The sequence below is a fragment of the Macaca thibetana genome, chromosome 13 (assembly GCF_024542745.1).
Source record: "Macaca thibetana thibetana isolate TM-01 chromosome 13, ASM2454274v1, whole genome shotgun sequence".
NCBI classification, from domain to species: domain Eukaryota; kingdom Metazoa; phylum Chordata; class Mammalia; order Primates; family Cercopithecidae; genus Macaca; species Macaca thibetana.
This window is the reverse complement of record NC_065590.1, coordinates 60,494,221-60,627,733: the sequence shown is the minus strand read 5'-3', so window position 1 is coordinate 60,627,733 and position 133,513 is coordinate 60,494,221. Positions and strand designations below refer to the sequence as shown.

The following is a 133,513-nucleotide window of genomic DNA, read 5'->3' as shown; positions in this document are numbered from 1 at the left end:
CACGCTTGCCCCCAAAAGCAGTCTCCCTGGGAACATGCTCTGCTCTTGGATGGAGAGAGAGGCCAGTAGATTTGTACTTTATCCTCTTCTTGCAGTTTAAGGCACAACCTTGCCCACAACCCCTGTAAGAGAAGCAAAGATCCCCAAGGCCAGAATGTGCCAAACACCAGTTGCAAACCAGGCTGGTATCAGTGAAATAAACCTGGAAAGAGAGATGAGAAGAGGTCAAGGATCAGTGACAGCTGGTGAAGCCAGCACTGGGGTGGGGATTGGGGGCCTGGAGAGCCCCAGGAAAGTTGGTTATGGGCCCCTGGTCCCTCACTTAATAGATATGTGACTTGCCAGGGTCACACAACAGCTAGAGAAAACGGGGAGTGAGTCCAATCTAAAGCTCAAAGGAATCCATCAAAGGCAGCAGAGCCACAATTCCACAAAGCCAGGCTCTATTCATTCATTCAACATATACCCAGTACCCTTCTTGCTTACCATATCTTTCTGATTTTTATGGGGCCAGAGCCAGTACCCTAGCCCTCACCCCACTCCCCAGTCCCTTGGTGGGGCTGGTGAACCTCATGGCTCAAAGTGGGAAAAATCTGGGAAGTCACAGGTAAAGGGGTGGCCATCTCTCCAGGGCAACAAACCCGAACTCCAAAGAACGTGAAAACAAACCAGTGGGCTGAGAGTCCAGGAGATGTCCGAGTCTGAGGATTCCACAGCACAGTGGGAACGTTTCTGGAAGGTAGAAGGAGGCAGGAAGAGGTGCCTCTCAACTCAAGCAGTCGAGACATTTAAGCGTACTTTAAAGAACTAAGAGAAAACGGAAAGGTATGGAGGTGTGGTAATGGCACAAAAATTTAGAAGGGGGAGCTAAGCCTAGGTTTAGCAGTCCTGCTGGCAGATGAGCATCCCCAGTAAGGAGAAAGGGAGGTGACAGTGTGTGGATCAGGTGATGCTTCCTCAGCTGGCCTGAAGGATTTCTGTAAATAGTATGTGTGTTTGTTCCTGCCTTGGGGTGGGATTATCATAATGTTAGTCATTTCTGCTACTAAAGACATAGGTGAAGCGAATGGTACTCTTTGCGAGGAAAAGGGATATCATTGGCCCCAAAGGCTATTTACAGGGGGCTTTCCAGAAAAAAATGTTTGAAGTGTGCATTGGTTGGAGCTGGCTGACGACAGGGCATTGGCTTTCCTACTTTTGTGGAGTTGTTGAGAGTTATTTTGAGCAAGGAAGGGGAGAAGCAAGTGCAAGAATCGGCACACAGTAAAATGAGGCCATGCCCCTTACATACTTTGGAGCTCCCAGTGGCTTCCCACTCTAGTTATGATAAATCCAAATTCCTTAAATGCCACCCACAAGACCCACAAAAGCCCTATCCTTTCTCTTTCTCCTCCACACACAGTGAAGCCCCATTGGTCTCCTTCCTGCTCCTTACACCAGCAGAGCTGTTTTCGCCTTGATGCCCCTATGGTTCAAGTGTTGCTATGGTCTGCATGTCGATGTCCCCCTAAAATTCATATGTTGACACTTAATCCCCAATGTGATAGTGTTAAGAAGTGGGGCCTCTGGGAGGTGATTTAGATCGGGAGGGCTCTGCTCCTCATGAATGAGATTAGGTGCCTTGATCTTAGACTTCCCAGCCTCCAGACTGTGAGCAATGAATTTGTCTTGTTTATAAATTGCCCAGTCTAAGGTATTTTCTTATAACAGCCCAAACAATCCAAGACAGATGTGACGCGCTTGCCATTCCCTCTGCTTAGAATGAACGCCCTTTCTATCTCCCCAGTTCCCTCCTCCCCTTCTTCTGTTTTTGTGGCTGGCTCCTTCCCTTCCTTTAGGTGCAAGGTAGATTTAGGAAGAGGCCTTCCTTGAGCCGGGGTCATGGAAGGCCATGCTGCCCATAACCCTTTACTTCTCATTAACACTTAAACCAATCCCAAGTCATTGCCTGCCTGCTGACTTGTTTAGGGTTTACCTGACCCCTCCCACTGTACCCACCCCTCCCCACTTCATTCACATTAGAATGTTCCTTTGTGAAGGCTGGGCCTTAACTGTCTTGTTCATTGCAAGGGATGCAGTGCCTGGCAGAGTGCCTGACACTTGGTAACTACTCAATAAATATTTGTCAAATGAATGAATGAATAAGAGGTCTACTGATTTGAATTTAACTGATTGAAAACCCAGGGTTCAATTTCCAAACAAGCAAAGAAAAAAATCTTCAAACCCTCCCTATTGTTCTCCTTCTACCAGTTGAACCCCAACCCATTTTGTTTCTACTCCCTCCCCTCCGCTTCCTTCCCTCTCTCCCTTCCTTTCTTTCTTCCTTCCAGTCTTTCCCTGGGCCCCTCAAGTCACATCCCTTGTGCAGTCACCCACAGGCACCCCTTCTCTGTGGGCCTTCATTTTCACTGAGCCCTGAGGTCACAATACCCTGGGAAGGAGAAATGAAGGATTTTCCAAGGACCCAGCTGTGGCCACGCACTTTCTGTCCTCTCTGTCCTGCTGGAAGCCAAAGTTCTTAAGCTTCTGTACAGCAAGTTTTTTGTAAAATGAATGATGACAACTTAGTCTTTTCAGGCTTTCTGTTTGCAGTCCCAGGAGGCTTCTTAGCTGGTGATGACCCTGGACTACTTCCTGGCTTCCTCTGGGCTTTGGATTCAGACAAACATTTGGCTCTCAAGATCCCTTCATGCTCTAAACCTTCTGTAATCTCCAGGACATGAATCCACTCAGGTTTGGTAGGAACTAGGGTGAGTCAAACATCACCCTCTAAAGGCTCATTTCCCAGAGATGAAAGCACGTGCTGGGTGCTCTCACTCCAAGGATGTGCTGGAGGGTGTGGGGAACCGGGCTCAGGGCCTATCTGGACTGATCCCCTTTTGCTGCATCCACGGCGGGAAGCAGAGTAACTCAACTCCCAATGAAAGGAGTTAAGAAAAGAAACTTTATCTGAGGAATACAAGTCCTTTTAATGATCAGGCCCAGAGAGACACTAAAACGAGACAGCAATCATGTCCAACTGCCCCGCTCTGAACAATGTGTTCGTCTCTTGAAGCTGCTTGCTATCACCACAGTAGCTATAGATCAACCTAATAATGCCCTATAATGCCCAGGCACTATAACCCACGCTCTATAGCTTAACAATGTACAGCCAATCAAATCAATGTTATTTATGTAAACCAATGAGAATTCCTGACAAACAACTTTATATCAACCCATGCCCTATGTTCTGCTTTTGCCTTTAAAAATCCGCTTGTAACTTCAGCTAATCAGAGTGTATATTTAGGGCAACTTGAATCTATGCTCACAGGTTGCAGTCCTCAAACTTGACCCAAATAAACTCTCTACTTATATTAATTTTGTCTTTGCTTCTACCTTTTAGGTTGACATATTGCTGTTCTGTAAGGCAAGACCACCGGGTGAGCTGTGTGATTGTGCAGGAAAGCAGGGGGCACCAGGAAAGGTGAGGGTTTATCGTGCTTTAGGACTGCGCATAGGAAGGTGGGGGTGGGAGGTGAGACTAGAGTCCTTTCCCAGTGCTGTCAGTACCAGGTGTGATTTCAGAGATGAACTCGTGAATTGGAAGGGGTGGCTGGGTGGACTGGGGAGAGCATAAGATGGGGGCAAAGGCTTGAGCAATGTCCCTGGGGAGCCCAGGAAGGGGCTGCAGTTGCTCCCTAGAGGTGATGGGGGGTGTGTGTGGTTGGGCCCAGAGTTGATCTGCTGACCCACTTCCAGGGGCCCTATGAGCCCAGGGTCAGAGATGAAGCCCTGCAGCATTTTCTGTTGGTTCCACTGCCTTCTCTGAGGTCCTGCCACACAGTCAAAGCATCCCCTCCATCTCTGGCTCTCCAGGCAGCTCAGGATCAGAACCAAATCCACACCCTCCCTTCACCAAGTTACTCTGCCTCCCATCCTCAGGAGGCAGCTGGCCTCCTAGCATGTGGGGCAGGACCTCCTTGCTGTGTGTTCGGTTCCTCCAGCTCTTCCCCAGCAGGGAGTGAGTCTACAGCAGTCCCATCACCACAAGCAAAGCCTCTGCATCAGTAGCAGACAGCTTCTCTTGCGCCTGGGGAGGAAGTGTTAATGAGGAGAGGTGTGGGGAAGGGTTGTGCCTGCCTGCCGTTTTAACAGTTTGCTCCTTTTGGCTCACGGGACCGAGGAGCTTACACAAGGAACATGCCTTCTAGAGGGGAGAATGTTAATGCCAATAAAGCATGCATGTTAGTTTGTACCATTCACTCAACTAAGAGAATGCACCCAGTGCAAACCTTTCTAAGGTAAAGACCTCTACAGGGCCATAGTTGTCGGAGCTCAACAGGATGGTGACAGGTAGCCCACCCCAAAGGTCAACTCTAGCCTTGATGGCCACATAGACATGAAGGCTAAGATGTGCCTCTTCCACGGCTGAGGCCCCCATGGAGGACACAGACCAGGCCCAGTCCCTCCAGAGCCTCCTGCCTCTGCACCCGGGTCCAAAGCAAAGCCCCTTCCATCTGTTTCCCATGGAGGGATGGGACTCAATAAACCCTCAGGCAAACCTAGGAGTAACAAATCACTGGACTGAAGTGAGGCAGGGGGCACATCCTGCCTGAGTTTCAGGCTGTTCCCATCCACAGTCTTTTCCTGAGAGCAATAGGGGATTTTCTTGTCCAGAAAGATCCTTGGAATACAATGCACCACCTTTCCCCTGACCACCATCTCACATCCTTGCCCTTTTTTTTTGGCCAAATCTATGGACTAGGAGAGGAGAGAGGCTCTGGAGTCCTCCATCCATAACCCAGAACTAGGCCTGGAGAGAAGAATGTAACAATGATCAACACTTGTTCAGAACCTACTGTGTTAGGCACTAAAGTAACACAGCAGCAGGGGATGCAAAAAAGAGAAAAGATACAGTCTCTGTCCATAAGGAGCTGTGTCTAAAAAGATGAGAAACAGTAGATAAAGTTGCTGACAGTAAAGAAAAGCAGTGCGTGAAAAGTCCTCAATGAGAGACACAGTCCCTACATCCAGAGACTGCGGGAGGCCAAGGTTTTTGTGTTGCTGAGGGGACATGGTGAGGAAAAGGCTGGAACCCACGGGGTTGAGGGAGAATGCTGGGGGAGAAAGAGCTAATGTGTGGCAGCTCCAGCAGAGAGAAAAGTTGGAAAACATAGAGATGCTTAAATGCGACTTAGGGGAAAGTTTGTCCCACAGGTATGATGCAATGCTCTCCTCAACTTCCCACAAAACCTTTCATAAAACCTACGACTGCCCATTTTTGGGGGAGGTGAATTGATGTTGGGGTCAGCTAACAGATTGAGGGTGGCTCAGGGGGCCAGAGCTAGGGTAGGCCGAGGGGTTCAGACACTCCAGGGTTACAGCAGGAAGTGGGGGCTGACTTCCCGGAAGGGGAGGGGCTGGGGGCTTGATGAGCTGGGAAGTGGGTGCTTTGCTGGGCCTGGAATGATGGTGAGGAGAGAGGGGGGAAAGCTCGGAGGGTAGGGAGACTCTCATAAGAAAAAACTGTAAGATGATATGAAACTGTAATAAAGCCTCAAGCCTGGACAAGTGAAAAAAAATATATTGGGGTGGGGGAAGGGAGGAGGCATAGGACAGAAGTCACTGATTCTAATCTCTTCCACTTTTGTACCATGAAGTTCACCTGCCTCACGAAAGAGCGGGTAAGGTTATTTATCACCTCTCACTCAGGCTGATAAATAGCCCCCGTGCTCTCACGGGGAGCCCCCTGCCTCCAGTCTCTCCCCCGCATTAATGTGTCCTCCACCCACAGCGACACTGGAATAATCTTTCTGAAAGTCCAGCTGTCATTGTTTCATTCACTCTTAAAGTCCCTCAATGACCTCCTTATCACTCACCCACCAGAATTAAGTCAAAACGCCTGAGCAGGCCAGGTGTGGTGGCTCACGCCTATAATTCTAACACTTTGGGAGGCCAAGGCAGGAGGATTGCCTGAGCCCAGGAGGTCAAGGCCAGCCTGGCCAACAGAGTGAGACCCATCTCTACAAAGAATAAAAAAATTGGCCAGGTGTGGTGGTGCATGCCTGTAGTCCCAGCTACTCAGGGCTGGGGACCAAGCCCCCAGTCTATCCCCTTCTGGAAATTTGGCTCCCACTTCCTGCTGTAACCTGCTGAGGTGGGAGGAGCGCTTGAGCCTAGGAGCTTGAGGTTGCAGTGAGCCAAGATCACACAACTGCCCTTCAGTCTGGGCAACAGAGCAAGACCTTGTCTCAAAAACAAACAAAACAAAACAAACACACACACACACACAGAAACAAAAACAAACAAACAACCCCCCCCCAACCTCCAGAGCAACACCCTGTAATGAGGCCCATCTTTCCACCTTCATCCATGGTCTCTTCCTCCTCACCCCTCACATTCCATCACCCCAAACTACACAAAGCTCCTCTAATGTGCCCTGCATTTTCACACCTCAGGGCCTTGGCACATGCTTTCCTTCCTTTGCCTGGAGGGCTTTCCCCAGCTCAACTGCCAGCACCCAGGAACCCTTCTGTTACCCTCCCTTCCTGCCACCGTCTTCCCACAGGGTTTCACATCACCACTAGGCTGGCACTTGCCACATTGTATCATTATCATGATCATCATCTGTTTATGTGTCTATGACTCCTTAAAGAACAGAACCAGATCATATTCTTCTTTGCAGCCCAGCACCCAGCACAGTGCCTGGCTCATCACTGGCATTTAGAAAATGTTCACTGAGGCCGGGTGCAGTGGCTCGCATCTGTAATCCCAGCACTTTGGGAGGCCGAGGCAGACAGATCATGAGGTCACGAGTTCGAGACCAGCCTGACCAATATGGTAAAACCCCGTCTCTACTAAAAATATAAAAATTAGCCAGGTGTGGTGGCACACGCCTGCAGTCCCAGCTACTTGGGAGGCTGAGGCAGAAGAATCGCTTGAACCCAGAAGGCGGAGGTTGCAGTGAGCCAAGATTGCGGCATTACACTACAGCCTGGGCGACAGAGCTAGACTCCATCTAAAAAAAAAAAAAAAAAATTCTCATTGAATGACTAAATTTGAAACTCAAAAGGGCCCACAGAGAAGACACCCTGTGGGGAGTCTGTCCAGCTGACAAAGACCCTTCTTTCTCTGGGAACTGCCCCAGACACCAACTGGACCATAGATAGACACCTGACCCCAGTTTGGCCAAATACATTCCCTCTGGGAAAGTGGAATGGACTTCAAGAGAAGCAAGTTTGTTTCTGGAACTATAACATGTCAACTTTGGAATGGTGGGGCATGCATACTCTACCATTTAAACTGGGCAACAGAGAAAGTCACTCCTTAAAGAAAGAAAAATGGCCACATAAAGGATTTCAGATGGCTTTCTGAGTCCCAGTTCCAGCCCTCTCCTGAGATCACAAAGGATTCCCGTTCTGGGTTCTGTGAGACACCCCCACGTACTCGTAGCCTGTCCCTTACTTTGTGTTTGAGTTTCATGAAGTTTCTGTTCCTTGCAGAGTCCTAACCACACAGGCCAACCTTTGCCCTCAGCAGAGCATCTTGGGATTTTTTTTCTTCAAAAAAATTCTATTTTAATAAATAAAGCAACATCAGGTATGGACTAGACCTTAAATCACACATACGTATGCAGAACCCGCTATGTAATCTGCAGAGCCCAGTGCAAAATGAAAATGTGAGATCTGGCTAGGCACGGTGGCTTACGCCTGTAATTCCACACTTTGGGAGGCGAGGCGGGTGGATCACCTGAGGTCAGGAGTTCGAGACCAGCCTGGCCAATATAGTGAAACGCCGTGTCTATTGAAAATACAAAATTAGCCGGGTATAGTGGCATGAGCCTGTAAGGCTGAGGCAGGAGAATCACTTGAACCCAAGAGGCGGAGTTTGCAGTGAGCCACTATTGTGCCATTGCACTCTAGCCTGGGCAACAGGAGAGAAACTCCATCTCAAAAAAGAAGAAGAAGGAGAAAGAGAAGGAGAAGGAGAAGAAGACAGAAGAAGAAGAAAGGAAGAAAGAAGAAGAAGAAGAAAGAAGGAAGAAGGAAAAAGGAAGAAGGACGAAGAAAGAAGAAAAAGAAAGAAAAGGTAAGATTCTTTGTTCAAAAAGCAGGAAAGAAGTGCCATGAACGGCACTAAAGTATAAAGCTTTTTTCTTTCTTCTGTAGTCTCTTCTTGACTTTTCATAGTGTTTATTTGCTATTTAATGTCTTTTTAAGTGAAGAAAATTTAAATTATTAGCATGAATTCTACCATTTAAAGTTTAAATTATTAGCATGAATTCTACCATTTACTTTTCTATTGTGCAATGCCTACATGCCAAGTCACAAAAATTATATAATCTGTATTTCTTGGCTCCTCCCAGAAAGTGCCTCACACTGGCCAGAAAAGATGCATCCAAGTTCCCCTAGGCACTGAACTGTCCAAGGGAGGACGCTGCCAGGCACAGGGATACTTTACAGGCCAAGTGCAGATATTTACAAGCTCCTGAGGGTCCTGCCCTAAGACTCTGGTGCGGCAAGTTTGGCAGTGGTTGGGTCCCCCTTCCCACTAGCCACAAGTGCAGGCCTGGGCCAGGATCAGGGAAGCTGAGCTGGCATCTCTCCTTCCAGTGGGCAGGCTGCCCTATAGCGGACAGTAACTCCTAGGGTCTTTAAACCTCTACACCAGGACGGGCTCAGTATCTGGTGGGTAAGAGACTCACCCCTTCCCCCAAGTTGTCTACTGAATATGCCACGGAGCTGCCAGCCTTGGGCAGGGATTTCTGGCCCTGAAACTCCACAGAGCATGAAACCCCATTCTGACCCTCCCTGCATGTACACCAGGCCCCCGCCAGGGGCAGAGGGAAGCAATGCTCACTGGGTGAGGTGGAGGAAGGCTGGGGCTTCAGGGCACCAGAGGACTGGGAAATGGTTAGCCAACAACCCATCCAAAGAAGGTAGGCAGACTTTGGGAGTCAGTACCATGCGTGAGCCAAGGCTCCAAACCCCTGGCACATGCCCCAATGTTCCATCAATGTCACTTACAAAACACACATTCAAAGATGAAATTAGGAATTTCAGGGCAGCAAATACAGATCACTAAACCCCAGATGCTGGGCCCTTCGGAGCATGGGTCCCTGTGTGACTGTGCTGGTTGGATGCCCATTAAGTTGATTCTGGACATGTGAGGAAAACCTCTAGACCTCATTAAATAACATCAGTTTGGGTACTGAAGCTGAAACAAAGGAAGAAAAACACACTTCATATGCATATTAAACTAGAGCACCCAGATCCACAGGCCAAGAACACTATTCACATCTCACACATTCACCACCTGAGGCCAAGCTGAAGAGCAGATGTCATCACTCCCTTCATCCCAGACTGCAGAATGGACCAGAAGCTGTGGCATGGATGGATGAATTGGAATTTGAATTCCGAGCATTAATTTGGGCTTTATTTCAAAGTTAACACTTTAGCCATCCAAGGGGTATTTCATGAAGAAAAACAGAACAATATCAGAGCATCAAAGAGGAGGAAACACTACTAGTTTCTTTTCCCCCCAAAACTTAAACTTTCGTGGTTTAGTGGTTCAACACTAGCTTCACTTCCCAGAGGCTTATATAAAGAACTTTCTGTTGGCGTTAGCACCAAACAAGGCCATTCGTATTTCTGGCATCTTTTCCTTCGCTGAGAGATCCAGTCGGCTTTCCAAGGTATTTGAAACCTTTATTCTCTGATTGCCACTGTAGACCTCCACACCTCCAGCTGCATTCACAGCCAGGTATGCCTCTTGATCAATCTGGACCTCCACATGTTTTTGGGAAATTGTCATGTATTCGGGGATGGCTTTTTGCACAGCAGCCTCCACCAGGAGGAGGTCCTGTGGCCGGCAGCGCACAATCATCACAGGTTCCAGCAGTCGGAGCAGACCCTGGAGCACCAGTTTATCCAGAAGCCCCTGGTAGACCTCTGGGTTCTCCACAATCCGGCTGAGTCTCAGCTTCGCCTCACTGAGCAAATCCGAGATGAGGTCATCTCGGGCTCTCAGGACTTTCAGCCTTGCCTGATTCCTCATGGTGGACATCTGGATTTTCTTCTGCTGCTCTATCTGCTTCTCCTTTTTCTCATAATACTCCATAATCTTCAGTCGTTGGGTTTGCACAAGGCGTCCTTTCTCAATGTTAAACTCTTCCTCAGCCTTGGCATCGATTTCCTCTGCTTTCTCATTGGCTTCCTGCTCAATGAAAGCCATCATGTGCTTAATCTGCTTTTTCACATCGACATCACTCAGGGCCATGGGTGCTCTCAGAGGCGATGGCAGAGAGGGAGCTGGCACACTGGCTCCTTTAACTTAGGACAATTTCAGGAGTGTCTCTGGAATTCCACTTTCTCAGCTATACCATGAACAAGAGGACGAAAGAGAAAGTCAGAGGCTTTAGAGGAGGATTGCAGAGACTGTATATATAGGAATACATATATGTATTCCTATATACATATATATAGGAGACATATATATAGGAGACCCCTCACTTCACAGATGAGGAAACTGAGGTTCAGAGAGGGAACACAATTCATCCAAGTTTATACTCTAGAAGAACAGAGACTTGAACCTGGGTCTCCAGAATTCCATCCCTGCTACACTCACTATCATTGTCATCAAATAATAATGAGGCAGTTAGGGCAGACCTAGTCCAGAAGCTCTCTATGGAGCAGTGGCCTGAGACTCAGATAGCAAGTCAACAGAATGGAAATACCAAATTAATACATAAATGGAAAGCATATCCACATTTTGGGGTCAGAAGGGTTGGGGAAAGTCTTAAGAAACTCGTGGTCAGCCAGGATTTAATCCAGAAAGGCTGCCTGGAGGTAGGAGGGTTGTAAGAACCTTCAAATGATACAGAGAAAAGGAATACTACTAAGCAGAAAATGGCGCCTTGGAGAAATGAGATTTGCTTTGTAACCTAGCATGAGATCCATCCTAAAGAATGTTCCATGTGCACTTGAGGAGAATGTGTATTGTGCTGCTGTTGGGTGGAATGTTCTGCATACATGTCTGTAAGTCCATTTGGTCTATAGTGTTGTTCAAGTTCTCTGTTCTTTACTGATTTTCTGTCTGCATATTCTATCCACTATCTATTCACTTCCCAGAAGCTTATATTTAAAAACTTCATGGCTGGGAACAGTGGCTCATGCCTGTGATCCCAGCACTTTGGGAGGCCAAGGCAGGTGGATCATGAAGTCAGGAGATAGAGACCATCCTGGCCAACATGGTGAAACCACATCTCTACTAAAATACAAAAAAATTAGCCAGGCATGGTGGCATGTGCCTGTAGTCCCAGCTACTCAGGAGGCTAAGGGAGGGGAATCACTTGAACTCAAGAGGCAGAGGTTGCAGTGAGCTGAGATCGCACCACTGCACTCCAGCCTGGTGACAGAGCAAGACTCCATTTCAAAAAACAAAACAAAACAAAACTTTATATACTTTATATAAGTCTAGACCTCCCCACTTCCCTAGAGCTCATATAAGGGAAGGGGGAGAGATTGAATGTGGTCTTTTTACTGGAAGTGATTTCCAAACCTGGATGTATATCTGAACCACTTGGAGGATCTTTAAGAAACATAGCTTTTAGCGTGGTGACTCACGCCTGTAATCCCAGCACTTTGGGAGGCCGAGCTGGGTGGATCACCTGAGGCCAATAGTTCAAGACCAACCTGGCCAACATGGTGAAATCCCATCTCTACTAAAAATACAAAAATTAGCTGGGCGTGGTGGTGGCTGCCTGTAATCCTGGCTATTCAGGGAGCTGAGGCAGGAGAATCACTTGAACCTGGGAGGTGGAGGTTCCAGTGAGCTGAGCTTGCGCTATTGCAGTCCAGCCTGGGCGACAAGAATGGATTCTGTCTCAAAAAATAAAAAAAAAATAAAAAGAAAAAGAAAATATAGCTTTTAAGGCCCCAACACTATACCTACTGAATCAGAATCTCTGCCAGTAAGGTCTGGGAATCCATATCTTTGAAAGGCTCCTGGGATGCTCAACAAGCCCAGGAAAAGGATATATGAACAAAATGAGAATATCAAAAAAGATATAGAAAATATGAAAAAGAACCAAACAAATTTTGGAGCTGAAGAATACAATAACTGAACTGAAAAAACTCACTAGAGGAGTTCAACAGGAAAAGATCAGTGAGCTTGAAGATACAACATTTGAAATTATCCAGTCAAAGGAGCAAAAAAAAAAAAAAAAAAAAAAGAATGACAGAGAGTAAAGAAAGCCTAAGAGACTTATGGGACGCCATCAAGCAGACCAATATATGCATTATGGGAGTCTCAAAAGAAGTCTGGGAAAAAAGGATAGAAAGTTTTTAAAGAAATAATGGCCAAAAACTTCTCAAATCTGGAGAAGGAAATGTCTATCCACATTCAAGAAGTCTAATGGACTTGAACTAAGATAAACCCAAAAAAGTCCTTATCAAGACACATTATAATCAAATTGTCAAAAGTCAAAGACAGAGATAATTTTGAAAGCAGAAAGAGAAAAGAGTCTCATCACATATAAGGGAGCTTCCATAAGACTACCAGTGGATTTCTCAGTAGATATCTTGTAGTACAGGAAAGAGTAAGATGATATATTCAAAGGGATGGAAAAAAAACCCCTGCTAATCAATAATACTATATTTGGAAAAACTGTCCTTCGAAAATGAAAGAAAACTAAAGATGTTGCTAGATAAACAAAAGCTGAGGAAGTTCATCACCACTAGACCTACCTTACAAGATATACTAAAGGGAACCCTTCTATTTCAAATGAAAGGCCACTAGACAGCATATGAAAGTATAAAGCTCACTAGTAAAGATAAAGATACTGGCAAATACAGAACACTGTAATACTGTAATGGTGGTATGTAAATCACATTTAATTCTGGTATAGAAGTTAAAAGGTTGGGGGGCGCCCAAGATGGCCGAATAGGAACAGCTCCAGCCTCCAGCTCCCAGTGTGAGTGACACAGAAGACGGGTGATTTCTGCATTTTCAACTGAGGTACTGGGTTCATCTCACTGGGGTGTGTCGGACAGTTGGTGCTAGTCAATGGGTGCAGCCCAACCAGCGAGAGCTGAAGCAGGGCAAAGCATTGCCTCACCTGGGAAGCACAACAGGGAAGGGAATTCCTTTTCCTAGCCAAGGGAAACTGAGATACACAACACCTGGAAAATCGGGTAACTCCCCCCCAATACTATGCTTTACCAAGGGTCTTAGCAAACAGCACACCAGGAGATTATATCCCATGGCTGGCCCGGAGGGTCCTACGCCCACGGAGCCTCCCTCATTGCTATCACAGCAGTCTGAGATCTAACTGCAAGGTGGCAGCAAGGCTGGGGGAGGGGCACCTGCCATTGCTGAGACTTAAGTAGGTAAACAAAGCCACTGGGAAGCCCGAATTGGGTGGAGCCCACCACAGCTCAAGGAGGCCTGCCTGCCTCAGTAGACTCCACCTCTGGGGACAGGGCATAGCTAAACAAAAAGCAGCAGAAACCTCTTTAGATGTAAATGTCCCTGTCTGACAGCTTTGAAGAGAGCAGTGGTTCTCCCAGCACAGAGGTTTAGATCTGAGAAAGGACAGACTGCCTGCTCAAGTGGGTCCCTGACCCCTGAGTAGCCTAACTGGGAGACATCCCCCACTAGGTGCAGACTGACACCTCACACCTCACATGGCTGGGTACACCTCTGAGACAAAGCTTCCAGAGCAAGAATCAGACAGCAGCACTTGCTGTCAGCAATATTCTATCTTCTGAAGCCTCTGCTGCTGATACCCAGGCAAACAGGGTCTGGAGTGGACCTCAAGCAAACTCCAACAGACCTGCATCTGAGGGTCCTGACTGTTAGAAGGAAAACTAACAAACAGAAATGACACCCACACCAAAACCCCATCAGTAAGTCACCATCATCAAAGACCAAAGGCAGATAAAACCACAAAGATGGGGGAAAAGCAGTGCAGAAAAGCTGCAAATTCAAAAAATGAGAGTGCATCTCCCCCTCCAAAAGAACGCAGCTCATCACCAGCAAGGGAACAAAGCTAGACACAAAATGACTTTGACGAGCTGAGCGAAGAAGGCTTCAGTCAATCAGACTTCTCAGAGCTAAAGGAGGAACTACGTACCCAGTGCAAAGAAACTAAAAACCTTGAAAAAAGAATGGAAGAATGCATAACAAGAATAACCAATGCAGAAAAGTCCATAAATGAACTGATAGAGATGAAAACCATGACACAAGAACTACGTGACAAATGCACAAGCTTCAGTAACCAACTCGATCAACTGGAAGAAAGAGTATCAATGACTGAAGATCAAATGAATGAAATGAAGTGAGAAGAGAAGTTTAGAGAAAAAAGAGTAAAAAGAAATGAACAAAGCCTCCAAGAAATATGGGATTATGTGAAAAGACTAAATCTACGTCTGATTGGTGTGCCTGAACGTGACGGGGAGAATGGAACCAAGTTGGAAAACACTCTGCAGGATATTATCCAGGAGAACTTCCCCAACCTAGCAAGGCAGGCCAACATTCAAATTCAGGAAACACAGAGAACACCACAAATATACTCCCTGAGAAGAGCAACTCCAAGACACATAATTGTCAGATTCACCAAAGTTGAAATGAAGGAAAAAATGTTAAGGGCAGTCAGAGAGAAAGGTCAGGTTACCCACAAAGGGAAGCCCTTTAGACTAACAGCAGATCTCTCGGCAGAAACTCTACAAGCCAGAAGAGAGTGGAGGCCAATATTCAACATTCTTAAAGAAGAGAATTTTCAACCCAGAATAGCATATCCAGCCAAACTAAGTTTCATAAGTGAAGGAGAAATAAAATTCTTTACAGACAAGCAAATGCTGAGAGATTTTGTCACCACCAGGCCTGCCCTACAAGAGATCCTGAAGGAAGCACTAAACATGGAAAGGAACAACCGGTACCAGCCATTGCAAAAATATGCCAAAATGTAAAGACCGTCAATGCTAGGAAGAAACTGCATCAACTAACAAGCAAAACAACCAGCTAATATCATAATGACAGGATCAAATTCACACATAACAATATTAACCTTAAATGTAAATGGACTAAATGGTCCAATTAAAAAACAAAGACTGGCAAACTGGATAAAAAGTCAAGACCCATCAGTTTGCTGTATTCAGAAGACCCATCTCACGTGCAGAGACACACATAGGCTCAAAATAAAGGGATGGAGGAAGATCTACCAAGCAAATGGAAAACAAAAAAAAGGCAGGGGTTGCAATCCTAGTCTCTGATAAAACAGACTTTAAACCAACAAAGATCAAAAGAGACAAAGAAGGCCATTACATAATGGTAAAGGGATCAATTCAACAAGAAGAGCTAACTATCCTAAATATATATGCACCCAATACAGGAGCACCCAGATTCATAAAGCAAGTCCTTAGAGACTTACAAAGAGACTTAGACTCCCATACAATAACAACGGGAAACTTTAACACTCCACTGTCAACATTAGACAGATCAATGAGACAGAAAGTTAACAAGGATATCCAGGAATTGAACTCAACTCTGTACCAAGTGGACCTAATAGACATCTACAGAACTCTCCACCTCAAATCAACAGAACATACATTATTCTCAGCACCACATCACACTTATTCCAAAATTGACCACATAGTTGGAAGTAAAGCACTCCTCAGCAAAAGCAAAAGAACATAAATTATAACAAACTGTCTCTCAGACCACAGTGCAATCAAACTAGAACTCAGGACTAAGAAACTCAATCAAAACCACTCAACTACATGGAAACTGAACAACCTGACCCTGAATGACTACTGGGTACATAATGAAATGAAGGCAGAAATAAAAATGTTCTTTGAAACCAATGAGAACAAAGATACAACATACCAGAATCTCTGGGACACATTTAAAGCAGTGTGTAGAGGGAAATTTATAGCACTAAATGCCCACAAGAGAAAGCAGGAAAGATCTAAAATTGACAATTAAAAGAACTAGAGAAGCAAGAGCAAACACATTCAAAAGTCAGCAGAAGGCAAGAAATAACTAAGATCAGAGCAGATCTGAAGGAGATAGACACACAAAAAACCCTTAAAAAATCAATGAATCCAGGAGCTGGTTTTTTTAAAAGATCAACAAAATTGATAAACCGCTAGCAAGACTAATAAAGAAGAAAAGAGAGAGGAATCAAATAGACGCAATAAAAAATGATAAAGGGAATATCACCACTGACCCCACAGAAATACAAACTACCATCAGAGAATACTATAAACACCTCTACGCAAATAAACTAGAAAACCTAGAAGAAATGGATAAATTCCTGGACATATACACTCTCCCAAGACTAAACCAGGAAAAAGTTGAATCCCTGAATAGACCAATAGCAGGCTCTGAAATTGAGGCAATAATCAATAGCCTACCAACCAAAAGAAGCCCAGAACCAGCCAGATTCACAGCCAAATTCTACCAGAGGTACAAGGAGGAGCTGGTACCATTCCTTCTGAAACTATTCCAATCAATAGAAAAAGACGGAATCCTCCCTAACTCATTTTATGAGGCCAACATCATCCTGATACCAAAGCCTGGCAGAGACACAACAAAAAAAGAGAATTTTAGAACAACATCCCTGATGAACATTGATGCAAAAATCCTCAATAAAATACTGGCAAACCAAATCCAGCAGAAGATCAAAAAGCTTATCTACCATGATCAAGTGGGCTTCATCCCTGGGATGCAAGGCTGGTTCAACATATGCAAATCAATAAATGTAATCCAGCATATAAACAGAACCAAAGACAAAAACGACATGATTATATCAATAGATCCAGAAAAGGCCGTTGACAAAATTCAACAGCCCTTCATGCTAAAAACTCTCAATAAATTCGGTATTGATGGAACGTATCTCAAAATAATAAGAGCTATTTATGACAAACCCACAGCCAACATCATACTGAATGCGAAAAAACTAGAAGCATTCCCTTTGAAAACTGGCACAAGACAGGGATGCCCTCTCTCACCACTCCTATTCAACATAGATAGTGTTGGAAGTTCTGGCTAGGGCGTATTCAATTAGGAAAAGAAGAAGTCAAATTGTCCCTATTTGCAGATGACATGATTGTATATTTAGAAAACCCCATCATCTCAGCCCAAAATCTCCTTAAGCTGATAAGCAACTTCAGCAAAGTCTCAGGATACAAAATCAATGTGCAAAAATCACAAGCATTCTTATACACCAATAACAGACAGAGAGCCAAATCATGAGTGAACTCCCATTCACAATTGCTTCAAAGATAATAAAATACCTAGGAATCCAACTTACAAGGGATGAGAAGGACCTCTTCAAGGAGAACTACAAACCACTGCTCAGTGAAATAAAAGAGGACACAAATAAATGGAAGAATATACCATGCTCGTGGATAGGAAGAATCAATATTGTGAAAATGGCCATACTGCCCAAGGTAATTTATACATTCAATGCCATCCCCATCAAGCTACCAATGACTTTCTTCATAGAATTGGAAAAAAATACTTTAAAGTTCATATGGAACCAAAAAAGAGCCTGCATTGCCAAGACAATCCTAAGCCAAAAGAACAAAGCTGGAGGCATCACGCTACCTGACTTCAAACTGTACTACAAGGCTATAGTAACCAAAACAGCATGGTACTGGTACCAAAACAGAGATATAGACCAATGGAACAGAACAGAGCCCTCAGAAATAATACCACACATCTACAACCATCTGATCTTTGACAAACCTGACAAAAACAAGAAATGGGGAAAGGATTCCCTGTTTAACAAATGGTGCTGGGAAAATTGGCTAGCCATAAGTAGAAAGCTGAAACTGGATCTTTTCCTTACTCCTCATATGAAAATTAATTCAAGATGGATTAGAGACTTAAATGTTAGACCTAAAACCATAATAACCCTAGAAGAAAACCTAGGTAATACCATTCAGGATACAGGCATGGGCAAGGACTTCATGTCTAAAACACCAAAAGCAACAGCAACAAAAGCCAAAATTGAAAAATGGGATCTAATTAAACAAAGAGCTTCTGCACAGCAAAAGAAACTACCATCAGAATGAACAGGCAACCTACAGAATGGGAGAAAATTTTTGCAATCTACTCATCTGACAAAGGGCTAATATCCAGAACCTACAAAGAACTCAAACAAATTTACAAGAAAAAAACAACCCCATCAAAAATTGGGCAAAGGATATGAACAGACACTTCTCAAAAGAAGACATTTATACAGCCAACAGACACATGAAAAAATGCTCATCATCACTCACCATCAGAGAAATGCAAATCAAAACCACAACGAGATACCATCTCACACCAGTTAGAATGGCAATCATTAAAAAGTCAGGAAGCAACAGGTGCTGGAGAGGATGTGGAGAAATAGGAACACTTTTACACTGTTGTTGGGACTGTAAACTAGTTCAACCATTGTGGAAAACAGTGTGGCGATTCCTTGAGGATCTAGAACTAGAAATACCATTTGACCCAGCCATCCCATTACTGGGTATATACCAAAGGATTATAAATCATGCTGCTATAAGGACACATGCACATGTATGTTTATTGCGGCACTATTCACAATAGCAAAGACTTGGAATCAACCCAAATGTCCATCAGTGACAGACTGGATTAAGAAAATGTAGCACATATACACCATGGAATACTATGCAGCCATATAAAGGATGACTTTGTGTCCTTTGTAGGGACATGGATGTAGCTGGAAACCATCATTCTCAGCAAACTATCGCAAGAAAACCAAACACCACATGTTCTCACTCATAGGTGGGAATTGAACAATGAGATCACTTGGACACAGGAAGGGGAACATCACACACCGGGGCCTATTGTGGGGAGGGGGGAGAAGGGAGGGATAGCATTAGGAGATATACCTAATGTAAATGACAAGTTAATGGGTGCAGCACACCAACATGGCACCTGTATACATATGTAACAAACCTGCATGTTGTGCACATGTACTCTAGAACTTAAAGTATAATAAAAAAAAAAAAAGAATGCTGTTTTCTTAGCTTGAGCTAAAGCTGTATCAAATAGCTATTCATAATTAATTTTTTTGTAAAATAGATATAGGCCTTTCATGTGACTCATATTAAATGTAAAATGCTCTTATTAGATAGCTATAGCACTGGCAATAGTTACCATTCATAAAAATAAAATTTTAAAAAGGCAAAATTAATTAATTAATTAATACTTTTTTGTTAAAAAAAGTTAAAAGGCAAAACTATAAAAAGTAAATATAACTATAAAAATTTGTTAATGGATACATAATATAAAAAGATGTAATTTGTTGTATCAATAACAATGTTGGGGGGGTAAAAAAAGAGTTTTTGCTTGTGATTGAAGTTAATTCATCAGCTTAAAATAGACGGTTAAAATTATAACATGTTTCATGTTAGCCCACAGCTACCATAAAGAAAATACTTATGGAAGTTACACAAAATAAAATGTGAAAAGAATTGAAGTATGTTGCCACTGGGGGTTGGGGACAGGTGTGGGAGAGTCAAACACAAGGAAGATAGCAAGAGAGGAAAAGAGAGTCAAAAAGCCACGAGACAAAAAAACAGTTAACAAATGGCAACAGTCAGTCTTTCTCTATCAGTAATTACTTTAAATATAAATGGATTAAATGTTCCAATCAAAATATATAGAGTGGCTGAATGGACTAACAAAATAAACAAGAGCTTACTATTCGCTGTCTACAAGAGACTAATTTTAGAAATTAAGGACAGACAGACCGGGCATGGTGGCTCACGCCTGTAATCCCAGCACTTTGGGAGGCCAAGGTGGACAGATCATGAGGTCAGGAGATCAAGACCATCCTGACTAACACTAAAAATACAAAACAATTAGCCAGGCATGGTGGTGGGCGCCTGTAGTCCCAGCTATTCAGGAGGCTGAGGCAGGAGAATGGTGTGAACCGGGGAGGCAGAGCTTGCAGTGAGCCAAGATCGTGCCACTGCACTCTAGCCTGGGCGACAGAGTGAGACTCCATCTCAAGAAAAAAAAAGAAATTAAGGACACACACAGGCTGAAGGTGAAAGATGGAAAAATATATTCCATGCAAAAGTAACAAGAGGCCGGGCGCGGTGGCTCAAGCCTGTAATCCCAGCACTTTGGGAGGCCGAGACGGGCGGATCATGAGGTCAGGAGATCGAGACCATCCTGGCTAACACGGTGAAACCCCGTCTCTACTAAAAATACAAGAAAATTAGCCGGGCGAGGTGGCGGGCGCCTGTAGTCCCAGCTACTCGGGAGGCTGAGGCAGGAGAATGGCGTGAACCCGGGGGAGCGGAGCTTGCAGTGAGCCGAGATCGCGCCACTGCACTCCAGCCTGGGGCACAGAGCAAGACTCCACGTCAAAAAAAAAAAAAGTAACAAGAGAGGGCAGGGGTGCCCATACTTATGTCAGACAAAATAGACCTTAAGTCAAGAACTGTCATAAGAGACAAAGACATTATATAATGATAAAAGGGTCAATTCACCTGGAAGATAGAACATTTATATATGTATCCAACATTGGAGCACCCAAATATATGAAGCAAGCATTGCCAGAACCAAAGGAAGAAATAGACAGCAATAATAGTAGGAGATTTCAATACCCTATTGTCAAAATGGAGAGAATATCCAGACAGAAAATCAGTAAAGAAACAGAGAACTTGAACAACATCATAGACCAAATGGACCTTAAAGACATATATGCAGAGCATTCCACCCAACAGCAGCACAATACACATTCTTCTCAAGTGCACATAGAACAGTCTTTAGGACAGATCACATGTTAGGTTATAAAACAAATCTCAATAAATTTAAGAAGATTGAAATCACACCAGGTATCTTTTCCAACTGTATAGAATGAAACTGGAAATCAATAGCCAAAGGAAAATTAGAAAACTCAAACATATGTGGTAATCAAACAACACATCTTTGAACAACCAAGGGTTAAAGAGTAAGTCAGACCACGTACAGTGGCTCATGCCTATAATCCCAACACTTTGGGAGGCTGAAGCAGGAATCACTTGAACCTGGGAGTGCGAGGCTGTAATAAGCTAATGAGGTGCCACTGCACTCCACTCTGGGCAACAGAATGAGACCCTGTCTCTAAAAAAAATTTTTTTTTTAAAGAATAAGTCAAAAAGAAAACTAGAACATATCTTGAGAACAAATGAAAATGAAAATACAACATACCAAAGCTTATGAGATGCAGCAAAAGCAATTCTAAGAGGAATGTTTATAGTAGTAACATCTATATTAAAAAAAAAAAAAACCTCTCAAGTTACCTAACTTCACACCTCAAGGAACTAGAATACTTGTTTACTGAAAACTATAAAACATTGCTTAAAGAAGTTAAAAACACAAATAAATGGAAAGACATCCCCTGTTCATATGTTGGAAGAACTAATATTGTTAAAATGTCCATACTAATCAAAATGATCTACAGATTCTGTGCAATCCCTATCAAAATCCTGATGGTATTTTTTGCAGAAACAGGGTGGGAGAATTCTAAAATTCATATGGAATCACAAAGAACCCCAAATAGCCAAAAACAATCTTGAGAAAGAACAACAAAGCTAGAGGTCTCACACTTCCTGACTTCAAAATATACTACAAAGTTAAAGTAATTAAAACAGTATGGTACTGGCATAAAGCTAGATATATAGACCAATAGAAAAGAATGAAGAGCCCAGAAATAAACCCCACATTTACAATCAAATGATTATCAATAAGGGTGCCAAGACTACATAATGGGGGAAGGATAGTCTCTTCAATAAATGATGTTGGGAAAACTAGATGTTCATAGGCAAAAGAATGAAATGGGACCCTTATTTTAAGCATTCACAAAAATCAACTAAAAATTGATTGAAGACTTAAACATAAGGCCTGAAACAGTAAAATTCCTAGAAAGAAACATGCGGGAAAAGCTTCATAACATTGGTCTTGATGATTATTTCTTACATATGACACAGCACAGACAACAAAAGCAAAAATAGATAAATGAGATTGTGTAACATTTAAAAGCGTCTGTGCAGCAAATCAAACAATCCACAGAGTGAAAAGGTAACCAATGGAATGGGAAAAATATTTGCAAATCGTACATCTCATAAGAAGTTAATATCCAGAATACATAAGGAACTCTTACAACTCAAAGCAAAAGCAATAACAACAAACTAGATTTTAAAATGGGCAAAACACCTGAGTAGACATTTCTCCAAAGAAAACATACACAGGCCAACAGGCATAGGAAAACACATGCTCAACATCAATCATCAAGGAAATGCCAAGCAAAAGTACAATGAGATATAACTTTACTCCTGATAGGATGGTCATTATTTTTTTAAAAAGAAGAAAGAAAAAGAAAATAACAAGTGTTGACAAGGATGTGCAGAAACTGGAACTCCTGTGCACTGGGTTGGTGGGAATGTAAAATGATGCAGCTGCTATGGAACACAGTATAGGGGTTATTCAACAAGTTAAAAGTAGAATTACCATATAATCCAGCAATCCCACTTCTGGGTATTTATTCAAAAGAACTGAAAATAGAATCTTGAAGAAATGTTTGCACACCAATGTTCAGGGAAGCATTATTCAAAATAGCCAAGAGTAGAAACAATCTACATGCTTATTGATGGATGGATAAAGAAAATGTGGCGTATACATAAAATGGAATATTACAAAGCCTTAAAAAGGAAGAAAATCCTGTCACATGTCACAACATAGATGGACTTTGAGGACATAATTCTAAGTAAAATAAGCCCATCATAGAAGATTAAATACTGCATGATTCCACTTATGGGATATTTAAAGTAGTCAAACTCATGGAACCAGGAAATATTAATAGAATGACAGTTTCCAGGGGTGGGGGTAGGGGAAATTGGGTTCTGTTCAATGGATGTAGTTTTTGTGATGCAAGATGAAAAAGTTCTAGAGACCTGCTGTATGGTAATGTGCATACAGTTAACAGTACTGTACCATACTCTTAAACATTTGTTATACAAACACACACACACACACACACACATGCTATCCCAGAAAGCTGTACCACTTACCGAGCTTGGTGGAAAAACCACCCAGTGTTTGTGACAAAGACCGAGCCCTTGGGTTCAACCTTACAAAACGTTATTGGAAGTCAGAAAGAAAATTTATTTAGCCCATCCACTCCATTCATTACTTTAGGATTCACTTTTAAAAAAAAAAACCCTGCATTTTTGTAACTGTAGCAAAAGTATTTTCTGTGCCTAAATAAGACAAGTCAATAGTGTGTGTGTGTGTGTGTGTGTGTGTGTTTTAAGGCTCCCTGGGTAACCCTGATGCTGACCAGCTTTAGGAACCACTGTCAATGAAAGCAGAGAGAGTACAAGGTCCAGGAAGCCCCAGGTTACGTGTATATAGGAAGAAATACACTAGGTGAAGCCTTACAAGTCTCCTGCCAGGGGCCTGCCTTTGCTCTGGCGCTGGGAGTCTGCACACAGAATGTGGAACTTGGAATGCACACTGGAACCTGGCACTGTTGATTCCTTCTTCACACAGATGACCCTTGCAGTCTGACCGGGCAGCTTGAATCCAAACAGCCAGGCTGTCACTGGGGAAGGCTGGCCAAGTTTGCCAAGAGAAGGCTAAAAGGGATTTCCTTGGCAGCCGGGGCCATGACCGGGGTTATCCTTGCACACTCAGAATCTCAGTTAAGTTGGCACATGGTAGCCTTTAGCTCTAGGGTGGGCTCACCTTAACAGGTACGCTTGGGGACCCAGGCAGCCAGTTTGCTAATTTACTCATGAAAAATACAGCTGTCATGTCGGTAGATCATGGCCTCCTTTCCTTCTATGTGAGTTGCACGTGAAGCCAAATCTGAAGGTTGTTGAATAAGAAACCAGCACAAGCAAAATTCACCAGATGGTCTTTAAGAGAGCCACACCCACAACAGGGGATGCTGTGTTCCAGCTCATGAGGGAGGACATCCTCTTCATGCCCAGATAGGGCCTAATGGGCATCGCCAGCTTCCACAGCGTCGGCGTGGGCTCTGCAGTCAGACTGCCAGAATTCAGATCCTGATTCTGCACTTACCATTTGTATGACTTTGGCAAAGCAGTATACCTCTCAAGGCCTCAGTTTCCTCATCTGTATAATAAAAATAATAGCAGCCACATCATTGGATTATTGTAAGGATTAAATGAAAGAAGTGAGATGTTTAGCACAATGCTAGGCGTGGTTAATCTTCATGTCTGGTAGTTATTATTATCATCATGACCACTACTACTACTATTATTATCCTCGTCTCCTCTGATTTAGGCCTCACTCTTCATCACAGTTGTTCTGTGTGTACAGGATACCTATGAATGATTAGGTTTCCACTCACTAAAGTGGAAACATATTCTAGTCTTGCCTCTTTGTAACAAACTTAGCAGCCCTGCCTGGAGTTAGTGACCCTCCTCTCCACAACACTTCGTGGTACCTTTGCCCACAGTCTCAGGTGGCCAGCCATATCCTTTGTGATGGTGGGGGAAGTTCCTGAATTCCATGGGATGAGGTGGAAGTCATCTCACAGTCTGTCACACACCTTTGCACCTGAATCTGCAGTCCTGAGTTCTCGTGTCCCCTCCCTGCACCCCCACTTCTAAATAGCTCATTAGTGCTGGCACATGAAGGCAGCTGCAGGGTGGGGCAGAGTTAAAAAGCAGGGATTGAGCAAGTGCCTCTGCAGGAACACGTGTGCCCATGTAATATGTCTGGCAGATGTAACTTCCGGTCTGTCTGGGATAGAGATTATGAGCCCACATGGGCCTGTGACTTAAGCAAAACAACAAAACAAACCAAGAAATGTGAAACACACATGTCTGTTCTTGCACGAGGGCTCAGACACTTCTACACCGCTGAAGCAGGCGGATACTGTAAGTGGCATCCACTCCGCCTGTGCTGGGGACAGCAGAAAGGGCCCTGCAAGCCAGACTTGGCTCTCGTGAACCCTTCACTACAGGGGCCTCCCCCTAAACACAGCCTCAGTCCCACTTAACAGCTTTGGCTTATGCTGCTGTCTTGGCTATGTTTCCCTCCACTTAATAAATCCTATCCATATATTCAGGCCCAGTTTAAGCCCCACCACTCCTTGATCTCTGGACTCCTCCTCCAAATGACAGCATGGTCTGTTTTCCAGATACAATTCAGAGCTGGATTCAGTGTCTGTTTTGCCAGTTATTTTTGCTCCCTTTAGGAAACTTCTTTGAAAATGAGAATCTCCTTCCCTAGCAGGGACTGAGTGCAGATACATGCTCCTTTAACATGGATTGGTTGGATTAAAGGCTTGGGGATGGGAGGAATTTTTTTTTTTTTTTTTTTTTTTGCCTTTTTAAAAATTGCGAAATACAAAATGCAGTCAGACAAGTACATAAAACAGCAATGTCTGGCTTAATGAGTATTACGAGGCAAATATCCTTTAACCACCATCCAGATCAAGAGAACATTGCCAGCATCCCAGAAGCCTCTCCATATGACCTTTGGGAAGCAGACATTCCCAAACTGGTGATTGTATATTCGTGGGCGTGGGAAAGGTCTTTATTTCATTTTTATTTTTATTTATTTATTTATTTATTTATTTATTTTTTGAGACGGAGTCTCACTCTGTCGCCCAGGCTGGAGTGCAGTGGCCGGATCTCAGCTCACTGCAAGCTCCGCCTCCCGGGTTTACGCCATTCTCCTGCCTCAGCCTCCCGAGTAGCTGGGATTACAGGTGCCCGCCAACTCACCCGGCTAGTTTTTTGTATTTTTTTAGTAGAGACGGGGTTTCACCGTGTTCGCCAGGATGGTCTCGATCTCCTGACCTCGTGATCCACCCGTCTCGGCCTCCCAAAGTGCTGGGATTACAGGCTTGAGCCACCGCACCCGGCCTATTTCATTTTTAGAAATGGGTCTCACCATTATGCTGAGGCTGACATCAAATTCTTGGGCTCAAGCAATCCTCCCACCTCGGCCTCCCAAGGCGCTGGGATTATGGCCATGGGCTACCTTGCCTGGCCTGGGAAGGATCTTTAGAGGAAGTGTGAGCTGGGAACTCTCTTCTCGGGCCCATGCCTGCACGAGCGTGTGAGCATCTTGGGGAAGTGCCAAATCCACAGCACCATGAGATGGAGGAGGCAACCGCAGGGAGTGCTTGGTGGGCAAAATGTGTCTGTCAACCTGGAGCCCTGCTCAGACCCTGCAGCAACTGCTCTTCATTCCAGCTAGGATTTGTAAGCAAATCTGAGGTCAGATGTGTCTGGGTTGTGCTTCCTACCCCTAGGCAAAAGGGAAGCAGGACCAAACGTGGGCCTCCAGACACTTAGAGATTGCAGACTGAGGAAGGAGGAGAAGGGGCTTTCCAGAGCTGGGAGCACAGGGCCACTTACAGGGCCCAGGAAGTGGGTGAGAAAATGTAGAGGAGTAATGACTCCTTTGGGGGATTTTAAATATTGAGTATATGGGAAGTGGGGCATCCCCTCTTCTGTCTTTCTTTCTTTTATTATTTATTTATTTATTTTTGAGACAGAGTCTCACTCTGTCGCCCAGACTGGAGTGCAGTGGTGCGATCTTGGCTCACTGCAACCTCCGCCTCCTGGGTTCAAGCGATTCTCCTGCCTCAGCCTCCCGAGTAGCTGGGACTACAGGCGCGTACCACCACGCCTGGCTAATTTTTTGTATTTTTAGTAGAGGCGGAGTTTCACCGTGCTAGCCAGGATGATTCGATCTCCTGACCTTGTGATCCATCCGCCTTGGCCTCCCCAAGTGCTGGGATTACAGGTGTGAGCCACTGTGCCCAGCCCTGTCTTTCAAAAAGTATTTTTTGGCTGAGTGAGGTGGCTCATGCCTGTAATTCCAACACTTTGGGAGGCAGAGGTAGAGGACTGCTTGAGCTCAGGAGTTCAAGACCAGCCTGGGTATCATAATGGGACCCCATCTCTACAATTGTGCTTTTTTTTTAATTAGCCAGGAATGGTGGTGTGCGCCTAGCTACTTGGGAAGCTGTCCTAGCTACCTGGGAGGCTGAAGTGGGAGGATTGCTTGAGAGGTCAAGGCTGCAGTGAGCTGGTATTGTGCCTACTGCACTCCAACCTGGGCAACAGAGTGAGATCCTGTCTCAAAAAAAAAAAAAAAATACTTACTGAATACCTACTATGTGTCAAGCACTGGGCAGACACCAGAGATAGAGCAGAGAACACAACAGACACCAGCTCTGCCTCCCAAGCCCATGAGGAATGGGGGAGAGGAACCATGGGCAGGTAATCACACTAAAGTAGGGTGTTTAGGAACTGACACTTCCAAGAAAGCCGAGAATGAAGGAATCCCATCCCTAAGCCTTCCTTCCAAGCTCATCATGGGCTCTTTTATAATATATTGGTTTTTTTTTTTTTTTCTTTACTTCTGCTAAAAAACAAAAACAAAAACAGGGCCAGGCACAGAGGCTCATGCCTATAATCCTAGCACTTTGGGAGGCCGAGGCAGGCAGATCAGGAGTGACCTCATATTTGAGGTCAGGAGTTCAAGACCAGCCTGGCCATCATGGCAAAACCCCATCTCTACTAAAAATACAAAAATTAGCTGGGCGTGGTGGTGGGCGGCTGTAGTCCCAGCTACTTAGGAGGCTGAGGTAGGAGAATGGCTTGAACTCGGGAAGCCGAGGTTGCAGTGCACCAAGATTGCACCATTGCGCTCCAGCCTGGGTGACAGACCGAGACTCTAACTCAAAAAAATAAATAAATAAATAACAGGATAATGGCAGAACGTGCAGGTTTGTTACATAGGATATGTGTGCCATGGTGGTCTGCTGCACTTATTGACCCATCCTCTAAGTTTCCTCCCCTCGCCCCCAACCCCCAAAAGGCCCTGGTGTGTTATATTCCCCTCCCTGTGTCCATGTGTTCTCAATGTTCAACTCCTACTTATGAGTGAGAACATGCAGTGTTTGGTTTTCTATTCCTGCGTTACTTTGCTGAGGATGATGGCTTCCAGCTTCATCCATGTCCCTGCAAAGGACATGATCGCATTCCTTTTTATGGCTGCAGAGTATTCCATGGTGTGTATATACTACATTTTCTTTATCCAATCTATCATTGATGGGCATTTGGGTTGGTTCCAAGTCTTTGCTTTATAAATAGTGCTGCAATAAACATATGTGTGCATGTGTCTTTATAGTAGAATGATTTATAATCTTTTGGGTATATACCCAGTAATTGATTGCTGGGTCAAATGCTATTTCTGATTCTAGATCCTTGAGGAATTGCCACACTATCTTCTTACAATGGTTGAACTAATTGACATTCCCACCAACAGCGTAAAAGTGTTCCTATTTCTCTATGGCCTCACCAGCATCTATCGTTTCCTGACTTTTTAATAATTGCCATTCTGACTGGCATGAGATGGTATCTCATTGTGGTTTTGATTTGCACTTCTTTGAAGATCAGTGATATTCAGCTTTTTTTCATATGTTCGTTGGCCACGTAAATGTCTTCTTTTGAGAAATGTCTACTCATATCCTTTCCCCACTTTTTGATGTTTTTTTTTTTTATTGTAAGTATGTTTAAGTTCCTCATAAATTCTGGATATTAGGCATTTGTCAGATGAGTAGATTGCAAAAATTTTCTCCCATTCTGTAGGTTGTCTGTTCACTCTGATGATAGTTTCTTTCGCTGTGCAGAAGCTCTTTAGTTTAATTAGATCCCATTTGTGAATTTTGGCTTTTATTGCAATTGCTTTTGGCATTTTTGTCATGAAGTCTTTGCCCATTCCTATGTCCTAAATTGTATTGCCTAGGTTTCTTCTAGGGTTTTTATGGTTTCGGGTTTTACATTTAAGTCTTTAATCCATCTCAAGTTAATTTTTTTTTTTTTTTTTTTTTGAGACAGAGTCTCGCTCTGTCGCCCAGGCTGGAGTGCAGTGGCCGGATCTCAGCTCACTGCAAGCTCCGCCTCCCGGGTTCACGCCATTCTCCTGCCTCAGCCTCCCGAGTAGCTGGGACTACAGGCGCCCGCCACCTCGCCCGGCTAGTTTTTTGTATTTTTTTTTTTTTTTAGTAGAGACGGGGTTTCACCGTGTTAGCCAGGATGGTCTCGATCTCCTGACCTCGTGATCCGCCCGTCTCGGCCTCCCAAAGTGCTGGGATTACAGGCTTGAGCCACCGCGCCCGGCCTCAAGTTAATTTTTACATAAGGTGTAAGGAAGGGGTTCAGTTTCAGTTTTCTGCATATGGCTAGTCAGTTTTCCCAGTATCACTTACTGAATAGGAGATCCTTTCCCCATTGCTTTTGTCAGGTTTTTCAAAGATCAGATGGTTGTAGATGTGCGATGTTATTTCTGAGGTCTCTGCTCCATTGCTCTATATGTCTGTTTTGGTACCAGTACCATGCTGTTTTGGTTACTGCAGCCTTGTAGTATAGTTTGAAGTCAGGTAGTGTGATGCCTCCAGCTTGGTTCTTTTTGTTTAGGATTGTCTTGGCTATATGGGGTCTTCTTTGATTCCATATGAAATTTAAAATAGGTTTTTTTTTTAAATTCTGTGAAGAATGTCAATGGTAGTTTAATGGGAATGCATTGAATCTATAAATTACTTTGGTCAGTATGGCTATTTTCATGATATTAGTTCTTCCTATCCATGAGGATGGAATGTTTTTCCTTTTGTTTGTGTCCTCTCTTATTTCCTTGAGCAGTGGTTTGTAGTTCTCCTTGAAGAGAACCTTCACATCCCTTGTTAGCTGTGTTCCTAGGTATTTTATTCTCTTTGTAGTGATTGTGAATGGGAGTTCATTCATGATTTGGCTCTCTGCTTGCCTATTGTTGGTGTAAAGGAATACTTGTGATTTTTGCACACTGATTTTGTATCCTGAGACTCTGCTGAAGTTGCTTATCAGTTCAAGAAGATTTTGGGCTGAGATGATGGAGTTTTGTAAATATAAAATCATGTCATCTGCAAACAGAGGCAACTTGACTTCCTCTCTTCCTATGTGAATACCCTTTATAATGTATAGTTGACCTGAAGATGTTTAAACAAGGTAGGGGATGGTTTGAGACCTTCCATGGGTAACAACAGAACACCAATAGGGAGGGAAGGAGATGAAGATAAAGGAAAGAACATAAGCCAATTTAGGAAAACTCAGACAAGAAAATGAGGTTTCAGGGCACATCAACGTAGTACCTTAACTTGGAGGCAAGTCACCTGGAAAATGTAGAAAGTTGTATTATTTATTAAGGAGAATTTATCCAAATAAATAAAAATCAATCACATCTTTATGGAGACCCAACTTCAAGCAATGTCTTGTGGTTTCAGAGAGGGCTCTGGTTTAAAATAGCAGAAAAGTATCTGGCACTCAAAATGGGATGGGATAAGGGGCAGGAAAGGACACAGCCGGAGTGACTGCAGACTTCAGCTGAGGGAGCAGCCCTGTGGGCAAGGCGCCAGTCAGGGACGGAGTAGTAATGGTGGGTACTGAGAGATGGACTGTCATCATAAGCAGAAAGAAAGACATTCTGGATGGGGAGAACACTGCGGGCAAAGGCCTGCTGGTGGAAAGGGGTCTGAGGTCTGGGTGTGGACAGCAGGTGGGTTTGGCAGTAGCCAAGAGACTTGCTGAGGACAATGTCTAGAAAGACACTGGGGTGCGGCTGGGGAAGGGTGGAAATGTCCGCCTGAGATTTGGGGCATTACGCAAAAGAGCCCGTCAAAGGCTTCTTAGCATGGCTGTACCTTCGCCAAACCTGGGCTCAGGAAGATCAGCCTGGGGGTAGTGGCGGCAGGAGTCTTGGACTCTATGCCAAAAGCCAGAGAGAGCCTGTACACAGTGAGGACCAGGACACAAGACAAGGCATCGCGAGTAGAAGGAAGAGATATGGCCCATGGGCTGTTGGGTGTCAGGTCTGAGGATTCGGCCTCTGGCTACACAGAACAGAGCAGCTCAGTTTGGGGTGAGGGTGTGAGAAAGCAGGGACAGGCACTCTGCTCCCTCGCGAGCAAGCTTGGGAGACAAGGCAAGGGCGAGAGAGTTCATTTGCTCTGGAAGTAACAGGAGACACCTGGAGGGGAAATCAGAAGGGCCTGAAAAGCTTCATCTCTGCTTCAGTTGCTGACAAGTAAGGGGCCACATAGAGTTTTGTTCCAAGAACTCCACTCACACTGGCAAAGTAGGCTTTGGTCAGGACTGCAGAAAGCTAATGCCTACAGGCAGGGGAAGAAACCTTTCTCCCAAAATAATTTACATGAAGAATTCACAACCGAATTTCTCCTTCTAAAACATCTGCAGGCAGGTTACTTCAAAGCAGTCAGGTTCTCCCCAAGAGTCATTTGCTTCAAAGCTGCATATCTAGAAGTTTCCAGTGGCAGTTTCTCCAAAAAGAAAAGCCCTTCATTTCCATCCCCGTCTAAAGGGGCAAGTACCTCCCTGGTCTGCTGCCTTAGAAAATGTGGACTAGGATGTCATAAGATCTGATTTTTTAGAGAAGTTGGAAATCCTATTTTAAAAGTGAAACGTATCTTTTTTGTTCTATTGTGGTAAAATGTATATAACAAATTTTGCCATTTAACCATTTTTAAGTGTACATTATTTATTATTATTATTATTTTGAGACAGAGTTTCACTCTTGTTGCCCAGGCTGGAGTGCGGTGGTACGATCTCGGCTCACTACAACCTCCGCCTCCTGGGTTCAAGTAATTCTTGTGCCTCAACCTCCCGAGTAGCTGGGACTACAGGCGTGCATCACCACGCTTGGCTAATTATGTATTTTTAGTAGAGACGAGTTTTCACCATGTTGGCCAGACTGGTCTTGAACTCCTGACCTCCAGTGATCCACCTGCCTCAGCCTCCCAAAGTGCTGGGATTACAGGTGTGAGCCACCGCACCCTGCCTTTTTAAGTGTACATTTATGTAGCATTAAGAATATTCACATGGTTTTGCAACTATCACCACCATCCATCTCCAGAACTTTTTCATCTTCCCAAATTTAAACTGTGTATCCATTAAACACTAATCCCACATACTCTTCCCCAAGTAACTGTTGGCAACCACCATCCTACTTCCTGTCTCTATGAATTTGAGTACTCCAGGTACCTCATATAAATAGAATCATAATATTTGTCCTTCCTTTGCTGGCTTATTTCACATAGTATGATGTCTTCAGGATTCCCCATATTGTAGCACTGGTCAGAATTTCCTTCCTTTTTGTGGCTGAATGTTTCATTGTGTGTATATACCACATTTTGTCTACTCATCCATTCATAGAGACTTGGGTTGCTCTCCCTTCTTGGCCATTGTGAATAACGCTGCTATGAACATATATATATGAACGTATATAAATATCTGTTCAAAGACCTGCTTTCACTTCTTTGGGGTATATGCCTAGAAGTGGAATTGCTGGATCACATAGTAGTTCTAAGCTCAGTGTTTTGAGGAATGTCCACACCCTTTTCCCCAGCAGCCGCACTATTTTACAGTTCACAGCAATGCACATGGGTTCCAATGCTTCCACAACTTTGCCAATACTTGCTGTTTTCTGGTTTTGTTTTTGTTTTTTCCTTTCTTTTGTGTCTTGGCTCTGTTGCCCAGGTTGGAGTGTAGTGGCATAATCATAGTTCACTGCAGCCTCAAACTCCTGGCTCAAGCAATCTTCCCACTTCAGCCTCCTGAGTAGCTGGGACTACAGGTGCACACCACCATGTCCCACTAATTTTTTTTTTTTCAGATGGAGTCTCGCTTTGTCGCCCAGGCTGGAGTGCAGTGGCTCGATCTCGGCTCACTGCAAGCTCCGCCTCCCAGATTCACACCATTCTCCTGCCTCAGCCTCCCGAGTAGCTGGGACTACAGGCGCCTGCCACCATGCCCAGCTAATTTTTTGTATTTTTAGTAGAGACAGGGTTTCACTGTGTTAGCCAGGATGGTCATGATCTCCTGACCTTGTGATCCACCCGCCTTGGCCTCCCAAAGTGCTGGGATTACAGGCGTGAGCCACCGTGCCCAGCCAGTCCAACTAATTTTTAAATTTTTTTGTAGAGGAAGGAGTCTCACTTTGTTGCCCAGGCTGATCTTGAACTCTTGGCCTCAAGTGATCCTCCCCCTTAGCCTCCCGAAGTGCTGGGATTACAGGTGTGAGCCACCATGCCTGGTCCTGGGTTTGTTGTTGTTGTTGTTGTTTTAAATAATAGCCATCCTAATGGATATGAAATTACCCATTGTGGTACCATTGTGGTTTTGATTTGCATATCCCTAATGATAAGTGATACTAAGCATCTTTTCATGTGCTTATTGGCCATTTGCTTATCTTCTTTGGAAACTGTTTACTCAAGTTCTTTGCCCATTTTTAAAATCAGGTTGCTTGGTTTTTTGTTGTTGTTGAGTTATAGAGGTTCCATCCCTCTGTGGTCCTGAGCACTCACCTCCAGCCACAAGCCAGTGCACTCAGCCAGCAGAGACCTGCATTGGAGTGTCTCCAGGTGTGGACCGTGACCCTCTGGTGGACTGTGAAATCATTTAGTAGGTTATCACTGAATTAAAAAAAATGAAACCAAATGGAATCAAAAATCCAGAATTCATTACAGGTGGTAAGGTTAAGTATTGTTATATCAAACCTTTTGTTATATGTATAGATATATGTGCACACACACAAACATAATATATGTATGTGAATGTATTCCAGTTCACAATGAAAAATGTATTTGTTACTGCAATTTGCAGGACAAGGTTTTTGAGAAACACTGCACTACAAGTTAAATAAATTCACCCTTCTTAGAAAGCAGTGAAGCAACCATCTGTTGTTACTTAAGACGATCTTGGAAGGTCTCATGTACCCACTCAATCCACTTGTCAAAGTATTCACCCCCCAAAATAGCCCTCTTTGAAGGTGGGAACGGGGTGGTGGCAGTGATCTGAGAGTCTGGCTGCATGGCATATAAGCAGTCTATATGGCTAATAGTGGGCATGCCCCACGTGCTGTGTAGACACGGGGCATCACAGGATGGTGACTCCTCCAGGGCAGGACTCCCTTCTCCCACTTCATGAGGGTGGAAACCAGGCTGACCCTGGAACAGGAGGTCTCCCTCTCCCTTGGAGGCTCCATGGGCAGCATCTTGGTGTCACAAGATGCATCCGGGACTGGGCATCAGAGGTTCAGACCCCAGTCCTGATGCCACTCACAGGCTGGGCAATCTGGATAAAGGCTGACAATCTGCTTGAATTCACCCAGGGACACAAAACTACTTATGTAAAACCAGGATGTTGATGAGGAGTCCTGTTGCCCTCACGGTGGAGCTGAGAAGGCCAAATAGTGGAAGAAGCAAACAAGCTTTGTAAAGTGAGGGAGAAATATCAGATGCTGTCATTTACAAATCACCACTTCCCTGCCCATGGGCTCCCAGAGCTCCTCATTCTGCCCTTCCTTGAACCATACTCCTAGAGCTGCCTATGGAGAAGTTGACCCAGGCTGGAGGTCAGAGCCCCAGGAAGCCTCCAGAGGGGCCGAGGGTAGGTATGAAGTCAGCAAGGAACCCCGGGAAAGAGCCCTTCAAAGGCAGCTGGCTGCCCAGGCCTCTAACCTGGAAGTCGTGGGTAGGGACAGCCCCAAGAGGGAGGGCAGGAACACCAGAAGCAGTTTCTACTAGTCCTCAGCCTCGAGTTACACATTCAGATGCCCAACACTGCTTTGATACTGACTTGATTCTCACCATGACAAGTCCTGGCTAGCCTCATGTTTGCTGTTAGACACAGCTCAACCTAATGCAGGGAAGGTACTGGTTTGCAGGGAAGAGACTGTACCCATTCAATGCTGTCCCTCACCATGCCTGGGGGCTTCCTCAGTGATCTTCTTGGGAAGAGGACTATTTCTGACCCACTCTGCACTCATCTCAACACTGCCCACAGAGTCTAGTACATAGCAGTAGCTTAATAATAATGATTTGACTGGGTGTGGTGGCTCATGCCTGTAATCCTAGTGCTTTGGAAGGCCAAGGCAGGAGGATTGCTTGAGGCCAGGAGTTTGAAACCAGCCTGGGAAACGTAGTAAGATCCCATCTCTACAAAAAATTTTTAAAATGAGCTAGGCATGGTGGTGTGCACCTATGGTCTTAGCTACTCAGGAGGCTGAGGCGGGAGGATCACTAGAGCCCAGGTGTTTGAGGCTGCAGTTAGCCGTGATTGTGCCACTGCACTCCAGCCTGGGCAACAGAGTGACACCTGTCTTTAATAATGATGATGATAATAATAATAATTTATTGAACCCATGGATGAATGGGTGGGTGGTGAGGAAGTAGTCTCCCCAATAGACTCTCAACAATCTTAGGAATTTGCAACCTTCTTTGAGTTGAAGGAGAGAGGGGTACAAAGATGATGAACGTGAGGGTGATGCAGTGGCCTGATCAGGGCTCTCAGGGAGCTCAGGGCAGGAAATGTTTTTAAACCAGAAAGAAATTATTTCAATGTATTTATAACCTGTCCTGTTATATTGTTGCAAAGGGGGTTGGAGGATATCCCTGACTGTGTGGCATCTGCTGGAAATTCCCACCTTTAAGTGAAGGTCTCAGGATCACTCAGTTCAGGCCACAGCTGCACCTCTCCAGAATGCCGCTCGGTCTCCTACCACCTACATACAGAGCCCTCTCCTCTTCCAGCCCCAGGATTCCCTGGTCCCTACAGCATGTGAGAGATCAGGGTGGCTCCAGGAGAGAAGCACTGGGCTGAACAGAAGCCAAGAAGAGGTTCAGGCCTGTGCACAGTAAAGGGATGGTGCTGGTGGGTGGGGTGGTCATGCCCCCAATTCTGCCACTATCTCAGGGTAGGTCAGGCAATCCAACTTTCAGGAACCAAGAACCATCACCCTCCTCCTTTCTCTAATACTCATTTCAGAGGTCAAACAGTTTGTCATTTACGTCTTCAAACACAAAGATTCTCATTATTACCTGCTTTCCCTGGCCACCTGCCCTGCACTCTCCCCAAGTGTTACTATATATGATATAATTATCAGTATGGTTGTATTTAAGTCTTTTATCTTGCTATTTATTTTCCATTTTAAACAGCTATTCTTTCTTCCTTTTTTCCTCTTTTCCTGATGTATCAGTTTGTTCTCACATTGCTAATAAAGACATACCCAGGACTGGGTAATACATAAAGGAAAGAGGTTTAATTGACTCACAGTTCAGCATGCCTGGGGAGGCCTTACAATCATGGCAGAAAGCAAAGGGGAAGCAAGACACGTCTTACATGGCAGCAGGCAAGAGAAAGCTTGTACAGGGAACTCCCCTTTGTAAAACCATCAGATTTCGTGAGACTTATTCACTAGCACGAGAACAGCACAGGAAAGACCCGAGCCCATGATTCAGTTACTTCCTACCGGGCCCCTCCCATGGCACGTGGGAACTATGGGAGCTACAATTCAAGATGAGATTTGGGTGAGGACACAGCCAAACCATATTACCCGACTTTTTTTTCTCTTGGTTGGTGGATACATTTTTTGAAATTGAGGTGAATTTAAAGTGAATATTTCAGTAGCATTTATTACATTCACAAAGTTGTAAAACTATTGCCTCTATCTAGTTTCAAAACACTTTTATCACTCCAGAAAGAAACCTCATATACATTAAGCAGTTGCTCCTCATTTTCCCTTCAAACCCTACCATCCCCAGCCCATAGCAACCACCAACGTACATTCTGTCTATGAATTTACCAGTTCTGGATATTTCATGTAAATGGAAACATACAACATAGAGCGTTTTGTGTCTGGCTACTTTCACGTAGCATAATGTTTTTGAGGTTCATCCACATTGTAGCAGGTATCAGCACTTCATTACTTTTTATGGCTTAATAATATTCCACTGTATCAATATACCACAATTTATCCATTCACCAATTGATAAACATTTGAGCTGTCTTCACCTTTTGGCTACTGGGAATAGTGCCACTGTGAACATGGTATGCATATGTATTTATTTGAGGACCTGTTTTCAATTATTTTGGATATATACCTAGCTCTAGAATTGCTGGGTCTTTTTGTAATTCTATAATTAACTTTTTCAAGAACCTCTGAACTGTTTTCCAGAGGTTGAACCATTTTACGTTCCCACTAGCAATGAACAGGGTTCCAATTTCTTCATATCTTCACCAACACTTATTTTCCTTCCCCTAGCCCTAATTATAGCCATCCTAGTGGGTGTAAAGGGGTACCTCATTGAGGTTTTTATTTACATTTACCTAATGACTAACTACTAATGATGTTGCATACCTTTTCATGTGCTTGTTGGTGATTTATATCTTGTTTGGAGAAATGTCTGTTCAAGTCTTTTGCCCCTTTAAAAAATAAATTATTTGTCATTTTATTGTTGAATGATAAGATAACTTTATACATTCTGGATGCTAGAGTCTTATGAGGTATTTGATTTTTAAGTATTTTCTCTCATTATGTATGTTGTCTTTTCACTTTCTTGATACTGTCCTTTGATGCAGAAAAGTTTTGTTAATTTTTATGAAGTCCAGTTTTGGTTTTGCTTTTGTTGTTATGCTTTTGACATCATATATAAGAAACTGTTGATCTATCCCTAGGTTTTCTCCTAAAAGTTTATGGTCTTAGCTCATATCTTTTGGTTGTCAATTCATTTTGAGTAAATGTTTGTATATGTTGAGAGGGAAGGATCCAGATTCATTCTTTTGCATGTGGATATCTAGTTTGTCTAATCACCATTTATTAAAGAGACTACTCTTTTCCTAAGACCATTGAATGATCTTGGCATCCTCCTGACTTTCTTTTTGATTTTTTTTTCTTTTTGGGTATTCCACTTTGTCTTTACTGTTGGCTTATTAGAAATACCTCTTTGTTTTATTTATTTATTTATTTATTTATTTATTTATTTATTTACAGGGATTGCTCTAGGTTTTACGACATGCATCTTTAATTTTTCTTAGTCTACCTTTGTTATAGTTTGAATGTATGTATCCTTCCAAAATTTATGTTGGAACTTAAACCCCAAGGTGATGGTATTAAGAGGTGGGAACTTTGGGAGGTAATTTGGAAGTGGAGAGCCCTCATGGATGGGATTAGTGCCCTTATAAAAGGGCTTAAGAGAGTTTTTTGTTGTTTGTTTTAACCCCCTTTTCCCTTCTACCACGTGAGGTCATAGTGTTTGTTCCTTTCCCTCTGGAGCATGCGGCAACAAAATGCCATCTTGGAAGCAGAGAGTGAGCCCTCACCAGATGCCAAATCTGCTGATTCCTTGATCTTAGGCTTCCCAGCCTCTAGAACGATGAGAAATGAATTTTTACTATTTATGAATGACCCAGTCTATGGTAGATTGCTATGACAGCAGGAAGAGACTAAGACAACCTTCAGATAATACTATACCACTTAATGTGCAATGTAAGAATTTTATAAGAATATAGTTCTATTTCTGTTTTTCTATCCCTTTTGTTATTATTTTTATAGGTTTTATTTCTACATGTTATAAACCATGTAATATACGGCTATTAGTTTTGCTTTAGATGGTCAATTGTGTTTTTTATTTTTAATTATATATATATATCTCTAATGTTATATATCTAACATTATATATGATGTTATATCATATATATAGTGTGTGTGTATGTATATGCATATATATATAAAAAAAATAGTTTGGGTTTTGGTTTTTTTTTTGAGAAATGGTCTGGGTCTATCACCCCGACTGGAGTGTAGTGGCATGATCTCAGCTCATGCAGCCTTGACCTCCTGGGCTCAAGTGATCATTACACCTCAGCCACCTGAGTAGCTGGGACTATAGGAGTGTGCTACCACACTCAGCTATATTTTTGTATTTTTTGTAGAGATAGGGTTTTGCCATGTTGCCTAGGTTGGTTTTAAACTCTCGGGCTCAAGCAATATACCTGCCTCAGCCTCCGGAAGTGCTGGGATTACAGGTGTGAGCCATCATACCCGGCCAAGATCAATTATGTTTTAAAGGAATTTTTTAACAGAGAAAGAAATGTCTCATATTTACCCATATATTTACCATTTCTTGTGCTCTTCATTTCTTTGTGTAGGCCAGTGGTTTCATCTGGTACCATGTTCTTTCTGCCTCAGGAACTTTATTTCGTATTTCTTGTATTGAAGATCTTCTGGTTTAAAAAAAACCTTCAAGCCTTTTATTGTCTGACAAACATTTATCTTACCTTCAATTTTAAAGAATATTTCTGGTGGATATAGAATTCTAGATTGACAGTGCTTTCTTTTTCTTTTATCACTTTAAAGATGCGATTTCATTAAGTTCTAGTTTGCATTATTTCTGAAGAGAAGTCTGCAATTATATCTGTCTTTGTTCCCTGTATAAAATGTGTCTTTTTTTCTCTCTGCTGTTAATTTTTTCCTACTTATTACTGGTCTTCAGTGATTTAATTACGAAGTGCCTCGCTTGATATGGTTTGCTTTGTTCTTATCCTACTTCGGATTTGTTGAGCTTCTTGGATCAATATGTTTATAGTTTTCATTAAATTTGGGACTTTTTGGCCTTATGTCTTCAAATCACCACCCTTAATCCCTTTCGAGGACTCCAGTTATGTGTGTACATTAAATCATTTAATATCATCTTAAGGTGATTGAGGCTCTGTGTTTCCATGTTTCTTTGGTTTCCTTGTTCTCTGCTTTAGTTTGGATAGTTTCTACTGCTATGTCTTCAGTGTCACAGATACTTCATTCCACAATGTCTAATCTACTGTTAAGCTCAGCCACTGAATTATTCATTACAGGTGTTGTATTTTTTAGCTCCACAAGTTCCATTTGGTTATTTTCTATATCTTCCAGGTTTTTCTTCACTATGTTCATGTTTTCCTTTAAATCGTTGTGTTTATTTTAATTTTTTAAGTCCTTGTCTGCTAACGTTATTATCTCTGTCATTTTGGGGTTTGTTTCTATTACATGATTTTTCTCCTGATTTGGGGTTCTATTTCCCTACTTATTTGCATATCTAGTATTTTTAACATTCTGAATTCAATGTTGTTAAATGTCTGTATTTTGCTGTGGCTTTAAAAATGGTAAAATTTGTTTTGGCTGGCAGTTATGGTATGATGAACTTCCTCTTTTTGAGGCTGCTTTCTAAACCTTATTGGAGGAAGTCTAGAGTTACCTCTACTTTTCGGCTTAGTTAGCCCTTCTACTAATGCCTTACCCTTTCAGGATTTCTATTGAATTCCCTGGACAGTCAGCAAGGTTTCTTCACATTGGTGAGTTGAAACTCAAACACTGCCCAGTGAGCCCTGGGAACCAATCAGCTCACAGCTCCGTGGTAGTTCTTTGCCTAGCACTGTGAAGTTTCACCTTATGCATGTGCAGCTTAGTATTCAGCAACAGATTCAAACGAATCCCAGGAGACTTTTTTGCTGTTATATTCTCTCCTCTCTGATACTCTGCCTTGAAAAGTCTGCTCAACTATCTCCTCAACTCGGCAAGACCACTATGCTCTGCTTGGGTTCCCCCTCATTGTGCTACAATCCAGAGAGCATTTTCAGCAGAAAGTTAGAGTGATAGTAGGGTTTGCCCCATTTGTTCGCTACTTTCAGGAATCACAGTCCTGTGCTACATGCTGTTCAATGTTTGAAAAGAGAGGTTTCATATATTCTGTTCAATTTTAAAGTTGCTCACATTAGAAAGGTACGTCTAGTACCAGCTATTTGGGTATGGTGGAGGTGGAAATCTCTACTCTCTCTACCTGAAGCACATCAATAAAGTGATCTGCTTCTCCAGTCCCTTCTCAGGAGCCTGGGTTGCAAGCAACAGAAGCTGTTTGTGGCCGATGAAACAGAAAAGAAATCTTAAAAGGATCACAGGCAGGTCACAGGATTGTAGAAAGGCTAGAGAAGCTGCTCAAGATAGAAACAGTGTCCAACACATGACTCAGGAACTAATTTGATGAGAAAACCACTTTCAATACCATTGCTTTCACCAAACCCTAGACATCCTATGTGTACAGTTGTCACTTCTGAACCAGGAACTCAATTATACCACAACCAACATCACTGCCTGCCCTAATGTGCCACTTCCTGGGTCAGGAACTGAATTGTGTACCCACCACTAAAGCTGCAGTCTCCAGAGACAATGTGCCCTGTATTTAACTCTAGCTACACTAGCTTTTAAGTCTGACAAGGAAAGCAAGAGTCTGTAATTTCAGCTTCTATAAGGAAGGGATATTCTTTTCTTCCCACCAAGGCTCACCATGTAGAATATTCTTCAAACTCAAAATGTGGTTCTGATGTCCAGTGGCCAAAACATCCACTATGAGGCACAACCCTGTGTGGGTCTTCGGATGTTTTTCTGGCACTCTCGATGCTGAAACACAAAATAAAATCATTAATTTCATTTTTGGAGGAGGGATCTGTGATCTAGCCTCCTTTGGAGCCTATGAGAGGAGACCACTCCTGAATCTTATGAGTATTCCATACCAGCAACCTGTAAGGAAATGTCCTTTGCTATAGTTCGGCAATGGGTGATGATACCATCAGTAATAATGACTAATCTCCTGAACTTAGGTTTTGGCAGAAAACAGTTAGACATGAAAATGGCAAAACATTAACAGTGCTTGAGCCGAAGTTCTCAGAGGCTGGGCCATACTTCTGAGTTTCTGGTATGTAATGAACTAGAAAAAGAGATCTATGTACATTCTAACTGGGAATGAAAACCAGGCAAGCCAATCCTATTGGGTTTATTTATCAGCCTGATCATTAGGAACCAGTTACCTTTAAGAAATTGCTGTGGTGTTTAAGTCATTAATACCTTAGCTCAGAATATTGTGCAGTGTACATACACTGGAGCACTAAGAGAAGAGGGTGCCAATGGGAGGTTTTAGTGGCAGGGAGAAAAACAGGGATAGGGATAGGTAGGGCATGTGGCAGGATGCTGTAGGGAAGGCCAATAGGCACCCTGGGGAGTGAAGAGGCTGCATTGTGAGGATTCTGGGCATTGTGGTGGGAAGAAGTGTTAAAGAATGACCATCATTTTATCTCCTTACCAGTGACTTCTAAGAAGATGGTTCAGAGAGGAAGAAGAATACAGGCCAAAATTAGGGATTCAGAGTCAGTATGGACTCCTGTATTGACAATCCACCTGAAATTTGGAACAAATCACAGATTTGATTTGGAGCCTTCTCACCTTCCTCTCCTCTTAACATTTGCCTCTCTCCTAAACTTCTTTTTTTGTTTTTTTGAGACAGAGTCTTGCTCTGGCTCCCAGGCTGGTGTGCAGTGGCACCATCTCAGCCCATTGCAACTTCTGTCTCCCATTTCAAGCCTCCTGAGTAGCTGGGATTACAGGCGCCCGCCACCACACCTGGCTAATGTTTCTATTTTTAGTGGAGATGGGGTTTCACCATGTTGGCCAGGCTGGTCTTAAACTCCTGACCTCAACTGATCCTCCCACCTCAGCCTCCCAAAGTGCTGAGATTACAGGTATAAGCCACCGTGCCTGGCCTCTCCTAAAATTCTTTTTTTCCAGTGTAGCCAGGGGAAGGCCTAGGAACTTTGACCCTTAAGCAACAATGTAGATGTATATTGCTGGTTGCCTTTTCAGCATGCATTTCCCCAAACTTGTCACCCACTGTGCAGAAACCATAGAACCTGGGTAGGTGTGAAACCCCAGCCCCTGTAGGGGCAGGGCTGATAGGCCCAATTAGGATAGTCCCAACTCCATGCCACAGTGATGGTTTTAGGGATGGACAGTAGCCCAGGCCTAAGGCAACAGTCACCTGACAGTTTACTACGCACCATGATTGGTTCAGGGATGAACTAAGTTGAGCTAATCAGAAGAAGTCTAAGACTTTGTTTAACGAGTGGGTCAAGAGAAGCTCTCTTTCCTTCTGGGAAACATGGTATATGGATGGTGATGCCTGGACTTGGTGCAACCATTTTGCTTCCAGGAAAGAAGGTATGCTAAGTAGAAAGTTGACCCAAAGAGAAGAAGAAAAACTGAGAGATGTGCAGGAAAAAAAAAAAAAAAAAAGAGAGAGAGAGAGTTCTTATCAATTCATTCCTGAAGCTTGGACTACTTATGGATTTTTCCATTACAGAAGTCTATATACTTCCCTCATTGCTGAAGCTGGTTCGAGTTGAATTTTCTATGACTTGCAACCTAAAGCATCCTAGCCACAACACCAAATGATCCCTTGGAGTCCATTTTTCCATTTCCTAAGCAGACATGAGGGAACACACAAAATGATGCAAATGAATGTGTTTTAGAACATACTGTCCTCTAGAGTTCTAATCTCAGCTTGATTTAGACAGTCAGTTGCGTGGTTAGGAAACAATTGGAGATGGAAAGGCTTAAAAAACAAGGAAGAAGTCCAAAGAAGAAGTGGGAAGATAACAACAGAGGACATTAAAAAGAAAAAAAAAAAAAGAAGAAAGTAGATGAAATCATAATGTAGATGCCTCAGAGTTATCGTAAAAACCTTGTTCTCTCTCGCCTCCTCTGTCATCCCCACACTGCTAACAAGCCCTGTGATTCTATCCTCCGAATCTCCCTGAAACCCACTGCTGCTTCTTCATGTTTACTCCCATGCTTGGGTCAGGCTGTTGTGATCTGTCTCCTCCTGGCTCTTTCTACCTTCACCCTTATCCTTTCCAAATCCATTTTCTATGAGTCCCAGAGTGACCTTCTCAAATGACAGGTCTAAGCTTGTCATATTTTTACTCAAAAACGTTTGATACCTTGTCAATACGAAATATGGCAAATGCATGAGCTCTGAAGACAGATGATTTTGAAACCTAGCTCTGCCACTTACCAGCTGTGTGATTTGGGGCAAGCTTCTTAATCTCATCATCTATCTGAACTATAGTTATAATATTGTAATAGGATTCCTTTGGTTACCAGTTACAGAAAACTAACCCCTACTCACTGGGTAAAAAAAAGGGGAAGATTTATTAACTCAACTGACCAACTGGAGAACAGTTGTGCAACAGGATCTCGGGGATAATGCAAATCAGTCACTCACACATGGCCTGTTTCCTCTCTGCCCTTTTTGATGGGGGAGTAGTGGTGGTGGTGGTGGTGGTAGTGGTGGTGGTGTTCTCTCTCTATCTTTGCTTCTCTCTGCACTTTAGCTACATTTCCTTGTATTGGCTACTTTGTGAATGGCTGAAACATGAACGGCCTACAGCTTCCAGCCTCACATTGCCCAGTTCAGTTAGCAAAAGAGGAGAAACTCCTGCTGTGAATCCCAAATTCAAAATTCTTAAGCAAGGCTTGGTGGCTCATGCCTATAATCCCAGCTTCTTGGGTGGCTGAGGTGAGAGGACTGCTTGAACCTGGAAGGTTGATGCTACAGTAAGCCAAGACAGCATCGCTGCATTCCAGCCTGGGAGACAGAGTGAGACTCTGTCTCAAAAAAAAAAAACAAACAAAAAAAAACAAAAAAACCCAAAAAAAACAATTCAGGAAACAGTTCTAATTTCTAATTGTCCCATCTTGAATCAGGTGTCCACCTAGGGCTCAACAGGTACCAGGGTCAGGATGTATAAGAAGATGGCAGCTTCCATTTAAACCACATGATTACAGAGATTCCATTATAAAAACATTTAGCAGAAGCAAATGGTGCTGTTCTGGATAGACAAAAACCAATGGATACTCTCTACAAAGTTTACAAGGTTGTTTGGGAGATGAAATAAGATGTCCTATATCAATGAGCACCAAATACCTGGGACCATAAGTGGATAAAGTATACAGCAGATGCTCTAGAAATTTGTGTTTATTCCCTTCATTACATCCTTGCTCCCAGAACCACTGCTTGCCTAGACAGTGCCTTCATCTTTTGCTACATAGACCAAGGTTCCCCTCTGAGTGGATACACTCCTATGGGCACAGGGTTTGACAAACAGAAGTCATATCTATGACAAGAAAAAAGTGCCCTTCTTGCAATGAACACAGCTTTGAGCTGGGGCCATGCCTTTGTAGTAAGCGTGTGGACCATATTTCTTCCTCAGTGGCCCCGTTGGTCCTGGCCTTTGGCCTTTGGACAGTGGAGACTGCCCAGCCCATGCCAGACCCTGCATTCTTCTTTATATGTCTTTCAGAAGCTCATGGACTGCCTGCATTATATGGTTCCCAATTAAATACAAACCAATTCCCCAGCACCACTAATCATGCACTCTGTCCATCTTACATGCCTCACCATTCCCAGAAAGTTGTGTACTGTTCCTTCTTGCTTTGATGCAGGGCTCTTGGCCTTTCCCAGGCATTCTTACCTCACTCCCATTAGACTTTTAAGCCCCAGGTCAATGACATCACTTCTGCAAATCCTTGCTCAGCACACCCGGAGCTATGTACTAACTGCCTCCTCTGCACCTCCAGAAGCCTATTCTCTATTCTCTAGCACAGCATTGCTCACACTATATAGAGTGCTTGCCTGTTTGCTAATAAGTTCCTTGAATGCTTTAGCTAGAAGTGACTGTGGCTTTCCAGCTCTTTGTCCCCTGCCCAGGAATAAAATCTGGCATCTAACAGACCTCAATAAATGCTTGTTAATTGAAATATGGACTGAATTAAGTAGGGGAGGAAGGAGGGAGTAGAGGAAAAAGAGTAAGAGAAGGCTAATTAGGAATTTCACTGTTCTCAGCCAGGTGCAGTGACCTGTAAGCCCAGAACTTTGGGAGGCTGAGGCAGGCGGATCACCTTGAGCTCAGGAGTTCGAGACTAGCCTGGGCAACATGGCGAAACCCCGCTCTACAAAAAAATACAAAAATTAGCCGAGCATGGTGGCACATGCCTGTAATCCCAGTTACTTGGAGGCTGAGGCTGGAGAATCACTTGAACCAGGGAGGCAGAGGTTGCAGTTAGCCAAGATCAAGCCTTTGCACTCCAGACTCCAGCCTGAGCGACAGAGCGAGACCTTGTCTCCAAAAAAAAAAAAAAAAAAGAGGAAAAAAAAAAGAAAGAAAAAAAGAAATTTCGCTGTTCTCACACAGACCTGTGTCTGTTTCAACATTTGCACAAATAAAAGGAGAGAAGCAAGCAGACAGCCTATGGGACATTCAGAAACAAAGTGCTTTCTGTCTCCAGTCCCCGAAATTTGAGAGGTTTTTCTTTAACCTCTTTTTTTTTTTTTTTTTTTTACCACTTGGACATTATCTTCTTTGCTCATGGGAAAATGAGGTTTCTGTTGAGGTCTGATTGGTGCTTCCAGCTAAGGCATTCATGGGCTGACAGGGGGGCATTCTGGATAGCCCCCCTCCCCATCCCACATACACACCAAGTGGCATCAGCCCCAGAGCTCTAAGTATTCCTGGCAGTCAGTTTCGGCATCTCTGTGGGCCAAAAGAATGAGGTCACTGTCACCAATGAAGTCACCACTGCATGATTCATCGGACATCAGTTCCCCACTTGGAGTGCTATGACATTCCCAGAGCTTCTCCTACTCTTAGTTCACATTTATAGATGAGAAAATGGAGGCCCAGAGAAAGGAAGTGACATGCTCAAGGTAACACTGCTAACCAGGGTCAGAGCTGGGACCAAACTCACCTCTCGTGGCTGAGTGCTCTCCTTCTCAAGCTCCTGGATAGACCCTCCTTTCGGAATACGAGTCCCTGCAAAAGCTGCCTGAACAAATGGTCCTGCAAGCGAAGAACAGGGCAGGCCCTGCTCTTTTTACCTCTAAGAGCAAGTGGCAGAGGCCGGTTTTGAACCAGGAACTGACCTGAAGGCACTGTTCTGCCTTCCTCAACCTGTTATTCAGTCCATACAAAATATCTTCCAGGTTCATTGCATCGAAAGTAGCTAGCAATGCGCATTCCTACTCGCAGACACACAGGGCCAAAGGGTGGGGCCTGGGGAGAGGCTCAGTGAGAATCCGCAAGGAACTTTCCGTTATTTCCATAGCCTTCCTGGGAGAGTGGAAATCAGATTCGGAGTTTGAGAGTTCAGGCCTCCTGAAAAGTGAGGAATGGGAATACAACAGTGAGAATCTCCCCAAGTGTGCTCCAAGTCCTTGAGTACTGGGAGCAGCCTTTGGGACAACTGCTTCATCTTTCTAGGTCTCAGTTTTCTTCCCTGCAAACTAAGGATGATGGTCCAGTTGACCTCCGCGCTGCCTCTCAACGCTGCATTTTTCTAACGCTGTGAATCGATGAAAGGAAGCGATTATCCCTGGTCAGCAAGTTAAGGGGTGGGGTGTGGTGTCAGCGTGGAGTGCACCCCCGCCCCAGTGCCCCATGTTCAATGCTACACTCTTGGCCAGTGAATGGGGACCTGGCCAGACGGATGTGTTCAAGCGTCGCCAGGCAGAGGGGCAGGGGTTGCCGCCTCGAGCACAGGCCAAGTTTCAGAGCACTAGGGTGTATCAGTTCTCCGGGATTACAACGGAATACCTGAGGGACACTGGGGACCGAAAGGGGACCTCGGAGAATGTGGCCTCCAGGGGGAGCCCAGGTACATTTGCCAGGTCCAGAGCCGACGGGGTATCCCTTTTCTGGCTGGTGTGTGGGGGGGGGCGTGCTTCAGTGGTTCAACACGCTGTATCTCCCTTAGTCACCGGTTTCATAGTAAATGATTCAAGCTCGTGCTACGGAAGGCGTGGGGGGGGGGGGGGATGGTGGTGGTGGTGGGGGAACCACGCAATAAGCCAGGGTCTCTGCTTTCCAGCTCAAGGACCCCCACCACCCCACGCGCCTTAATTTTTATTTTTTTTTTTTTACCCTTTTGGTCTCTCTTCCTTGATTTCTAGTTCCGTTGTGCACTTAGAGGCCGAGAGGATGGCTCTGGCCTGCCGGGTGGAGGTGAAATATACATGTATAATTTGGCATGACTATTGCGTCATCGTGGAAGTGGTCCTGGTTCCCCGAGAGGCCTCCACATCTCCCAGCATCTGGGCCTTTGGACGCTTCCGGGCGCTGCGGGCACTTGCGCGAGGAACCCTCGGCTTCCCAGCGTGGCTCCCCTACTCCCCTCCTCCCCTCCGCGGTCCTCGGCTCCTCCTCCTCCTGCGCGCCCCTCCGCGCGGCCCTCGCGGGGAGTGAGGCTCGGGTGCGCCGGCTGGGCCGCGCGGCGGTGGCGGGCGGGGGCGCGGGGCGAGGGCCGCGCTCCGGGAGGCGCCTGGGCCCGCCCTCCTCCGGGGTGCCGCGGGAGGGGCCCGGGCTGGCGCGGGGCGGAGAGAGCCTCCTGGCCCCTCCCCTCCGCCGCCCTCCCCAAAGTTGCCGTCTCCCCCGGGGCCGGCCGGTCTTATGATCCGGCGGATCCTCCTGGGGAGACCGGGTCGGGGAGAGGGCGCGGGCGCCGAGTGGCGGGGGCAGCGGGCGGGCGCGGCGACAGGGGCCGGGGCGGGGATCCGGGCGGCGACCGCGGCGGCGGCAGCGCCCCGGGCCCGCCGCCCCCTCCCCTCCGGCAAGGGGAGCCGCTGCATGGGGCCGGGGGGGCGGCCCTGCGGCGCGGCGCGGCGGCGACGGCGGCGGTCCCCCCAGGCGGGCTGGGGCTGAGCCTGGGGCCGGGGCAGGGGCTCCGGGGGGACCATGCCCGGAGGCCGGCCGGCCGCAGCATGGCTCACGGGCCCGGCGCGCTGATGCTCAAGTGCGTGGTGGTCGGCGACGGGGCGGTGGGCAAGACGTGCCTACTCATGAGCTATGCCAACGACGCCTTCCCGGAGGAGTACGTGCCCACCGTCTTCGACCACTACGCAGGTAAGCCTCGGAACTGCTGACTAAGGGGCCGCTCCCCGGGCCGGGAACTTTGGAGCAACTTTGGCGGAGCCCCCTCGCCGCCTCCCCTGAGCGCGCTCCTCTCCCCTCCCCCGCCGCACCCTCTGCCAGGCGGCCGGCCCCACCCCCGAAGCTTCGCTCCTGGCAACCCCTCGCCCGCTGATCCACCCCCTCTCCCACCTGCCCCGCAAGCGGCCCCTGCTCCCCGCACTTCCTACCCCTCGCCGCCCCGGGCCGTCCTCCTTGACCTTCCCACATCCCCTTTCTTACTGCTCCGAGGCCCCAGGGGAAACATTCGAGGGGACCGGGCGAGACGTGTCTACGGGACTTGGGAGAAGGGGTGGACGGCTGGGGACCACATCACACCCCGGCCCCTTGCTGGTTCACAGTGAGCTGGGCGCACGGAAAAAGGGGGTGACATCTCGCGGGGAGCGCCCCCACGCCTCTAGCTGGGTTGGGAGAGGAGGGTCCGGGTGGGGAGCGAAATTGCCCCAGAGCCCAGGTCATTGTGAGCTTCTCTCCCCGCCCCCACTTCTGTCCTTGCAGTCAGCGTCACCGTGGGGGGCAAGCAGTACCTCCTAGGACTCTATGACACGGCCGGACAGGTGAGTGTCTTGGCCTCTGGCCGACGCCCCCATCCTGTCCCCCAGTTCTTTGTGGCTGCGAAGGGCCTTTGGAAACCGAGGTGTCTAGGTGGGAGGGTGTGTCTGCGAGGGGCTCCCCCTGGATTAGGTCTTTATTTCTTATATCAAGTCAGCAAATTAGTAAAACAAACAAAACAAACAGACCCAGATCAGCCCACCCATGTGAGCCCCTGGGCTGTGAAAGTTTTTGCCTGTGTGGGTCGTTCTGTGTGGCGCCTGGTGTGTGGGTCCCAACTCCTGTTGCAAAGTGGCAGCAGCCAATCATGAAGCGCCCTTATTTTTAGTTGCAGATGACCAGGTCTCCCCCCCACAGCCTCTGTCTGGTCCCTCATTGGTGAGTGGTCTGCCTGCCCAAGGAGCCTGATTGGTGGGAAATGGCATCATCTAATATGATGGGAAGGCATTTGGTCCTGGTTATGTTTATTACAACATCATTGCACTCTGGGACTCCAGTCCCTGAAAACGTAATTTGTGGTGTTACCGAAGGACCACAGGGAAAAAAGAAAAGAAACAACAGCCATCTAGCCACTCCCTGGGGCGGGGACGAAGGGATAGGAGTTCAGTGTGAGTCTTGGAGGAGGAGGGGTTCCCCCCGGCCCTACTTCAGAAGGGCCAGGTGACTTTGTCTGGGTTTTCTTTGGGAGAGATTAATTGTGCAGAAAGAAGATGCACACTTTGCCCTGCAGCCTCTGGCCAGTGTTTGCAAATCAGAGGTGGCCAGGCTGTGCTTCTAAAGGACTAAGGTCTTCTCTCTGTCTCCCTGTCCCAGCTTCAGCCTCTTCTCAAACCCACGTTTGCTCTGGGGCTAAGCTGATTGTGTGTGATGAATTTTGTAGAATCCAGCACTATCATTAGAGTTGAAGACTCTGGCAGAAGTTTCCATGTGTCATACAGACTTACGTCCTTGAGAACATAGGAGCAGCTGAAAGTCTTAGAGAATGTCTTTGGGGGAAGTCCAGTAGTAGAATTTCCTTATCAGCAAAATGGGGTTAAAAAAATAAGATGATCCCCTTGTGCAGCTATTGTATGGCAAATGTTTAGCATTGAACCTGGCACACACTGTGTGCTCAATAGTGCTGTTCTTTGAAGCTTGTCTAGATTGGGATTTCAGAACTGTAATTAGAGTTTGGGTTAGATTCTGAAACATGCCTTGTTGAGGGGAGTGCCTTGATGCGACCTCTCATTTCTAAACTGTTAGAGGAAGGTCTGAAGATAGAGAACTGCTGGCAGTTCAAGGTGCCTGAGGCCACCCCCTTTCACCAAAATGGCCCAGGTCAGTACAGCCAGTTCTCAGCTCTCCCAGGCCCCCTTTGGTTGCCTGCCCTGTAGTCATTATTCCTTCTCCCTTCATTGAAGGATGTGGAGGGCAAGGGGCAGAGCTTGCTCAATCAACTAAGACTGACTTTTAAGTCGTGTTATTGATAAACAAGAGGTTGACCTTATTGGTTGAAAAGAGGAAGGTTTTTTAAAAATCGCCTCTAATTTGAACTCACTACTTTCCTTTCTCTTATCTCCTTTACTTGTGACCATGATAATTTTTGACCGCACTCCCTGTTCAACAGGATGTGTGTAGTCGGAGCTGTTCTAAGCACATTTAAACCCTACTAGTATTTCCTGAGTTTTTTCCTACATAACAGGCCAGGGGCAGCCACATGCAAATATTACTTTATTTAGTCTATACAACAACCCCATGAGATACGTGGTATTCCATTTTTGCGGTGAGGAGACAGGCTCAGAGAAGCTAGGTTGCTTGCCTGAGGTCACACAGCTACTGAGGGGTGTTGCTAGGATTGGGAAGGGGTCTGAATCTGCTCCAATTTGAAGTAGTTATACACACAGGACACCATGGGAATGCTGAGATGCCACAGGGTTAATTGGGTTGTTTGCGCATCCATAGATGTACCTATAATTTTCACAGCCATTCTCTGAGTGGGTGATGGATGGCACCTCTACAGAGGAGAAAACTTAGATCCAGAGTCACTTGAAGTTGACCCCACTTACAAAACCAGGGCTTTCCATATATTGCCATAATTACTCTTTCCAGTGGAGGATCATAAGATACAGACCAAACAGGATGAACATATTAGTAAGGCTCAAATACTACTGTTTTTACCCAGTGGTGGGACACCTACTCTGTTGGCCAAGATGTATGTTAGGCCCCATTGGTGTTTCTCCCAGTGTCTAGACTTTTGTTTTTGCGTCAAAGCTAGTAATATTTCATCTCCCAGCCTTTGAGGGTTTATTACTAAGAAGCAACTTAGCAATGATGAGACCACATGGTAAGTGCCTGCTGTGTACCTGGTACTATGTCCAGGTACTTTTACACCTGAGGAGTTCAAAGGAATGAATTTAAAATGGGGATCTACCACGGCTGATGTCAGCATAGGGAGAAATGTCTGTCTCAGGTCTCTGTTCATGTGTTAGGTAGGAGGTTTCTACGTTGTACTTGGTCATTAAGACCTCAGGCTTCTAGGGATGCATATCAGATTCATCTTACAATAATAATAATAAATAAACATGTAAATAAAAAATAACATCAAGGATTTGTATATATATGTATCCATATACATACAAACACACACACACACACACACACACACACACACACACACACACACACACACACAAATCCTTAAGCCTAGTGGGCAGCAGAAAATGGTCCATGGGCTTTGGAACAAAACAGGCTTGGGCTCAGATCTCCACCTTAGCTAGTCATGTGATTCTAGCTAAATTATTTACTTTTGTGATCTAGTAAAAACGTGGATAATTAGAATCTGCTTTGCAAGGTTATAGGCTGGCTTTAACTCTTTAACATATTTAAAAGCAACTGATACTTTGTGCATGGTGGGTGACTGACAAATAGTACAGGAAATTATTGTATTCTACTATGGCAGTTTTGTGGGGTAAATGTTCACAGAGTGGTAGAGAACAGTGTATTGTGCCTGGAGTTGATAGAAATTCCACTAGAATGCCAGATCCTAGAACCTTTTCAACAGAGGTGTGGAACAGCTTTGCACGTTATCACTCCTATAGTCCCCATTATGGGATCCATGGTTCCAAGCCCAGTGCTCCCTGCCATAGACGCCCTGTTGTATCAGATGGTTTTCTGTCTTAAGCGGAGCCCGTATCCCCGTTGATGGAAGAGAAATAGCTTAGAGTTCTGTGCAGAATTTGACAAAAAATTAGGGTATGTAGCCTTCAGCTGGTTCTACTTTCAGAGAGTTAAGATGGAATGAGGCAGCTCATGGCACTACAGGTCAGTTACCTTCTCTCTAAAATGTTCACTCATGCATGTGGGCACTCATTGTATTTGAATAACAGCAACAGTGCCTCCCTCAGTTTGGAACCTCTAGTCCACTTGCTCACTCATGGTCCCTGCCTTAACCCCAGTCAAGTTCAAATCGAGCATCATTTGCCCGATTGACATATTAGGGAATCTACCAGTCAAAGGGTGATTGTTGTAGATGACCTTTGGCCTTCTAGAGCAGGCTGCTTTCCACTTGACCTCTGCTGCTATTAGCAGACAGAGAGACAGAATGGGAGAGAGAGTGTATTGGACTTCAGTCCCCATCATGTGCTCTGCCTGGGGACATCCCAGCACACTCAAAGCATCACTGCCAAAGGGAAGGTTTCCCTTCTGTTGGCCAAGCCCATCGGTGGTCTAGGAGCAGCTGTGACATTTTGACTGCCAAGCATTTTGGAGTGGAAGTTGACCGAGGCATCTTCCTCTCACTGGGGGCCTTGCATGTGTGTTGGGGGTGAGGGGTTGGCTTCCTGCCTGGACCTCTGTGGAGCTTCTCCTTTCTTGCCCAGCCTTCAGGACTTCAGTGTAGGCTCTGCAGCAACCCCAGTGTCTGCTCAGGGAGGGACTGGAGAGATGGGATTTTCCCTCCCGCCACTGCACTGTTTGGAGCGATGGGAAGTGGAAGGAGCTCTCGCTCTCTGTCCAGACAGGCCAGTGGGGAGCTGCCTGGCAAGCTGCTCTCTAGCTGTGGGCTCCAGGCTGATCTCTTAATCCTTGGCAGGAAGTCAGAACTTGATACTCTGGAGAGGGAAGGACTGAAGCCCAGTTTATTCAGGTCCGAGAATATCCACACCCAGGAGGATGTGTGTTGAGGGTGAGCTTGGGATCCCTAGAGTTCCAGATTTAGCCGCTGTCTCAGTGTGTGGAAGTCCATTTGTGTGCTTTGGGATGTATTGTTTCTATGTCTGTTAACTTCAACACACAAGTTCAGGGATGTGTCCATGACAGCTATAAATATCTTTTACTCTGTGTCCCCTGGTGTTGCTTTTTCAATGACAAGTGAGATTTGTTTTCACTTGACATAACCCAGCAGCTGTGACTGCCCTGCATGCCCTCTGGGTGCCCACAAGGCACTTCCCCTACAGAAGGGAATCTCCACCGGAGGCAGGCTTGGCATGCCCCACCTTCTGCATTTCAGCAGAAGGGCCTGGCATGATGAGAAAGGGGAAGGAGAAACGGCCATGGGATCACCACTCACCAGGCTCCTCCTACCTCCAGGCAGGGCATCCTCACAACACCCTTCAAGGTAGACTTCTGCCAGGTGAGGAAACTGGGAACAAGTGGGCTTATGGGAAGCAGACAGAGATGTGATTAGGAAAAAGGTTTTCCTACTTTGGAGAAGGCCTGCGGGGAACATGAGTAGGGTTTAGGAAATGCCACTCACAACACCAGACTCTGGGTCCTTGTAGCCCCCTGTTCCATCCTTGCTCAGCCCGGTGAGCAGAGCCTGGGTGGAACCCCAGGGTTCCTTCCAGGCATCAGCTGCAACAGGTGAGATGCTGGCACTGAGCATCCTGGTTTCCCTTAGTAACCTACTGTAGATTTGTCATCTGTGCATTTTGCTAACCTTTTTAGAAGCTATTTATATCTCCAGCCCGCACCGTATCACATGGGAGTGCTGGCTTCCTCCTCTGCGTTGGGAAGGTGGATAGCCTTTGTTGACTCCAAAGCCTTTGCCGTTTCTGAATGCCCTGTGTTCCCCTCCTTGGGACTCTGATGTGGGTTTGGGTTATGCCAGCTTAGACTGTGGGCTGGCAGGCAATGACCTTAGGGTGGGGGCAGTCCCCACCAGCTCTGGTTGGTCTCCGATTATGCCTCATAATCGGGCACATAATCTGTGCCCTATCCCCATCCTGGACCTTTGATCTGTTTGGCTCCATCATGATTCTCCTGAGGTTTGGTGACTTTCCCACGCTTTGAATGAAAGCTTCCCCACAGGTATCTCAGACATGAGTGTTACAGGTGTGCTGAGATGCCAAGCTCTCATCTTTGAGGGGGCGGGGGAGTGACAGCCTAAGGGGGTTGAGCATGTATTGTCAGTTGCTGTGGGTGCTGTGATGTGAAAAAGGTGGGAAGCATTGCTTTAAGCCCCTCAGGGTCAGAGACCTCATGGAGAATTGGGCTTTTGCGATTTTGTTGTGGAATTTGGGGTTTCAAGAGATGAGATCTAATGGTATGAAAACAAAGCCAACAAAGCAGCTCTCCATGGGGGTGTCGGTTTCCAGAAAGGGCACATGTATTGGCAGCTGTGGGTGCTCCAGAGGCCTCAGACACAACAGCAATGCTTCAGGAGGAGACGGATGCAGTTACAAAGAAACAAGACGGAAGCCCACGTGTGGCTCTTAAAAATTAAAATTCCTGACTCTCAGCTGAATTTCCTTTCTCTCTGACAGACTTGGCTTTGCCCTAATTTGGCACACTTGGGTCAGAGAGCGGCTTTCCTTGCCCTCAGCAATTTGCCATTCCTCTTTTAGTTTCTGACCACAGCTGCTTTGCATGTATGGAGGCCGGGCCGTCTGAGCTCTCAGGGGTCCCCCGGCTCCCTGGGTAGAACCTCTCCGGCCCGCTGCCTGCCAGGACCTCCTGGATGCGTTCTTGGTCTCTTCAAGGACAGTGTCTTTCTCTACCATGTTGCAGTGCTCAGCCCGGTGCCTGGTACTTTGTAGGCATGCAACAAATACGTCTTGAAATAAGACGATTCTTGGCCAGGCAGGGTGGCATGTTCTTGTCTGTAATCTCAGTACTTTGGGAGGCCAAGGCGGGAGGATCATTTGAGGTCAGGAGTTCAAGACCAGCCTGGACAACATAGCAAGACCCCCACCTCTACTAAATCTTTTTTTTTTTTTTTAATTAACCAGATGTGGTGGTGCTTGCCTCTGTAGTCCCAGCTACTTAGGAGGCTGAGGTGGGAGGATCACCTGAGTGCGGGAATTCAAAGCTGCAGTGAGCTACGATACAAAGCTCCATTGCACTCCAGCCTAGGCAACAGAGCGAGACTGTGTTTATTAAAAAAAAAAAAAAAAAAAAAAGAAGAAGAAGAAGAAGAATTGATTCTCATTTGACTGTCAGCTTGTTTCTGCTAAAAGGTTAACCAAGGACTAAAGTCGTACCTGCTAAATAATAGCATCAGCACAACCCCTTTCCTAGGAAAGCTTTGCTAATACAGTGGAAGTCTCCAAGGTTCAAAGGAGAAACAGGCATGTAGGTATGGGACAGGCCACCAGTTTTGTCTTTCCACAGGCCCCGGGGCCTTAGTGATCACCAGTAGGGCTGTCTGTCCCCCAGCACTTTCTCAGACTCCAGCCTTTGCATATTTCCTGAGACCTCTTGCTCCCAGATCCCCTGAGGAGGAGACAGGGGCAGTGGAAAAAGTGTGGGTTTTGGAGCCTCCAGATGAACTTCGAATCCTAGCTCTACCTCTTTGCAGCTGTGAGACCGTTGGCCAGCCGGCTCGCTTCTGTGAGCCTCTTTTCCTTCTGTGTGAAGTGAGGAGATAATTTCTACCCTGCAGCATAACTGTAAGGATTAGAAACGATGTATGTAGTTACCCCACAGGGCTTGGTGCTGAGAGTGCGGGCCCAGCTAGCTTTGGGGGCTCCACACTGGCTCAGTTTGGTTGGTGTTGATTCAGTGCCTGGTGTGTGCTCCCACCTTCCATGGGAGAAGGTGGGGGATCGGGCCAAAGAAAGGTCCACTACACAGCTGGGCACGTTCATTGTGTGAAATTGAGTGCTGCAGGCTCCCACACAGGAAGAGGTGACAGGGAGGAGCTTTGTGGAAGATCTAGGCTTACAGGAAGAGATGGAGGCCAGTAGAGTACTGGTTGCCCGTGTGGACCCCTACATCGGACTGCCAGGACCCAACTTCAGCTCTGCCGCTTCCCAGCAAGGGGCTTAACCTTCGGAAACCTGTTTCCTTATCTGTAAAATGGAGATTATAATAGTACCTCCTTGTGGGATTGTTAGATATGTCGGAGCTTCCCAGCTCCCAGATAAGGGATTTCCTCAGCCCTCAGGGCAGCTGGGTAGGGCCTGGGACAAGCCAGGGCTCAGGTTGTCGTACCTTGAGCAGTCTCACCTCAGGCACGCAGCAGTGGCTCTCCTACCCCACCCGATGTGTGCTGAACATCATCTCATTTTCTCTGTGTGCCATGAAGTGAAGATTTGGGAAGCATTGACCTAAATGAGTTCCAGCAGGCAGAGGGGTGTGGAGAGCTCATATTCTGAGTGGGAAGAGCAGTGCAGGGAGGAACAGCAGAGGGGGTGACCCTAACGCGTCTTTTTATGGACCCCAGATCCCTGCTATCAGTGTCAACATGTGAGCAGGGTTGATAACTAAATTATGGTTTTTCACCTGGTGACTGACAACTTGGTAATTAAAGAGATATTAATCTGGTGCTGTGTTGCTTGTTGATTTTAATAGAAAGAAAAGAAAGTGCGGGAAGGGGTCTTTATTGCTGTCACTGTTCCTTTTTGAATGAATGGTGGGAGCACTGAAGCAGCCGCCTCTCCAGATCCCTAGATTTTCCTGCTCTACCGAGGCTCAGGGAAGACTGAATGGCTTAAAAGTGGCAGACTCATCATCAAATGACATTTTTACAGCACATAAAGCATGTTGCACCTGGTACCACCTTGAGTTCCCTCACCTGCTCTGTGAGTAAAGGAAGCCAGTGGTGGCTGTCTCATTTTGCAGGTTTGGGGAGGTTAAATGACTCGCTCCAGGCCACACAGTTGGTAAAAGGCAAAGCCAAGATCACCAAGCAGGCTGTCGGACTTTAAGCCCTGGGTTCTTGATGTTAAGTTACTCTCCCTAATCATCTGGCCCACGTTAAAGGCCTCTTTTTTTTTTTTTATCACACGCACTCTGTTGTTCAGCGTTTCATGTAAAAGGTACATTCCAAGCATATCGCTTTTCTAGATAGAAGAGTTGGTGGAACATTGTGTATAGATGGAACACGTAAGGATTGCTGCTAAAACGGCTCCTACAAAAACTTCTGCCCCATGTGACGTTACGGGTGTTTTGTCAGTTTGTCCCTAAACCACCATGCTTCCTCAAAAAGGAGCAGGCCTGAGGTGGCGTCAATGGCCCCACTGCTGATGCATGTGTGGAAGAAGCTCATGCCATTTGCCTAAAGCTGTGGCCCCTTCCCAGAAGAGAGGAACAGGGGAATGCTGTCTGGGGGACTGTCAGGAGGCCAGCTTTAGCCTGCAAATGACAGGTGTCGTTTCTGTCCCGTGGGGGCTACCTCAGGCCTTTCTTTTCTCCCTTCAAGGATTTCCTTATTCAGGGGAAGCCTACCTCTTCAAATCTGTTTGTCCCTCTTTTATCTGAATAGTCTCTGAATATGGCACAAAACTTCCTCTGCCACCTGCTGCTCATATTGTTTGCCCTCTTGGGCCATCCCCATTGCCACCACCTCTGCATGGGCTCCCAAATCCTGCCCGGCTGTTTCCTGTGGTGGCTGGCAAGCCTAAAAGAGAACATTCATCCAGTCAGTCAACATACATTTACTAAGCACCAGATCTGGGCCAGGGGCAGGTGTTGGAAGATCTGTCAGGCACAGGCCCAGCCCCCAGAGGCACAGTGCTTTGAAGGGTAGGTCAACCATGAGTGATGGGAGGGCAGTGGGGCCTATTTACTGGGGGCACAGAGGAGCAAGGCTTATCCTTCCAAGGAGGTGCAATGCTAGTAAGAGTTAAGTTGAGTAAGGTTGTTTCCACGAAAGTTGTTTTTTAGCTGGAGAACGTGATCAGTTTGGATTCTTACATGTGCTAGATGCTCAGCAAGGCCTTGAATGGTGGCACTGGTTCTCAAAGTGTGATCCTCAAACGAACATGGATTTCCTGGGAACTTGTTAGACATCCAAATTCTTAGGCTTTACCCCAAACCCTCTGACTGAAAAACTCCAAGAAATCTCTTTTGTAAAAGCCCTTCAGGTGATTCTTATGCAGGCTGAAATGTCAGAGCCACTGAATTAATGACTGTACACTTCTGTACCTGCTCTTTGCAACCCGCCTCCACCCCCTGCCCCCTGCCCTCCGTACCACATCCACCCCTGTCTTACGTACACACTGTCCCTGGAGTGCAGGGAACGTGAGTTATTTTATTCTTTTTTTTATTTTTTCAATTTTTAAAAAAATGTTGTGGGTGTATAGTAGGTGTACACATTTGTGGGCCACGTGAGATGTTTTGATACCGGCATGCAATGTGAAATCAGCACCTCATGCAGAATGGGGGATCCATCCCCTCAAGCAGTTATCCTTTGTGCTACAAACAATCCAATTACATTCTTTGAGTTATTTTTTAAATGTACAATTGCGTTATCATTGACTATAGTCACCCTGTTATGCCATCAAATAGTGTCATGTTTTTTTCTAACTTTCTTTTTTTTTTTTTTGAGATGGAGTCTTGCTCTGTCACCCAGGCTGGAGTACAGTGGCATGGTCTTGGCTCACTGCAACCTGCACCTCCTGGGTTCAAGCAATTCTCCTGCCTCAGCCTTCCAAATAGCTGGGACTACAGGTGCCTGCCACCATGCCCAGCTAATTTTGGTATTTTTGGTAGAGACAGGGTTTCACCATATTGGTCAGTCTGTTGCCGAACTTCTGACCTTGTGATCTGCCCACCTCAGCCTCCCAAAGTGCTGGGATTACAGGCGTGAGCCACCATGCCTGGCCCTACCTAGTTTTTTGTACCCATTAACCATCCCCACCTCCTACCAAGCCCCCAGCTCCACATCCCAGCCTCTGTACCCATCCTTCTACTCCCTATGTCCGTGAGTTCAATTGTTTTGATTTTTAAGATCCTACAAATAAGTGAGAACACGCGATGTTTGTCTTTCTGTTGCTGGCTTGTTTTACTTAACAAAATGATCTCCAGTTCTATCCATGTTATTGCAAATGACAGGCCCTCATTGTGTTTTTTTTTTTAATTTGTAAATTTTTAAACCTCCACCCCCACAAAACACACCCCGATACACCCTCATTTCTAGTTCTTTACACATGGTTGAGATTCTCTGTAGTTACTGGAATGAATTGAATGATTCAGCCATGGGTGCTGCCTACCCAGTTCACCTTGTGGAGAAGGGCCACAGTGCTATCAGGAGAAAAAAAAATGGAAGCAGAATTTTGTGGGGTACCTTGGCTCCATTAGTGTGCTGTGTGGCCTAGGGGTGTGTGCCCAGTAGGCTCTGCAGGTATTTCTTGATGAGGTCTAAACACCAAGCTATTTCTCTCCCGCATATTAAGGGACTCGATAGACAGGATGCCTGGACAGGGCTCTGTTCATTGTGGCTGAGGTTAGCACTCCTCTGGGTGGTGACAGACCCTGTCCCTTAGAAGGATGGCATCTTGGTCTGTGCTAAATTAGTTCCAAAGCATCAGATGGGCAATGACGTCCTTTTTGTGTTAACACCCCCCAGGCGGGTCACAAGGAGTGGCTGGAGGGAGAGGAAGGGCTGTGTTACTCAAACACCCATCTTGCCAGTAATTACTTCTTTCCTGGCTGACCTCTGCTTTCTGTGCAAGTGTCCTCCCCTCCGGTTATTCTCCTGCCCCCCTCTTTCACATTTTTTTTTCTTTCTTTCTTTCTTTTTTTTCAAATTTGTTCCAATCTAGAAAACCCATCCTCTTTCAAATGACATAATGATTGGGATTATAAATGAGTTGGCTCAAAGTGTGCCCCCTCTAGGAGCTGCCACTGAGAGAGCATTTCATTTTGAGCGTCCAGTTCAATTAAAATTCCATTTGATCCAGCTTACTTTTCACAGGGTTGTCTTCCCCAGTGAGCTGATTACCCGGAGGTGTTTCTAGCAGCCTTCTCAGCCCTGGAGGAATGGGGAAGGGACTGGACACAAGGAGGGACAGAGCAGGGAGATGGGGGCTCTGCTTCCTTCGGACAGGGACTTCGTCCAACAGGCGAGAGCTTTGGTTATTCATCCACTGCGGAAAGTGAGAAGTCCAACTGAGGCTGAGGCACCCTGTGACCTCCTCACCTCTGACTCCAGCCCTCTAGAGGTGAGTCCCTCCTTAGAATTTCTACTAAGTGAATTGTCTCCAGGCTGCACTCTAGCATTTGGTTTTATTCATGTGTAAATCTTTGCTCCCCATGCAGATTGTAAACTCTTCCCCTTCCCGTCCCTGCAGGACTGCATGTAGCACATAGCACTTTGCACAAGTGTTGGGGGCCCCAGTAGGAACTAGGTGTGTGTTAAATTTAGGGGGGTCTGGTGGTAAGATTATATAGGAAGAACCTTTCCCATGACTTTATATCATCTCCATATTGGCTTTCCTGTCAGCTCATTTGAGAGGGGATTCTGACCTGTCCGGACATTACTGAGTGGCTTTAAAGCAGGTTATAGGTGGCAATTTGAATGCATTGACCATTTAAGGAAAGCGGGACTCATTTCTGGACTCACGAAGCTCATTAGCAGACAGGCTGCCAGGTCTGTTTGGATGAAATACTGGCCATGGGCATGTACTGTTCTCCAGCAAGTCTAGACCTGTAGGAGTCCTTCACTGGGTTTTATGTCAGGTGTGCTTCCACAGTGGCCTGTGGCCCTCTGTGACAAGTTGGATGAGGGGGACACGGTGAGGATGCTGACCTGCTCACTTGTGTCTTGACCGGAAGGGAGACCCAAATGCCTCCTGTTGTCTGAACAAGGTAGTATGGAAGTATCAGCATCTAGGCAAGCTAGTTTTAAGAAGAAAGTAATTACTCAGAGAAATTGCTCTTGTATCAAACTGCTTCATATGTAAGTTTCCTCCTCTTTCCTTTGTTTTATTTTTTGAGACACAATTCAGAGAACACTTTCAACACCCCAGAACAAAACCCCATACCCACCGACAGTCGCTCGCCACTATTCCTCCTCCCCCATCTCCTGGCAACCACTAATCTGTCTTTCTGTTTCTATGGATTTACCTATTGTGGACATTTCATATTAATGGAATCCTGCAATGTTTGCCCTTTGTGTCTGACTTGTTTCACTTAGCATAACGTTTTCTAAGGTTCCTCCACGTTGTAGAAGGTATCAACATTCCATTCCTTTTTATGGCTCTTTGATCCTTCTCTTTACGTTTTGTTCCTTTTTTCAGTCGTTCTTCCATGGCCGTTCTTTCCCAGGCCGTGGGGACTATTTTCAGGGTTTCAAGGTAAAAAGTAAAGTTCTGCTAGTTGTGCACTTGTGGTGCTGCCTTCGCCCCTAGGCTCAGGTAGAGGCAAGGGCTGATCTCTTCTCTACCCTTGTGATATTCTTTTTCTTAAATTTTTTTTTTTTTAATTTACTTTTTTGTTCCTTTTAATGCTTGGGTCGGGAGGTTCCGGTGTTCTTGTTTTCTCTGTGCCTCTGTTCATATTCTCTCCCACCCCAACCACACCCTAATAGCTTTACTTATCAAATATATGAGTATCCATTAAACATAAGAGTGAGGTGAGGAACACAAAATTCCATCAGATCGGGTTCTTCCCCCGTAGGAGTTTACAGTCCAGTTGGAAGAGAAGATGAATAGAGCTGGCCAGAATGCAAGTAGAAAATGGGACATGCATATAAATCATGAAATGTGAGTGAGGAGTGTTACAAAGGTGCCCGGCTACCGGGCTGTTTGACCTGAGCCTCCCAGAAAGGCAAGGTTTCTGTGGGGCCATTTAGATTCAGAAACGATTTTATTGGGGCTTTCAAGGATCATCAGGTACCTGGGTCTGGTTTATGTTAACTCATAAGAGATCAGCGTATAAATGAGGTTGCCAAAGAGTTAATCTACTGTGTATCCCCAGCGGAAAAATGGACAAGACATAAACCAATAGCTCACAAGAGAAGAAAAACAAATAGCCAATGAAAATACACTCTGTAAAGGCATGTGAATAAAAACTTTGTTTTTCAACCTATCAAGTTGAAAAGGAGAAAGGAAAGTAAATACTCTCTGCCCCATTTTTTGGGAATGAAAACTGAAACAACCAGTTTGGAAGTTAATTTGCCAAAGACTCTTTAATTTGCAGTGATCTGATTTTATGAATTTATGCCTAGAAAACATTCAGCGTACCCAGAGAGTTACATAAAATGATATTCTTCACAGTGTTATTTATAATAGTGATAAATTATAAACACATTGATGCGTAGTAAAAAGGGAGTTGTTAAATCACAGAACGATTTATATTGGAATAATCACAGCCATTAAAAACTGCCTTCAACAGACATTTAAAGAAATGTGAAAAGGCTAATGATGTGTTAAGTGTGAAAAAGCAGGAATCAAAACCATATATAAATATATGTATAGTATGATTAAAACTTTAAAGAAAATGCACATGTATAATATGCAGAGGAAAAATCAGAACAAAATAGTCAAAATGTTAAAGTGATTGGTTCTAGGTGGTGATAATGAATAATTTTAGAAATTTACTTCTTTATACTTTATTGTGTTCCCCAATTTTTTTAAAAAAGTCATTTTATTTTTATCAAACTTATATATGCAGATGGTTTAAAGAGTCAGCAGTTCTGGAAGGACTTATTATGAAGAAATAAAATATTCCTTTTTACTTCTCCTACGGAAAAGACATTTCCCACTACCCTGAGACAACCACTTTCAACTCTCTGCTGTTTATTTTGATAACAATTATTCTCTATTGAATTCACATGATGACTGATGAGGCCTTAGCTCCCTTTCACACATATCTTCCACTTCCTATCCACGTTTCTCCAGGAGCTACATTGTAATTTCAGTTTGACCACTGATCAGTGTTTATATTTTTATGACTAGTCACAGCTGAGCCATGTAGTGTACTATGACTATATTTTTCTTCTTGTACCACTTTCTGTTTCTCAAGTGAACAATTATCTTGTTGCTTCCCTTACTTAGTTTTCACTGTATGTCTCAGCTGTTTCATGCAAAACTCACCCTCCCATGCAGTCAGACATATCAAGTATTCTGTCAGTTTCTTCTTTTGCAGCCATTCCTCCTGAGCCTTCTAACCTGCTCTAGCGGGGCTGGTGCCTCTTGCCTGCTGCACAGCTGTTATCCTGGGATTTCCCTTCATGTTTATTAGGATTCTCTTTGCCTCTATCTCTTGTATTAGATCGCCGTTTCCAGGATCTCAGGTCTTAGTGGTTTATTTCCTCACTTTGGTGGAATGTATATTTTATTAGTTTCCTAAGAGTCATTGTAGGCAACTTTTGGGATACCAGTATGTTTGAAAATGTTTTTCTTTCCTTTATACCTGATTGATACTTTGAAAATAGACTATATATTTTTCCCCCTTTGGAATTTTTAAGGCATTGTTCCAATGTCTTTCAGCTTCTATTTAAGTTGTTTAGAAGTCCCATGCCAACCTGATCCCTGATCCATTGTCAGGAACCCATTTTTCCTCTCTGAAAGTTAGGATGTGCCATTTTAACCTCCTGAAATTTCACAATCATAGGCTTTGGGGTAGGGCCTGACTGGCTACCCACAATCTGGGAACTCACATCTTCCAGTTCTAACAAATTTTCTTGGATTATTTCTTTGGTTTCTTCAGTTTGTCAGTCTCCTCTGTTGCCCTGGGACTTCTACTATTTAGATGCTGGAGTTGCAGGAATGATCCTCTAATTGTCTTATATTTCCTTTCTGTCTTTTTTCTTTATTTTGGGGAGAAATAGAAACTTCCTCAAGTTTATCATCTACCCCTTCTATTGTGTTTTTGAAATGTGATTCTATTTTTAATTTTAAAGTGCCTTTTCCTGTTCTCTGAATGTTCTTCTTTTTTCCTTTAGCATCTTCTAAGTGGTTTGGGGTTGTTTTGTGTGTGTGTGTGTGTGTGTGTGTTTTTTTTTTTTTTTTTTTTTTTTTTTTTTTGACAGGCTGTCACTCTGTTGCCCAGGCTGGAATGCAGTGGTATGATCTCAGCTTATTGCAACCTCTGCCTCCCAGGTTCAAGTGATCCTCCCACCTCAGCCTCCTGAGTAGCTGGGACTACAGGTGCATGCCACCACTTCTGGCTAGTTTTTTGTTTGTTTGTTTCTTTTTTTTTTTTTTATGGTAGAGAGGAAGTTTTGCCATGTTGTCCAAGCTGGTCTTGAACTCCTGTGCTGAAGTGATCCACCTGCCTTGGCCTCTCAACGTTTTGGAATTACAGGCATGAGCCACTGCGCCTGGCTAGTTTGTTTTTTGATGGTATATCATCTTTAATTTATCTGAGGATATTAATAATAGTATTTCAAAGTTTTTGTCTCTCTGTGTAGTCTCTAATTTTGATCTCTTTCAGGTAGTTCTCAAATGTCTATTTGTGTTTACAAGAGTGGCATTGAGCACATGAGAAACCATGTACAGGCCGGGCTGGTTGACTCTGAGCTTCCCTGTAGGTCAGGGTTTCTCAGCTTCAGTAGTGTTGACATTTGGGGGCTGGATTGTTTGTTGTGGGGGGTTGTCTTGTGCACTGTGTGTTGTTTAGCAGCATCCCCAGCCTCTTCCCCCTAGATGCCAGCAGCATCCCTCCTCCATTGATGGCAATCAGAAATGTCTCCAGATATTGCCAAATGTTCTCCTGGGGCAACACCAGTCCTCACTCACCCCACCCCCAGTTGAGAACCACTGTTGTAGGGTGATCTGTTGGGGCCTTTTATTGGGGAACCTATAGTGTTAGCAGGTGTTGGTCTTCCCCCTTGGGCTAGTCATATAAACCAGGAAAGAATCTTCTATTCTTCTGCCTGAGGGGTTCATCCTGGGAGGCAAGTGAAAGAAGCAGGGTGTTGGAGGGGGGGTCTCAATTTTCTTTGTGTACCACCGTGGCCTTGTGTGCTTCAATTGGGCTTTGTGTCTTCCATTCGGGGAGCCCTAGTTCTGCCCTTACCAGAGGATAAGTATCATCTGCCTTTCACCAGGGTTTGGGAGCATTTACCATGACAGGGAAGGGGATAAGATATTAAAAAGCAAACTTGTTCCACCCTGTTGCCTGTGGCTCTGCATTCAGTCCGGCTGCAAAAGCAGGCGCTCTTCCAGTTCTCATACCTTCAGACCCCCAGGGAGGTCTGCCGTGCAGTCCAGTGTTTCTTAACTGGCATCTCATTGCTGGCTCCAAATTTGGCTCCCTGGGCCTGTTAAGTCAGTTCCACTTGTTTTTGTTTTTGTTTTTGTTTTTTGCCTTTTAGCTTCTAAATTTTGTTGCTGTTATTTCTTTTCCTATTTGTTTTGTCCTTGTGGCTTTATGTTTTTTAAAATAATTACTGTACATGTTAAAGGATTTTAGAGAGGTCCAAGATAATGCATGTGTTCAGTTGGCTGGGATTTAACTGAAGTCTTCTCTTTTTTCATAGTTAGAAACATAAATATGAAGAACAAAGTTACAGTGGTGGATATTCTGTTCAGGGCCAGGCTCCTGATGAATTCATAAAGAAGTTGCTTGGCATACAGGCTTTGGAGCAAAACGAGTTGGATTTCTGGGAGGAGATTTCTGTTTCATCCAGGTCCAGGGGCCACGTGATCACGTTTTCTTTCCATACGAGAGCATGACTTTCTAGCGGCCAGGATCTGTTGTGTCCACTAGCTCCAGCATCTGCTACCTTACTGTTGGACAGAGGTGGATGGACACTAATATTATCATTATGCAATTTCTACTTTGCTAGACTCTGTGTAGAGTCTGTATAGACCATGGCTTTTCAGTTAACATATTTTTCAGATAGGCCAAAACATACTCTATTAGATTATAGCTTTCTTTAGTTACATTGCAGTCACCTTGATTAGATTTGGGTGTTTTCAAGTGTCTCAGTCATCTGAATATAAACCATATTACAGATGACTAGTAACTATTACAGATTGATTTTCATTAACTTAATTTTCAAAATGTAGCCCTATCTCAAATGAGTGTCCTACTATAGACCCCATACACACACACAGACACACACACACACACAAAAACCCTATATATATATATCTAATATATAATATGTATTATTATAGATATATTAGATATATATGTATATACAGGTATGTGTGTATGCACACATTTATATGTATGTGTATATATATACATATGTGTGTGTATATATATACACCTTTGATATATGTGTGTGTATATATATGTGTATATGTACATATGTATATATACCTTTGATACAGGTATCAAAGACATTGACCAGGCAGGAAAGAGTACGTCCAGCTCTGGGGACAGTGGGGGAGGGTCTGGACAGTTTTCCTAAGTGAATAGCTGGCATGTGTGTATGTTTTGGGGTGGGAAGGGGGCCCAGGCAAGACAGAGTATTCCAGGCCAAGAAAAGAGCACAGAAAGGGGCATGTGGGAGAGGCTGGGGTGGACGGGGAGGTGCGGGAGCGGCCTGTGTTCATTCTGGCTACAGATTAGTCATTCATTGGAGAAGCCATTAAATCTAAGGTGGGAAGAGGAGTTTGATGACTGCATGGCCAGTCTTGAACTCTGAGCTAAATAGTTTGAACTTCTAAAGGGCATAGTCTTCTGAAGATGGGTGCCTTGTTGGAGAGATTAACAGAGAACATCCAGTAATACCTATTTTTCCACGTAGCCTTTTCTATTAGTCAAGGGCACATGTATTCTCTCCACTCTGAATCCCTGTGGCACTTAGCATCAATGGCTCTTGGCTCTTGTATTCATCTGTGCCTACATTTGAGGCTTCCTTGAACCCATTTATCCTATTTGACTGTAACAATGACATTAAAGAGGTAGGTCATACTGTCTACTCCTCCCTCTGCACCCCCCTTTTTTAGTGGAAGAGGAAATAGGGTCAGAGACAGGGAAATGACTTGAACGAGATTACATACATGGCCAGTGAGAGGCCACCCTGGACCTCGGGTCAGGCCCTCTGACTCCAGATCTGCATTCCACTGTTCTCGTGACATCCCCTTGCTGCCAGTGTCTCACTGGTTGCTTAACTAAGCCAGTGACTCTTTGAAGGGAGACTCACACGATTTGATTTTCCAGGCAGCACATAACACAGGCCCAAGCAATGGAGCACAGGCTCTGACAAGACTCACTTACTGGCCACACAGGGTGGGGATAAGAATAGGGACCTAGTAGGTTCCTATTGCAATTTCACCAGACTGTAGGGTCCACACCTCTTACGTTTGAAACTCCCTGACTCCCACCGCTGCCAGCCCAACTGCTCCAGTGATAGTTCCCACCACTTCACCTAGAGCCTGGGCTCAGCTGCTGCCCTCACTGCCCTGGAGAAAGAGAGAAATGATACCACCTGTCGCATTGCTGACTCTAAGGCTTTTATGAGAATACACAAAAGAGAATAGATACTTGAAACGAATGAGTGACAGTTTATCTGGTGATTTTCTTATAAAGTTTTATTGTTGCTAGTTTCCTCCTCTATCTGTACTGTTGCTTCTCTTTAATTTTGTCTCACTGGCTCTTGCTTTGCTTCAGAAATGGCACGCTTTCCTAGCTAGGTCCTTTAGAGTAGGAAATCAAGTTGAGCTGCTAGATTGTCTGAACTTCTTGAAACCCAGAGGATGCTAGTGTAGACATGTGTGCATTATTGTACAGGAAGCCACTGAAACCTGCCTGCTGTGTGCAAAATGGGCTGAGAGGACTCCATGGCCACATCAAAGTCCATGTGCGTTTGACTCTTTTCCCTTCCCAGGTCTTAGTAGCCATTGATTTTTTTTGAAAAACGTTATTTGAGATATATCAGTTTAGCTATTTTCTCAGTATTTTCATAAAATACCCAACTTTAGTCCTTGCCTGCCATGTAAACATACACACTTATTTAAACCAGCAAAATTTCTCAGTGTGTTTGTTCTGAAGTTAATTTCACATTCAGTTCTCATTTTCTGCCTGTTTATTACTCTGCCCCAAATCTGCTGAAACTGAACGGAAAAGGAACACTACTCGGTGGACATGGTTATAAATTAGCAGCCAGCACATGTATTAAGTGCCTTTCATACCTTAGCTCATTTCTTTTCCCAGCATTTAAGAGAAGGCTCCATTAGTAGTCCATTTTATAGATAAAAGAAACAGAAAAGGTAAGTAACTTGCCCAGGGCCAGACAGCTAGGAAGCCCGACTCAGAGACTCCGGAGGTCTGTGTCTGAAACCCATGATAGACACCTGGTTGAAACAAAGAGGGGGTGTGTGGGAGAGGGTCCTACACTCGTTGTTAGGAGAATTGCATTCCCGCTTCATTCCTACCCACGTCTCCGTGTGACTTTGGACGGGTGGTGAGCTTCTTTGTTCCTATTTCCTCATCAGTGTGGTGGCAGCTGACCTATCTCCTAGGCTGACGGTGAAGACCCAGTGGGTAGCCTGGGTTGCTGTGAAAGCATGAGCAGGCAGTCTTCTGGGCTGGGAAGTTACATAGGCTGTAGTAATGTGGTGAGGCTATTTGTTTTGTGATAGGCTGGGAAGAGCCCCACGGGGAACCGTCTGTAGTATAAAAGGGCCAGAGCTGGTGGGAAGAAGATAAAGGGAAGTAATACAGAACAGGCAGGGGGAGGGGAGGGCATCAAACCCGTGCAAGGAGGATAAGCTGTGCTCAGTGGTGATGAATGCATATTGTGAAGAGTTGATGTCAACACATCAACTCTGGCCTCCAGGGATTTCTTGCAGGGTAATTCTGCAAGAATTTTCTGAATTTTCAAAGAAATCGAGGTGAGTGTGTATGTGGGTACCTGCAAGGCAAGATCATATCTTTGCACACTTGTGGACCTGTGTGTATTTCTTTCCTCTTTTTTTTCTCTTTTTCTTAATAGAGACAGGGTCTCCCTATGTTGCCCAGGCTGGTCTCACACTCCTGGGCTCAAGGAATCCTCCTGCCTTGGCTTCCCAAAGTGCTAGGATTGTAGGCGTTAGCCGCCGCACCCAGCCCCTGTGTGGATGTTTTTAAAATTGAGGTGAAATTTACACAACATAAATTTAACCATTTTTAAGTATATAATCAGGCTGGATGTGGTAGCTCATGCCTATAATCCTAGCACTTTGGGAGGCCAAGGCAGGAGGATTGCTTAAGCTCAGGAGTTCAAGACCAGCCTACGCAACACAGTGAGACCCCCATCTCTACAAAAAATAAAAAATTGGCTAGATGTGGTGGCACGTACCTGTAGTTCCAGCTACTTGGAAGACTGAGACAGGAAGATTGCCTAAGCCCAGAAGTTTCACTCGGTAGTGAGCCATGATTGTACCACTGCACTCCAGCCTGGGTGACAGAGTGAGATCCTGTCTCCTGTGTCTAAAAGAAACATTAAAAAATAAAGTATACAGTCCAGTGGCATTTAGTACATTCACAGTGTTGTACAACCACCAGCTCTGCCAGTTCCAAAACATTTTCATCTACCCCTCAGAAAGTGTGTGTGGTTTTGCAAGGGCCTGTTCTGTTCATGCCTGTCTGGGAGGGCATCCTGATTTCTCCTGCTGGGAAGCCATCCTCATCCTCAGATGGCAGATTGCACTGTATGCGTTTCTTTGGCCAGCAGAGTGGGGCTCACGTATTCACATTCCACATGGGTTTGCTGGTCACAGCTTAACTCCTCTGTGCACTCTGGCTGCCTCATCTGTACAACGGAAAGCAGCACTGCAGCCTTCATCTGAGTGTAGTTACCGGGGTCTTCTCTTTGCTGCTTGGCTGCTTGTCGCCTTTGTCTATTAAAAGAATGTGTGCAAGTATGTATGTCAGCGGGGGACTTCAGCCTCTGTAGGCCAAGTGTTGAAAAGGGTGAGAGGGCCGCTCTGGTAGAGGTGTCAGACCTGGGATGTCTGTACGCCTCCCTCTCCATAGCTAGTCCTGGAGATAAGTAAGTGGGGTTCTGGGACTGAGCTGTCGCATAGACCCTGGTGGTGATAACAGAAAACACGGCAATGGCCTATGTAGAGGGGGCCCTGAATAATCTCCATGAGCTGTAGAGATACGGCCAGTGAGTGGTAAATCCTTTTATACTGTGGGCGAGAGGAGGTGGGGAGCAGCTGCAGAAGCAGAAGGCGGGGCAGGAGCTACGTTGGACAAGCCAGTGAATACTTTGCTCTGATTGGACAACCCAGGTCATGTGCCCTCCAAAACCCAGTACTTAGTGGGAGGGGCAGGAGTGGGGAATGAAACTCAATGATTGGCTTAATCCAACCAGGGACTCTCGATATGGCTAAGTATGGGGCCAGGGTCCCCAGGGGCATGTGTCTGAGTGGAGAAGGGGTGGGGGGTCCTGAACTGAATCAGACTTTTGGAAAGAAGGAGGAAGTAGAAGAATGCCGGATAGACAGTCAGCTGTATTTTCCATACCTAGATAAGACAAATGTCGAGGCAATGCAGAAAAAGTTGTGGTGAAAAGCAGCAGCAGGAACTAAAATGCTTAAAGCATCCCTCAGTCTAAGGCTCTTCTAGTAAGAGCTCACATTATTCAGGGAGGTGGATTGGACCCATTGGTGTGCCACAGAAAAATGGCCCTGCTCACGGGAGGCAATTTGATATCTGGCCGAAACTGACGTCAGCAGCCAGATAAATTAATCTGTTACTGGAGAGAGTTCAGGTATTTGATCCACTTTCTCAAGCTTTGTAGCTGGTGAAGGAGGTGCAGCTAGCACTGTGCAAGCTACCTGCACGATGACTGCAGCTGACTTTTCTCACTTCACCTTCCCGTGAGCTACCATCATTCATTCAGCAGGAATGTAATAAGCTGCTACCATAAGCCAGGTCTTGAGCAATAGTCCCCTGCCCTCAGGGAGTCCTGATGCAGAAGGGGAAGATGCAGATCAGAAAAGAGGCAATTGTATTACAGTGTAAACAAACAGGATGACAGGAGAAGTTCCTGGTGCCACAGAAGTGTGGAGCGTGGGGATGCTTAAGCTGAATTGGGGGTTCAGAGAAGATCTGCTGGACGAAGTGATTTCCAGACTCAAGCCTAGAAGACGAGTAGGAGCTCCCAGGTGAAGAAATATGGAGAGAGAAGAAACAGGGAGACTCGCTGGGAAGGTGACTGCTTTGGTGTGTGTGTTTGTGTTAGGGGTTGATCCTGAGAACTTTCGGGTTTCTGGCTTGTGCACCCTGATTGAGTGGTGATATCTTTTAGTGAGATGGTGATCACAGGAGGAGTTGCAGTTTTGACTGAGAAGAAGTGAATTTAGTTCAGAAATGTTGAATTTGAGATGCTTCTGGTTCAGCTAAAAGGAGGTACATAGTAATAAGCTAGTTCTGGAACTCAGAGGCAGAGACCCCCTCTGACCACCTGCTTGACATCTCAAGCTTAACACATCCCAAACTGTCCTCTTGAGTTCTCTCCCTATGGTGCTTCTCTACCCTCCGTCTTCCTCATCCCTCTAAAAGATGCCACATCATCTAGATATATCCAGAATATATCTAGAATCCACCATTTCTCCAGCCGTCAACTGCTATCCCTTAGTCTAAGCTTCCATCTTCTCTCAGCTGAATTACTATAATAATCTCTCCCCTTATAAGCCTGCCTGCCTCCAATTCATTCTCCTTGAAGTAGCCTGGATTGTCTTTTTCAAATTTTGTGACTTTTTTTGCGGGGGTTGCGGGGGAGATGGGGGGGACTCACCTTTTAATGACTTTCCATTGCAGGTGGGCCCTGGTGGTCCAAGCTGACTCCCTCTCTCCAGCCCCACCTGTCACCCCGGCCTTTCCCTGTGGTCTTCAGTATGTCAGGGCTTTTCTGCCTTGGGACGTTTGCATACGCTGTCTTGTTGTCTGTCTCCTTCAGTGGTCCCTCAGGTCTCAGGTTCAGTGTCACCCCTGCAGAGAGGTCTTTCTTGCCTGCCCAGACTGAAACTCATCTTCCTGGTTATTCTCTCTCCCAGAACCTGGCTCTCTTCCTTCATAGCACCCGCCCCAATTTGCATTTATAGTCATTTTTGTCCCAATTTGTTAAATGTCTGATTTGATACCTCAATTTTATCAGATCCATTTCCCATTTTTATAACAAATACTTCCTTTTTACTTATCCTCAAATGAGATCTGTAGATAATATAACCTCCCTATACATGTAATTTTAAATCAGTATAACGTCCTGGCAGTGATATGGAGGAGAACTAAAAAGGAAAGTAATTCATCATAAAACTATTTATTTCAGTATTAAATTGCTAAACACCCAAGGCTGACTACTCCAGACATCATAATGAAGTAATCAGGCCTGCACCTATTAGGTAAAATGACCATGAATGCAACAGTTAAAAATATTGGCTGACATAGTTAGGTTTTATTGGTGACTCAGATGCTAAGAGCAATGTTGCCAGTGGCATGTGATTTTCTGTGTTGGTAAGTAACTCCTGTGATGTTTGTTTTTTCTTTTTTTTCTTCTTTTTTTTTTTCTTTGAGACAGGGTCTTATTCTGTCACCCAGGCTGGAGTGCAGTGGCATGATCTCAGCTCACTGCAACCTCGGTGTCCCGGGCTCAAGTGATCCTCCCACCTCAGCCTGCCAAGTAGCTAGGACTATAGGCACACACCACCACACCTGGCTCATTTTTGTATTTTTGTAGAGATGGGGTGTTGCCATGTTGCCCACACTGGTCTTGAACTCCTGGACTGAAGCCATCCACCTGTCTCAGCTTCCCAGAGTGCTATGATTACAGGTATAAGCCGCTGCACCCAGCCTCCTGTGATGTTTCAAATAAAATAAAGTACAATCTTTCTCCTTCAATGTGGACTGAAATTACCTTCCTAGAAAATTCATTAAAGTCTGAGGGCCATGGCTCATGCCTGTAATCCCAACATTTTAGGTGGCTGAGGCAGGATAATTGCTTGAGCCCAGGAGTTCGATACTAGCCCAGGCAACAGAGCAAGACCCCAGTCTCTACAAAAAAAAATAAAATAAAAAATATTTCTGACTAGCTGGGCATGGTGGCACACGCCTGTAGTATCGACTACTCAGGAGGCTGAGGTGGAGGCTAGAGCCCAGGAGGTCAAGGCTGTAGCAATCTGTGATCACGCCGCTGCACTCCAGCCTGGGTGACAGAGTAAAACCCTGCTCCAAAAAAAAAAAAAAAGAAAAGAAAAGAAAGAAAAGAAAAAGTTTAAAAAATGCACTAAAGTTATGCCAAAAAACTTTATTTTTATATATGCAGCAGAATCAAGTCCTAGATTCATGCAATTATAAAAGGTGTTCCATGGCGAGCAGGTCTATGCAAACCTGCCTTCAAAGGCCGAGGGAGCTGAGAGGCTGAAGAAAGAGGCTGACAAATCCAGTTTCTCGGAAAGAAATATTTAATACAGACTTAGAAACAGAGATGATGTCTAGGTAGGCCAAGAGATGGTGGATTCTCACAACCAACCTCTAGAAAGTATCCTTTATATACTATGCTTTTAGGGTAAAGACACAGGAAGCTCATCATCCCTCAGACTTCCTTTAGAAACTCATGACCACTGGGGAGCTTATGAGGGCTTATCTATGCTACTGGAACACCTTGGATTGTAGGCATCAAACATTGGTCATCATGGCAGTTTTACTTCAAGATGGCCTCACTCTTGCTATGCAACAGGCTGTTTTCCCGCAAAGGAGTTTTTCATATTTATGAATGTCTAGCAGTACACTCACCACTCATGCGGGCCTGGGGCTGGTTTTCCTCATACAGGTCATGGAGCACCACGGCTCCCACCCTTAAATGCTAGCAGAGCTTCCCCATTCATTTTGACAATTGACAGCGCCTCCCAAATGTCCGAAATGACCCCCCGCCAGACATAGGGTGGTACTGCCCTAGCTGAGAGCCCCGTGCCTACTCCTCTGCTGTACTCTACACGGCATGAGGGCAGGGTCTGTGTTGTGTTCACTCGTCTATACACAGCACTCAGCACCTACTTGCCAGATATTTGTGGAGTGAATGAATGAATATTCTATCAACATGAAATGTGTGCCAAAAAGTTAGGAAAGGAGTATACCACATGGAAATGTGATCAGACATTTACCTTCTTTCTGCATGCTTTAGGCCAGCTGACCTCTGTTTTAGTGCAAGAGACTTGTAATTATAGCTCCAGACAATATGGAATTTCAGCTCTAAATCCTCTACAACTGGGGAAGTCACCTCACCATGCACAGAAGAAATAGCACTGGCTCCGAAGTTGTGGTTTGTCTTTTTTTGGAAAGTCAGGCTTGTCTGCCGAAGAGCTCGAAACACTTGACCGGCTCTCTCATTTATCTTAACATGTGTATGCTATATTTATTCTCCCTTCACAGATGGGGAAGTGAAGCTTGCCTGAGGGCCATATTTAGCTTAAGTCTTGATCCTCTGCCTTGTGGTGGTCAGCTTAGATAAAATGGAATCCTAAAACTTGATTTTTATCCCGTAGTGTGAACCTCCTCCCACATTAAATCTGCTACTAGGGCTGCTCACAAGGGTAAGAAGTGTTCAGTTGGAGTGTTTTTCATCATGTGACGTGGCGATCTGCTAGTTCAGTGCCCTGCTTTTAGAGATGAGGAAGTGCCATTTCATCACAACACAGTTAGATAATGACAAGGCCAGTCCTCTAGCTGGTTTCTTTCTGCCCCACCAGATGTAAATTTTCTCTCCGTTTCCTCCAGCCAACCTAAACAGGAGTTACGATCAGTCAGGTGGCCAAAAGGAAAGCACAATGGAAAAGAAGCCCAAGATCTGGTTCCCTAGCTCCTAAATAATTGGTACATTAATTAGGAGGCTGACTTAGTATAAATCAAAATATATGAAGATGACAGTAGCTAAAAGTAAAAAGCTAAACCTTTCATTTCAAGGATTCTTTTAGTAAGTGCTAATCAGGCCAGTGACATATAAATACCATTTCACAACTGAACCGAAAATTAAAAAAGAAAACACCAAATGTTTGCAAAGTTTTTGAAAAACAGTGACCTCTTAAGAATTTATAGCACCTAAAAAAAACCTTTCTCTTCCCCAAATTTTCTTTAGTCCAAGAGTGCTGGGAGGTAGTAGGAAGCGGTAGGCAAATTCAGTAAACTCATCACTGGTAAGTTTTGAACCAAACTTACCAAAGTGTTTTCAAAAGGGACCCAACCCAGCTTCCTTGAAAAACAGAGTTATTTTTAAGGAGGTAAAAACTGATATTTTCATTTCACAAAGTTAAAATGAACTCAAAAGTATCAAAATGACTACACAATAGAAATGAGGTTTCAGGCCAGGCGCGGTGGCTCATGCCTGTAATCTCAGCACTTTGGGAGGCGGAGGTGGGCGGATCACGCGGTCAGGAGATTGAGACCATCCTGGCTAACACGGTGAACACCCATCTCTACTAAAAGTACAAAAAATTAGCCGAGCGTGGTAGCAGGCACCTGTAATCCCAGCTACTCAGGAGGCTGAGGCTGGAGAATTGCTTGAACCCAGGAGGTGGAGGTTGCAGTGAGCCAAGATCGTGCCATTGCACTCCAGCCTGGGCTACAAGAGTGAGACTCCGTCTCAAAAAAAAAAAAAGACAAGAAAAGAAATGAGGTTTCATAGGCTACTCTGACCAAGCATTACCATAGACACATGATATATAAGTTAAATAGAGGAGAAAACAGTTTGCATTCTCAGAAGCTGGCTTCATGACATGTGTCCTCTGGGCTTCTGTGTAGCACCCTTTGAAGGGTTGAGGGTTTCAAGAGCCCGATGCCTGTTTTGGACTTCTTGCTAGAAACAGATGTTGTATATGAAGATTACTACTGTGTGCCTTGGAAGTGACACAGAGAATTGCTACTGCACGGACCACAAAGCCACCACTTTTCAGGGATGTTCTTACTTAGTTGTCATACGTTTTACATCTTTCTTCAAGTAGTTAGAAGCTGCTTTAGATTTTGGAAGGCTGGGACTTACCATTCTAGGTTGTTTCTCATTCAAGGTTGTTACAGAGGAAAACTCTAGTAGGTTTTGATAAATGACTATTTCCTACATCACAGTACTATCCTGCATTATTTGGGATTGTAATACATTCCTATAGTACTTTATGGTCTTCAAAGCATTTGTCGCTGACAGTCTCCCATTTTTCAGACAGAGAAACTAAGGCCCTAAGGAATAAGGGACTGGGCCAGTCGCATTGCTAGCACATTGGATACGTTCAAGCTCTCTCTCTTCTGTAAGGACCAACTCCAGTGCCTCTTCCAAGAAGTCTTTAGTGTCCTCTCATTACTGTTCTAACTTGTACTATCATGTTCATATACATCTTGTCTACCTTACCGTGAACTTCCTAAGAGCGAAAGCCATTATGCGTTTGTGTGTATCTCCTCACCTATCAGAATTATTCCTCTTGGGTGCTAACCTGACGCATGTTCCCACACCAGCCTACAGTTTCCTTTTCTGGGCTGTGGCTTTGAGGTCTGCAAGGCGCTGGAGTGGTGTCCAGGCACATTGTGGGCACTGCTGCACATTCGAGTGCATTGCCTTATTTTTAACATACAGATACTTAATGAGAGAGCTTTGTAAATGTTTATAAGGTGTTTTGCAAATAGATGTTATTTGAATCTCATCCTTCCCTCCTTTATTTATTGCAGTTAGCACTGTTCTGGGCACATAGTAGGTGCTTAGTAATGTTTCTTAAATTAAGCATTTCTATATTCACTTGCTCCAGCTTACACTTTTATTCCCTCCTATTGTTGTATATGGCTGTCTTTTTATATGTGTATGTCTTGAATTCCCAACTAAACTGCAAGCTCCAGAGGGCTATAGTCTCAGTAAATCTTTACTGATTGCTTTTCAATGACACATGATAGCATTCTAGCTAACAAAGCATGACACAAGGTAAATCATCCAATGTGAGTGTTTTTATTTAAAATATGTTTTGGATATGTATTTTAAAATAGACATACCCATCCTAAAAACATGCATTTTAAACAGAGATCACTAAGGTAGGAGGGAACACCCAGGTCCACATGAAGGGGACAAAGAACGGTGCAGAAGTGAGAGGCTCATGGGCACTGCTGGCTGAGCTGCACACAGAAGGGGGTCTCCAGCTGATGGTCGTTGGCTACATTTCTCTGTGGCATTGGAAGAGCTTTTGTTTCCTCTCAGAGCACATTTCTTTCATTTTTTGTTTGCAGATTCTTGTTAGGTGGTAAGTGTGTGATTTCTTTTTTTTTTTTTTTTTTTTTTTTTTGAGACAGGGTCTCACTGTGTCACCCGGGCATATTCATGGCTCACTGCAGGCCCAACCTCTTGAGCTCAAGTGATCACCCACCTCAGCCTCCTGAGTAGTTGGGACTAGAGGCATGTGCCACCATGCCCAGCTAATTTTTGTATTTTTAGTAGAGACAGGATTTCACCACATTGGGAAGACTGGTCTCAAACTCCTGGACTCAAGCAATCTTCTCACCTCAGCCTCCCAAAGTTTGCTGGGATTACAGGTGTGAGCCACCGCGCCTGGCCGTGTGTGATATTTTTGAAGTAAGGTTGTCATTATCACATATCGAGGACTCTTCAATGAGGGAGAGCCTGATCACTAAACTGCCAGAACACACTTAAAAACTTGATACTTCTGGTACTTAGCCAGTTGGTAAGAAGCTAAAGAGTCTGCCATGTAGTCCAACAGCCATGTTGACTAAACTCACCAGTTCTTTCATTGTTTTGATGTTGAACAGTTGTCTTTAATACACTTTTCTCTACTCCTGAGAATGTTCTAGTTACCATGCTGAAATGTTTAAATACCTACATTTTAAAATTAGAACTAAAATATAATTGGTTTGTTAATTAGGAAGACACTGGAGAGTTGGCTGTGAGAAGTTGTGACTTTGATAAATTGATCTTTTAAAAGTAAGGGCAGTTGCTCTACATTTGACTTCTTTGTGTTCTCAAATATAAAATACATGGCTTGAGATGAAAGATTCTGCACACTTCCACTTATTCATTCCCAAATCCCACATTTCATATTAAATTCACTGAGGATACTGTGTGATGGATATAAACCATTTTATATGATGCAGGGTACAGTATGCACAGGGGATAATTTATTTTCTAAATTTGCTATCTATTATTAGACTTCTAATTACTCAGCTGGATAGAAGTAGAAAGGTCTCATTCTTGTATTAACTGCCTTTTTTTTTTTTTTTTTTGAGACGGTGTCTAGCTCTGTTGCCCATGCTGTAGTGCAGTGGCACAATCTCTGCTCACTGCAACCTCTGCCTCCTGGGTTCAAGTGATTCTCCTGCCTCAGCCTCCCGAACAGCTGGGATTACAGGTGTGCACCACCATGCCCAGATAATTTTTGTATTTTTAGTAAAGATGGTGTTTCACCATATTGGCCAGGCTCAGACTTCTGACCTCAAGAGTCCCACCTTGGCCTCCCAAAGTGCTAGGATTACAGGCACGAGCCACCATGCCCAGCCACTAACTGCCAATTATTTAGCCAGAGATGATAGGCAGAAGAAATTCATTTTAGATAGTTCAGACTTAAGAAGTAAATTTCTCTCCAAGGAGGTCTAAACATACGTGTGTGTTTTATTTTGTAATAGCCCCAGTTTTTCACATTTTAATTATTCAAACAAAACCTGTAATTTAAGAAATATCTAGAAATGATTGGTCTAATTGTCCTCCTTTGTGCCCACATGTCTCTCATGGAGAAAAGTCAGGATTCACTGTGGTTATGAAAGGAATCTGTACAATATGTTTACCTTCTGTAAAATATTTGGATTAATATTGTGAAGCATCTCTAGAGAACATGGCATTCAATTAGTTTTTATTTCTTGTCATCTCTCACTAGAGAAAGAGTGCACACTTTTGTTTCCCTGAGGAGGTAAACTTGCTTGAAAAGTAATATTTCCATTAAAATCTCTAATTTGGCTTTCTTAAATATAAATCCATTTTTGCTACATTTTAAATAGTCTTAAGGCTAAGTGACTAATTAGTACAGCAATAATATATCATTCTCTTTTATTCATCTGAAAATTATACTATCTCGAGAGACCTGAGTTTTGTGTGTTTTGATTTTATTTCTTACTAAAAGACTTCTTTGTGATTGGAGGGAGCTGCAAAGCTGAGGCAAGTGTGGCACTCAGGGGACCCTGCGTGGATTTGCAGAGGAATAAGAGACTCGGTTTCCCATGGGATAAAGAACTTATGTTTAAGCATTGAAAGAGTTCTTTGATGTGCCAGGTGCTATGCGGAGTGCTTTAGTTGCATTATTTCATTTATTCCTCATAATCCTATGGGATAGTTTCCCCATTCCTATGTCTGTGAAAATTGGAAATCTAAATACGGATGAGGAGTGCTTTTTAATGAGAACACCCCATTACCCGGCCATGCCAACTGCAGGTTTGCTCCGAAGTGTGGAGTTGCTGGGTGGGATGCTAAGATGAAATACTGCTTCTTTCTTTCTTTTTTTTTTTTTTAATGGACTTGCAGTTCGAAACAGGCAGTAGAGCCCAGAAACTTCATATAAGGCACCCAATTGTACTGTTTAACACAAACTGATTTCAAACACGTTAAAATTTCAAGAAGGCTTCCTCTAGTAACTGTCTGGGGGGGTGTAACATGTTTCACACCCACCCTATTTGATTTCTTTGTTGTGAATTTCTTAACGCCAGAGCACTGCTTTAATCAAAACCATTTAGAGGCATCCACTTTAAAAAATAAAAGTTGCAGAAGATTGGGGGTGGCGTTTCCTCTCTCATCCCGTGATAGCCAACACCTGAGCAATCTTTTCATGCCCACAGCTCCAGATTATAGGTGTGCTCTCCAAAAGCATCCCAGAAAAACAAAAGGGTTACCCACCAGTCAAGGGTTTGAGACATTAACATACTTGAGTTGAAAGTTGTATTATGAAAAATGTCAGAAAATTGCATGAAAGGAAAATTGTTCCACGAGGAAATACTACTGCTGAAACTCCAAGTGGAAGATGATGTTTTTAATATTCCCTTAGTTCCACATTTGTGTAGTTCTGTAGTGAAGCGACTCATTTAAGAGGGGAGGTGGCCCAGGCTAAAAATAAAGTTTCTTTGAAACCAGATGAGAGTCTAGCTATGCCAAAAATGGAATCCGGACTCTGTTCACTCTCGAGAATGTAAATAAGTAGAATTTTGTGTCACATAAAATAGTCTATGCAAAAAAGGATATTCACTGCCTTTTGTGATAGAGACTAAAATAACCATCAGGAGTATAGCTGTTCTGGGGACTCTGAAGCAACAGTGTAAAATGATATAGTAGTCTAACGTATTCTAATTTAGAAAGATGTCCAAGACAAAGCCAGTGAGAACAACAAGTACTGCATGATTTCATTTTATATACAGACGTACGAATATGTACAGTTATTGGTATACTCATGCATAGAAAACGAATTGGAAGAATAAACATGAAAGTATTAGGTAGAGGGAATGGAAGTTGGAGAGTAAAGGAGGATTTTGGTGGATTTACTGTATATGTTTCTCTTTTAAGTTTTCTCACACACACACACACACACAAAATTAATAAAACTATAGAAACAAGGAAAGTAAAGCTTGAAGGTCTCAGTGAAGCTGTATAGTGGTTAAGAGTATAGACTCTGGAGTAAAAACTGGCAGGATTTGCATCTCAGCTCCTTGACTTACTGGCTGTACATCCTTACACAAGTAATTTAACTTCTGTGCTTCAGTTTACTCAAATGAAAGTCAGGATTAAGGGTACTTGTGTCATATTGTTGTTATAAGGATTAAATAAGTAATCCATGAGAGAGCATATAGACTAGTGCCTGACACATAGTAAATATTCAGTATATATTAGTTATTATAAATTATAATACTTAGGCAATGTCTAGCTATATTCAATTCTTTGTGCAAACTTTTTAGTTAAAAATGTTTTTAGTGACAGCATTAGTGATCATAATGTATTTTTCCAAAGTTTTCATTGTCATTGTTAATGATACTGTCATTTTTTTTTTTTTTAACCTCACGGGTGTTCAGAACTTCACAAGGAAGAATAACAAAAACAGAGTTATCTGATTTTACATAGAGTGCCATACATTCCACTAGTGGAGTAGTCCTGAATTTGCATCTTTGACCATGTAATCTAATATACATATTATTAGTAAACAACAGAAATGTAAATACATAATGAGGCTTTTCTTTGTTCCTTAGGAAGACTATGACCGTCTGAGGCCTTTATCTTACCCAATGACCGATGTCTTCCTTATATGCTTCTCGGTGGTAAATCCAGCCTCATTTCAAAATGTGAAAGAGGAGTGGGTACCGGAACTTAAGGAATACGCACCAAATGTACCCTTTTTATTAATAGGAACTCAGGTATGTCTAGTTTGATTTTCCTCATTTTAGGATAAGCTCTTTGGCCTGCCTTAGGGGTTGCTCTCAGATAAACAGTCCCAAAGCTGAGCAAATGATACAAGTGTTTAATCTCAACTGCAAGTTAATGAGTTCTATCATATTTTTGGAAAAAATTGTGCCAAAAGAAAGCAATTCTATTCCCGGTTTTTAAAAATTAAGTTCTTTTGTTTAATCTTTTTTTGGTATGTGGGGATTAAGTGGGATTACATGCTTTGATTTTTCTTTAAAGATTTGTAATATTATCAGACATTATTGACCTTTCTTAATTAGATTGATCTCCGAGATGACCCCAAAACTTTAGCAAGACTGAATGATATGAAAGAAAAACCTATATGTGTGGAACAAGGACAGAAACTGGCAAAAGAGGTAATGGAACACTTACAGAATTTAAGCATGAATGTAAAAGACGCTAAGATAACAATAGAAGCTAACATTTATTGTGCATTTACTGTATGCCAGACACTGTGCTGAGTGCTTTACATGCATTATCTCATTTAATCCTTGCATGAACTCAGTGAGGTAGGTCTGTTTCCCCAGTTATACAGAAGAGAGAGTGGAGGCTTGGAGATGTCAGATAATTAGCCCGAGATCCTGCAGGTAATAAATGGCAGAGTTGGGTTTCAGTCCAAAGCCTGACTCCTGGGCTGAGGCTCTTAACACCTGTATTACATTGCCAATGATATTTTCCTAAAACGTCACATATGGAAAAAAGCATCAGAAATACATGTCACTACTTTCAACCCTTCATTACTTAAACATTTGCACTGTGCCAAATCAGCTCTGTCTTAAGACTCATTGAGTTAGACAGTGGAGCCACCTAGGATGACAGTTTAAATTTGTGGTTAAAACCAAAAAAATGATGACTAGGTTTGCAAAGAAATGTGTTGAAATTTCTCCAATCTTTTTATGAAAAAAGGATAGAAAATACGAAAGTTCTAAAAGTATATATAAAACAGTGACGCATGCAGTACCTTGTAGCTTATCTTCCTTTGTGCCCCAAGGCTAGGTTTACTTTTTCCCCTTTTTTCCCATTTGGCCTTAACATCATTGGATTCTATTTTTTACATGTTGTGATTTCAATAGGACTTTTGTGGAAACAGAATCCATATATGGTCTTTTTTGTTTGTTTGTTTGTTTGTTTCAGACGAAGTCTCGCTCTGTCGCCCAGGCTGGAGTGCAGTGGCTGGATCTCAGCTCACTGCAAGCTCCGCCTCCCGTGTTCACGCCATTCTCCTGCCTCAGCCTCCCAAGTAGCTGGGACTACAGGCACCCGCCACCTTGCCCGGCTAATTTTTTTTTTTTTTTTTTCATTTTTAGTAGAGACGGGATTTCACCGTGTTAGCCAGGATGATCTCCATCTCCTGACCTCATGATCCGCCTGCATCATCCTCCCAAAGTGTTGGGATTACAGATGTGAGCCACCGCGCCCAGCCCATATATAGTCTTTTAAAATGTAATATCAGGAGACAAAAGAAAGCGAGAAAACTTTTGGAGGACAGTTTTTCCTAAAGCAAAAAATAAATGGCTTTACTAACAAATCACTTCAGAAATTCCATGTATTCAATTTTGTAATCTTGGGGAGAGAAGGAATTTCTAAATGTTATAAAGATAAAAGTCATAAATGAAAATATTAATGATTTAACTGCATAAAAACTTAATACCACATCAAATGCCAGAAATAAAATGAAAAGTCATATAAACTGAGATGGATGGCAGAAAAATGGGTTAACATCCTTAGTATACAGGAACCTCTTGCATGAGTTAATCAGAAGACACAGATTCCCGTAGAAAAATGGGCTAACAATGAAAAATTCACCCCCCAAAATGCAGATTGCCACTGAAGATAGGAAATATGTTCAAACTTATTAGCAGTCAAATGTAAGCTCAATTTGCACCTATAGAATTGGCAAAAAATGAGAAATTAATTATAATACCCGCTATTCCAAGGGTGTAGTAAAATGGACTCTCTGTTGTACTGGTCGTTGAATCAAAGCAGTCTTGACAATATGCAAAATCCTTAAAATCATGGACACTTTTGATCAAGCAATTCCATATGTAAGAGTTTATCCTAAGCAAATCATTAGGATGTTGGTCAAAGGATACAGTGTTAGACTGGAGGAATATGTCTTTTTTGAGATACACTGCACAGCATGCTAACTATAGTTAATAATGGTGGTGCTGGGCGCAGTGGCTCACACCTGTAATCCCAGCACTTTGGAAGGCCAAAGTGGGTGGATCATTTGAACCCAGGAATTGGAGACCCGCCTGGACAACATGGTGAAACCCCATCTCCACCAAAAAAAAAAAAAAAAAAAAAAAAAAAAGCCGGGCATGGTGGCGCATGCCTGTAGTCCCAGCTACTTGGGGGCTGAGGCAGGAGGATCACTTGAGCCCAGGAGGTGGAGGTTGCAGTGAGCCAAGATAGTGCCATTGCACTCCAGCCTGGATGACAGAGTGAGACCCTTTCTGAAAAAAAACAAAAACAAAAACAAAAAAGGGGGACTGCATATTTCAAAATTGCTAAAAAATTTTAAATGTTCTCACCACACAAAATGGTATTTAAGGTGATAGATGTTAATTATGTTGATTTAATCATTTCACTTGTGTGTGTGTATATGTATATATAGAGAAGATATTGCTTTATACCTCGTATATAAAATTATAATTTGCCCATTTATATTTAATAATAAAAGCAAATTATTAGGGATGTGCTTAAAGAGAGCTACAAAGATGCTGAATTGTTTATAATGGCAGAAATTCCAATCTATTAAAACTTCATACTAAAATATCTGTTAAGATTTCATATTTGTTTTGTAGTTAAAGGGAAAAAAGTAGTTGCAAAACAATATGATCTCATTTCTAGACTCATCAGCATTTGGCACAGTTGCGTCCTTCTTGAAACTTTCTTCACTTGGCCTCTCGGTTTTTCTCCCCTCTCATTGGACTCTGCTCCATCTCTTTACCTCCTTAGTCCCTGGTTGGAGGGCCCCAGGGATGAGCACTCAGCTTTGTGGATGTCTTCTTCTATAGCTACCCTCCCTAGGCCTAAATGAGCTTGTCAGTCTTGTGGCTCGCACAGTCTACAACCAAAGATTCCTAGACTTCCATCTCTAGCCTGGACCTCTTTCTAAATTCTCAATTTGGTTACCCAGCTGTTTACTCACCAAGTCCATCTAGGTGGCTGAGTATCTCAAAATTAACATGTCTAAGATATGATTCTTCTTTCTCCAAGGCTGTCCTCCCAGTCACTCAGGTCAAAAGCCCTCAGCTGGGCGTGGTGGCTCACGCCTGTAATCCCAGCACTTTGGGAGCCTGAGGTGGGCAGATCACCTGAGGTTGGGAGTTGGAGACCAGCCTGACCAACATGGAAAAACCCCATCTCTACTAATACAAAATTAGCTGGGCGTGGTGGCGCATGCCTAGTAATCCCAGCTAGTCGGGAAGCTGAGGCAGGAGAATCGCTTGAACCTAGAAGGTGAAGGTTGTGGTGAGCCGGTATCAAACCATTGTGCTCCAGCCTGAGCAACAAGAGTGAAACTGTCTCAAAAAAAAGAAAAAAGGCCTGAGGTTATACTTGCCCTTGCTCTTTCTCTCATACCACACATCTAGCCTTTGGCACAACATATCTTCAGAACATATCCAGAATCCAGACACTTTTTTCTATCTCTTCCCTCTATCACTTGGTTCAGGCCTCCTCCATCTCTGGCCTGCTTTACTGGAATAGCTTCCAACTCACCTTTCTGCTTCTGCCTATGCCCCATGGTCATCTGTTCTCAACACAGCAGCCAGGGTAAGTCTTCAAAATGTAAGCCCAATCATGTCACCGCTGTGCTCAGAATCCTCCGGTCCCCAGCTCAGATTAAACGCCAAAGTCCGCACTGTGGCCTACAAGCCTCTGTTCCCTCTCTGCCTTACTCATTGTTCCCCAGGCCTCCTGGTCTCCTTGCTGTTCCCTCAAAGTTCTGAGAACCTTTGTACTTTTGCTGCTCCCTCTGCCTGGAATGTTCTTCCCTATGGATATGATTCATTCTTTCACTCTTTTCAGGTCTCTGCTCAAATACCACTTTCTCAGTGTGATCCTGTTCCTTGACTACTCCAGGCATGCTCCTGCATCAGGATCTATCTGCCTGGAGCTCTTCCCCTAGGTATCCCTCACTGCTCAAACTTCCCCATTGAGAAGCCTCCCCCGACCCCCACTACCACTGTCCTCAGCACTCCCTGCCTCCCTCACTCTGCTTTTTCCCCACAGCATTTGCCACCATCTGCTCTGTATTCCCTCCCGTGTGCCTCTCACCCAGCAGATGTCAGCACATGTGGACGCCACACAGCAGGGACTCTGCTCTTTCGTTCAGTTCACTGACATATCCCCAGGACCTAAACAGTGCTTGACATATAGTAGATACCCAGTAAATATGTGGTGAATGAAATAATTTTTCATAGAAAGTCTGGAAGGACATACACTAGTATTTTAAAATCCCCTCTCGGGGGTTATGAACATGGACGATGAACGTATTCTTTTCGCATAGCTGTATAACTTTCTTTATAATGATGTGTTTATGTCATGCCAATTGTATAAACATGATTTTATATATTTGTGATTTTTTTTCTCCCTCCCAGATAGGAGCATGCTGCTATGTGGAATGTTCAGCTTTAACCCAGAAGGGATTGAAGACTGTTTTTGATGAGGCTATCATAGCCATTTTAACTCCAAAGAAACACACTGTAAAAAAAAGAATAGGATCAAGATGTATAAACTGTTGTTTAATTACGTGAGAAACATCTTCAGTGGCCAAGGAAATTGTCCATTTCTCTCAGAAAGCAAATGAAATGCTACAGCTATACCCAGACCTTTTATAGGTAATGAAGCAGTTCAAAACTTGAAAGAAAACAAAACCTGTCCTCAGAATTCTATAAAGGTTATTAAGAATGTTCCTTAAAGGTTTAAGAAGCAGTAAGCAGCATCTGAAGCCACAATCTATTATAAATACTTTATTTCAACTAGAAGGTACAATCTCTCAGGGGTTTCATAGTTTAAAAAGCTACAATCACATCATGTTGTAACTACATAAAAAACAGTGCTGTAAATGGAACTGCTTGGCTTTGACCATACACATTTCTGCACAGCCCTTACAGAATCTGCACAAAGAAGTATCTCCCTTTGCTCCAGTTAATTGTTCTTGTACGTAAGTTGCTTTCTATTCCAGTATATCCAGAGTGGTGAAATAACAAGGCCAGCCACGTAGCCAAAGGTCGCTCCAAGCGTACAGGAGATGGGCCATACCTGAGGAGAGAATGTATGAGATCAAAAAAGAACAAATGTTTTTATTATTACTTGAGCACAAGTGTAACCTAAATATTTCTATATTAAAGCTTAATGTGCTTTCTTAAAGAATGCCAAAAGTGTAATAAGGTCATAATTGCATTTATCATGAACACTAAAAATGTACACATTTTAGTTAATGTGCATTAAACTGTAACAAGGCTCTGGCAATTGTAGATTTAGTTTGACGCTCCCCAAAGTGCATGAGACACATGCTAAAATTACAAATTAAAATTTTGGGTCAGACTTTGCCATAATGCTGGACTCAATTTAGCTCTCTGAACTAGTTGGTAATTTTTTTTTTTTTTAATTCCCACTTTGGCTGTGTACATCAAATGAAATGAGAATTGTGTATGTTGACCAAATCACAAGAAACTTTAAGTTGTGTTAAAGAGGGAAGACCTAGAATCCAAGCATGTTACGTGAAAATTGTAACAGAACAGCTGCTTCCACCTTTCAGATATTGATGTTGGAACCACAGCAGAAGTTATAGAATGACAACTTATATACACATCTAGAATGTAAGTTAAACAAAATACCGGCTTCCAGAGACCCATTTTCTCCAGCCATATTACATTAGGCTAGAAGTAATTAATTTTGAATTATTTAATCTACAAGCAGTGCATGTGTTGGTCCCTAAGTGAAAGGCTCTGCTTAAAAAAAAAAAAAAAAAAAAAAAAGTTGGAGAAAAATTTTCATGTTCTTCTGTGAAGCTTATTTGGTACACTGGAGCCATTTCTAATCTTTCTCTGGGGGGAACAGGCCACAGAACTGTGTTAGAGGTGAACCATCTTAATTACTAGTTCTATTACCTAATTCAGCTTCCTTGTTTGGTCTGCTGTGGATCTGCCTTATTGCATATGCCATGCATCAGATAATGGTGTTAGACAAAGCTTCATTGTGAACAACCTAATGCATTTTAGAGAAACAATCTCATCTACACATTTTTTTCTAGCCTTTCCTACATTTAAACTTGCTGTTGCCTAAATTATAATTTTTTAAATGTCTTTGGTGGGCTTCTGTTAATTCACATGACTTAAGCTTATAGCTATGTCTACTGCACAGATTGGGTAATGGAACACTAAACTTTTATACTTGAAAATGACAGCCTTAAATGCTCATATCAGTCACAAATCTAGGATGTACTGTCTTGTTGTATGTGAGCTTTGTAGAGATTTTTAAAAATATAAGCATCACCTTTCCATTGAAGAGTGGAGAGAGTCTACTGGATGACTGGCCAGGAACTTTCTCTCTGCATCAGACATTTGGATGTCTTCTTTCTTCCAAGAAATGGTGGTTCACATTAAGTATCATGGCCTTACGTATGCTCAAATGGAATCTTATGTAACTTTCTTATTTAATTTTGGTCTGCTATTTTTAGATAAAATTGAAAGGAATTGTATAAATCAATTAACATATTAGCTAAGTTGTCCAACACATGGTATAAAGGAATTACAACAGTAAACTATTATACATTTCGAACTTGCCTTTGGGGATTTATGAGGATTTTTTTGGGGGGGCTCCAATTCATATCTCTGAAACCCTTCACACTTGGTTTACTAGCCATTCAAAGTTAAAAGTCTAGAATTTGTCCTGCCCTAACAGAAACAGATTAGGAATTTGTCGACACAAACTGGTGTCACCTGTTTCGTGACTGGGCTTTGGTTTCCTCATTATAAATATGGGAGGTAGAACAGAGGTCTCCAACGTCTCTCCCATTTATCACAATAATTTTCTTATTCACGGTAATCATTGTTGGACGTTACTTTTTCAGTTTCACATTCTCGAGATGGTAAAAATCATGTATATAGATTATCAGAACTCTAAGCAAAGATGACTGTCGCATCTGAAGCTGAGGTGCCTTAGGTACTCTACTGACCTTGATGGGTTTGGAGTTCCCTATTGCTTATCAAGAGCTTTTTAACTGCTTTGGTTCCTTAGTCTTTTTGCAAAAATCCTTCCTGTCACTTCAACTAAAAACCAAAGATTTGTTTTCTATTAATAAGCAGACTAGAGAAAAATTGCCTTATTTTCAGATGCATGTCTTCATTAAAAGCTTAGATTTCAATAGAAAATCAGATTAATCACTGAAATGACTATTTTAAACTAGTGAAATATCTGGGAAATAAACTGCTTCAAAAATATTTTATTGACATGAATTTTGCTAGTGAATACAAACACACTGCCTCAAACAAGGCCATGTATGAAGGCACTTACAAGAAATTTGAGTTAATCAGTGTTTGCATATAGAGAATTAGTTCTAAAGTTCTTAAAAATACATTTAGGGGCTCCCTGAAATCTTATTTAATACTTTGCTAACTTACACTCTTGTTTTATCTCCACAGGTACATTTTAGGTTAGCTCATGGTGAATTCTATTTACAATAAGTAGAGCTTGGATTAATGGGTTTTGTTATGAATTATCTTAGTTACTTTAGACAGTGTTTCCATTTGATTTTTAACTATTTAAAATACCAAATTAAATACCAGTTTGTTGGTTGTTACTTTTAAATGATTGTTGCTTTAACAGTGTCCCTTCTTAACACATGGGGTTACAAATAAAATACTATGCATAGTTTACTGTCTACGTAAAGCACTGAACTTTTTACCTTAGTAGTTTTCATTTACTACCCTATGTAAACATTTGGGATAATACTCTTTCCTCTGTTTATGCTGAGAGTCTACTAGTCATTGGCAAAGTATGAGTCCCTATACTCTGTTAAAACAGCTCCCTGTTAAAGTATAGGGAGAATAGTAATCCCTCATGAATCCCAGCTAGATTCCAATTTGGGTTACTAAATTGTACTTTAATCATTTTGTAATTTCAGTATGGCTCTTTGTTCTCAAACACATACATACCACCACACACATTCTTTAAACAGCTGCCACACTTCACTGCCAACAGAATGCCAAAAATGAAATGTTAAAATATTTTGTCTAATGAAGGGTTACAGCTTGGTACGCTTGGTTATTCATGTTATGCAAATCAAGAAGTATATGCCATCAGCACACTAAAATGTGGAATGGCTTTGAGGACTGGTAAAGATGGGTCAGTCTTTGTACTTACAAGAGTACCTGCTTGGCTTTCCTGAAATAAGCATTTCTTAATTGTAACACTGTCATTTTTTAGAAGAGAATTTCTGGGGGCCAGGTGTGGTGGCTCATGCCTGTAATCCCCGCACTTTGGGAGGCCGAGGCAGGTGGATCACGAGGTCAGGAGATAGAGACCATCCTGGCTAACACAGTGAAACCCCATCTCTACTAAAAGTACAAAAAATTAGCAGGGTGTGGTGGCAGGCGCCTGTCGTCCCAGCTACTTGGGAGGCTGAGGCAGAAGAATGGCCTGAACCCAGGAGGCGGAGCTTGCAGTGAACAGAGATCATGCCACTGCACTCCAGCCTGGGTGACAGAGAGACTCCAACTCAAGAATTTCTTTAAGGGCAGTTTTCATGATTTTTGAAAATCAAAACAGATTATCAAAATAGGGAACAGCAAAAGGAGAGAGGCTGCCCACTAAGAACTATTCCTCAAGCAATTTCCTACTGATTTTCTTATAATTATTCTAAAGATTTTAAAACTACACTATGGCAACAGAATTCATTTGTAAATCCTAGCTTAATCATGTATTTTCATAATTAGATCCTGAGGTTTTCCTTTAAAACTATTTCCTTATGTCACATATAGAAATGTTTCTATTCAACGTTCTTCATGCCACAAATAGGATTTTTTTAAAAAGTGGTATCTATTAAACACATAATTCCGCTGCAGTGCTATAAAGATTTCTCTAAATTATGGTAATCTGAGATGGCTTTATATAATTATTTTGTTTCAAGAAAATAGAAAACTTAGAACAAAGGCATTCGTGAAAAGGAAGTCATTCACAAGTGTTTGCCACCAAAATGACAAGGGCCCAAGCACTGGAGGCCAGCCTGGGCAATATAGTGAGAGTTTTTTATAAATTTTTTTTAGCCAGTAAATAGAAGAAACAACCTATGGTGTATAATCAAATATATTACAACTCAAGTGGGTAAAATTATTTAAATTACCACGAAGAAGAAAAATCTATTTAAAAAATAAGTGGTACGTCAGATGTTAAGTGACCTTGGCCAGCTCATTTTAACATCTGAGCCTCCGTTTCCCAATCTACAAAACAAGGACAGAAGTACCTACTATACTTAAAATGCAAGGCTGAAGTAATCTCTTAAAATTTGTCATGAAAGCTATAACGTACCATGTATCAGTATTCTGTATATTACATGTTTTAACTTGAAAAAATTAAACTTACACGAACAGTATTTCTTCGGTCACTGACACTACTATGTAATAAGTAGAATCGGCAGTTTAGAACAAATAGTTCATGAGTAATATGTTATACTGTGTGGTAGGAAGTGGTAGGAACTATTCCCTTACCCTTATAAAGCAATCATCTTTTTTTTTTTTTTTTTTTTTTTTTGAGATGGAGTCTCACTCTGTTGCCCAGGCTGAAGCGCAGTGGCACAATCTCGGCTCACTGCAAGCTCCACCTCCTGGATTCATGCCATTCTCCTGCCTCAGCCTCCCGAGTAGCTGGGACTGCAGGTGCCTGTCACCACGCCTGGCTAATTTTTTGTATTTTTAGTAGAGATAGGGTTTCAATGTGTTAGCCAGGATGGTCTCAATCTCCTGACCTCGTGATCCACCCGCCTCGGCCTCCCAAAGTGCTGGGATTACAGGCGTGAGCCACCGCACCCGGCTGTAAAGCAATCATCTTTAATACATGCTGTTCTTCATGTGAAATGTCTGTTACAAGAGCAAATTCAGGAGCTATACAACATACTGGCATTACGTTAACCATCTGTAGCCTCACCTCAGGAGGAGGAATGATTCCCTGCTGCTAGCTGTCATTTTTCATAAATTTTAAGAAACAAAATAAGTACAGATAGTGGTTTTAAACTAATCATTAGTAGACATGTGTTAATTTTTAAAGGCTCATATGAATGACTCCATTCATTCAAAACTATTTATTGAGCTCCTACCTTAACCCAGCTCCTACCTTTAATTTTGGATACATTTTAGTATAAATTCTTAAAAATGTGTTCCAATATAATAAATATTACTTATAATTTTGGGGGAGACTTACACTGTCACAGATAACATGGAGAAACTGACCTATCTGCAAATCAGAACACCTACAGACATTTAGAACAACTCACGACCGTTAGGATTACTGTCTCTCTCTCCAGATAAAAAAGAAGATAAAATCCAGTTCCCAATCTCTCATGAGCTACTTTTCAATGTTTTGTTGATTGTGCTTATCACAAATTTGTATTTGCATGACTGAGAGAGTTCATCTTTCGAAGCTGCTGACCTACTGGTTATAAATAATCATTTATATTCTCCTCCAAAATTGGTCTTGAACAGTATGTTGTTCCAGATATTCCTAAAGTAAATGTCATTGTCTGATACAGGAATACATGCACAAATGAATCTACTCATCATGATACATTTCTCTAATTAAAAACCTGCACTCATCCATGTATACATTCTTCTGTGACTAAGAATACTACTTTAGGAAGAGTTATTTGCGAAGGGGTGTGTAGTTCCTGGTCTGGAATTCTTGTTAAAATGACACTAAAAGGTCCTGGTCACAACTCATGCAAACGAGTTAACCTGGCCAGCATTATTCTCTCACATGAAAGTCCTGTTAGCAGAGCATTATCAACATGATTACCCTGCAATGAACATGCCTTTTAAATCCAAAATCATTTCATGCCAGTTAAGTGTTAACACATTTTTCTCATGCTTGAAACATAAACCAGATTCATATAAATGAGTATTTTATTTTGGTCTAAAACACAGTATCATCCCTTTGGTAATGGAAATACCAATTAATGTAAAAACCTGCAGCTCTTCAAGCAATCAAATCCATCTTAGTTTTAATCTACCTCCAGCATTTTGCAGTAATTCATGTAGTTATAGTCCTATGATTTCTAGTGTCAACTTATGAAAGAATTATCTGTGGCATCTGTGACTTTAGGAAATGAATATACATGTTTCACAAATATTAAATTTCTAACCTGGTAAAACTGAAAAAAAAACAAAAAAAAAAAACCCCCAAAATTGTTAAATACAACAATTCCTCATTTATCTGGTATCTGATGGGAATAAGTAAAAATATTTTAAAACAACTTTAAATTGTTTCAAAGACAATCTCAGGTGTCTAAAATTCAAAATCTCCAAATTCAGTTATTTAAAATACTTTATATCAATTTTCCTTTTTACCTTCATAAGAAATAAGCGTCCTAGAAGAGACTTGATTATTTGGTTCAAATCTTTTTAAAGATTGTAGCACTGAAGTCCATAGTTTAAAGGCATGTGTGGATTTGTTAGGGACAAAAGCATTGCATATTAGCTTTAAATATTCTCCTACAAATAAATTATGGCCTAAAATACAGACACCACCACAATGGTCAAGGCATTTAATTAAAACAATGTGGGGAAAGAAATGAAATATAACTACTTTAGCTATTCCAAAGAGACCTAAGCTATGACCATTTTTTAAAAAGAAAAGCTATGTTTTAGTCTCCAGCAAAGAAAAGAACATAGTGCCGTGGGGCTCTCACGTGAATCTGAAGTCTTCCTCTTCCCACCTGAGTAATGCTAAGCAAGATATGTATTCCTCCCCGTCACACTTTGACTTTCTAGTGTATAAAATGGGAGTGAAACCTACCTTGCACTATGGCTGTAAGGATTAAGTTACTCGTATGACAGGGCCAAGCCCCATGCGGGGTACATGGAGAGATCTACAAATGCTACATTTTCTTTCTACTGTCATCTGAAATGTCAGACAGGATTGAAAATTATGTGAAATCCAAATACCCTAAATTGGTATAACGAAATACCAGAGAAACAGATAAATTAATAGTCCACTCCCACCAACTGAAAGACTGCTGGACAGAAAAAATAAAACAAACTGAGACAATTAGCATATTCTCTAATAGATGAGAACTCAAATAAATAATGGAATTTGCACTATTGAAGGCTAAAAATATAGTCATTAAACTATATAGTCACTAAACTATTTCTTTTCTAATGTTACAGGCTCACAAATGCCTGTAACATTAATTAAGTAACAACCACATGTCAGGTGCTGAGGTAGATATTTTAGAGGGATTTTATTATTTCATCCTCACTAGCAAGTGACAGAGCCAGGATTTCAACCCAGTAATCTGATGCCAGAACTCCTAATCATCATGTTACCTGCCTACCCATTAATAAAACACGTGAGTTTAAAAACTTCATAGTCAATTTCCTGTGCTCAGAATAACTAACAATATTTGTTAACCTTCCACTAATTTTTTTAAAACATGAAATACTAGCCATGTTTTGATAAGACATTTTCCAGATAAAAACCTCATAGCTACATATTTTATGAAATATTTACAGCATATTAAATCTAAATCGCAGTCCAAATCTGAATTATTAAATAATTAAATTCCAGTCCTGGGTGTATTTAAGTGTCTGTTGTACTTACTCACACAGAACGTATGCCTTGCATACAGTGATAACAACAAATACTTACTGATTAGCTATTTAGTTACAGCAGATAAAGAATCAAATTATAAAATACAAAGGTTTTCTGTAGTCCAAATATTTATTTTGTCAGCAACTATAAGCTTTCTCCAGAAGTTGAAAAAGGCTATCTGGATTATGGGAAATTCAAATATTTGTTTTCTTGCTGAGATTTTAAGGCAAATAATTAAGGGAGAGGCAAGAAGGTACTTTCAAATATTAAAACAACAACAAAGATGACCAACAGTATAATGGGTAGCTACCCTACCATATTCTCTTTAACCACGTCCCCTTGCTGCCTTCCACAAAAGAAAGGCTTCCTCCAACTATAAAGATGCCTAATTTTTCATCACTTGCCATTATTTAAAATCACGTAAGATGGCCGGGCGCGGTGGCTCAAGCCTGTAATCCCAGCACTTCGGGAGGCCGAGACGGGCGGATCACCAGGTCAGGAGTTTGAGACCAGCCTGGCTAACACGGTGAAACCCCGTCTCTACTAAAAAATACAAAAAACTAGCCGGGCGCGGTGGCGGGCGCCTGTAGTCCCAGCTACTCGGGAGGCTGAGGCAGGAGAATGGTGTGAACCCGGGAGGCAGAGCTTGCAGTGAGCTGAGATCCGGCCACTGCACTCCAGCCTGGGCGACAGAGCGAGACTCCGTCTCAAAAAAAAAAAAAAAAAAAAAAATCACGTAAGATTTATATTAAGTTACAAAACTTTTTCATTGAGATCACATATTTTCAGTGGGCCTTTCCAATCATTTAATTAAGAAATTATTTTAAACATAAAAATATGCTTGAAACAGCTCATTACAGAATCCACATTACTGTAATCTTATGGTTGGCCTCACGAATGTTATACAATGATTTGAGTTCAAAGTAAAGAAAACTGAAGTAAAACATGTAGTAGACTTTGTGGGGTTTTGTGTGTGTGTGCATGTGTACGTTTTTAAAGGTATAATTGCTTAACCAGACATTCCTGTTTCGCTGACTGGAATATAAATAAAACCAGAACACAATCCAGAAAAGCTTGCTTTACCACAAACAGATCAAATCTGTACTGGGCTACAAGGAACACAGAACAAGAATCTCTTAATACATGTTCTATTTTAGATAATAAAGTGTATTACTGTATTGTCTTCTCATGAAATTTTGCTCTAACAACATCTCCACTTTTAGGAAATGCCATATTCCCTTATCTGATTTATTGCTTCTCTGGGAGATTCTGTTCTGTGGAGTTAGAATTATTAAAAAATAACAATAACAAAAAACAAGCAACCTTGTTTGCTGGAAATAAAAAGTGAAAAAAAAAAAAGAAACCTCATTTCTTTAGTTTATTAGTAAATAACTGCAAAAAGGGCAAGGGGCAGATGAGTGCTATGCGAATAAAAGATTTTTAATTATACATCAATTCTATCATTCCCTCAACAATACATTTCATAATTTAAAAGGTTTACAGTGAATGTGTGGGTCATTAACTTGGAATATTCTAAAAACCATCCAGTAGTAAAGATAATTACACAGCCAGTAATATTCCAGCTGAATGAAACGCTCTAAATGGAAACCAACACTCGTTATGTATTTAAATTAGTTTTAAAATTAAATTAGATTTCCAGCTAGCTAGAAAATCTTTTTAAAAAGTCAGTAATTCAAATGGAAACTTTATATTAATTTAAAAAGTAATACCATCAATTTGGATCTAGTTCATCCTTATTGTTAACAAGCACTGAGGCAGAAAAATGAGTCATCAGCTAAAAGTCTGAACAATCCCAAAATGGGTGATTGAACTGTAAATAACTAAGATATATATTTTCTAAGCAAACCTAAACACATATTTTATAAAGCATACATATTCCCCTTAGTTCAGTTTCTACTTCTGCACTGTCTTGTAAACAGAAAAGACTTAAATTACATGTAACATATCAAACCTTTACACTCTAAAGTATTGCATCTATATACAAAATGATACATTTATTATATATTATCTTACCAACTCATTAAAGCTGATGTCCCATAGTGCTTTATCAATATTTTCTATTTAGATTTAATTGCATTACTTGAAAGTAAATGGGAGGCCGAGATGGGCGGATCACGAGGTCAGGAGATCGAGAGACGATCCCGGCTAACACGGTGAAACCCCGTCTCTACTAAAAAATACAAAAAAATAGCCGGGCGAGGTGGCGGGCGCCTGTAGTCCCAGCTACTCGGGAGGCTGAGGCAGGAGAATGGCGTAAACCCGGGAGGCGGAGCTTGCAGTGAGCTGAGATCCGGCCACTGCACTCCAGCCTGGGTGACAGAGCAAGACTCCGTCTCAAAAAAAAAAAAAAAAAAAAAAAAAAAAAAAAAAAAGAAAGTAAGGAATCTAACCACTTTCAAACAATTTTCTGTGTATACTTTTCAATGATTTTGATTGTCCTCCAATTTAGAAATCACTGACACTCTGTTGAATGATATTAAGTATGGATGACTTCTACAAGATGTCAACAACTTAAGAAACCTTTACTAGCACCAAAAACTTGGGATGAGTATCTGTGACGATACACACCCCAAACCTCCAAGGATTTCTCTAATACAGTGATGAAGAGTTAAAACAGGCAAGGGCAAACCTACCAGACTTACTAAACATGAAAGAACAATTTGACTTTCAGGGAGACACAACATCTAACTGAAAGCACAAAGAATGGAGTTAAGGTAGGCAGTTATGTGCAAGGCACACAATCTGGATCCCACATTTGGCAAATGAGGTATGTATCAAAGATTTACTTCATCAATTCATTACCTAGGACTTTACACTACAGAGAAAATTGGACAAATATTCAAAGATGTATGTTTAATATGATAACCATATTTGATAAAATATTAATAATAATGAAATAGGAAATAACCTAAATGTTCTTTAATTAAAAACTGGTACAGTATTTTACACAAATAATCGAATATTACATATATGTAAGTTTTCATTGACATAGAATGAGCTCCATAATATACTGCTGAGGGGAAAAAGCAGATTAAAAATAACATGAATATTATAGTTACAGGCATGGAGAGAGACAGCTGCAAAAATTATCACCAAAAGCAAATGGAGGTTTCCTCTGGGTGGTTGGGGAGGAAAGTAATTTTTACTTTCTTCCTTAGAATTACTAATATTGCTTAAATTTTCTAAATAAATATACATTATCCTTGTGATCAGAAAAAAATTCTCTTCATGTTGGAAAAAGAAAGCACATTTATTTTTTAACACCATAATTCTTTTTGGGAGTAATTATGGAAATAATTATAAAAATTCATGAAGCTATAGATTCAAAGATTTTATCACAGCAGTGTTTATTATCATAAAATACTGGCAATAATCTAAATGATCAATAGTGTATTTGTTAAATAAGTTATAAAGTAACTATATAATGGCATACTACAAGGTCATTAATATTAAGATAAGGATACAGTCATCACTGTGAGTTCAGTGACCTTGGGAATGTTACATACCCTCTAGGTGTCAGTTTCCTCATCTGTAAAATGGGTATAAAAAGAGCCCTTACCTTACAGTGCTTTACCTAGCATATCAGCTTTATCTTATTGTGATACAAGATGAAAAATTTGATGTTTGTGAGCTGTCTTGATAACACAGGCCGCTGCTGCAAAAATTACCTTGCTATCTGCTTCTAAAAATTTCAAGATGAACATTCAATTTGGCCATCAATCAAGTTCAGAAAATGTGAATATAAGACCACAAGGGCAATAAATACCAAAGTTGAAAATAGGACATTTCTGCAACTATTAACCTAATTTTTAAAAATTCCTATACTGGCTGGGCTCAGTGGCACACACCTGTAGTCCCAGCCACTTGGGAGGCTGAGGCAGGAGGCTCGTTTAGGCCCAAGCACTGGAGGCCAGCCTGGGCAAGAGAGTGAGAACCTGTTTATTTTTAAAAACAATAAACTGCCTATATACAATCACAAAATAAGCTTGTTTATTCATCTATACATGTGCAAAAAATAGTGCTAGAAGATAAAACCAGGGCTACCTAGACGCCTTTGGCACTGGGACAGTCCCTATTAAGTTGCCCAGATTACGATGACTGATAGAATTGGTATCCTTACTTAATTGAACAACAGAACAATTTACATACACATACTAGTTTGCTTCATCAGTTTTACTATCATTGTACAAACATTTATTTTGTTGCTTTAAGTAACTGAAACCAACCTGCCATGGTCTTTCCCAATCCAGCGGAATAGGAAGTGCTCCAAGCCATGCTCCTACAAAACTAGAAATTGTAGTCATCTGGAGACTATTCTCCCATATGGATGAAACTCTGTGAAGCACAAATTGGTACATCATTGATGGTACATACATTAGCTGCTGCAGAATCCAACAAGCACTAGCACACATTATCAGTATACATATATTTTCCGTAATTTAAAATGAAAATCTCAAACTGACATATAAATATTTACCATGAACTATTAATAGTTAATTGGTAAGAAGATATAAATATTTTCCATCGGAAAGGTAATATACAGATGTAGTAGGAGTCAAACCATGCTAAAGAGCATTTGTAGAAACAGCTAAGTCCTCCACCCCTATCAACTCCTGGTTCCTTTCCCCACAGGCAACTGCTATTACCAAATTATTACATATTCTTCCAGAAATATTTTATACATGCACAAATACACACATAATTTTGTTTTGAAGGATATATGTATATTTGCATAAATACACATGTACATATGTATATTTCTTCAAAACAAAACTCAGATGCATCACGTTATAAACCGAATTTTGCTTGTTTTTCCTTGGTAACAGTTGTAGTAGTATTCCATTGTATGGATGGTGCATCATTTATTCAATGAGTCTTTCTTTTTTTTTTTTTTTGAGATGGAATCTCTGTTGCCCAGGCTGGAGTGTAATGGAGTGATCTCAGCTCAGTGCAACCTCCGCCTCCCAGGTTCAAGCAATTCTCCTGCCTCAGACTCCTGAGTAGCTGGGATTACAGGTGTGCACCACCACGCCCGGCTAATTTTTGTATTTTTGGTAGAGTTGGGGATTCATTATGTTGGCCAGGCTGGTCTCGAACTCCTAACTTCGTGATCCGCCCACCTCAGCCTCCCAAAGTGTTGGGATTACAGGCATGAGCCACTGCACCTGGCCTCAGCTAGTCTTTCTTACATCACATTTCATTTATACAAACCAATTCAATTTACTCGGCAAGAAAAAGGCAGAGAACAAGAACAAAATATTTCAAAAGATCTGGTGATTTTGCCTACCATTCCTATATACTAAGTGCACGTCGGAGAGTGTAAAGGTGGAAAGACTTAATTCTGCCATTCTCTTAGTAGGTGTTAGTTTCAGCCTGGCCCTCATAGTGTGAACTATATATACATAGTGTGAACTGTAACCAGACAGTTCTGGTTACAGTCAGGTAAAAGTCCACTGCAATGCAATAAGTAGGGTCCAAATATTCAATTGTTTAAATTGCAAGGTGAAGCTACTGTGAAGTTAATGAAAAGTAGCCTCTTCTAGATAGTATGGGGGAAAACATTTGTTTTGTTAGATGATTTATTTAATTAGAAACAGGCCAATTATTACACGCAAAATGTACACTGAATTTTAAAAGTCGCAAATGATGACAAGTCAGTTCACAAACCAATCCCTCTATCATCCATCCATCTCATACTCCCCAACTACACAAGATAAGAACCTTAGCTTGTTTCCATTGAAGCAGGGCTAAGAACAGGCTGGAGCCAATCACATATATCCAGATTTGTACTATTTTTAGGGCTTTATTGTTCTTTTTTATTTCATATAACACCTGTAAGTCAGCTTTTTCAACTAGCATTCAACAGAACAGAGATCTGTTCCAATGTTGGAAGGAAAAACTGGCCAAGTTCAATGTAAAGAGAACTGTACTGTTCAAGCAATTTAAAGGATTTTCAAAGGCAATTTTTGACTACATGTGGCTGACAATGTTGACTAAGCTCCAACTTAACACACACCTCCTCTATACTGTAATACATAAAGTGGAGACACAAGGTGTGGTAGAGGTTAAGAGCAGAGATTACTTTCTGTTGGGAAGAATTCACTTTTTCTATTTTATGGAACAGGAGGAAGTTAAGCTGGATTGGAAAGAATAGGTAGCGTTAGGTCTTAAACTGGAAGACTGGAGAAAGAGCTGCACTGCAGACAAAAGAACATAAATCAGATTGCTAGAGGCCAAGAGAAGTACGAGAAATAAGGCTGGAAAAGTAGGGCAGAGTTAGGATTTTTTGTTTGTTTTTTTTTTGTTGTTGTTGTTGTTTTGAGACGGAGTTTCGCTCTTGTTGCCCTGGCTGGAGTGCAATGGAGCGATCTCGGCTCACCGCAACCTCCACCTCCCGGGTTCAAGCCATTCTCCTGCCTCAGACTCCTGAGTAGCTAGGATTACAGGTGTGCATCACCACGCCTGGCTAATTTTTGTAGTTTTAGTAGAGACCGGGTTTCATCCATGTTGTAGCATGTATCAATATTTCAGTCCTTTTTATGGCTCAATCATATTTCTTTCTATTGATATTCCACATTTTATCTATTCAACAGCTGATGGATATTTGGGTTGCTTCTGCTTTTTGGTTATTATGAATAATGTTGCTATGAACATTTATGCACAAGTTTCTGTGTGAGCATATGTTTTCATCTCTCTTGGGATTACACTTAGGAGTGGAATTGTTGGGTCATATGCAAACTCTATGTTTAATCACTTGAGGAACTACCAGACTCTTCCAAAGTGGCTGAACCACTTTATATTCCTACCAGCAGTGTTTGAGGATTCCAGTTTTTGCACACCCTCCATCATGACACTTGTCATTATCTTTTTTTTATTACAGTCATCGTAATTGGTGTGAAATGTTATCATGGTGATAGATTTAGGGTTAGGATTTTAGAAAATTCTTAAATGTCAAACTAAGGAACCATGAAGGTTTTTAATCAAGACAACTATATGATCAGAGATAATTCAGTAAGATTTATGTGGCTGGGCGCAGTGGTTCACGCCTGTAATCCCAGCACTTTGGGAGGCCAATGCAGGCGGATCACAAGGTCAGGAGTTCGAGACCAGCCTGGCCAACATGGTGAAACCCCATCTCTACTAAAAATGCAAAAAATTAGCTGGGCACGGTGGCAGGCGCCTGTAATCCCAGCTACTCAGGAGGCTGAGACCGGAGAATCGCTTGAACCTGGGAGGCAAAGGTTGCCGTGAGCCAAGACCGCGCCATTATACTCCAGCCTGGCGACAGAGTGAGACCCTGTCTCAAAAAAAAAAAAAAAGATTTGTGTATGTATCTTTCTAACCTCTAAGCTCTAAGTTCCTTGGGCTAAGAGGCAAGATCCATGCCTTCACATTTTTCATGGTTCCAGCACACTTGTGGCCATCTTATGTTTATTAAAATAAAAAGTATGATCATCAGAGAGGTTGCCCTCTATTTTGCTGTAGCCAAGTGTTTATGATCCTACATATAATAAATGTAGAAAAAAGGGAAGCAAGACCTATTGTTAAAAATAGAAAACCTCTGTGCCCTGTCTTTTTAAAGTAAAAATTATATATTTATCAAAATAATATATGTGACATCTTTAAAGTAAAGGAGTACAATTAAACTAATATTAAAATAGTAGTCTCCTCTTCCATCCCTCCCCACTCCTGATGTCTGCTCCAAGGCAGATATATATATATATTTTTTTTGAGATGGAGTTTCACTCTTGTTTCCCAAGCTGGAGTGCAATGGCGCAATCTCAGCCCACCGCAACCTCCGCCTCCCAGGTTCAAGCAATTCTCCTGCCTCAGCCTCCCGAGTAGCTGGGATTACAGGCATGCACCACCATGCCCGGCTAATTTTGTATTTTTAGTAGAGACAGGGTTTCTCCATGTTGAGGCTGGTCTCGAACTCCTGACCTCAGGTGATCTGCCTGCCTCGGCCTCCCAAAGTGCTGGGATTACAGGTGTGAGCCACCGCGCCCAGCCTCGAGGCAGATTTTTTCAACCTTTTTGCTGTTTCTTCTATTTACCTCAAATGAAAAAAACAAAACAAAACAAACAAAAAAAACACATACATTAAGTATAGATTTTTCAAGATTAACTTACTTTCTGCCTTCTTCTATGGGAGAAGAGGATTTAGCACCTTTTACCTACAAGCTGCCTACCTCCACATACACATTTCTCCCTGACTCATGTCCCTTCTACAATGGTAACATCTCCTCCTTTCAACCGAATCAATAGGAATGTTCTACACTATGATGATTATAAAACTGCTAATCACAGTGAACCACACAGTAAACCACAATCATACATTTCTTTTCTCACAGTAAATATAATCTTTAATTGTCCATGGATGTTAATAACTGCCTCTTTTTCACCCCTCAGTTTGCTTATGTACCTGTCATTAAATAATCTTCAAATATTCCAAAGAAGCTAAGTAGCGCCTCCAAATGCTTGATCTCTTCTCCCTGCTCCTTCCATCTTTTTGGAGCCACCTAGGACTGCTGCACAACTGCTGTGTTTGCGAATTCCCTTTGCCTCTCTTAGTTCTTTTGGATCTGCTCTTTCCTAAATTCCAAGACTTCCTCCATCTATGTTCCTTTTTCTTTTCTTTTCTTTTTAAGCACCTCCTTCAATAGATTCCTGAGAAAGGAATTTTCTTTTTCAGCACCTCCTTCCATAGAATCCTGAGAAAGGGTACACAGAAAATAGATTCTTAGAGATGTTTGAAGTCTGAAAATGAATTTACTGTAATTTTTGGGAATCATTCTGCCTCGGGATTTGTGGGGGGAGGGTTGTTATTTTTTGGTTTGTTTTTTGAGATGGAGTCTCACTCTGTTGTCCAGGCTGGAGTGCAGTGGTGCGATCTTGGCTTACTGCAACGTCCGCCTCCTGGGCTCAAGTGATTCTCCTGCCTCAGCCTGCGGAGTAGCTGGGATTACAGGCGCCCACCACCATGCCCAGCTAATTATTGTATTTTTAGTAGAGACAGGGTTTCACCTTGTTGGCCAGGCTGGTCTCGAACTCCTGACCTCAAGTGATCCGCCCACCTTGGCCTCCCAAAGTGCTGAAATTATAGGCGTGAGCCACAGCGCCTGGCCCTGCCTCAGAATTTGGAAGGCATTGCTCTACTGTTTTCTGATTCCCACTTGAGAAGTTCAAAGCCATTCTGGTTTCCCATCCTCTCTAGGTATCATGTTTCTCTCATTCTCTAGAAACTTTTATAATAATCAATCTCTTTATTCCTGGTTATCAAAAATTTCCCGAAAATGTGTTTTAAAGTGTTTTTTCATCCACTGTGCTGAAAATATATGGGCCTTCTTAATCTAAAAGCTCAAGTCTTCTGGTTCTTAAAATTGTCTTCTATTTAAAGACCTTGTTTATCAGATCACTTAAGAATTTTTTCCTTACTCTTTTGCTAGGAATATTATTATTTTGAACTAATTTCTGCTTTTCTTATCTTTTAACTCATTTTGCAATCTTTGCCTTTTTGTTTGACTTGGGAATCTTTTCAACTTTTGTCTCTACTTCTGCTGAGTTTAATAGTGTGTTTATTTCCCAAAAGTTTTCTTGTTCTCTGAATATTCATTTTGACTGCCTCCTGTTCACCTTTTATGGTAAAGTTTAAAAAAAAGTAAATTTTTAAGTTATCTTCTGTCTTTGTATATTGCCTCTATTTCCCCTGAGTTTCTTTTTTGTTGTTTTCATTTCTGGATTTTACGTGAGGATTCCTCAAATATCTGGTGATTCTTTACTTCTCAATCTACTTAAAACATGATGTATGAATGTCTAGACTAGGCAAATCTACAGAGATAGGAAATATATTAGTGTAAGCTTGTCTAACCCACGGCCCATGGGCCACATGGCAGCCCAGGACGGCTTTGAATGTGGCCCAACACGAATTCATAAACCTTCTTAAAACATTATGAGATTTTTTTTTTTTTATAACTTATTTATTAGCTCATCAGTTATATCGTGAGTGTTAATGTATTGCATGTGTGGCTCAAGACAATTCTTATCCTTCCAATGTGGCCTAGAGAAGCCAAAAGACTGGACACTCCTGTAGTGGTTGCCTGGGCCATGGAGAGAGGAGTGGGAATAGGGGAAGACTGCTAATAGTCATAGTTTCTTTTTAATGTGGTGAAATGTCCCAAAATTAGATTGTGGCAATGGCTGTACTGTGCCTATACTAAAAACCACTGAATTATACACTTTATGAGTGAATTCTGTGGTATGCAGTTATATTTCAATAACACTATTTTTAAACAACAGCAACAACAAAGTGAAACATTAAATAGTTGACTGGATGTTTACAATGCATAAGTAAGATAATTCAAGCGGGGGGATGCACAGAACTAGGGACTGGGTAGGAATCCTGACTTTCCCTTAGAGAATCCCAAAATGTCAATATCTGTAAGTTTTTCTTTTGTACCATTTTCCCTTGAAAGAAATATTTCAATATTCTGCCTAGATGGTATAAGCCTAGCTCCCAGTACTTTGGGCCAACCGGGGAAAGGGGCTAGCTGTAAGGTGGGGACTCATGGTTTGAGATGTAGGATTTCATTTAAAACTTATTCCTTGAAGAGGTTGTACCAAACAGGCTCAGTATCTGGGGACAGCCAGAATAGTTGGGGATATGACCGGTACAATTATATTTTCTTCACTGCTCCTCCCTGCACTGTTTAACTTCCATTGCTTGTATTAGTTTTTATTTATATTGTTCTGCAACTCTAATTCAGTTATTTTCTTGATATAGTGAGTCCTTTTAATGTACAAATTGGAGAATCCCCTCATTTGTGGAAACTGTCTTCTATCATATCTTTGAATCATTTTTTATTGGGTAATTTAGAGACACTAACCAGTCTTACGTTTGCATCTCTTTTGTTTCTCCTCTATATTTATTACATCTTCTCTAAATGCTTTATTTTTCCCAATCCCCCCGACCCCTCATTCATTTTGATTAGCTCAAACCTTTCTTCCATGCTAAAACCTGACTTTCTAATTTGTCTGTTTCTTGATACTTCTGACTTATGACCTGTAATAGTGACCTTTGCATTCTCAATTTATTTCACTAATTCTGCAATCTTCTTCTCCACGTCATTTTGTTTCATGATCTCCTCTCTGCTCTTAATTTATTCAATTCATATCCTTAGTACTATTTTTCACGATAAACTGTGTGGAGGCTTTTTTGTTTGTTTTTGCTTCTAGGGTAGCATTTTCTTTCAGGCCAGATTCTTCATCTTCTGCATGCCCTTTTTTCTTCTTCTATAGTGCATTTTTAGGGTTGTCATGCCGTTTCTTTTCTCTTGCTCACACTTCACATGGGCACACTTCCTATCTTAACTAGCCCCAATTTTCCCTGTGTTGAAGCTGCCTTTTGAGGACTGGATGTTATTTTCTTTTTTTTTTTTTTTTTTTTTTTTTTTGAGACAGAGTCTCGCTATGTCGCCCAGGGTGGAGTGCAGTGGCCGGATCTCAGCTCACTGCAAGCTCCGCCTCCCGGGTTTTTACGCCATTCTCCTGCCTCAGCCTCCCGAGTAGCCGGGACTACAGGCGCCCACCACCTCGCCCGGCTAGTTTTTTGTATTTTTTAGTAGAGACGGGGTTTCACCGTGTTAGCCAGGATGGTCTCGAACTCCTGACCTCGTGATCCGCCCGTCTCGGCCTCCCAAAGTGCTGGGATTACAGGCTTGAGCCACCGCGCCCGGCCTGGATGTTATTTTCTACTGAGTTTTCTGTAACATGAGTCAGGAAAGAGAATGGAGGCAGGGAGGCTGGGTAAGATAAATGTTCTCTCTGTGATTCAGTTAGTAATATTCCACTGAAATTTAGTAAATGGTGGTTCTATAAATCAGACTTAAAAATTCATGGCCAAGGCTTATGCCTCCTCTTAGAAATCAGATGAAGCTACTATAGTGCACAGTCTGCCCCCTTGGCAGACCCCTGTAGGTAGCAGCCCTGGTAGATTGATAAGAGGTAAAGAGCCCTGATGGGGAGTCAGGGAAACCTACACTCTATTGGTAGGAATATGTATGCGGGTATACACATATTCTTCAAATTAGAACTTTAGTTTGACAGTGTCTGTCAACTTCCTTTGATCTAGGAAAGTTACTCCAGTAATCTAGTCTACAAAAACCTTTGCACAAGAATACAAAGTTATATGGTACAAAGATATACCTAACAACATTATTTATAATCATGAAAATTTGATAATAAACCTTAATAGGAAATTAGTTAAATAAATCATGGTACATGGAATACTTGTAATGATGATTAATTGCTCAACATTCATCTCAACCCTGATGATTAGACTAATTAATTAAATACTGATAATCCCATTCTGTCTCCCAATGATTAGGAAAACTCAAGGAAGAGAAGCTGCTGCCATCCCACTACCAACCTGAGGATAATAACAAGGAGAATCAGTAAGAAGCACAGCCATACCATAACTATCTGTATCTAGAACCATCCAATCTCCGTTATGTGACATAATCAGTTTCCTTATTATTCAAACCAGTATAAGCTGAAGTTTTATGTTACTTACAGAGGTATACTAGCTAAGAATACTATGCAAGAAGAGGTAGATTACATACACACACAGATAAGGATGTCCATAATACATTAGTGGGAAAAAAGTTATAAAGCCATGACTAGTTTAACTATTTTGTTTTAAAATTTTATATATATATATAAAATACAAAATTCGAAGAACATATACAACCTGCTAGCAGTTGTTCATTGCTTCTATGATAGCATTACTAGGATCTTTAACTTTCTATATTTTTCTATTTGAATTTTTACTACAAACATATATATACATTATTTTGTAATAAATAAGATAAAAAGAATAACATAGGTAAATTCCTTTCTATTAACTAATTTCTAGCATCACTGACATTGATGTACTCTCATTTTATAAGTTTCCATAATAAAGCTATTTGAATTCTACGGTTATTGGCTAACTTTTTCAAAGTTAAGGAATATATGCACAGTCAATAGGGCTCAGAATAAATAAATGGCCCCCCTGTGAATGAACTTAAAAAGTGACTAAAGCAATGTTACAGACCAATCTTCATGACACTGTGCTCCAAGTACTTGTCCAAAATATTTGACTCCACTGGAATTCATTACATCAAATATTAATTGAAGTAAACAGGCCATTTTGAATGCCTACTACATGCCAGACACTGTATCAGGCACCTGGGGGTAGTTCACAGTAAACACTCATGGTTTAAATATGCTGTCATCAGAATAGTGTTTGTTTAAATAGATTTAATTTTTTGAACTGCTAGTCTCTTCAACTAAAAAAGAGACACTATACAACTCCTCCTAGTGGCTAAAGGTATTTTATAAAATTCTAATATAAATGCTTTCCTTCCCCACTGAATATTAAAACAAATGCCTCTTTGCCACTAAATTTTTTGCCCACATTTATACTAAATTACCTAATTTTTATGTGAATAAATCTTTGGTCACTCACTATATTTTCACTCTTAGTGTCCACAGTGGTTGCTTCAATATAAAATCTATTTCAATACAAAGATGACAAAAAGAGGCCTGTTGTCTTTGTCTACACAAACAGGTGTTATTGAATGCTTTCACCTTGGCAAGATCACCACTCTTGGCAAGATTTTTGTTTAGTACTATTCAGGAATCTATTTAGTTCACCAAAAGTGATCAGATTCTAACTTAAACATTCAAATAACAGCATAAAAGAACTGATAAGTCAAAAAGCAAGTTTCAATGAACTATACAGGTATATAGTAGTCAGATTATTACTGTCCTTTATAAGAAAGTCTGCAAATGAAAAAAAAATAATTTTAATGCCAATGCAATAACTGAATTAAATTGGTACAAACTGAGGATATTATTTAATAAGTATACCAATAAGAAGTTGGCAGAATATTTTAAGAAACCAAATGACTTTTCTACTTCCAAGTTTCTTTATAACAGCATTCTTTTGTTTTGTTTTCCCGGGGTAACTTAACATTTACTGTAAGGAGAAATCCTGTCAAAATAGTGTCTTTTAGTTATGTATAAAATCCCAATAATATCAGAATTGATCCTTAACTCGTAGGATGTAGTTCCTACACAGTTCACAAGCTCAAAGCTTTGGTGTTCTCTGTCTTCACATGATTATCATCTGTTCAACATAAGTTTTCTATAGACATGCAAATAAATACATTAAAAACTAGTATATAAAGTTATTTCACTTAAAAATATTATAAAACATTTATATTGATTCAACACTAAATGAGATGTCATGCCAACTCAAAATTAGCCTGTTCACACTGAACATCTGAATTATTCATATTTCAGTAATACTAAAAGGGCTGTCTTTAAGTTAAAAAAATACACACAAAACTCTACTGTGTTTTACATATTAAAACACAGGATGAATGATAAAAATATTTAAAGCTCTAAAATCTTCAGTTGATACTTCAAGGTATTTTAAATACTTTTTATTAATTAGAACTACAGCATAAGAACTTCAAGCTGAAATTTTAATTTGTGTTCTAAATTATTATTAAGTAGGAAAAAGCATGTATTAGTCATGTATTTTGTACAACCTCCTTAAATAATTAAATACAGTTCTTTGAAATTAAAGTTGTGACTCAGGAAGTCCTAGCTAGAGCAATCAGATGAGAGAAAAAAAATAAAGGGCATCCAAATTGGAAAGGAAGAAGTCAAATTATCGTTGTTTGCAGATGATATAATCGTATATTTGGAAAAACCTAAAAACTACCAAGAACTATTAGAACTGATAAACAAATTGAGTAAAGTTGCAGGATACAAAGCCAACATACAAAAATCAGTAGCATTTCTGTATGCCAACAACAAATAATCTGAAAAAGAAATAAAAAAGTAGTCCCATTTAAAACAGCTACAAATAAAATTAAATATCTATGAATTAACTTCACCAAAGAAGTGAAAGATATCTACAATGAAAACTATAAAACACTGATGAAAGAAATTGAAGAGGACACAAAAAAATAGAAAAATATTTTGTGTTCATGAATTGGAAGAATCGATATTGTTAAAATGTCCATACTACCCAAAGCAATCCACAGATTGCAATCCCTATCAAAATACCAATAATAATCTTCACATAAATAGAAGAAACAATCCTAAAATTTATATGGAACCACAAAGACCCAGAATAGCCAAAGCTATCCTGAGCAAAAAGAACAAAACTGCAGGAATCACATTACTTGACTCAAATTATACTACAGAGCTATTGTAACCAAAACAGCATAGTACTGGCATAAAAACAGACACACAGACCAAGAGAACAAATAGAGAACCCAGAAGTAAAACCATACATCTACAGTGAGCTCATTTCATCAGAGATGCCAAGAACATACAATGGGGAAAAAGCAGTCTCTTCCATAAGTGGTGGCAGAAAAACTGGATATCCATATGCAGAAGAATGAAACTAGACCCCTAACTCTTGCCATATACAAAAATCAAACCAAGATGGATTAAAGACTTAAATTTAAGACCACAAACTATGAAACTACTAAAAGAAAACACTGGGGAAACTTTCCAGGACACTGGATTGGGCTAAGATTTCTTGAATAACACCCCACAAGCACAGGCAAACAAAGCAAAAATGGACAAATGGAATCACATCAAGTTAAAAAGCTTCTGCACAGCAAGAGAAACAATCAAGAAAGTGAAGAGACAACCCACAAAATGGAAGAAAATATTTCCAATCTATCTATCTAATAAAGGGTTAATAACCAGACTATATAGGGAGCTCAAACAACTCTACCCGGGAAAAAAAAAAAATCTAATAATCCAATTAAAAAAATGGGCAAAATATCTGAATAGACATTTCTCAAAAAAAGACATACAAGTGGTAAACAGGTATATGAAAAGGTGTTCAATATCACTGGTCATCAGAGAAATGCAAATCAATACCACAATGAGGTATCATCTCACCCCAGTTAAAATGGCTTTTATCCAAAAGGCAGGCAATAACAAATGCTGTCGAGGATGTGGAGAAAGGGAACTCTCATATACTGTTGGTGGGAATGTAAATTAGTACAGCCATTATGGAGATCAGTTCTCAAAAAAACAAAAACAGATCTGCCATATGATCCAGCAATCACATTGCTAGGTATATACCCAAAAGAAACGAAATCAGTATATTGAAGAGATAGCTGGACTCCCATGTTTATCGCATCACTAATCACAATGGCCAACATTTGGAAGCAACCTAAGTGTCCATCAACAGACTAATGGATTTTTTAAAATGTGGTACATACATGCAGTACTACTTGGCTGTTAAAAATAATGAGATCCTGCCATTTGCAACAATGTGGACAGAACTGGAGGTCATTATGTTAAATTAAATAAGCCAGGCACAGAAAGGCAAACTTTGCATGTCTCACTTATTTGTGGCAGCTAAAAATTAAAACAATTGAACTCCTGGAGATAGAGAGTAGAAGGATGGTTGTTACCACAGGCTGGAAAGGGTCGTAGTGGGGATGGAGGATGCAGAGAATGTGGTTAATGGGCACAGAAAAAGTTAGAATGAATAAGATCTAGTATTTGATAGCAAAGCAGGGTGACTATAGTCAATAATAATTTAACTGTACATTTAAAAATAAGTAAGAGTATAATTGGATTGCTTGTACAACCATACATACAAAAGATAATGCTTGATGTGAATACCTTGATGTGATTATTATGCATTGTGTGTCTGTATCAAAATAGCTCATATACTCCAGAAATGTACATATCTACTATGTACACACAAAAAATAAAAATTAAAAAATAAAGTTGTGATTTAATATAAATAATGCTAACTATATATTGGAGCAATTTCAGTATAACTAGTAATTTTTTGTGAATATTTCATATTATCACTGCAAAACCATCAGATCTTTAAATTTTTAAATATTTTTGCTTAAAAGTGAACATTTAAGAAGGCAAACTCTAATGTTCAACAAGTCAATCTATCCAATTATTTCCTAGCTTATTCAAAATTTGACATCCTTTCCATAGTAAAATTTGGAAGTATAATAAAAGTACTAAGAAGAAAGTGAACTAACTCTAGTGTATGGTGGAAACATAAAGACTTAGATTCTTCTTTTATGTCAAAGTTCAAATTAACTTCACATTATATTAAATTAGAAACCAGCCCTCCTCCACAGTTATCTACGCACTGCGCTCCTTGGTCTGTCACCTAAACGAGGAAGAAATACTGAGACAAACTGCAGTAAGGATTGAAAATATGATATATAAAATGTTCCCTGACATTTTTTAATCCATTCAACAAAGATTTCTTGAGCACCTACTATTTGATTTCATTCATTTCACTCAGTTCTGATATAGCCCTGCGAAGTACATATTAGTTTTATTCTAATCATATTACATATAAGGATATGTGAAGTTAAGTAGCTTGTCTAAGATCACTTGGCCACTAAGTAGTAAAAACAGGGCAAGAACCTGTTTTCTGATCCTCAATTACTGGAGTCATCTAACTTCTATACCATCTAATGATCTAGATTCCAATCCCAGCTCTACTACTTCCTGGCTACAGAACTTGGGCAAATCACTTAACCTGTCAGCTTTCTAGGTTCTTCAACTAGAAAATGGTGAAAGTGAGTATCTCACTAGATTGCTCTGAGAAATGCTATAACAAAAATGCTTTAAAAGTTATTAAAATACTTTTGCATTACTATTTCATGTCATGTGCTATGTGATATTATATAAAATGTTTTATATTACAAATTGATAATTTTTAGCCATAGTCCTCTGGCGACTAGGCTGTTCTCCAGTACGTTGGAGATTTTAGGACAACTTTTGCAGTCTACTGAAGTTTAGGTGACATGAGAGAAATCTAGCAACTTCCTGATATAGGCCTACTTTCCATAAGCAAGAAGTTAAGTACTGGCAAAATCTAACTCATTATAACTTTTATTTTGACTAGGTAGTACATTAATGTGGTTCAAATTTCAAAAGATAGCAAAGGATATTCAGTGGAAAGTCTCCTTACTTTGTCCTCTAGCTTCTCAGATCCCCTCGCAAAAGACAACCTGTTTTATCAGTTTCTCATGTGTCCTTCCAGAAATATACGTGTATCTATGCCCTCTGACAACTTTTGACATAAATGGTAGCATCCTGTACACATTTCTTCACCTTGCTTTTTTCCACTAATATATCAGTAAATAAAGAGTTTTGTTTTGGGTTTTTTTCCTGTTTTTATGTGTTTAGTTTTTACAAATGCACAGTACTTCACAGGGTGGGTTAAATTTATCCTAACCCTATCCCTTACTAAAGGATATTTAGGTAATTTTCAATGCTGAAATGAGTAATCTTATATATTTAACATTTTGTAAGTGTGCAAGTATATCTACTGGATAAAGTCCAAAAAGTAGAATTGCTGGGTCGAAGAAGTGTACTTGTAATTTTTACAGATACTACCAAACTGCACTTTATAGAGTTTGAACACTGGAGCTTGCTTCTCAAACCCTTAACACTACCATGTGACCAGCAATCCCACTCCTAGGCATACCCAAGAGAAATAAACACATATGTCCATAAAAAACCTATACACAAATGTTTGATGCAGCTTATTCACAACAGCCCAAATGTGGAAAGAACCTAGATGTCCATCAACTGATAAATGGGTAAACAAAATTTGATATATATCCATACAATGGAATATTATTCAGCCACAAAAAGGAACAAAGTACTGAAGCATGCTACAACGTAGATAAACCTTCAAAACATTATGCTAAGTAAAAGAAGGCAGTCACAAAAGATCACATATTATAAGACCCAATTTATAACAAATTTCCAGGATAGGCAAATCTATAGAGATAGTAAGTAGATTAGTGGTTGCAAAAAACCACTGAATTGTATATTTTAAATAGGTGATGTGTATGGTATGTGAATTATATCTCAATATCGTTTTAACAAATACCCACCTCTCAGCTACCTCAGTTTACTACATGTCATGAGCCACACACACCCACATCTGGTGTTAATTTTCCCTCAGATTTCCAACAACCATCTCACCACTTCGCAATAACTCACAATAGGCAACCCTTCTCACGTCTACTTCCAGAAGCAAACCTTTGCCAAGGAAACCTTTTCCAAGGAAAAGTGCCATGTTTATTGTAATATTTGGGTGCAAGCACATCTTGCAGATACTGCAGATTTGGTTCCAGACCACCAGAATAAAGCAAATTATACAATAAAGTGAGTCATATGAATTTTCTTGTTTCCCAGTGTATATAAAAGTTATATTTCTACTATATCATAGTCTATTAAGTGGGCAATAGCATTATGTTTTTTAAATGCACGTAATTTAAAAATACTTTATTACTAAATAATGTTAATAATTATCTGAGCCTTCAGCAAGTTGTAATCTTTTTGCTGGTGGAAGGTGTGGTCTTCAAGTTGATGGCTGCTGACTGATTAGCGTGATGGTTGAGGAGGCTGTGGAGATTTCTTTTTTTTTTTTTAAGGCTGAGTCTTGCTCTATTGCCCAGGCAGGAGTGCAGTGGCACAATCTCAACTCACTGCAACCTCTGCCTCCTGGCTTCAAGCAATTCTTGTGCCTCAGCCTCCCAAGTAGCTGGGATTACAGGCACCTACCAGCACGCCCAGCTAATTTTTCTTGTATTTTTAGTAGAGACAGAGTTTCACCATGTTGGCCAGGCTGGTCTCAAACTCCTGACCTCAAGTGATCTGCCTGCCTCAGCCTCCCAAAGTGCTGAGATTATGGGCATGAGCCACCGCGCCCAGCCAGCAATTTCTTAAAATGAAATTTTAATCATGCAGTTGCTTGCATCAATTGACTCTTCCTTCCAGAAAAGATTTATCTGTAGCATGCCATGCTGTTTGATAGCATTTTACCCACAGTAGACCTTCTTTCAAAATTGGAGTCAACCCTCTCAAACCCTGCCATTGTTTTGTTAACTAAGTTTATGCAATATCATAAATCCTTTTTTGTCATTTCAACAATATTCATGGCATCTTCACTAGTAGATTCCATCTCAGGAGACCATTTTCTTTCTCATCCAGAAGTAATTCCTCATCTGTTCATGTTTTATCATAATGTTGCAGCAATTCAGTCACATCTTCAGGATACTGTTCTAATTCTAGTTCTCTGGCTACTTCCACCACATCGGTGGTGGTTTCCTCCACTGAAGTCCTGAACCTCTCAACATCATTCATGAGGAATAGAATCAGCTTCTCGTCAATGTTGATATTTTTATCTCCTCCCATGAATCACAAATGTCCTCAATAGCATCCATCTACAATGGTGAATCCTTTCCAGAAGGTTTTCAATTTACTTTTCCCAAATCCATCAGAGGAATCATTATCTATGGCAGCTATAGCCTTACAAAATGTGTTTCTTAAGTCATAAGACTTGAAAATCAAAATTACTCCTTGATCCATGGGTTACAGAATGGATCTTGTGTTGTAGGCATGAAAAAAACATTAATATTCTTGTACATCTCCAACAGAGCTGACTAGGTACATTGTCAATGAGCAGCAATATTTTGAAAGTGTATATATATATATATATATATATTTTTTTTTTCCCCCTGAGCAGTAGGTCTCAAAAGTGAGCGTAAAATATTCAGTAAACCATGTTATAAACGGATGTGTTGTCATCCAGACTTTGTTGTTCCATTGACAGTATACAGGCAAACTAGATTTAGCATAATTCTTAAGGGCCCTAGGATTTGCAAAATGGTAAATTAGCACTGACTTCAACTTAAATTCTCTAGCTGCACCGGCCCCTAACAAGACAGTCAGCCTGTCAAGCATTGAAAGTGGCCACTGACTTCTCCTCTCTAACTTTAAAAGTCCCAGATGGCATCTTCTTTCAATAGAAGGCTGTTTAGTTTACATTAAAAATCTGTTATTTAGCCACCTTCACCAATGAGCTTGGCTAGATCTTCTGGATAACTTGCTCCAGCTTCTACATCAGCACTTGTTGCTTTACCTTGCACTTCTATGTGATGGCGATGGCTTCTTTCCTTAAGCCTCATGAATCAACCACTGCTAGTTTCAAACTTTTCTTCTGTAACTTTCTCACCTCTCTCAGCCTTCACAGAATCGAAGAGAGTTAGAGCCTTATTCTGGATTAGGACTTGGCTTAGAATGTTGTACCTGGTTTGACCTTCTGTCCAGACCATAAAACTTTCTCCCCATCAGCAATAAGGCTGTTCCACTTCCTTGTCACTCACGTGTTCACTAGAGTAGACTTTAAATTTCCTTTAAGAACTTTTCCTTTGCATTCACAACTTGGCTATTTGGCACAAGGGGCTTCACTTTTAGTCTATCTCAGTTCTTGACAACCTAACTTTTTCATTAAGCTTAATCACTTCTAGCTTTTGATTTAAAGTGAGAGACATGTAAACTTTTTCCTTTCACTTGAACACTTGAGAGGCCATAGTAGGGTTACTAACTGGCCTAAATTTGATATTTTTGTATCTCAGGGAACAGGGAGGGGAGAGAGAGGGAGGGTGAGAGAGAGAGAGAGAGAGAGAGAGAGAGAGAGAGAAGGTCGGTAGGTGAAGCAGTCAGAATACATACAACAATTATTAAGATCGCCATCTTATATGGGCATGAGCCATGGTCCTGCAAAACAATTACAAAAAGTAACAGCAAAGATCACAGATCACCATAAAAGATATAGTAACAATGAAAACGCTTGAAACATTGTGTGAGTTTCCAATGAAGAGAACAACTACTGTTGGAAAAATGGCGCTAATACATTTGCTTGATGCAGGGTTGCCACAAACCTTCCATTTATAAAAAACAGTATTCGAGCAACATCTGAGAAGTCCAATAAAGTGAGGGACAATAAAATCAGGTATGCCTGTATTTCGTAACCATTTTACATGTGTAAAACTGTGCCACCATTTTTATTAAGGTCCCGTCTTCTCTTTACATGTCGCTGATGAATTGTTTTAGTGTTATGCCCTAACCCCATCTTTCCCATAAGCTCTGTGGTTTTTATTGCCCATTTTGTGCAGTGTAGTGATTTTTAGGAACACACAGGCCACATTACAGCAGAACTAACTGTAAAATCACATGACAGTATCTCCCCAGATACACTCATTATTAGACATAGATTTGAAAACTGGAGAAATCACTAATCCAAAGTAATAAGATTTCAATCCAATTTCACTATTTAAAAATTTCAAACTAAAAGGTTAAAAGCAATTAATACCATTTGGGATATTATGGTAATAATGTAGAAAATGCTTTCAGTTGTTACACTTCTGTTTTCTAGAGACTTTATGAATATTAGAAGACGGTTCCAAGGGAAAACAAACAGTACTAATTCCTTTTTTTTTTTTTTTTTTGAGACAGAGTCTCACTATGTTGCCCAGGCTGGGTGCAGTGGTACGATCTCAGCTCGCTGCAACCCCTCCATCTCCTGGGTTCAAGGAACTCTCCTGCCTCAGCTTCCCAAGCAGCTGGGACTACAGGCGCCCACCACCACGCCCAGCTAATTTTAGTATTTTTAGTAAAGATGGGGTTTCACCATGTTGGCCAGGCTGGCCTTGAACTCCTGACCTCAGGTGATCCAGCCACCTTGGCCTCCCAAGGTGCTGAGATTACAGGCGTGAGCTACCACACCTGTCCCAAACAGTACTGATTTCAAAGGGAGTAAGTCAGTAATTTATGAAGCCAAGCTATTCAGCATGCATCTTTTGCTCTCATTGGGCTGTAACCTTTCAAATCACACAAAAATACCCTGTTAATCTCAGTTTCAATGCTTTTATCCATTCTCCTTGCACGAGGTAGCTTTCTCTTTCTTCTTGGTCTCACCAAATCATACACTCTTGACTTAAGTCCATCATAGATCATTCCCATCTCCCCCTCCATTCTTTACTGATGCTCTGTCCCTCTGAGTTCCTACAACACTTATTGCTGGATTTCCACATTTGTAATCTTATGTTATTTGGTTTGAACAGATAAGCTCCTTAGCAAAAGAATCCTCCTAATAAGGCTGGGTGCGGTGGCTCACACCTGTAATCCCAGCACTTTGGGAGGCAAGGTGGCGGATCATGAGGTCAAGATCAAGACCATCCTGGCCAACGTGGTGAAACCCCATCTCTACTAAAAATACAAAAATTAGCTGGGCGTGGTAGCGTGCGCCTGTAGTCCCAGCTACTTGGGAGGCTGAGGCAGGAGAATCACTTGAACCTGGGAGGTGGAGGTTGCAGTGAACCGAAATCATGCCACTGCACTCCAGCCTGGGGACAGAGCGAGGTTCCATCTCAAAAAAAAAAAAAAAAAAAAAAAGAATCCCCCTAATACTTCAGAATCCACACAGCCTAGCATAACACAGAGCACAGAGTCAGTGCTTAAGAAGTTTTTGCTGCTGGGTGATAAATAGGATAGAATCAAATAACCTTCTGGCTTTATTAGCTAGATCTCCACTATTTCTGGTACCTATCAGTTCAATGACTTTCAAGAAGCTAAAATTTTAACTTAGTCATGCTGAAAATATATACGGCCGCCAAGGAAATGAAATCCCATAAAACTTGCGCTCTGGTATCTTATCACAAAAAAGGCTAAGCAAGAAATCATCATTGTTACACAACACATTTTTAGATTGTGGACCCCATTTCTACCTTAAAAAATGTAAGCAATTTTATTTACAGCAGTTTTATCACAGTGCCAAATGATCCCAGAACCACGGTTTTAAAGCTTTCTTTTAATATTTCTTCTTCTTTTTAAACAAACAAAAGGCTAGGTGGAATTCTACCATATAGAAAAAAGCAGAGCTGATCTTGCTAATGTGGAGGGAGGCGCTTGTAGTTCTGCCTGCCCTGTCCCCAGTCCCCAATTGCAGTGACCCCTTAAGGCATCTCTGAGCACCATCAGCAATGAGAAGCACTCAGAATAATCAGCAAACTGCCATGAACAGAAAAATACTTCATTACTTTTTTTAAAATTTCAGTATCATTATAATATAAAATTAAAACTTACCCGTTTCTACTGAAAACCCTTAGCCATGCTTTGAGGTTTGGTCCTAACAAACACAAGCAAGGCACAGTAGTAAAAGTAGACAAAATAACTGCAAATAAAAATGTTTCCAATGCCAACCTGGAAAAAAAAAAGATGAATTTTTAAAAAAGTGTTAAAGGTACACATACATAATCATTATTATATAAATAAAATATAAAATATCTTCCTCTGCTTTACTTTGAAAGGTAACATAAGTGCCACCAAAATGATGACTATAAATAATTTTACTACCAACATGCAGCTTTAAAAAAACAATCTAGCAAATATTTCACTTTAATGATAGATTTCAGAAGTGTTAAAGACCCTAGGATCCATGCTGAGACTTTCATTGCAAAAACAAACAAAAAACAGAATCCATTTCTAGATAGTTAACTTTCTCCTCAATAGTCTCTGGAACTTTCTCTACAACTAATGGTTCAATGTTAACATCTATTGGAACCACCTGGAGAGCTGGATAAACTAAAGATTGGCAGGGGCTCTACCCCTAGAGTTCCTGACTGAAGCTTGAGTATCTGTATTTTGATAAAATGCTGATGCTGCTGGTTTGAAAACCACATGTTGAGAACCACTGTGCCAGACACATTCATTCTACTTTAAAATGGATTAGACAGGAATCACCATTTCCCATTACAAAGGTCTTGTTCTCTCCCATCTAGAAAAGAATAACCTGTCGGTTTAGTGTGTGTACGTAAAACTATGTGTAAATATATATATACACATAAAAAACGGTATACTTAGCAACACATATATATGTGTGTGTATATGTATATGTATCTCATCACTCATTTCACCATGATCATTAATCACTGCTAAACTGAAGCTTCTCAAACTATGATAAACATTTTGTAAGAAACATTCATGAATTTAGTTTTTAAGAATTTGAAATTTGTCAGTTCAGAAAAAGTGTTAAATTTTATCTTTAAACTATAAACACCACCACCAGTATATTTTGTATACACTTAATATACAAAAATATTAAGTATTTGAATACAGGAATCTATTGACTTTTGTTAAGAAAAACTCCATTCAAGTACTTTAGAATCACATTTATAAGAACTGATATGCTAATTGTAACTAACTTACACATATAATCATAGTAAGTTCTCTCAGAGGTTCTAAGGGCCAGATATTTATTGGTATAGTATAGTTTCTCTACTCTCCCTTCTCCCAACATGTAATTGGATAATAGAAGGCTAGGTAACAAGAGTATTTAATAAATTAAGTTATTCTGCTGTTTTTTAAAAAAGAATAACACTGCTAATGATGTTGGTGCCCTTACTTGATCTATTAATGATGCACATCATGGTTTTTCTAGTTACTAAGAATGAGCACGGTTTGGTAAATGAATGTTTTAAAATATAAATTTAGGGTAAAAGTTTCAAACTTACTCTATTAGTGGTGCTCCATATAGAACAAAAATTACATGAAAGGAGAAACAAGACATAAGAAAGTAGATACAGCATTTCAAAAATCTGGTTACCTAAAAGAGAAATGAATAACCTGAAGACTCAAGATAATGCCTAAAGGACAATAAATTCTTCCATTTTATCTACAAACACAACTTGTTCCCATAATATGTAAAACAGTTCAAATGTTCTTGGGTATACTCAAATCAGATCACATGTCCTGTACCCAGTCACATACACAGCCCTCGATACAGACTAAAAAAGCCTAAAAGGCAAATATCAAACCCCACCCATATTCCACCCATCCGACCTACATGAGTGTAAAAGAGGTTCTGCTTCCATGATAACATACAGAGCTATGTCATTAATCAGTATTTATTAAATATTGATTGATATCAGAGCTAGTATACAAAAAATACAGTATTATGTGATGATAGAGGAAATATCTGCAGAAAATAACAATTTTTTTCATTTTAAAACAAAATTCCTGGGAAAATTGCACTAAAAAACCAAAATATTAAATAATTCTTGAAATCACACTCATATTACACGACCCATATGAAAAAAGACCTGAACATCTACAAAGAAACATGAGACCTTCTTGATTTGGAGCTTAAGAATATATAAACATAACACATACATTCAGCTTTTCCAATCATAGGCAGTAAATGACCTAACAGACCTTACAACACAGTAGAAAATAATGTTAAGTATGGACATTATTAGTAATAGCCAAGTGAATATCTACTGCAGTGAATATTCTGGAAAATTGATTCTAACATCTGAAAATTATTTAGTCAAGGAAGGCCATGTTGGAAACAAGCATTACCACAGGCTTATATTGCAGTTTCTGAAAAACCCATTAAGTGGCTTTCAAAAATGCAAAAATAAATAAAAATAAACTACAATGTCTTACTGAATAAGGTTTAAAGACAGACTGTCACATGTATTTATTTTCAATGGTGACATAAAACAATGACTATACAGGCTCACAATATTATCATAAGCTCTGAAGAAGTCATAATTCCACAATTAATGCAAGGCAGGGATTAATCAAACATTATGGGCAGCCTTCCAGCAAGTAACAGGCTACCAATTTGGTGGGAAAAAATCAGGTTCCCTTTACTCACTGTAAATAACCTAATGAAGACTTGACGAATACTTTATTCTTCCATTAAAAGAAGCACTAGGTCCATCCAAAAACCAGTTATTGAGACATAAGCCTTACCTTGTGTGATAATGAACTTCTTTTAGAGGATGTATTTGGTTTCACCGCTAAATATAGTACTAGATTGACAGCAGTTACAAAACCAGAACAGATGCACAACCATGTCAAGTGTGTTTCCAATATTGAGAAGTTCTCCAAAAAGAGTGATGGAATGAAGACACTTAGGATAATCGAAAATATGCATAAAAGATGGGTATACAGTAGTCTTTTGATATCGGTGTCTTTCATGGTGTTTTCTCGGGTGGCTAGCTAACGAAAAACAAGAAAGGAAGAGCATACGCAATAATGACTTTTTCCATTGTCTTAAATGTTTCAACCCTTAAAAATAAGTCATAAAGTCAATTTGCTATGAGCAATGTATTTGTTTCAAAACACAGAAGATGCAGATGTGTAGATGCACATATAGACTTTTTATTCTACCTTTGATTTTCTTAATATGGTACAAACATCTCTCAGAGTCTTAAAAAAACAAATTTACTAATTTCTTAAATATTGTGACTGGTTTCTGCAAAAGGGTCATGTCCTAGGACCAATAAAACAATTCATTTAAACTTTTTTTGGCCAATATCACAGAGATGAAATCAACTGTGTGGATTAAATTATCTACTGCCTGTTGGAATTATAACCAAAGTTTATTTATGAGGTTTCCAGAATGCATAAGTTATAATTCCAACAACCCCAAATATATACTTAGGCTAAATTGCTGGGGTTTTTTTACTCTTGTCTAACATTACAGTAGTTCACATCTTCTAGCAAATGCCAAATGACACCAAGTGCACACTCGAATACTCAAATGGTGGCCAGTGGAATCAAGAGTTCAAAGAGCACCACACTAAACTAAGGGATCTCGATGCTTCAGAAACACCAAGATGACAACGTCTGTTACAGGTGTTAAATTCCAACCAAAAGTAGAGCACGAATGGAAGGAGGGAAAACAAATTACTCATCTCTACAATACACGTATTTAAATTACCTGAGAGTTAATTGTACTGTTAAACAAGGACTTTATTAATTTAAAGTAACAGTCAATATGTTACACTATGGAGAATATTCCAGAAAATAGAAATATCTCAGAAAAAAAATACTATACATATACACACACACACACATACACGTGGGCGCGCGCGCGGGAGAGGCGCCCGCTAGTGCGAAAAGCAGAAGGGCGAACCTGGGCCTTATCCTAATAGCTCTCATTTAATTCACCCAGTGCTTTTCAAAGGCAGATATTTTACTGATAAGGAAACAAGGCAAACAGGTGAGGTGGTCCAAGGTCCCACGCGCTACAGCTCTCTCTCTAAGGAAATACACTAGGCATGAAGAAGCAAACGGATGGCAAGAAGGGACAAAGGTAAACTTTCCCATAGATTCTCTTAAGCTGATTGAGGGAGGGCAAGGGGATCAGGAATCCATTCTCTCAACAGATAGCCCTTCAGCCATTTTTCTGAGCCACCCTCGGAATCGCAGCTGCCATCAGATGTGGATGTAATACAGTGAGCAGTTACCAAACTCAACCGTTTGCTGAGTGAATGAAGGAACCAGAGTAGGCAAAGTGGGAAACCAACTCTCCTGGGAAACCAGCACCGTGTTAGGCCCTGGCGTGCCCCCAGGGCGCCTGCAGGGGTGCCACGGGCATGACGCGGCCCACCTCCCCAGGCACCGCAGCGGAGAGAAGGCTCTTCAGAGCGGCCCCCAGAGGAGCCTTCACGGGCATCGCCGCACCTCCACCGGCAGCTCCACCCCAACCCTGGTCGCTGGGAATTCTGCCCGACCCTAGGCCGGCGCGAGCGTGGGCAGCGAGGAACCAGCTGAGAAGCAGGATCAAAGAGCTCGGGAGTTGGAGACAAAGAAAAACTGGGGGACAGAGGCAAAAACTCGGATCCGAAAGGGGGTCTGTCCATCAGGGCACGCCGGAAGAGTGGCGCTCGAGCTGACGGCGAGAGCGGGCGGGCCGGGGCGCCGAGGCTCAGGGCTGCTTCGGCAATTCGCGGGAGTGGCTTGCACCCCGGGAGGCGAGAGCGCCTGGGAAGTCCAGCGGGGCTTACCTAACTTTCCCGCCCGCGGAAGGGAAGCGGGGAACTACTGCCTCCCACCATCAGGTACGACAGGAGGCCCAGGCCCACGCGCAGACGCAGGGTTGTGGGGCGGACACCCACGGCCGAACAGCCAGTCGCAGAAAGGGAGGGGCGGGCAAATGGGGCAGCCCCACCTAGCCGCTCGCGTTCATTCCTCCCGCGGCTTTCCAGGTTTGGGGTAGGCGGGAGCGGTGGGCTTAGAAGCCGGAAGTGGATTGACGTAGCCCGGAAGGGGAATACTTCCCAGTTACAGTGTTGATGTTTTCAGGCTCCTGCTGCTCCTGTTGCGGCTAGGGGAACTGCCGTGGGGAAGGATGGTGTGCGAAAAATGTGAGTTAAGGGGCTGCTTCTGCGGAAGGAGGAGGCTGGGATAATCTAACTGAGCCCTCCCGGGAACTTTGCCTTCTCTTTGTTTTTTTCGCCCACAGGTCTCTGATTCTAGCCGCTGTCTTTCTACCCTATCCTTTGACCATTTTTGCACCTCCCCAACGACCATACAGTCCTATGTATTTTGTACTCAGAATGGTCTCAGTTCTGCACCTCCCTATTTCCATTGCCTTCCCCCAGCCCCAGATCTCATCGGCTCCCCTCCCATATAAAAATGTTCAGTTAAACCCCAGCGACACCTTTCCCTCTTGGCAATTCCTGTCCTTTCCTTTTTATTCGTGTAACAAGTATTGTACTCCTGCCAAATGTTAGACACTGGAACCAAAGACTTAGGACTTTGCCTTATTCATTCTCATTAGTCATTATGCCAGGATATGGCGTAGAGTAAACCCAGAGATGTTTGAATTGAACATCAACGTAAGTGCAAATTATTATTTCCCTAATTTAAATCCTTTAATAAACTCTCAGTGTGCAGAGAATAATTTGGGGATTCTATATTTGGAACCTGACGTTCAGTACCCTCCACACTAAGGCGCCAACTTATTTTTCCAGCTTCATTTTCACTGACCCTCATCCTCTTCACACTTTGACCAAACAAAATACTCTTTGTGCCCATGTGTACTCTAAGCTTTCTATGCCTTTCCTCAGAATGTGTCCTTTATCTAGTTTGCGTTCATCCTCTTTACTCCTTTTTGTTCACAGTCCTGTTGCCACATATTCAAATCCTCTCTCTTGCCTTCTCTCCAAACTTTGTTTTCTTGAATTTCCTTAGCCAGGGTTATTTTTTCCTGCCTGGAATTTCTCCTAGTACTTTAGTTCTCAATTATTATATCTTTTATTTTTTAGCTTACATTTTGGTTGAATGGTTCTTTTTGGGGAGACGGTCTGTGATCCCTCTGAGAATCTGATGAAAACTGTAGCCTCTTGCCAGGAAAAAAAACTGAAAATATAAAAGGTTTGTGTACAACTCCACCTTGTTCACATATCTCTTAAGATCCACCTGGGGAACCCAGGTTACAGATTGCTGTTAAAGAAATTAGTATACTATAATCTCATTAAAATTTTGTCTGATTCATCACTTTTTCTCAGCACTTTGTATAGTTTATACATCATAGATGCTTAGTAAATATTTATGGAACAAATAGACTTATTGGATTTTTTAAAAGTATAAACAAACAGTGAAAGCTTATTATAAGCCATCTTATTATCCTGCGAATTTTACCGACGGTCAGTCATTCATTGCCCACAGTTAATATGAGTCTCAGTTGACTGGCTGCTTTCTCAGCATTAACAGGCTCCTATGGTAATAGCATTGATAGTCGATACCATTGTGAGCCTTAGGCACAATGTAATGCACTTATGAAATAGTAAATTTTAATTTTCCTTTTACTATCTTGTTCTAACAGGTGAAAAGAAACTTGGTACTGTTATCACTCCAGATACATGGAAAGATGGTGCTAGGAATACCACAGGTATTTCTTCTTTTAGAAAATAGGAATTTAACCAAATACTTACTGTGAATTATATTTTAGCTTTTACATTATTTGTACAATGAAATGTTGTATGTTCAAAGTATTTTATCTATTAAATATTAAAGAATACTGGGTCCCCAAGTGATTTAATATCTTTTATTTAGTTCTCAGTTACTTGTATGGGTTCCCAATATCAGGAGATAGCAAAATTATTAAATGATTGTCAAGTGGTGACAATATCACAGTATTTGATTATCACAGTATTTGATTTGATTCAGCTTATTTAGAGTCTGTTTTTAATTTCCCCACTCTTCTGAGGAGAAATTTTTTTAAATCTTCTGATTTTTATATTCTTGAATAAATAAATGCTTTAACCCATTTTACCTTCATTATCATTAAATCTTTATAATGAAGTATTTACCTTCATTATTATTAAATACATATAGTAAAGTATGTTTTCAAAGCGTAGACAAATAAACATTATATTGAAGGTCTATGACACTGAAGTAGTGGCTTCTAGATTTTACACTATATAGAGTAAATATAGACCCATTCCTAAAGTACTCCCTTGAGTCTGAGAAATAAAATGATTGTATTTTATACAAATTTTTACTGTTTCCCTAATAAATGTTTTCTTTTTAAGCAGTGTCTTAATAGCCTACTAAATGAGGATTTAAAAATTAGATACAGACTACTATTTTGGTAGAAAGTCAAAGAATGAACTTCTTAATGTTTTATGTTAAATGTATAGAAATAACCCACTAAAATATCTTTTATTCTGATACAGAAAGTGGTGGGAGAAAGCTGAATGAAAATAAAGCTTTGACTTCAAAAAAAGCAAGGTAGGTAAGAGCATCCATAGACAGATCATATAAATTTCCTTTCTTTTAGTATTAAGTCTGCTGGAGTGAATTTGATGTGCATCATTCCATTTGCAATAAAACATAAAGGTAGGTGGTTCATAGCACTCAGAACCAAGCTATCTGTTACAATCCTGCTGGTTTTACCTTATTCCTCCTTGGCTGTATCAATATATGAAGATATTAGTGTTATTCTCTTACAGTTTCACCAGAAAACATGACTTGTATTTTATCTCCTTCTTAATTATCCTATGAATCAGAGACAGCAGGGAAATGTGGAAAGATGGTAAGCTTTGGAGTCAAACCTGAATTTGAGTCTAGACCCACTGTCTAGCCTTATGACCTTAAGCAAGTTAAGCAAGTTTCTTGACCTTTCTAAACTTTACTTTTTCCTGAGAATTGGGGTAAAAATGTCTCCCATCTTAAAAACAAGTTTTTGATACCATACTTTATTAGATCCAGTCTTAAAAATTCTGCTGGGTATGGTGACTCACACGTGTAATCTCAGCACTTTGGGAAGCCAAAGCAGAAAGATTACCTGAGCCCAGGCGTTTGAGACCAGCCTGGGCAACATGGTGAAACCCTGTCCTTACAAAAAATGGAGAAATCAGGTGGGTGTGGCAGCACGCGCCTGTAGTCCCAGCTACTCAGGAGGCTGACATGGGAGGATCACTTGAGCCCAGGGAGGTCGAGGCTGCACTGAGCCAGGATCGCACTACTGATCTCCAGCGTGGATGACAGAGCAAGACTCTTTCAGAAAAAAATTCCGTGAACCCTTTCATCTGCCATCCGATTTCTTTGCTCCCCTTCACATCAGAGGTTTTCCAAAGTCTTATCTAGACACTTTCTCAGTGTCCTTAAGTTCCTTTCCCTCTTTTAGCCCCTCCAGTCGTATGTTATCCCCACAAACGCCCTGAAACTGTTCTTGTTGAGATCACAAGCGACCTTTAAAACTGATTCTGTTCTTATTTAGCCTCTTCATAATTCTCTCGTGTTTTTCTCTTGGCTCCTGGGACACCACACTCTCCTGGTTTTCCTCCCAACTCACTGGCTATTCCTTCTCAATTGAGTACTTCAGGACTCAGTCCTAGGCTTTAAAAATTATTATAAATGCATAAACTCTCCTAAAGTGACTTTAATCTACTGGCTTTAAATTCAAGCTATATGTTTATACACACACACACACACACACACACACACAATATTATTATATATATATAATAGCTCCCAAATTTATACCTCTGGCCTGAGTTCTCTGAGCTCCAAACATGTATCCAGCAGCTTATCTGACATACCTCATTTATTGTCTTAACAGGCCACTTCTTTTTCCTTCCATCTTATCATCATAGTAGCACCACTGTCTAATCCAGTTGTTCAAGCCTAAAAGCTACAATTCTTCACTGAGTCCTCCCTTTCCCCTGCTTCCCCTATCCATCAACAAGTTCTTTAGATCTACCTCCAAAATGTAAAATATAACCTGAAACCACCTGCTTCTGTCCATCTTGCTGCTATTATCCTGTTCCAAACCACTGTTATTTCTTACTTGGAACTGTAATAACTATTGAACTATCTTCCTGCTTCTCTAGTTTCCCTCAGTTGTCTCATAGTAACAAGAGCGATCCTTTACAAAGTTCCTTTGCTTAAAACCCGCCACTGGTTTTCTTCTTCACATAGCATAAAATCTAAGCCCCCTACCATATTCTTACAAGGTCCTCCTTGATAGGACCCCTCGCACCTCTCTGGCTTTGTATTGTACTACACTGCTCCTCACTCATACGCCATCCTCATTAGTTCCGCCAAGCCCACTCCCATCCAAAGAGATTTCTACTTGCTGCTGTCCCCTAGGAGTCTTCTGTTAGAGCTTATGTGTCTGGCTCCTTCTTGTTGTTTGGGTCTCAGCTGATGGGTCACTTCCTCAGAGAAGGTTCCCTAATCAGAATGTAAACTAATCTCTTCTTTCCTTTCCTCATCTCTGCCTTAGTATCCTGTTAGAATTTTCTCTATAATGCTACTATTTGACAAGCTTGCTTGTTTTATTAGATTCTCTGTTTCCTTACTTACTGTTTACCTCTTCTCACTAGAATATCATCTGATGAGGGCAAGGGCTTTGCCTATCATGTTCATCTTTGGTATTTAGAACAGTACTTGGTACTTGATAAGCACTCAGTATATATTTGCTGAATGAATAAATACCTGTTTTATGATGTCATCCTGAGGATTAGAAATAGCAACAATAAAGCCTTAACGACATACAGTGCGTGGCACATAATGGGATCTTTAATGCAGAGTCACACTGTATGTTGTTGACTGACTTATTGATGTCTTTGAGGACCATTCAGATTTTATTGACTGAGCTATTATTTGTACAGATTTTATAGTTTTATATACTTCCAGTTCCTTTATGCTCTCAAACTTACTCTGATGTCATTAAAAAGTAGCTGTTACTCTTGGGTACTGTCTCACTTTGGAAAATGTACTACAGTATTGCTTTGCATCTATGGTACTGTTATTTATAAGATGCATTGTTACTTTAAGAAAAAACTCTGCCAGTTTTAAGATTTCCAAGGTTAAAATGTGTGTTTTTAAATAATAAAATATGGTTTTAAGAAAAAATAGCCTCTAGAAATACGTGTCCAAGCAAATTGAACTTATTGAAAGGAAGAAGAGTACCTGTCTTCGTTTGTGGGGAATAAAGTGATATTCTCAGCCGGGCGCGATGGCTCACACCCTGTAATCCCAGCACTTTGGGAGGCCAACGCAGGCGGATCACCTGAGGTCGGGAGTTTGAGACCAGCCTGACCAACATGGAGAAACCCCGTCTCTACTAAAAATACAAAATTAGCTGGGCGTGTTGGTGCATGCCTGTAATCCCAGCTACTTGGGAGGCCGAGACAGGAGAATCGCTTGCACCTGGGAGGCAGAGGTTGCGGTGAGCCAAGATCACGCCATTGCCCTGTAGCCTGGGCGATAGAGTGAGATTCCATCTCAAAAAAAAAAAAAAAAAGTGATATTCTCTGTGGTTTGGAAAAATCTTTGTAAATGGGCTGTTATGCTATACCCAAGAGGAGACACTAGGTCTAGGACAGTGTTTCGTATCTGGTATATGAGGATCATTACAAAAACTCATTTTGTAGTTAGGGAAGCACAGTTAAAGCAGAGTATTATTGCCATTTTAGGGGGAAGTATTTCTTTTTTTCACTCCAGTTACTGTAAGATGGCATTTTTATATAGTAGAAGCCCTTTTATCTAAAAGGATTGAGTCAGTTAATTAAAAATGTCAGCTAATGTAAGCAGTCATTAAAAGATACACATACCTTATTTTAACTTAAAGCACATAACTGTAGATGTATTAATCATATGGTATTGAAACAAAGCCTTTTGAGCATAAATCAACTGATAAGTGCTCTACATGATTGTCGTCACAAAAATCACAATCAGAATATGTTCAGTATCTTTAAAGTGGAGCAAAAATTGATGCTTGAGGTATGGAGTCCTTTCCTAGTGATTTTCCCCCAGTTGTCAACAGTTGTCTTACCCATACCTAATTCAATAGCAATTCCGATTATTCCTGGTCGTCCTAAAGTAGTCACTTAGGTTTTATGGAATCAGTCACTCTTTTTGCACCGACATTTCATCAGTTTCCATAATATTTTTGTCACACAAATAGAATGACAGATACAATTGATACGAACACGTCAAGAATAAATTCTGTACAACTGACTATAAGTATATATCTCACATGGACAGAGCAGAGCAGAGATGTACAGGCATATCAGACAGTAGCCATCTGGAATAGGCTAAACCCATCAATTGTAGAGGTTGATGGAGGGATGAAGAGCATGGATTAATCCTGTGTGTTGCGTAAGTGGGGTTATTTAAGAGTGTGTTTCTAGTGTAATATACAATTTTCTCTCATTAAAAAAAATTTCTAGATTTGATCCATATGGAAAGAATAAGTTCTCCACTTGCAGAATTTGTAAAAGTTCTGTGCACCAACCAGGTTCTCATTACTGCCAGGGCTGTGCCTACAAAAAAGGTAAGTTTCTTTTAATACCTTTTTTCTATTCATAAAACCTACTTCATTTGCTGCTAATTTGGTTAACAGAAACGATGTAGCCTGTCATAAATTCTGTTAACCAAACACTCTTTATCCTAAGGCAAAATGGGACCTAAAACCTGTTTATAATTAAAAGTATATATATATATATATATTTTTTTTTTTTTCTTTTCTAATGCTGTTAAATTATATTTTAAGCTTCAGGATTGACTTAAACCAAACAGTTGGTATTATGATTTGATTGATCACGTATCTTCTTTTGTTTCAGGCATCTGTGCGATGTGTGGAAAAAAGGTTTTGGATACCAAAAACTACAAGCAAACATCTGTCTAGATGTATTGATGGAATTTCTGACTTTCTAAATGATTTTACTTTCTGCCTTGAATTTTCAAGGCATAGATGTCAACTTACAGAATAACGTGTTTTAAGACAATTACGTTTAAACCAGAGAATTTGATTGTTACTCATTTTGCTCTCATGCTCTAAACAGCAACAGTGTAACTAGTCTTTTGCCGTAAATGGTTTTTTCCTTATGAGCATTTTATTGAACTAAGTGGCAAATTCCATGAAAAATTTCTCAGTTCTGTATGCACTTTTAACATTATTCATGTAATTCTCCCCCCCACACACTTTATTTATAGATACTGCAAAAGTGAGAAGGAGGTAATAGATATTTTGCTCTGAATTTGGCATCCAGAGTTAACAGTTCTCCCCTAACTCCCTTACTCGTGTCATAGTTATTAGGATCAGCAGCCTCTTAACTAATTGCAGTTTCATAGGATGTATAAATGTTTCAAGCCATTATTGCTGAATGGTTCTTTAGTTATTAACCTAGACCCAAATCAAAGACCAGTTTTTATTTGTTCTTGCCGCCAAAGTGCCAGTTCCTTTAATATGTGACCAGGAACACAAGGAATATCCATATGTCCAAATAAACACACTGAATTTTAGAAAAACTTATTACTTTGAATTCAAATTGTCATGAAAACCAGAACAGTGTTTGTCCATGTTGCATGTAATGAACATAAATCCCTGCTCTTTGAGAAAAGCTCTTTGAAGCAAAAACCAAACTTTTTGTTTTTTTACCTCCTGTCTCGCTCCCTAAAAGAAATAAATAAAGCAAACATCTTGACTCTCCCTTTTTAAAATTTGTTTGTTTGTTTGTTTGTTTGATACAGGATCTCACTCTGTTGACCAGGCTGGAGTGCAGAGGTATCATCAAGCTCTCTGCAGCCTCCATCTGCTGGGCTCAAGCAATCCTTCCACCTTACCCTCCTAAGTAGCTGGGGGCTACAGGTGTGTGCCAGTGTGCTCAGCTAGTTTTTATTTTTAGTAGAGACGAGGACTCGCTATGTTGCCCAAGCTGTTCTCGAACTCCTGATCTCAAGCAATCCTCTGGCCTCAGCCTTCCAAAGTGCTGGGTTACAGGTGTGAGTCACAGCACTTGGCCTCTCTCTCTCTCTCTCTTTTTTTTTTTTTTTATACTACAGGTTTCAAATGAGGACTTTTCTTCTGTTGCCTTCAGAGGTTCAGGACTTCTGCTTTTAAAATCTGCAGGCTACCATGGGAGACCAAAAAAGCATTCCCCATTTCCAACTGCAGTATGTATAAATACGTATCACTATAAAATGTGTAGAATAGTGTGATAAGATTTATGAATGGCATTTTTATTGGTCATAAAATTTTGATGAAAAGCATTTAAAGTTTTAACTTTATAAGGCTTTTCAAAATGTGTTTTTTTGAGATACCTTGTTATTCATATCCACAAAGATTATAAGGATAATGCAAAATAAATAATTCATCTGAGAGCAGGAAGTATCCTCTCATGCTTAATCAGTTTGATTAATTGATTATAATTTTAATTTTAATTAAAATTATAACACAGGGAACTCATAACAGGACCTGGTCAGAGAGTGTCCCAGAGCCATTAAAGATTGGATTTGTTGACTTGGAGAAAAGTACGTTTCTCAGGGATCGACTGGAATCTGGACTTGCCTAACTCACATTTCATTTATTTTTTAAATAATTTCCGTTTTTATTTTAGATGTAGGGAGTACATGTGCAGGTTAGTTATATGGGTATATTTTGTGATGCTGAGGTTTGGCGTACAAATGATCCCGTCACCCAGGTAGTGAGCATAGTGTCCAACAGTTGGTTTTTCACCCCTTCCCTCCCCTCTTCCCTCCGGTAGTCCCCAGTGTCTGTTCTCATCTTTATGTCCATGTGTACACATTGCTTAGTTCCCACTGATAAATGAGAACATGTGGTCTTTGGTTTTCTATTCCTGTGTTTATTCACTTATGATAATGACTTCCAGCTGCATCCATGCAAAAGACATGATTTTCATTCTTTTTTATGGCTGCATAGTATTCTATGGTATACATGTACCAGACTTTCTCTATCCAGTCCGCTATTGATGGGCATCTAGGTTGATTCTGTGTCTTTGTTGTTGTGAATAGTGCTGTGATGAAAATGTAAGTGTATGTCTTTTTGGTAGAACATTTTCATTTGGATGTATACCCAGTCATGGGATTGCTGGTTCGAATGGTAGTTCTGACTTCTTTGAGAAATCTCCAAACTGCTTTCACAGTGACTGAACTAATTTGCATTTCCATCAGTGTAGGCGCATTCTACATTGCACTGGCTTCTACAGTGTAGAAGCATTCCCCTTTTCCCACAGCCTCACCAGCATCTGTTATTTTTTTGACTTTTTGATAATAGCCATTCTGACTGGTGTGAGATGGTAAGTCATTGTGGTTTTGATTTACATTTATCTAATTAATAATGTTGAGCATTTTTTCATGTTTGTTAACTACTTGTATGTCGTCTTTTGAAAAGTGTCTGTTCATGTCTTTTGGCATTTGTTAATGGTTTTTTGTTTGTGTGTGTGTATTTTTGTTTTTGTTTTTGTTTTGAGATGGAGTTTCGCTGTTGTCACCCAGGCTAGAGTGCAATGGCACCATCTCATCTCACTGCAGCCTCTGCTTTCCAGGTTCAAGCGATTCTCCTGCCCCAGCCTCCTGAGTAGCTGGGATTACAGGTGCCTGCCACCATGTGCAGCTAATTTTTGTACTTTTAGTAGAGACAAGGTTTCACCATGTTGGCCAGACTGGTCTGGAATTCCTGACCTTAGGTGATCCACCCATCTCAGCCTCCCAAAGTGCTAGGATTACAGGAGTGAGCCACCACACCTGGCCACAAGTTACTTCGTTTTTGTTTTCTGAATTGTTTTAGTTCCTTACAGATTGTGAACATTAGACCTTTTTCAGATGCATAGTTTGTGAATATTTTCTCGCATTCTGTAGGTTGTCTGTTTACTGTATTGATAGTTCCTTTTGTGGTGCAGAAGCTCTTTAGTTTAATTAGGTTCCACTTGTCAATTTTTGTTTTTGTTGCAATTGCTTTTGAGGACTTAGC

The 133,513-nt window shown here is 41.7% G+C and overlaps 4 protein-coding genes and 1 long non-coding RNA gene across 8 annotated transcripts; 2 read left to right on the top strand and 3 right to left on the bottom strand.

Annotated features, from left to right (window-relative positions):
• Positions 1-9,396: 9,396 nt before the first annotated feature.
• ATP6V1E2 (ATPase H+ transporting V1 subunit E2) lies at positions 9,397-24,443 on the bottom strand. Its single transcript, XM_050754298.1, has 2 exons — positions 23,428-24,443; positions 9,397-10,354 (listed from the first exon to the last, which is right to left on the bottom strand). Exon 2 carries the CDS (start codon positions 10,255-10,257, stop codon positions 9,577-9,579), a length of 681 nt encoding a protein of 226 aa, XP_050610255.1. The 5' UTR covers positions 10,258-10,354; positions 23,428-24,443; the 3' UTR covers positions 9,397-9,576.
• A 15,825-nt stretch (positions 24,444-40,268) lies between these two features.
• LOC126933976 (uncharacterized) lies at positions 40,269-47,770 on the bottom strand. The gene is made up of 3 exons (XR_007718798.1): positions 46,471-47,770; positions 41,972-42,066; positions 40,269-41,292 (listed from the first exon to the last, which is right to left on the bottom strand). It is a non-coding gene; the product is annotated as an uncharacterized LOC126933976 (long non-coding RNA).
• A 95-nt stretch (positions 47,771-47,865) lies between these two features.
• RHOQ (ras homolog family member Q) lies at positions 47,866-88,535 on the top strand. Of its 4 annotated transcripts, XM_050754293.1 has the most exons (6): positions 48,433-48,620; positions 49,185-49,243; positions 81,525-81,689; positions 81,999-82,094; positions 85,418-85,518; positions 85,774-86,339. In XM_050754293.1, exons 1-6 carry the CDS (start codon positions 48,479-48,481, stop codon positions 85,871-85,873), a joined length of 663 nt encoding a protein of 220 aa, XP_050610250.1. In that variant the 5' UTR covers positions 48,433-48,478; the 3' UTR covers positions 85,874-86,339. The 4 variants fall into 4 exon arrangements, with proteins under 4 accessions (XP_050610248.1, XP_050610250.1, XP_050610252.1 ...); XM_050754291.1 differs by lacking the exons at positions 85,418-85,518; positions 85,774-86,339 and adding an exon at positions 86,346-88,535 and having other exon boundaries at positions 47,866-48,620; XM_050754295.1 differs by lacking the exon at positions 85,418-85,518.
• Positions 86,703-123,511, bottom strand: PIGF (phosphatidylinositol glycan anchor biosynthesis class F). Its single transcript, XM_050754296.1, has 6 exons — positions 123,291-123,511; positions 121,249-121,497; positions 120,003-120,094; positions 118,576-118,692; positions 98,799-98,907; positions 86,703-87,009 (listed from the first exon to the last, which is right to left on the bottom strand). The coding sequence occupies exons 2-6, from the start codon at positions 121,474-121,476 to the stop codon at positions 86,896-86,898; spliced, it is 660 nt and encodes a 219-aa protein (XP_050610253.1). The 5' UTR covers positions 121,477-121,497; positions 123,291-123,511; the 3' UTR covers positions 86,703-86,895.
• A 6-nt stretch (positions 123,512-123,517) lies between these two features.
• CRIPT (CXXC repeat containing interactor of PDZ3 domain) lies at positions 123,518-131,907 on the top strand. Its single transcript, XM_050754297.1, has 5 exons — positions 123,518-123,650; positions 125,114-125,179; positions 125,967-126,021; positions 129,972-130,075; positions 130,365-131,907. The coding sequence occupies exons 1-5, from the start codon at positions 123,635-123,637 to the stop codon at positions 130,427-130,429; spliced, it is 306 nt and encodes a 101-aa protein (XP_050610254.1). The 5' UTR covers positions 123,518-123,634; the 3' UTR covers positions 130,430-131,907.
• The last annotated feature ends 1,606 nt before the right edge of the window (positions 131,908-133,513 follow it).

Coding starts and splice junctions, on each gene's coding strand:
- ATP6V1E2 (XM_050754298.1), bottom strand. CDS start 10,257: ATGGCCCTGAGTGATGTCGATGTGAAAAAGCAGATTAAGCACATGATG.
- CRIPT (XM_050754297.1), top strand. Junction 125,180..125,966: donor TGGTGCTAGGAATACCACAG/GTATTTCTTCTT, acceptor ATTCTGATACAG/AAAGTGGTGGGAGAAAGCTG. Junction 126,022..129,971: donor TTGACTTCAAAAAAAGCAAG/GTAGGTAAGAGC, acceptor AAAAATTTCTAG/ATTTGATCCATATGGAAAGA.
- RHOQ (XM_050754293.1), top strand. CDS start 48,479: ATGGCTCACGGGCCCGGCGCGCTGATGCTCAAGTGCGTGGTGGTCGGC. Junction 81,690..81,998: donor TTTTATTAATAGGAACTCAG/GTATGTCTAGTT, acceptor TTTCTTAATTAG/ATTGATCTCCGAGATGACCC. Junction 85,519..85,773: donor TTCTCAACACAGCAGCCAGG/GTAAGTCTTCAA, acceptor CACTCTTTTCAG/GTCTCTGCTCAAATACCACT.
- PIGF (XM_050754296.1), bottom strand. CDS start 121,476: ATGAAAGACACCGATATCAAAAGACTACTGTATACCCATCTTTTATGC. Junction 120,095..121,248: donor GAAGTTCATTATCACACAAG/GTAAGGCTTATG, acceptor TTTCTCTTTTAG/GTAACCAGATTTTTGAAATG. Junction 87,010..98,798: donor ATTGGGAAAGACCATGGCAG/GTTGGTTTCAGT, acceptor TTCTCTCCTCAG/GTATGGCCCATCTCCTGTAC.